The sequence below is a fragment of the Cricetulus griseus genome, chromosome 3, assembly GCF_003668045.3.
Source record: "Cricetulus griseus strain 17A/GY chromosome 3, alternate assembly CriGri-PICRH-1.0, whole genome shotgun sequence".
NCBI lineage: Eukaryota > Metazoa > Chordata > Mammalia > Rodentia > Cricetidae > Cricetulus > Cricetulus griseus.
The window spans coordinates 193435043-193557556 of NC_048596.1; the positions used below are offsets into that span (position 1 = coordinate 193435043).

Sequence of the window (122514 nt, forward strand, 5' to 3'; positions counted from 1 at the left end):
CCCAGACACCATCTAGTTCCCACCTGCACTTTGGGAACATGGCATCTTTTACAAAGAAAAGTCAATGTATGGTCAGATGAGGCAGCTTCCAAAGCTGTACCAAGCAGGTCTGTGTTGTGTCATTTCCTGTCTCTTAAAGGATCTTGAGAAATGACCATCCAGCATTTTGTATACATACATCAAACCTGCTGGCCTTGCCCATCTGATATTGCCATATTAGCTGCAAAGAACAAGAAGAGCATGGATTCTATCCGGCATGAGATGTGTGCTCTCCTTCCCCTTAAGCTTCAGTTAGAGACTTGAATGGACTCTCTGTAGCCAGAATGTTTCCTGCCATCTCCCCTCCTCCTTTCCTCCCTTCCTCCTTAATCCCCAATTCTCCCTGAACCTGCTTTCCAGAAAAGTCTGAATCCTGAAAGCCACCCTTTCCTCAGACAGGGCTTCTGTGATGCCCCAGTTCCCACAGCCCTCCCTCTGAAGTCTCTTGTGCTGAGTCCTCAGCCCAGTCCTTGTCTCTCCCTGAAGAATCAAGCCAGGGCCTCACAGCTAGCTCAGTTCCATGTGTGAGAAGACATTGAGCACCAAGGACTTCTGGGGGACTGAGACATGGTTAAGGAGCCCAGGGCCAATGTGAAGCATCCTGAGACCTTGGCCCTGCTTGTTCATCTTCAGACACTGTACACATTCTTTAATCTAGTATTTCCTGTGTTAGTATGTGGCTATGAGGTCATAGAGTAAGCACTTTGCATCTGGCATACAACATGAAGACATTGCCTACATAATTAACCTGAAATAATGCAAGTGCAACTAAGTTTTCCAAAGTCTCTGGCTGCTCTGCTTGCATGTACATAAAATAGGAGGTGATGTTTTCCTTGTCTGCCTGCCCTTGGCACAGCCTTTTAAGATTTTCTTTTAAATGTTCATTCATGAGTGTGTGTTTGTTCATGCCATGTGAGTAAAGATGCCCAAGCAGGCTAGAAGAAGGCATCAGATCCCCTGAAGGTAGAGTTACAGGTGGCTGTTAGCTGCCCAACATGGGTACCAGGAACTGAACTAAGGTCTCTGGATGAGCAGCGAACACTCTTAACCACAGAGTCAGCTCGCTGGCCACTGGTGCATGTTTCTCAGGCATTTGTCATCTAAGAGGTTAATGGCTTTGGTGCCTGGAATTTGCAGCTTAGATATGAGGCTGACCTTGGAGGGTCCCATTTGGAGCTTTGTCTTGGGAATAAAAGCCTGTCCACCAGTACAGTCTCGACTCTACAGAATCAAAGGCCTAGATTCTACAAAGCACAAACTTACACAGAGCAGTGACATGGCTGCAATTAACTGGGATCTGCCCCCCCAACTAGAGTCTCATGTACTCCAGGCTAGCATCAAACTCCCTGCATAGTTGAGATTCTTGAACATAGTTGAGGTTCTAATCCCCCTGCCTCCTCCTCCCAAATTCTGAGGCTACAGGGCATTATCCATTTTGCCTGTTTTTACGGGGTACTAGGGACCAATCCCAGAGCCTTGTGTGTACTAGACAAGCACTTTACCAGCTTAGCTGTAGCCCAGCCCTGGAATCCCGTTTTGAGAGTCTGCTGATAAAGAGGTGCCACACCAAAGAAAGGAAAGGCCAGTGAGTCAATGTCTTTCCTTCTCTCCTTGAGCCTGGTGTCATCTACGAAATGGGTCCTTACCTATGCCTGGATGACAAATACACATACTGGCTCAAGGTGACTGTCAGTGCCAGCATCACCTGGCCCTCCCTGCCTGTGTCAGCATTCTGCAGCCTCTGCCATCAACCAGGTCTTCTGAAACTTCCCCTGGACTCCCAGGTCTGCATGGGGAGTTTCTCCACTGTGTTGCTTCCCTATCATTCACTCTGACCCTGGGAGATCCCAAGGATGACAGGACCAGATGCATTATTCCCTTAACATCCACTGGGGAACCTAGCGCACAGTGAGTTCGCATACTTTTGTAATAAATGAATGGCAGTGTTAAAGAGGATGGGTCAAAGTTTTAAGTAGCTTCTAGAAGCATGTGGTCACTGCAGTGTGTACCTAAGAGGAAGCTCTTGGCCCAATTCGCACCCCAATCTGGGCAATCAAACAAGCAGTCACTTGCATTCAAACACAAGGAAAAGAGGAGCAGGGGCTCTCGTGTTTCTTAAACTGGGTAAACAGGATCAGACAAACCTATGTGCAAAAGGAAACCTGAATTCCAGTCGACACTCAACATTCCCACGGTCCATGGCGCAGAGTATTCAGCACACAAATCCCAGCTGTCTGTGCACAGCATTGGCCATGAAACCCTTACACACTTGCCTTGGCCGGAGCAGAGAGAAAAGTCAGAACCAGAAAGCCAGGTTAGGCCTGTTGCAGGGGAGCGGGAGGGAATCCAGTGTGGATTTAAGGCTCATGCCAATATTCATAGCTATGATTGGCTGTTCTCCAGCTTAGAGCCATACATCTGATAGGCTGAGGTTCTGCCCAGAGACCTGCTGGAGCCTGGGTGAAGGAAGGCTCCTGGGAAGAGGCAGGCTTTCAGCAGTGATGGGAGGAAGTGAGAGGCCAGTAAACAGGAGGAAGTTTAGACAGCCTCCTTCCCTGGGGCATTAGCCACTTCTAGGTCAGGAGGAGTAAGCTGCTAGCAGATCAGAAACTTGGCTAGGCAAAGAGAAAAAAAAATGTTTTGGAAGTTGCAGAGTCAATCTGGTGACTAAAAGTGAAGCCAGTATCTGTATTAAGGTCTCCAAGTGGCAGCAGGAGGTTTCTGAACTACCTTCAGAGCAGCAGACTCAAGGCCAGGCTACTGGACCCAACTGGAAGCTGGCTGGCTCATTCCGGTTCTTTTTTTCTTTTCTTTTTTTTTTTTTTTTTTTTTTTTTTGTTTTTTGAGACAGGGTTTCCCTGTGGCTTTGGAGGCTGTCCTGGAACTAGCTCTTGTAGACCAGGCTGGTCTTGAACTCACAGAGATCCGCCTGCCTCTGCCTCCCGAGTGCTGGGATTAAAGGTGTGTGCCACCACCGCCTGGCTTCTCAGGATCTTATTGGTATGTTTTGAGATCATCAGTCAATCAGAAACATTTGCGAGCACACCAGGATGCTGAGGATACACACAGCTGCCAGGAAACAGGCTTCACAACCAGTTGGCAACCAAAGGACATCACCAAGGAAATCCATTTGCACACTGAGGCACCTCGTGTGGTTCTGTCACTTGCTGGAGGTGTTCGCTTACTCACAGGAAGTACTCACACACTTCCCTTCCTTGATTTCTCTTTTAAAAGCCAATATGATGAGCTGGAGAAAGACCGAAGTTTGATCCCCAGAACCCCATAAAAAAAGCCTGGCTTGATGGCATGCCTTGTAATCCTGGCATCCTCAAGACTGTAATACCAGGCTTTAAGGAAATCCCAAAGATTGCCGGCAGATCCCTGGGGCTTTCTGAGCCATCGATCTAGTCTGTGATAGGTGAGCTTCCAGTCAATGAGAGAACTCAACTCAGTAGGTAAACATGTTTAATGCCAAGCCTGATGACCCTCCTGTTATCATGCTTACCCACTATAGGGGTTTGAATAAGAATGGCCCTTACCCCTGCCAACTTACCAGCTGCAGCACTCAGGACAGTGGGCCCTGCACCATGCCTGAGCAGCACAGTAGAGCTGACCCTGTTGACTAGGGTGCAGGTGAAACTACCTGAGAATGTGAACTCGGAAGATCTGGCCCTACCTCTCATCTGCTATCTGGTGATGTGGGTGAGAGAAAGACACACCCTCCTCACATCTCACTACCTGTGGCCGTTGGGAGAGCTGGTTCTGAGGTCATAGGAGTGGGAGAGCTGGCCCTGCCCCTCACCAGCTGCAGCACTTGGGAGAGTGAGCCCTGCACCTCTGCTGGGCAACACCATAGAGCTAGCCCTGGAGGGGTGGATGCAGGAGAGCCAACCCTAAGGGCATGAAAGCAGGCAAACCAGCCCCACCCCTTGCTCATGCTGCATGGGGTGAACTAGCCACTGGTGGGTAAACAGGCTGACCAATGCTGGCAACTACCCAGGCCAGAACCAGGGTTGAGTTAGTCCACCCCAACATCTACCCATCTATGATCTGCTAAAGCACATGAAGGGACCAGTCCTGCAGACCCAAAGTGGCAGGCTCTCCATGACACAGGGCAACAACAGGATATCCAAGAGGAGTCCTAGAGAGGTCCCAGCATCAATGAATGGTGCAGCAGAAACCAGAGGTCTCGAACCAGACAAATGACTCTTTGCAATGACAAAAGGATATACTGTGTGACTCACTGTGTCACAATCTTCCATGATGAGATTTTTCCTTTTTTAAAATTTTCTCTGAAACTCTTTTTTGGCAGTGGGTTTTCAAGACAAGGTTTCTCCATGTAGTTTTGGAGCTTGTCCTGGAACTCATTCTGTAGACCACGCTGGCCTCAAATTCACAGAGGTCTGCCTGTCTCTGTCTCCTGAGTGCTGGGACCAAAGGCATGTGCCACCACCACCCGGTATTTTATTTATTTTGTGGGGGAAATGCAAGGACAGATGGAGAGGGCAAATGGCGAGATGAATGAGATCAAGATACACGATGTAAAAGACACAAAGAATAAAAAGTAATGTTTTTTAAAAGATGCCCCCATAGGCTCATGTATTTGAATGCTTAGTCACCAGGGAGTGGAACCCTTTGAAAAGATTAGAAGGATTAGAATGTTCAGCCTTGTTGGAGAAAGTGTGCTGTTGAGGATGAGCTTTGAAGTTTCAAAAGCCCATGCCAGGCCTAGATATCCTCTCTCTCTCTCTCTCTCTCTCTCTCTCTCTCTCTCTCTCTCTCTCTGTGTGTGTGTGTGTGTGTGTGTGTGTGTGTGTGTGTGTGTCTTTCTCTCTCTCTCTCTCTCACTCTCTCTGCCTACGGATTCGGATATAGCTCTCAGCTACTGCTCCAGTGCTTACCTGCACACCCCCATGCTCCCAGCCATGATGATAATGGACTATGCCTCTGAAACTGTAATCAATCCCCCAGTTAAATGCTTTCTGTCATAGAATTGCCTTGGTCTTGGTGTCTCTTCACAGCAACAGTGACTAAGATACCCACTCACTTTTTACCTGCTGAGAGTTGTCACTTATCAACTGTTTCCCCACACTTGCTCATCCTTCCATGCCCCCTCCCTCACTATTATCCATCCTGATACCTGAGCTGGGGAATTGGAACCATTCTCAACTCCCTCTCTCTAACTCCAGGGAAGCCAACACCCTCTTCTGGGCTGCAAGGGCACTGCACTCTAACACACACACACACACACACACACACACACACACACACACACACATTTAAAATAAAATAATCTTTATAAAAGAAAAAAATCTCTAGACCTGGATTGTATTGGCTCACTGGGGCTTCCATAATAAGGTACCATAGACTGGGGGCTTCAACAACAGAAGTTTATAGCATCAGAGTTCTAGAGTCAGATGTCCAAGGTCAAGGTATTACGGTGGTTGGTTTCTTCAGAGGCCTCTCTCTTCAACTCACAAACGACAATTTTCCCTATGTCTAACTTACCACACACACTCCATCCATGTTGTGTGTTAGATGTGTTCAAGTCTATTCTTATCAATACGGAAGTCCTGTGGGATTAGAACTCACCTAATGACCTCATTTTAATTTAGTCCCTTTTTAAAGGCCCCATTGCCAAATACAGTTGCATCCTGAGGTCCTGAAAATAAAGACTTCCATGCAGGAATTTGGGAGACATAACTCAGCCCATAACAAGGTCCTCTGGTCAGAACCAAGGTGTCAGCTTCAGGGACAACCTGGTAAGGAATCTCTGAGTTATGAAGTCAGAGCTCTTAGATGCCTCCTCATAGCCTTAGGCAAACCACAAGCGAGGCACTTCTTTATGGTACTTTCATTTCCTTATTGACTGACCTCAGAGATGGAGTTGGTTAAGGGCCTTGACGTTTCATCAATCAACTTGGTCACTCCAACCTGAACTCTATTCACATAGAAAGAATGAAAATGCTCCAAGGCCACTTAAAAAGCAGGAACCCAGATTGCTTTTACAGCTGTAGTGTATTATCTACAAGTGAGGCAAGTTTGGTTTCTTCTGTCACAAAACACATTTGGACAAAACTGGGAAATATATTCCTCCATATGAAATTGAAAAGAAGGTGACTTCTTTCAGCCCTTAATCAAGCCTGGGAAAAGCATAACAGATTAAGAGTTAACCATTCTTTACTTTATTTTGGTGGCACAAAGTGATGGCTTTCTCAGAAAGGGTCTGTCTTTCATCCCTTCATACTGGTCATGTGCAGCAGTGAGTCCAGAGCACAATCTGTGTGTATACAGCACAGATCTCCACAGCAACCAAGTGCCAGTATCCTCCTTAGCTCCCTCACCATCAACATCTAGCAGAAACTCTGCTGGCACCCTGTCATCACTGGACCAAACTTATTAGCCTGTTTCTCAGTGGTTGGACCATGTATACTTTCTAAGTTTTCCTTTGTTTTCTTTATGACTCTTTTGGATGGTCCTCATCCATCTATATTCCATCTCTATATATTCCTGACACATTAAATCACTCACTACAGACATAAAAGCAATCTGGACTCCTGCTTTCTAAGATCCCAGGACATCTGCTTGACTTGATCTCAGCCATGCCTCTTCCCAGAGTCTCTGGTGGAGAATCCGTCTTACAATCTTGTCTGTTTGCTTTCAGCATATTCTATGTCATGAATACTGAGGCTGGTGGATAAGAATTCCCCTCTTTCTAGGCCAGCAAGATGGCTCATCAGGTAAAGGTGCTTGCTACCAAGCCTGACAACCTGAGTTTGATTCCTGGAACTCAAATAAATATGGAAGAAAAGAAGTGGCACCCACAAGTTTCTCTCTGACCACCAGATGTGAGCCCCCCAACATACATGCACTAAATAAATAAATCTAATGTTCTGGGAACAGAGGAATTTATCTTGGATAAATGGTTCCTGAAGGAATACAGTGCACAGTGGTAAGAAAGTCATGGTGAGAATGCATAGTGACCCCAGTATGAGGCCAGCATGGCAGCCTGGAACCAGACTCAAGAAATGTAACAGTTTTTTTTTTAATTAAAAAAAAAATTCGTCTAGGACTTTCTCTACTTTTCTGTTTTTCACTAGAGAAGATGCCTAGTTCCAATCCTAGGCACCCATGACACTGACACAACATTGAAATGACACCATGCTGCACACTGAGTCACAAACACAGAGCTTGAATGTCAGGAAAGTCTGCGTTATGTGACCAGAGAACAGGAAGAATATTGAGGACATGTACCCAGAGAACAGGAAGAACACTGATGCCACTCCCAATGCCACTTCCCTCTGCTCTCCACCTCCAATGTCATCAACCTTGAAGACACAAATGGAAAGGCATGGATCCAGATATGAGGCCTAGAAGGATGTCTCAGGCTAGCCCCGGTTATATGTTCTTCCTGTTTTGTTCTTCTGAATAAAGGGTACGATTGTCCTATGTTAGTCAAGATTCTTGCTAATGAAAACCAACTTTAGAACAAGAGGATTTTATTGCCCCATAGTGGGAACTGTGGGGAAAGTAAGCTTTAGGGAAGGGCACTTGATTAAACACTTTACCCAGAAAAATACACAGCTAATTGTAATGTGTGAATGTGACCTATTCAGAAACAGAATATTTGACTGTATAGTTAAATTAACATGAGGAGGTATTGGATTTGGTTGTGCTTTGAGGAGAGGGACATTTGTATAAAACCATGTACAGGTTCAGAGAGATGCCTCAGTGGTTAAGACAGCTTGCTGCTTTTGCAAAGGACCAGAGTCTAGTTCCCAGCATCATATCAGGCAGCTCACAACTGCATAGAACTCTAGCTGCAAGGAATCTAATGCCCTCTTCTGGCCTCTGTAGACACCTTCACATAGGTACACACACACACACACACACACACACACACACACACACACACACATCATTTTTAAAAATATGTTTAGAGCCAGGTGTTGGTGGCACACGCCTTTAATCCCAGCACTCGGGAGGCAGAGGCAGGCGGATCTCTGTGAGTTCGAGGCAGCCTGGTCTCCAGAGAGAGTGCCAGGATAGGCTCCAAAGCTACACAGAGAAACCCTGTCTCGAAAAAAACAAAAACAGGGCTGGAGAGATGGCTCAGAGGTTAAGAGCACAGACTGCTCTTCCAGAGGTCCTGAGTTCAGTTCCCACCAACCACATGGTGGCTCACAACCATCCATTATGAGATCTGGTGCCCTCTTCTGGTGTGCAGATATACATGGGAGTAGAATGTTGTATACATAATAATTAAATAAAATCTTTTTTAAAATATTTTTAAAAAACCAAAAAAAAAATGTTTAGAAGAGAAAGCCATCTGCCAGGTGCACTAGAGATTAAAAGGTGAGAGGGATGGCCATTGGCCATTAAGGAGCTAGGAGAAATTTCTAGAACATATTCTTCCATCCAACATCTGCTGATGCCTTGATTCAGGATTTCTAGTCTTTAGAACTGTGAGAGAATTAAAGCCTGTTATTTTTAAGCCATCTTAATTATAGTTATTTGTCATAGCCACAGACTCTAGTACAAAAGATGAGAAAACTTAGACATCAATGCATGCAGTTGTTTGCCTGAGGTCATGCTGCTTTAAGAGGGGTGCTAACACAGCTTGAAACTGTTTATTGAGGTATAGTTCACATGAACACAAGACATCCATGTAAGTAATTACTCAGTGACCTGGGTACAATCGGTTGTGTCTCTGTCCACCTTAGAGTGAGGACTTGAACCTGTGCAGTTTGACTCCCTGGCTATACCTTCAGCCCATGTGTTATGTTGCCACAAGTGAAAAATATACACATCCTACACATGTAGGAAATTATAACTGGAGGCCAGCAAGGTAGATCAATAGTTAAAGACACTTGTGGACAAAGCTGTAAGTTCAATGCCTGGAACTTAGATGGTGGAAAGAGAGAACCAACATCTGCAGGTTGTCCTCTGACATCCATGTGCACACCACAGCATGAGTGTTGTCTTAGTCAGTTGCTAATGTTATAAAAAAACACCATGACCAAAAGAAATTTGGGGAGTAAAAAGTTTCTGAACTCAAACAGGGCAGAAACTGGAGGCAGGAGAGGATGCAGAGAGGCCATGGAGGAAAGCTGCTGCTTACTGGCTTGCTCTCTGTGATCAGCTGATGCCTTCAAAACCAATAACATCTTTGAAAACCATTCCTAGGTTTGTCTGCCAGCATGAAGTATAGCTTTAGCCTCCTCTGGACCACAGCTTCGAAGTGTTAACCAAAAAAAAAAAAAAAAAAAAAAAAAAAAAAAAACATTTACTAGGAGATTTTATTGCAATTATGTTGGTCTCTTTTTCATCACTGCTAATCTCTCCCCTCTAGCTGACCAGCATCAGTTGTCCTAGAAAGAAAGCCTCACTTTAATGGTTTGTAATTCAAAATATCACTTGAACTAACCTGATAGTCTTTGCATCCCTCTGAAACTTTACAAGGCATCAGATCTCCAGTATCTGTATTTCTCTCAGCATTCTTATCTTCCAGCCTTCCACAGAACAACCCACTGAGCTCTGAACACTCAATGACTTTTCCATACAAAAGTTCAAATGCCACCACAATTCTCCTAAAAGCACATGGTCAGAATCTGTCACCCCACTCCTGGTACAATTTTCTGTCTTAGAGTTCCTATTGCTGTGATAAAATACCATGGCCATAAACAACTTTGGGAGGAAAGCATTTATTTTGTTTGCACTTCTACATCACAGTCTATTGCCAAAGGAAGTCAGGGCAGTAACTCAAGCAGGGCTGGAACCTGGAGACAGGAACTGATTCAGAATCCATGGATGAGTGCTGCTCACTGGCATGCTCCCTCAAGCTTTGCTTTTGTATAGCACCCAGGACCTCATATCAGCCCAGGGATGGCAACACTCACAGTGAGCTGGGCCCTCCCACATCAATCATCAGTCAAGAAAATTCAATACAAATTTACCCACAGACCAATCTGATGGCGGTATTTTCTCAATGGATATTTGCTCTTCCCAAATGACATTGGTTTGTAAAACTAGCCATGCACATACACAAATAAATAAAATCCAATTTGTTAAAAGATAAATTATAATAAATGTCTCAGCGGATTCTATTAGCTGTGCCTTGTGATAAACCCAGGACTCAGTTCTTTACTGCAGCCATTCCAGACTCCATTTGCAGGGGGCAAGCATAGTTACATGATTAGGAGTGGATGATTTGCTTTGTCTCTACTTTCTCAGCAGTTTCTGGGCACCTTCTCTGTGTGCACATGGCAGAAGGAACTATAGGAAGAACCCCCAGAAGCAAGAAAAATAGAAGTCTCGGTGGGTGTGGGACAAAAGCTCTTGTTGTCCTTATAGGGGACCTGAACTTGGTTCCTGGCACCTATGTGAGACAGCTCACAACCATCCAATGCCCTCTCCTGGACTCCTAGGGTACTACACACAAAAAAATAAGATTAAAAAACAAATCTTAAAAAGGGGAAAAGATTCAACACAATCCTCATCAAAATCCCAACACAGTTCTTCACAGACCTTGAAAGAACAATACTCAACTTTATATGGAAAAACAAAAAACCCAGGATAGCCAAAACAACCCTGTACAATAAAGGAACTTCTGGAGGCATCACCATCCCTGACTTTAAGCTCTATTATAGAGCCATAGTCCTGAAAACACCTTAGTATTGGCACAAAAGTAGACAGACCAATGGAATAGAATTGAAAATCCTGATATTAACCCACACACTATAAACACCTGATTCTTGACAAAGAAGCTAAATCAATACAATGGAAAAAAGAAAGCATCTTCAACAAATGGTGCTGGTACAACTGGATGAAGACATGCAGACGATTGCAGATAGATCCATATCTATCACCATGCACAAAACTTAAGTCAAAATGGAACAAAGACCTCAACATAAATCCAGCCACACTGAACCTTCTAGAAGAGAAAGTGGGAGATACCCTTGAACAAATTGGTACAGGAGACTGCTTCCTGAACATTACACCAGTAGCACGGACATTGAGACCTATAATTAATAAATGGCACCTCCTGAAACTGAGAAGCTTCTGTAAGGCAAAGGACACAGTGAGTAAGACAAAACGTCAGCCCACAGAATGGGAAAAGATCTTCACCAACCCCACATCTGACAGATACCCAAAATATACAATGAACTCAAAAAGCTAGCCATCAAAACACCAAACAATGAAATTAAAAAGTGGGATGCAGAACTAAATAGAGAATTCTCAACAGAAGAATCTAAAACGTCTGAAAGATACTTAAGAAAGTGCTCAAAATCCTTAGCCATCAGGGAAATGCAACTCAAAACAACTCTAAGATACCACCTTACTCCTGGCAGAGCAGCTAAAATCAAAAACACCAATGACAGTCTATACAGGAGAGGATGTGGAGGAAAAAGGAACACTCCTCCATTGCTGGTGGGAGTGCAAACTTGTAAGACCACTTTGGAAATCAGTATGGTGGTTTCTCAGGAAAATGGGAATTAGTCTACCTCAAGACCCAGCAATTCCTCTATGCAAAGAATGCACATTCATACAACAAGGACATATGTTCAACTATGTTCATAGCAGCGTTGTTTGTAATAGCCAGAACCTGGAAGCAACCTAGATGCCCCTCAACTGAAGAAGGGATAGAGAAAATTGATACATTTATACAATGGAGTACTACTCAGTGAAAAAAAGCAATGGAATCTTGAAATTTGCAGGCAAATGGATGGAACTAGAAGAAACCATCCTGAGTGAGGTAACCCAGTCATAAAAAGACAAACATGGTTTGTATTCACTCATATATGAATTTTAGACATAGAGCAAAGGATTACCAGCCTACAATCCACATCACCAAAGGAACTAGGAAACAAGAAGGACTCTAAGAGAAAAATGTATGGACCCCTGAGAATGGGAAGGGGCAGGATCTCCTGAGCTAATTGGGGGCATGAGGGTAGGAGAGAGGGAGCTGGCAGAATGAGAGGGGGAGAAGAGGAGGGGAGAGGAGGAAATGGAGGAGCAGAAAGGTTGAGTCAGGGGAAGAATAGAGGAGAGCAGGATGAGAGATACCATAACAGAGGGAGCCATTATAGGTCTGAGGAGAGATCTGGCACTAGGGAGACTTCCAGAGATCTACAAGGATGACACCAAATAACAATCTAAGCAATGGTGGAGAGGCTACCCTAAATGCCCTTTTCCCTATAATGAGACAGATGACTGCCTTATATGCCATCCCAGAGCCCTCATCCAGTGGCTGATGGAAGCAGAGGTAGACACCCACAGATATACACTGAACTGAACTCTGGAACCAAGTTGCAGAGAGGGAGGAATGAAGGACAAAGGGTTTGGTACCAGGCTGGTGAAACCCACAGAAACAGCTGACCTGAACAAGGGGGACCACATGGCCCCCAGACTGATGTCTGGGAGGCCAGCAAGAGACTGATCCAGACCCCTGAATGTGGATGTCAATGAGGAGGCCTTGGAACTCTATGGGGCCCCTGGTAGTGGATCAGTGTTTATCCTTGTTGTAAGAAGGGACTTTGAGAGCCCATCCCACATGAAGGGATGCTTTCTCAGCCTGCACACATCGGGGACGGCCTAGGCCCTGTCCAGGATGATATGGCAGACTTTTGAGAACCCCCATGGGGGGCCTTACACTCCCTGGGGAGCAGAGGGGGAGTGGGATGAGGGGAATGGGGGGATGGGGAGAGGGGAGGGAGAGAGAGAAGGGATTGACATGTGAAGCAAGCTTGTTTCTAATTTGAACTAATAAAAAAAAGAATGTATGGTGCAATTTCCATGTATTATACATCATCCTAGATTCAGGAATACACAGATGGACTAGATGCACTTATTTCCCTGGCAGGTGACTGACATGCAAGTGACAGATAAACTATGTATTCCTTGGTGCATAGTTAGAGCCCAGTATATACCATATGCTGTGAATATCAATGTGAAAGACAGTCAGCTTTGTTGCACTGTTGGGAGTATTGGGATGGAGGAATAAATGAAACTTCAGAAATACCCTATACATTTCAGTAAAAATGGAGTAGAAGAGGAAGATAGAATGTTTTTAACTGGGTTTAAATAGAATGATCAAAAAAGACCTAAAATGTCATTCAGGTTTTTTTGTTTTTTTTTTTAAAAAAAAAGAGTTAAAATGAAGGACTTTGAAGATAGTCAATGGTACACCAATGGAGGTGATGTTTTAGGAGGTCTCAAGAGAGAAAATGCAGTGTAATTGTTTGACATTAAAGAATACTTAGTGTCTATAAAGGAGCAAGAAGAAAGGGGTGGAGGTTCACAAGGAACAAGTGACCGGGGCCTATGGAGACTTTAGTAAGACCTGCCCTAACCACTGTGGCATCCACATCAAGACTGAATTCCATCCAGGGCGGCTGGAAAGACAGCTCAGCCACTGAGAGTGCTTGCTGTTCTTGCTGGATCTAAGGTCAGTTCCCAACACCTACCTTAGGTAGTTCACAACCACGTGTAACTCCAGGTCCAGGGCATCTGACACCCTCTTTTGGTCTCTGTTGGGACCTGAGTACATACGCACATGCTAACATATAGACACAAACACATACATATGGATAAAAATAAAATATTACTATTTTTAAAACAAAAAATAATTCAGCCATAATCCATTTTACAACTTTGGCATCCAGCAGAATTCAAAGTCTCCAAGAGACTGTACCTTTTGATGCCTGCAGACCCCAGTGAGAACATTCAGAGAGCCCTAATTCACATTTTCCTCGGAGCCTTTCACACTGAACTTCTGAGAAATGTGTCCCAGAGGGTCATCCTCAGCATGGAACAGCCCTGGTGTCTAGGAGTTGAAGTCTGGGAGTGCCGAGGAAAATAGGCAGAAGATGGGAGGGGAGTAAGTGACTATCCAAGGCAGCCAGCAACACTAGGAAGTCACAGTTCTGACCTGCCTCCAGGAGCAGGACAAGCATCCAGGCTATATTACCACATTACCCTGCCAGTCACAAGGAAGCAATTCTTCAGGCTATCAGTCAAAAGCCTCCTTGGAGATGAGAAACGAGCCTGAACACCAGACTGTTTAAGAAGAATTTATTGTGAAATGTGGATGCAGGCACTCAGCATAAATCACATCAGATAAGGTTGGAGAGGCAGCAGCCAGCACAGCTGTGTATAAATGATATCTGACCTCAAACACAGACTATAAACACAGCCCATGAAGAAAGAGCATCGGAAGAGGGCAAGGACCATGGGAAGAAACATGCCTGACCCTGAAGCTCAGAGCACACACGGCACTGCAAAGAGTGGGTGAGGAAAAATGACACTACATGACCACGTCAACTGAGAGTGACAGATGACAAGATTTGGGGCCTGGATGTTTTTCAGAATATTCCAGTAGCAGAAGCCTCTAGGGTGAGTGCACAAACTGAGACTGCCAAAATTTAATCACAGCGAAGCCGAGAGGCAGATAGTGCAGGCTTCATCATAGTGTCTTTTCTACTTCTGTATATTCTTGAAAATTTACTATTCAAACACTTTTGAAGAAAATAGGTCTTTATTTGTGGATCATATCTCTGCAGATGTGTACTTTGGAGCATGAGCCAGCCACATTTTGAGGGTTACATGAACTGCAAAAACTAGGAACCATAAAGATGGTTCAACAGGTAAGGGAGCTTGCCTCAAAGACTAACTACCTGAGTTCAATGTCCAAGGACTCACACTGTGAAGGGAGAAAACAAATCCCCACAATATCATCTTAAAACTACGTGTGCATTATCACACACACACACACACACACACACACACACACACACACACACACACACACGGAAAGAGACAGAGACAGAGAGAAATAAATTTTAATTGTAAATTTTATGATTATAAATATCATTTATAATTATATGTTTATACACATACACACTGTGTGTAAACACAGATATTAATTTTAAATCACTACATGTACACTATTTAGAGTGTCAGGTACAATAAACACCAGTTTTTGTTCCTTTTATTATTAAATTTTCTTGGCAGGCACCTGAGGCAATGGATGTAAGTCAGCCAAGGTCAGAGAGCTAATAAATGCCAACTCTGGGTCAGACTCACCCCTGTCCAATATGAGATCTAGAGACTCTTATTTTTCCTACCAACCCACAATGCTATGAATATCATCACCAGGCCAGGAGCATAGCTCCCATCTGTCAATCACTCAAGGTCAGCAGACCCTCAGCTCAGCCTGGCTGGCTTTATTTGGGAGTTCTGTCATCTCCCACATTCCAAATCAGTTCTGGGATCCTACTGTATAGCCCATGTGAGAGTGGCAGGCAGACCATGATTCTGTGGGGGACCTGCCACTTGCAGACCCTATTGAGCATCTTCCTGACATAGACTCGCCTGCAGGGAGGTAAGGAAGGAGTGGTGTTCACACGGCATGAAAAGATGAAGCCACCATGGTGCTTCCTGGTGTGCCCACACACTTATCTCTTTCTTCTTACCAATAACATGTCACACTGGTTCTTCACGTTGACTTTCCAAACTAACCAAAATATCAGCCCTTGGGCAGCTGAGATCACTCAAACAGTAAAATCACTTTTTGCATGAGCTTGGTGACCTGAGTTCGTTTCCGGGATCCTACGGTGGGAAGAGAGAGCCCACACTGAAAAGTGGTGTTCTTACCTCTACAAATACACTGCAACACATCCACAAACACTCATACATATAACAATAATAAAGAAAATGTTTTGAAAAGGCAAATGTTAATTCTTGTCTGCCAGATGCTATGCATGGCTCTGACTCTACTGCTAATACATTGTGCTATTTTTGTCAATTTCAACGTCTTTAATAACAACAATTCTGCAGTCTAGACCATAAACCCGTGGCCTCCATGGTCACCACTGCATGACCACACTTGGCACATAGCCTGCTACTGGAGAAACACCAATACATTTTAATGGGATGGATGAATTAGTGTTTAGTGAATGCCTCAGTATATGAATCTTTGACTACCATGTTTTCCTTAAGGAGGATTCCTAGAAACAGAAATATTAGGTCATCTGGCCAAGAATTTAAATACCCTGTTTATAAAAACATCAAAATATGCTCACCTTCTTATTGTTGTTGTTGACTTTTTCATTGTGCTTATTTATTTATTTATTTATTTATTTATTTATTTATTTATTTATTTGGAATCAGAGCAGACAAACATGCCAGGGTACACATGTGGACGTCAGAGGACAACTTGTAGAAGTCAGTTCTCTCCTTCCACAATGTAGGTCCTGGGGATTGAACTCTGGTCATCAGGTTTGGTGTCAAGTGCCATTACCCACTGAACCATCTTACTGGCTCTATTTTTTTGTTTTTGTTGTTTGGTTGATTGACATTCTGTTGTGGTGGTGATGGTTGGGTTGGGGTCTTGCTAAACAGCCCAGGCTAGCCTTAAACTCATACTCTCCCTAACTCAAGTTTCTCAAGCCCTGAGATTACAGAAGTATTCCAGCATCAAAATATTGTTTAAACCCTTAAAGTTGTTGCTCCCTGCAAATAAGAAGTTTTGTGTTGTTATTAAAAATAGTTATATGTAACTTATTATAGGATTGTATAAGGGTTGGAAAAAATGCATTGTCCTGAAAGTCCATGAAAGAAATTATCCTGCTTATAGCTACAGCATGAAAACAGTAGAAGTCTCTTAAAACCTTTGACATAAAGCCGTACAATTGGTAGCATCCTGTTTTGGTTTGGTCAGAAGAAAAGTCAGTATCAAATGTGAAGTTGAGAGACTAGAGAGATGGCTCAGCAGTTAAATCATTTGCTACTCCTCCAGAGGACCTGAGTTCAGTTCCTAGCACCCACATCAAGTGGCTCACAACCACTGTAACTCTTAACTCCAAGAGTTCTGGTGAATTCTGATGCCTCTGAAGGCACTGGCATTTCCTCTGTAGACACTGACACAGATAAACACAGGTAAAATAAGTCTGTTTTCAAAAATTGAAATTCATCGCCCATTCTATATAAAAATCCCTCTGCGTTTGATTTTCTTTAATTTGTATGTATATTTTCCCATTAAAAATCTTTTGTAGAGCAAGACAGAATGTAAATAAAATTGAGCTAATAATTTTCCACTCTTCTAGTCAGGAGAATTCCCACTGGGATTTTCAAGGTTCAAAAGAGCCTGGCTGTGTCCCCAGCTCGTAGACCTTCAGCTCTCAGCTCTTGAGAGAGCATACACAGAGTAATAAAAATATTACCATACCAGACTTTTCAAAGTGCTAGGCCTAATCTCACACTTTCTCAGCTCTGTGACAAGCCATTGCTGGACATGTCTTGGGGCCCCTGCTTCCTCAGTAGTCCCCGTGGGACTTCACAGAGACTTTCCAGCTACATAGATGTCTGCTTAGATAGACTTCACAGAGCAATGGCCAATAGGCCTCCCCACAGCCCGAGTAACTCCTGAGCAAGCTGTGAGTCTCCAATCAGCAGCCCAAGCACTTTTGTCTGGTCTTACAATGTGGTGCGACTGCTACCATATTGGCCAAAGCCAAGCTCACCGAAGAGTGAGCTACTCAGCTCTAAGTGACTCCTTGGTGACTCAGCACAGTAACTGCCACACTCAAGAGGTAAAACAGATTCCAGTGGAGCAGAGTGAGGCATGCCTTTCATCTCAGCACTTAGGAGGCAAAGGCAAGCAGTGTGAATCTTTGTGAGTCTGAGGTTAGCCTGGTCTACAAGAAAACACACACACACACACACACACACACACACACACACACAGAGGGGGAAGGGAGGAGGGGAGGAGGGATGGAGAGACAAAGACAGAGACAGAGACAGAGACAGAGAGGTCCCAGTCTCATCTCCTGGCCATTGACAGACAACTGCACCAGTGTATGCCCTAGTAACAAACATGCCAGGCAATCTTATAACCAAGCAAAATTAAGGAACATGACACAGCAGAACCGTGGGTCATAAGCATGGAGACATCTAAGCCCCGCAACAGCTGCATACAATATTCAGCTCCTATCTGGTCTATATCAATTCATCTGCAAGTTTATCCACACAGCTCAGCCATCTGCCATTCCTATCGGCTTAGGCAGGGTTTCTCGTGGTCTGACAGTTTAGATATGTGTGTTCTTGGGGCTGAAGCTACCCTGAATGCTATAGGAAACCACTGGGGTTTGGATGTGAAATGTCTAACAGGCTCATGTCTTTGGATACTTGGTCCTCAGCTGGCAGTGTTGTTTTGGAAGGTCATGGACCCTTGTGGAGACTCATTGGAAGAAGGGAGTCACTGAGTGGGCAGTTAGTTTTAGAGACAAGCTCTACTTCCTGCTTCTTAACTTTGGACACTGATCCAGCCACCTAATATTCCTGTCACCATGCCCTCCCTGCCACAGTGGGATATAATCCAATGAGCTTTATAAGCTAAAAATAAATCCTTCCTTGGGCCAAAGAGATAGCTCCACAATTAAGAGCATGTGCTGCTCTTGCAGAGGACCAGAGTTCACTTCCTAGCACTTATGCCTGGTGGCTCACAACCACCTATTACTCTAGCTCCAGAGAATCCAACACCCTCTCTGGCCTCCTCAGGTACCTGCACACATATGCTTATGCCTGAACACAGACATACACATGCACATAAATAGATATTATTTGGAGTTTTTGGAGATAGGGTTTCTCTGTGTACCTTTGTAGACCAGGCTGGCCTCGAACTCACAGAAATCCACCTGCTTCTGCCTCCCGAGTGCTGGGATTAAAGGCATGTGCCACCACCAACCAGCTCATAAATAATTAGATGAGGGGGGAGTGAGACAGGGTTTCTCTGAATAACCCTGGCTGTACTGGAACTCGCTTTGTAAACCAGGCTGGCCTTGAACTCAGAGATCTGTCTGCCTCTGCCTCCCAGGTGCACCACCACTGTCTGGTTGATAACTTAATTTTGTAAATAAACCCTTCCTCCTTAGATTGCTTCTTGTCAGGTATCTGTCCACAACAATGAGGAAAGAGATTGGATGTGAATGAGGACATATGAAGCTTAGTTGGTAGAGTGCTCACTTAGCATGCAAGAGGCCTTGGGTTCTATACCCAGGACTGCTAAAATGGACATAACAGCACATGCCTGTAATCCCAGCATTCAGGAGGTAGAGGTAAAGGTGGGGTGATCAGAACTCATAGGTCATCTTCAGCTACATAGTGGACTATCCTAGGATATCTGAGGCTCTATCTCAAAGAGAAGCAGAAAGGAGAAAAGAAAGGAGAGGAAATATTTAGCAGCATTTCTGGCCTCCCCACTAGGTGTCAGAGGCAGCCCTTCCACTCCACTCATGTCAATCAAACACATTGACAGACATTGCCACTGTTCCCTGGGGAGTAGACATGTGCAAAATCAGCCCCCATGTTTCAAGCCACTGAACTCTGGAGACCAATCATTCTATCTGGTGCTTGAACTAAAAGTTTATAACTTCAAAGGCCCTTCAGTCTCTGAGCCCTGAAAAATATACTCACCCTAGATCACTCGTTCCCTTTGGAGGATTCGGAGTAGTTCATATACCATATACTGCAAAGTCTCAAATTCCCTTGAGTTCTCAGGTCTAGATGGAGGCTAAGAAGAGGACCCTGAAGTGAAATTATACATAAGCCATTGAGACATCCCACCCAAGATGTCCAGGAAGCGGTGAGCACCCACACTAGCACAGGATGAGCTCCATGAGGGCAGACTGATAATGCCCCAGTACCCAGACTAAAGCCCTTGACATGTAATCAGTAAGCAATTGCCAAGTGTGTGGTGGAGGTGGACAGATAATCCAATAGGTGAACAGATGGATAGGTGGAAAAAACGAACAAGCAGAAGTAACACCCAGTTACAATTGAGTTACCCAACCTTGCAAAGTTTCAGCACAGGCACACTCTCATAGACTGTGGAGAACAAGTCCTTCTGCACAGGGCTGCCGAGAAGATTAAATGAAAAAGTAAAGTACTGTGTATAGCTTCCAGCGTGAAAATACTTAATAAAATGCCTGGCACATAGTAAATGCTGGCTCCCTTCTGTCTTTACCAGGGTCCAGAGAACAAATTAAATTTAATTAAATGGTTCTAAGATATGGAGAAAGATAGGAGAGGTTCTCACAATGTTCCCAAAACAGACAGGCAGGAGCAAGGAAGTCTAAACACTCACATCATTCTGTCTATCTTATAGTCATAACTTCACATCGTCCCTAACTCAGATAATGGATGCAATAAATTGAGATGCCACAGTGCCTTGCCAAGCACTTTCTGTCTGTGTGCCCTGGAACCTGACAAACTTTAGTAAGTAGCCCTTTATACATTAGGCTCTTCTGCCTCTGAGCCATTCAGACTCTTGACAAAGTGGGTCTCAGAGTGGTAATCCAAAAGCCGGAGGATGGGAAATACTGCAGGAGACAGAATCTCAGCTTTTCCTTGGTACTTTAAACCTGGAGAGTCTTCCCTTAACTCACCCTGGGTGTCCCTGACTTTGGACATTAGCAGATGAGGGTGCTGGGAACTGAACTAGGGTTCTTTGCAAGAACAGCAAGTGCTCTTAACCACAGAGTCATCTCTCTAGCCTTGCATATTGCATTAACTTCAACTGTCTGCTCTTCCCAGGCCTGGCAGTCCACACCAATAGTCTCAATCCTGGAAGGGGAGGGAGAACTGAGGTAGAAAGATCGTGAGCTGGAAGCCAGCCTGGGCTACAAAACACTTCTTTAAAACAAAAGGTCCATTTTTAATTTCAAGTGCACAATAGAGTATTATTAACTCTTAATTCATGACAACAAATTGTTGTAATGTCATTAGAGCTCCTGAGCCACTTCTGCATGGCTGGAACTTCACAGGCTTTGACCAGCACCCCAGCCCAGAGTCCCCTTCCTCAGAGGAGAGAGGGAGAAGGAAACAGCCTTGGAAGATTTGTACGAAGTTTTCAAACATGAATTTAAAAAGAACTGTGATGAGTCTCAAATCTTAGGCCTTATGGAGATAGATCAAGGCCATGTCCAGATGGATCATCTTCCATGAGAGATTGGGACAAGATGAGTGGAAGTTTCCTTTCCCATGCATGCAATAGTGTAACCAGTACTTGCGGGATGAATGAGTGAGAGAATGAATGAATGAATGAATGAATGGCTGCTCATCATAGGCTGATCCACCTCTCCCATGTCTGGTTATTTCATATTCCAAGCATCTTCTTTTGCTGTCAAGGGGAATGTTCAGAGATGAATAGCCTACTACTATTTGGGGATCATGCAGCCTTTGAAAATCTACACCCTTTTAATGAAAGAAAAAAATCACAAACCCTATGGCCTGCTCAAAGCCATCTGGTGAGATTTCCAAATTTAGACAGAGAAAGACACCTTGCCTTGGGTACCTGTCGCTAAAGCAGGTACTCCATATGTTGGCTCCATACGAACACCTCTCCAAATGGCCAGATTTCTCTCCTGAGATCAGATTCTTATCCTCTCCCATTGCCTATTCTTTAAGAGTGGGAACACACGTGGTGAGGGGGGTGGCTGCACACATGTGCACGTGCCTGTGGAGACCAGGCTAAACTCTGGTGTTCTTCAGGAGACACCTACCTTGTTTCTGGGGCTGGTCTTCTACTTCCTGGTAGCTCACTGAATAGGCAGCCTGGTGACAAAGCCCTGAGAGTCCTCCTGTCTCTGCATCATCTGCACTGAGGTAAATTTTTGTACGGTTTCTAGCGATCAAGCTCCACTTTTGCAAGCACTTTCTGAACTGAGCCATCTCTCCAGCCCTAGCACCCATTCTTTCAGCACTTCATGAAAACATATTTCCTTACCCAGGCTGGGGGAAAGGCCACAGCACAGCTCTGCTGAGTTCTCCTGTGTGAGAATAGCTAACTGGTATTCAGTGAGGCTGTGCTCACTTCTCTCCGATGCCTCCCCCAAGTGGTTGAGCCCAGGCAGAGTAGACAGCCAGAAGCCCCTTTCCAGGGGCCTCTGCTCTTCTACAGAGTGGCTTTGGTTTGCAGACTCCTCAACCAGCATGGTGCGCTCTGAGGTTTTTCCTTGCATTGTCCCCCTATTTCCCTTCAACAGGCATCAGACTTGTCTCTAAGAAACAGTCTTGCCCCTTCTTTTCCTTCTTTGCCCCCCTCCATGCCTGGTTTCCGAGGTCATCTCCTAACATGTCACTTGCGTGTCTGATCCTATCTGGGTGCCTGCTCCCTGCAGCGCTGACCTGACACACACAGCCCGGCTGTTTAATAAATCAGAAAGGCTGTTGATGCTGAGGATCCGCTGTTTGTTTTTAGTGTGAATGCTAACAATGCAAGCAGGCTTTGATCGTCTTGTTATTTTTATTTTTGTTGTTGTTGAAAAGAGAGTGGTGGGACTTTGGAGAGAAGAGAAAGCAGGCAGATGGAGGGTTGCCATGGTAACTGTCTCCTTGACCAGCAATGGGAGACAATGTGAAAGTTATATGGAAGATGTAATAATGGCCAAAAGTTGAAAGAAGTAAATTTAAGAGAGACAATGTGAGAAGTATGAGAAGTTCTACATGACCGAATGTGACAGGAAAGAAGGTAGTCATCTTCATCATTGGGCACAAAAGCAGCTCTACCCTTTGGGAATCTTCTCCATTGATGATTTGCCAGTTAGCTACTGCTGTATAACAAATCGCCTCAAACTCACTGGCTTAGAACATTATCATTCATCATGGTTCATATGTCTACACATCAGCCTGGGTTTGACTGATCTACACTGAGCTTTTCGGAGGCACCTTGGATCCACACATATCTCCCTTCTCTTTGGACCACTTGGTTCTCCTGGGAATGTTCCTTTCCTGATGACAACAGAATAGAGAAAAATAGAAATGTGTAAGATCCAACATATATCACTGCCCAAAATAAATCATATGCTCAAGGTTTAGATTAAAAATCCTCCACCTTACCCTCAAACGAATTGGTACAGGAGACTGCTTCCTGAGCATAATGCCAGTAGCACAGACACTGAAATAAACAATTAATAATGGGACCTCCTGAAACTGAGAAGATTCTGTAAGGCAAAGGACACAGTCAACAAGACAAAACGGCAGCCCACAGAATGGGAAAAGATATTCACCAACCCCACATCTGACAGAGGGATGATTTTCTAAGTATACAAAGAACTCAAGAAGCTAGTCATCAAAACACCAAATAATCCAATTAAAAAGTGGGGTACAGAACTAACTAGAGAATTCTCAATACAGGAATCTAAAATGGCTGAAAGATGCATAAGAAGGTACTCAACATCCTTAGCCATCAGGGAAATGCAAATCAAAACAACTCTGAGATACCATCTTGCTCCTATTAGAATGGCTAAAATAAAAACATCAAAGACAGTTTATGCTGGAGAGGATGTGGAAAAGGGGGACACTCCTCCACTGCTGGTGGGAGTGCCAACTCATACAGCCACTTTGGAGATTCCTCAGGAAGATGGGAATCAGTCTACCTCAAGATTCAGCAGTTCCACTCAGGCATACACCCAAAAGATGCACATTCATACAACAAGGACATATGTTCAACTATGTTCATAGCAACATTATTTTTAACAGCCAGAACCTGGAAACAACCTAGATGCCCCTCAACTGAAGAATGGATAAAGAAAATGTGGTACAGTTACACAATGGAGTACTACTCAGAGGAAAAAAAACAATGGCATCTTGAAATTCACAGGCAAATAGATGGAACTAGAAGAAACCATCCTGAGTGAGGTAACCCAGTCACAAAAAGACAAACATGGTATGTACTCACTCATATGTGGATTTTTGACATAGAGCAAAGGATTACCAGCCTACAATCCACACAGCCAGAGAAGCTAGTAAACAAGGAGGACCCTAAGAGAGACATACATGGTCCCTGGAGAAGGGAAAAGGGACAAGATCTCCTGAGCTAATTAAGAGCATGAGGGAGGGGAGGGGAAGTTAGAAGAAAGAGAAGGAAAGAAGAGGAGGGGAAAGGAGGACATGAGAGAGCGGGAAGATTGAGTCAGGGGAAGAATAGAGGAGAGCAAGAAAAGAGATACCATGATAGAGGAAGCCATTATAGGTTTAAAGAGAAATCTGTCATTAGGAAAATGTCCAGCAATCTACAAGGATGACTTCAACTAACAATCTAAGCAATAGTGGAGAGGCTACCTTAAATGCACTTCTCCAATAATGAGACTGATGACTACCTTATATGCCATCCTAGAGCCTTCATCCAGTAGCTGATGGAAGCAGAAGCAGATGCCCACAGCTAAACATTGAACTGAACTCAGGAATCCAGTTGCAGAGAGGGGGGAGAGATGAACAAAGGGGTCAAGACCAGGCTGGAGAAACCCACAGAAACAGCTGACCTGAACAAGGGGGAACTCATGGACCCCAGGCTGATAGCTGGGAAATCAGCATAGGACTTTTCCAGACCCCCTGAATGTGGATGTCAGTTTGGAGGTCTGGTTAATCTATGGGGCCTCTGGTAGTGAATCGGTATTTATCCCTAGTACATGAATGGACTTTGGGAGCCCACTCCACATAGAGGGATACTCTCTCAGCCTAGACACACGGGGGCGGGGGTCTAGGCCCTGCTCCAAATGGTTATATGACAGATTTTGAAGATTTCCCCCATGAAAGGTCTCACCCTCCCTGAGGAGCAGAAAGGGAATAGGATAGGAGGTCCGTGTCCGTGGGGGGCAGGGGAGGAGGTGAGGGAGAGGGAACTGGGATTGACATGTAAAACAAGCTTGTTTCTAATTTAAATTTTACAAAAGGAAAAAAATCCTAGACCCATAATGGGGATGGGAGAAAAGGAAGGTTTTCTCACTAGGGGAATAGCAATGAAGACAAGTATCCATGGGGAAAAATCAAGAAAGAGAAAGAACAGGAGTGATTCAATCCTCCACTGATGGGAAACCACACCCCTGACTCTGAAGACCTTAGCTTGAACATAACCTCCTAAAGTGGTAAGACTCTCTCTGCCTTGGTTTTAAGACTCTCTCTGCCTTGGTTTCTCCACAGTGCTCACTGTGATGCCTTCTTACAGCATCATTCTGTCCTCTTGCTATCTGCATGAAGTAAAGATGTTGGCAGGCAGATCAGAAGACACGAGTTAAACATCCAATGACCGCTTAACATTGTCTTCTGGAAAGACCAACCAAAGGGCCCCTCAATTAAGAGCACTGGCTGCTCTTCTGGAGGAGCCAGGTTCAATTCCTGATACCCACATGGATGCTCACAACCTTCTATAACTCCAGTTTCAGGATATCTGTCACCTATTTCTGACCATCAAGGGGACTGCACACATGGTGCTCAGACATACATGCAGGCAAACATTCGTACATATAAATTAAAATAAATTTTAAATCTCAAAATAAAAAAAAAATACTAACCAAGTACAGCCAATCAAACAGCATACTACACTGTATTCTGCATAGTGCCAGTCACTATAGCAAGGACAAGATGACAATGCAGTACTTCTCCAATCTCCTGTTGGCTACACAACAGGGTAGAATTGATCTCACAAAGGAAAGCATGGCTGCTCTCAGGAAGGAAAGGGGATGAAAAGAATGGGGAATCAGGTAACCGGCATCCACCAGAAGCAGCTAACACATACATCTTCACCCTCATGGAAGGGGGAGAGGCAGGTCTGAGACTGCAGAAGAATGTCATTGCAAACTACTACACCCCACACAGGGAAGGAATAACGATGATACTGACACAGATGAGTGGGGGGCTCCTGACACCTACAAAAGCATGATTTGAAATCATGCTTTCATGGGCATGACAAATTAGATGAAAGTGGTTGTAGGTTGGGGACAGACAAGAGGTATGGTTAGCACATCCCAGGTAGGGAAATAGGCTCTAGAATCAAAGGAATAGCGACACAGGAAATGTTGAAAGGGACCAATGTGGCTAGAAGTCAAAGATAAGTAGGAGAGACATGAGTTCTAGGGCTACAGAGAGGAAAGAGAAAAAAGGCATTTATGGGGAATGTACTACTGTGTATGTTTATCTTGTTGATTGTTAAATAAAATACTGTTTGGCCAATGAGAAGGCAAGTTAGATGGAACTAAGAGTCAAAGAGGATTCTGGGAAATGTAGTAGAGAAGCGTGATCCAGGCAGGAAGTGACATAGCAAGGAGACTCATATTTAAGTGAAGGAGAAACAGGAAGGGCCCCTTTTTCCCGTTCGCCTCCTCCAGCAGCAAGATGTGAGCCACCGGCAAGGAGGGACGCCAATAAGGCGTCCGATAAGATAAGTCTTATAAAATATATAGATTTATGATAATTGAGACTGAGCTAACAGATGAGGAATCCTAGTCATTGGCCAAGCAGCATTGTACCTAATACAAGTTTCTATGTATTCATTTGGGCCCTAACTCAGGCAGGCAGCTGGCATAAAGCTCACATGTGGCGGTGGGGCTCAGGCAGCTTTTGGCAGAAAGATTTATCGTAACAAGGCATGGCACCCAAAACTTTGCAAGATATTTGCTTTTTACTCCAAAATGGATGGGATTATTGGAAGTTTCTGAGTGAGAATGGGAGTGTTGTTCAATGGTAGAACATTTACCCAACATGAACAGGCCCTACATTTGATGTAGCATTGCCACAAAGGAAGAAGAGGGTGGGAGACAGAAATAAGGAAGGAGGAAGAGAAGACAGGAGGAGGAAGAGGGGTGTTAGATACAGGACAGAGTCCAGTTTATGTTCACTTTGCTCCCACACACTGTAAATAATTGCTGGAAGAACTAAGGATGTGGACCAGTAGCTAGAGTGCTTGCCTGATGTGCACAAAGCCCTGGCTTCTAGCCTCAGCACTGTGTGAGCTAAGCCAGGTGTGGTAGCTCATGGCTATAATCCCAGCACTCACAGCGGGATGCAGAAGGAGCAGATTTTCTTCCTTGGCTCCTTAGTGAGTTCAAGGCCACCCTGAGCTACATGAGACCCTGTTCCCTCCTCCCTGAATAAATAACAAAAGAATGGATTGCAGTTGGTAGAATGGCAGCAAAGAGACCCAAGAGGAGATTCCATCACAGTTCATGAAAACAAGGATGGGAGTTTGGAGATGAAACAAAATAGGCAGACCTGGAAGAAAGATGTAGAATCAACAAGGGTTGATGAGCCATGTGGGAGAGAAACTGGTTGCCTTTAACTGTTGGCACCACCCTGCATTGAGGGGACTCTGGTTTGACTATGGATCTTATTCAGGGGCCTACAGATGTGACAGGGATGACCTTGGTATTGTATAGATTGGACTCTGAGCCAAAGTCCACCTAACCCTACTACAGACATCTTTCGCTCTGCCAGCATGGTGGCACTATGCTTGAGGGGAGGGTTAGTCCCAGAAACCCAGCAGCTAGGACATGATCCATTTCCAGCTCCAGAGAATGAGGGTGATACACACCTCTTGTGGTGGGTAACCCAGGCTAATTAAACCAAATGATCTGTAGGAAAACTTCATATCTCTTCCATGCTCCAGTCTTGTTTGGCTAGAGCCCCATCTCTCTCCCTCTACTCAAAGGCCTTGAGACCCAAACCAGAAACATTATGTCTTTTAGGCCAAATGATCATTTGGAGAACGAATATATAGGGCTGGGGTGACAGCTCAATTGACGTAAAGTGCTTGCTTGAGTTTGAGTTCCAGAACCCATGTGGGGGAAGAAAGAAAACAAACAAACAAACAAACAAAAAACAACAACCAGGTGTGTATGTGTGTCAGTTTTGTTTCTGTTTCTGTGGAAAAAAAAATACCTGACAAAAGCTGCTTGAGGGAGTTTCCTTTGGCTCACAGTTGCGGAGGGATTTGGTCAATCCTGGTTAAAAGGGATGAGGATCACAACACCAACTAGTCACATTAAATCAGCAACCAGGAAAAGAAACTGAGAGAACAGGCGATGTGGCTGGACAATAAACCCTCAAACCCCACCCATTTTGCAAAGGGTATAGATTCTGAAATGCTGATTAGTTTAGTGTACTCCTAAGTGAACTCACTGTCTCACAAGCATATTTATCTAGCACATGGGATTCTGGAAATGACTGGTTTTATAATTGCTCACCCCCCCAAAAAAAATAGAAAATTGTTTCACAGGTCTTTGTTTCAATGCCATGCCCTACAAACTCAGGGGCCAAAGCCTCTCATTGTGGCTTGACAATGAAGGATTTCAAATGGAAATACACAAAGTGTGCTATTTTGGGCACAGCTCAGAAAACCTGTTGTCAGTGATCTGTCACCTGTGTCTAAAGTCCTCTTTGATAAATTACACAGGTGTTAAAGCCACAGGCAAGCAAAGGTTCAAGGCACAATGATGTCAAAGAGATCAAGCAAAGGGTTGGGTCAGTCTTCAGCAAAGACTTTAAATCATTTTAGCGAAAAGGAAAAGGAACTCTTTCATATGAAACAGTAAAGCTCTGAGTCTGCAGCAGACTGAAGGATGATGGATTCTGGGACTTAACAATGCCAACAGCTGCTCTCCACCTCTCAGTTCCCTTGTGTCGCCTAGCCTTCCATCTTCCCCTTCAAATGTCCCCAGGTTCAAGTCCAACACAAAAAGAGCTATTTCCTTTTTGGTAGCTGTTGAATAACTCCTGGGTTTCCTCTGATTAGACCAACTTGAGTCACATTTTCATTCCTGGGGAGGGGAAGGCATGCACTTGTATCTGGGTGTATGAGCCTATATGTGTACATGGAAGCCAAGGTACCACTCCTCAAGTACCATCCACCTTACCTTGTTCTTGGGGACAGAGTCTGTCACTGGCCTGGAACTTACCAGGTAGGCTAGGCTGACTGGCCAGCAAGTTCCAGGAATCCACCTGCCTCCATATCCCCATTACTGAGACTGTTTGCCCCATTGTACTCTATGTTGTGTTTGAAAGTAAAATGTGCCCCATAGACTCATGTTTGAGGAGTTGGTCCCCAAATGGTGATGATATCTGGGGAGAGTATGAAACCTTTAGAAGGTGGAGGCCTGATGGAGGAAGTATGTCACTAAAGTGGCTTTTGAGGTTTTGTAGCCTGTCCCCATTTCCTGCTCTCTCTCTCTCTCTCTCTCTCTCTCTCTCTCTCTCTCTCTCTCTCTCTCTCTCTCTCTCTCTCTCTCTCTCTCACTCACTCTCACCATGACAGCTAATGCCATATGACTGAGCTGCCTTCCCCACCACCACAATGGACTCTTCCCCTCTGGAACTTTCAGCCAAAGTAAATGCTTTATCCATCAAGCTGCTTTTGTCAGGATATTTTATCACAGTGACAGAAATAAAATGAACACACCTGCATGTCTTTAACATGGGTTCTGGGGGATCAACCTCAAGCCAGCACTTGACACTAGCTGAGCCATTGCCCCAGCCCCGAATGTTTATTTTCCAGACAGTCATTTGGCCAGAAGGGGGGAATAGTGCTCACCAGTTTAGAGGGAGCCTGAGTAGAGTACAGAGAGTGAGAGATGAGGCTCCAGCCAAAACCTGAGCATGGGAGAAAAGGATGAGGCTGTAACAAAACCCAGAGACTACCGCAAAGGAATGGTGTGGAGCTGCCCATCTGAGACAGGCATGGGGCCCCTCTAACAGCCTCACCTTGGCCTCTCCTTTCAGCTTCACTCCAGCTCTGGCCTCATGTCCTTGGACCATGACAAAATCAACTATATCTTGTAATGATAATTTCACATGGCAGTACTTCTCCCACCCATAGCCCTTTGCTCTTAGGGAATGTGGCTTTCTAGAGAAATCTTCCCCTGGCCTCTATATGTTGATGACTGCTCTCATTCAAGACACCCCTCCACTTCATCCCCACCCCTCAGTCTGGCCACCACCTGCCCAGTGCACAGCACCCCAGGACTCTCAAGCTGAACTTGTGTCTGGGTGTGCACCCTCTGTGGCCACAGTCCCTTTCTGTGTTCTCACAATCCACTCCTTCCTCTCATCCTTTCAAACCCTTGAATGACAACAGCTTCCAGCTGGTGCTTCTCTCTAGGATTCTCAAGAGCCCTTTTTAACCCTAGCCTTACCTCTAAGATTATTGCCCTAATTAAAATGCTTCAGCCCATCGAAAGTGGATGTTCTCTGTAGGACTCTAACTGAAACCTTTGAAATGCTGTTCCTCAAACACCACCTTTTCTCCTCCATATCCATCCTGTGTCTTCCTCCCCTGACTTAACTTTCCCCAAACCCAAAGCAACCTTTCAGCCCTCAGGATCCACTGCATTTCCTCTCCCCTCTTCTCCCCTTCCCTCCCCTCCCCCTGCTCTTCATTAAATCAGTGATCCGGCTGCAGGTGAAACAGGCACAGCTCTCCCAACTGTTTGCCTCTTTTGATTGCTTTCTTTTCCCAGGCAGCTTTGGCAGCCCCCTTCAGAAGGTCACTCAGGACATCCTGTTCCATGCTCCCCAGGTCTCTGTCTCTCTGTGACTTCTCCTCTACTTCCTGAGTCAGAAATAGAGAATTTCACCTGCATGAGTGCTGTGCCTCTGTCTGTTCCTTACACACCCAAGGCCCCTAATAGATGAGCCTGTCTGCTCCCACCTCATTACATCTCACCATCTGCCACTTCCAGACGCCATGAATCTCTAGACTCCTCTCTCCACCTGGACAGAACCCAGAAGGGTCATCTCACTTGGACAATCCACACTTCCCACCTGGAACCTGCACTAGGCAGGACCCCCACCTAAACAGAATTAATAATCTCAGGATTATGGCAACCAAGAAGTCCCACAGTTTGCTTTCTGCAAGCTGGAGAGCCTCGAAAAGTGGTGATATAATTAAGTCTGAGGCCAAAGGCCTGAGGATCAAACACAAGTTGAGCTGTGAAATCAAAGGCCTGAGAATCAGAGCTTCTCACATCTAAGGTGGAGAGAGATGGATGTCCCAGCTCTGGAAGATAGAACTTACCCTTCCCCTGACTTTCTGTACCATTCAGCCATCCACAGAGTGAGCAATGCCTGCCCAGACTGATGAGTGTTGATCTTCACTCTGCCCATGGACACAAATTCTAACATTTCCTGGAAAGACCCTCACAAACACCCGAGAAACTCTTACTTTAAAGTTCTCTGGTACCTTTGGTCCATTACACAACAGAATTTCTGTCCACTACTGCCCCATTCCCCTGTCCATGCTGCCAGCTTCCATCTGGGACACTCATGACATCTTATGGATATGGTTCCATGAGGCCAATGTCCAAGATGCCATAGCTTCCCTCTCACCTTCTCTGCCTGCCCTGTGGGTGTGCACTGCCTTGATGATGCCTGGACAATGGGCACAGATGCCACTTCCAAACCTAACAGGCCAAATTCACCAAAAGTACTAAAACTCACTAGGCCTTACCCAGGCACTGATAAGTAGACTCTCCAGGGGTAAAACCTATACATTTGTATTGTTTAATCAATACAATGATTTAGTCAATACAATTCTAACCGACAGGTATATAAATCTACTTGGGAAACCTATGATCTACAGAGATTGTGTGGGTACACTTTTCCACTAAAGTGTCTAGTCTATTAAATAAAGAAAAACAAATTATTAAAGCAAAGCAGTTTCTAATGTTTCTGAATTTTTGAAGTATGGGTTTTCTAAGTTTTAGTAACAAGTATTAATGGTACATAATTATGAGTCTCATTCGCACCTTTCCATCATGTATTTTGACCGTATTCGCCACCATTACCCTATTTTGTCTTCTCTGTGGATTCCCTTTCTCCTCTCAACTAAGCCCCTTCTACTTCAACAGCTTTCACTGGGGTTTGTGTTTTGCTTTTTGGTGACCCGATGACTTTAATTAGGTTTGCTTACAACAGTTTGGGCAATGTACCAGGATATACATTACTGAAGAAAATGTCTCTCTCTTCCCCAGCAACCATTAACTGACTGCAGATCTTGAGGGGAAAGTGGGGTTCCCCTGCTCCATAATGGAATGTGGCTGCCAGATATTGTGTAGGTAGTCACACCCAGAAGACGGTGTTTTCCAACACTGTTCCCATTCCTATGGCTCTGACATTCTTCCTATGTGTCCTTCCTGTGATGGTCCCAGAGCCTTGGTGAAGTGATACAGAGGTCCCATTTATAGCTGAGCATTCAACAGTCAGTGGCTCATCACTTTGGCTATGTAAGGAGTCTCTGCAACAACAACACCACCTAATGCAAAAAGATGCTTCTCTGAAGTTGACAGCACCAATAAACTTAGGGCATAAATATAAATAATTTGAAGGCAATTTGATAGGCATAGCATGTAAATTTAGCAAAACAGTAACAGTCACTTCACTTCGAGAGCCCATGACCTCCCCAGCTGCCGGCTTTTGACCAGATTTATTGAGGAAGATGAGCTTTCTCTCCAATGAAACAGACCCCATAATCCAGCCAGAAAGTGATTGGTTACCCCTGAAACAGTCATGCCACTATTGCACTGAAAGCACCTTTTGCCCTACAGCTTCTTACTTTAAGGCAGAGCTTACATGAGAATTTATGTGAGCTACTGTGGCATTCTTAACTAACAGCCTGAATGATAAGAGCAACTTCAAGACTACAGAAAAAAAAAAAAAAGACAAAGAGGTATGCTTGGGGAGAAGAGAAGAAAAATAATGAACAGGAAGTATTCATAATATAGAACACTAAACTATTCATTTTTTATCAGGACAAATAACTGTAGCACTTGCTAAAATGAAGGGAATTGAAGCCAAGATGTCAAGATATATGAACATGTTAGACAACCACCTCTAACTAGACTTTTGTGGCTTTTGATGTTTTTAGCCCACTTTTGTTTTTGTTTCCCTGTGATTTACCAGATGTAATTTCCCCTTGTGAGCCACTCAAAGCTCAAAGAGTGTTCTCAGGCTTGCTTACAACATCTTGGTGCTAATACTCCATCACCCATTTTTTTAAGCACTCAATCTAAACTGTTCCCTCTAAAAATAACTCAAGTGGACTTTGGCACCTACTTTCAGTTCTCAAAAGGAATATTCCATGGTTCTTCCTAATTTTCATAATTATTCTTCGTTCAGAAAGACAAAGGAAAAAGAGGATGTCTAAGGCAATTTTACCTACAACTTCTGTTTTGAAATCTATTCAACCCATACCCCCTCACAATAGAAACTGAGATCACTGTCCCAAGCTGGTTAGTTCCTCCAAGGCTCTGGACCATAGAAGAACTGTCTACCTATAACCCAAGGGCCCCTGAACCTGGAAACACTATTGGGCTGGAGTTCTGTGTCTATGCAGTAACAATCTTTTTGGACACTATGAAGATGTATCACTCAGACTGGATTAATAAAAGACTGAATGGCCAATAGCTAGGCAGGATTTTGCAGACAGAGAGGATGCTGGGAAGAAGGGTGGAGTCACATGGAGATGCAGAGGAAGCAGGAAAGCAGAATGGTCAGTATATAGATAGGTAAATGATCCTCAGAGCAGCACATATATTAACAGAAATGGAATAATTTAAGTTATAAGAGCTAGCTAAAAACAAGCCTGCTCTATTGGCCAAGCTTTCATAATTAAGTCTCTGTGTCATGATTTGGGAGCTGGCTGGCAGGACAGAGAAAAATCAGCTTACATGCATGTTTCTGGGAACCTACACCTCCCTGCCCTAGTTGAGACCAGACCCAAAAAGAATTCTGGGGAAGCTGGACTGTCTATCTCTTCATCAAAGCCTGGGAAGCACTGTGCTCCCAGCCAGCTTCCCTGTCATTTTGTTTGCCCTTTGCTTGCAATGGATAAACGGCACAGCTCTGTTGGAGTCTGACCCATCTCACTAGTAACTGGTAGGAATTGCCTGCTCACTCAAGGAAGGCCTGCTATCTTGGTGAAACCCAACCACTTTTCTCATCATGGCTCCTCCTTTCTTCCTGGCACAAGCCAAGAAAGATCAGTGAATTTTAGAATTCCAGTATTGGCTGGAGCCTTCAACAGCATCTCCAGCAAGGAACAGAGGCAAGGCCAGGGCTTCTAATTCTCGCCCTAGTACTGAGCAAATTGTATTAGTCCAGGTTCTCCAGAGAATAGATGATGGATAATATTAGTTATCAGAATGGGTTTATCAGGATCTCTGTTTAGGACAATGTTTCTGTAAAACAGCATCTGGTAAAGGTGCTGCTGACGTAGATGTAGATTCCAGAGCAAAGTTTAAAAGAGGCCTACCTACAAGGCAGGGTGCAGCATGGGGCAGTGGTTAGATAATATCCCCTAAGAAGCCCAGCAGTGGAGGTGCATGCCTTTAATCCCAGCACTCAGGAGGCAAACACAGGCAGATCTACCAAGTGAGTTCCAGGACAGGCTCCAAAGCTACACAGAGAAACCTGTCTCAAAAAACCAAAATAAAAAATAAAGATCACCTAAGAAGAAAGTACATATAGAAAAGAGACCCAAGGCCTGAGCAAGGAGAGCCTCCACTACTACAGCGCTAAAGAATGAAAGAGTTCAACAAAACTGACCCCCCCCCCCCCAGAAATGGAAGGAGGACCAGGGAGGAGGCTATCTCAGAAGCAAAGAAGAGAAAGTGACTGTGTCAAATACTACCGGCAGGACTTAGCCATAAGGAAGTCCCTGGAACCCGGGCAAGTGCACATGCAGAAGCATGGAAGCCTGATGAGGATGGGGTAACAATGGAAGAGCAGATGAGAGACATTAGAGGCAGCCAGTCTGAACAAGCCTTTCAGAAATCTCTTGAACCCAAAAGGTTTTAATTTTTCCTTAAGCTACTATGAATTAACTTTCTTTTACATTTTTTCAGATGCTTTATTTTATGTGTTTTGCCAAAATGCATAAACATGTACTATACACATGCCTGGTGGCTGTGAGGATCAGAAGACGACATCAGGTGCCCTGGAACTAGAATTAAAGATAATTGTCAGCCACCATGATGCTGGGAACTGAACTTGGGTTCTCTGCGAGAGCAACCCGTGCTCTTAAATGCTGAACTGTCTCTCCAGTCCCTGAAATAACATTATGATATTCACAACCTGATCCCTCACCCCAAACTCCAGACTCACAGAGAAGGAAGGCAGGGGGATTAGGGATGCTATTGAATATCTTCTGTGTGCCAGGGACTTAATAAACATCATCTCATTTAATTTTAACTTAATTATAATCATGCTCCACAGCAGCTATGAACTGCTTTTGTTTTTTTAATTTGCATCCCAACTCAGAAGTAACTGAATTCTACAGCATAACCACCACAAACTGAGTATAACTAAGAGAACCAGGGGGCCACCAGGCCCCTGCTTTTACACTGATTCACAGAAGTTACTCTCAAACCTCAGAGATACCTGGGGGCTTGTGAAACACAGGCTGGGACTGGGGAGATGGCTCCAAAGTTGAAGTGCTTACCACATGTCCTAGCTAGGATTTCTATTGCTGCACTAAGCACCATGACCAAAAGCAACTTGGGAAGATAAGAGTTTATTTCAGCTTACAACTCTTAGGTCATGCTCCATCATTGAAAGAAGTCAGAGCAAGAACCTGGAGGCAGGGACTGAAGCAGAACCATGGAAGAATGCTGCTTACTAGCTTGTTCCTTGTAGCTTTCTTTTTTGTTTTGTTTTTTGAGACAGGGTTTCTCTGTGTAGCTTTGGAGCCTATCCTGGCACTCGTTCTGGAGACCAGGCTGGCCTCGAACTCACAGAGATCTGCACCTGCCTCTGCCTCCCGAGTGCTGGGATTAAAGGTGTGTGCCACCAACGCCTGGCCTCATCCTATGTTCTTATACAACCCAGGACCACTTGCTCAGGGGTGGTACCACCCATAGTGGGATGGCCTGTTCATATTCATCATTAATCAAGCCAATCTGGTGGGGGCATTTCTCAATTGAAGTTCCTTCTTCTCAAATGACTTTAGCTCTGTCAAGTCAACAAAAAGCTAAATGGTTCTTTACATAAGCTTGACAGCCAGAGTTTGGATCCTCTGAACCCATGTAAGTGCCGGGAGGCATAGCTGCCCAACTACGATTCTGGTCTCTGAAGGTGGAGTAGAAGAACCTCTGAACAAGGTGTCCAGTGAGATGAGGCCTCGCAGTTTGGTTGAGAGCCTCAGTGAAGCAGGAGGAAGAGAGGTTGGTGATGAATCCTGACTTCAACCTCAGGCCTCCACGTGCACGCACACAGTCATTCAGCCAAAATTATTATTACATTAGCCAAAGTGAACTAAGGTTCTGGAGGGGCACGGGCTGGTCCTGGAGGGGAGGTCACACTTTTAAGTAGAAGGATCAGGGCAAGACTCCCAAGGATGAGCAAAGACTAGAAGATGAGGAAATGAATTATGAGGACTCAGAGCAAGTGCCCTTGGGGCAGCAGCAACAGTATGCGCAAAGGTCCTGGAGTGAGGGACTTTGAAGACTGGCAAAGTAGTCACAGGACCCAGTGAGGGAAAGACAGTCCACAGTGAGGTCGGAGGATGATTAGGTGGTTTTTATTCCTGGAAGTCAGAAGCCAAAATCAGGTCACTAATGCTGTATTAGTTATTTTTCTGTTTCCGTGGTAAAACATCGTCTCCACAGCAGCTTATAGAAGGAAAAGTTTTCGGGGAGAGGGTACAGAGGGAAAAGAGGCCATCATGATAAGGAGGTGTGTGAGCAATGGGAGACACAGGTAGGAACAGGAAGCTGAGGGTTCCCAATATCAACAATAAGCGCAAAGCAGAGGATGAAACTGGAAGTGGGGCGGGACTGTGAAGCCCCCAAAGCCCACCCTCAGTGATGTACTCCCTCCAGCAATGTCATGCCTCTCAAACAGCCACCAACTGGTGACCCAGTGTCCAAGTACCCGAACCAGTGAGGGACATTTCTCATTTAAACCATCAACAGTGTGTAAGTTAATTTGCTTGGGAACAACAACCAAGTCACAATCTTAATATTTACAGCATTCTTACATGATACAGAAGTCTTGGCAAACATGGTTGTGTAGAGTCTGTTCCTCTGGTTAAGGAAGGAAAGAAAAAGAGAGAGAGCAGCCTTCACTAATACCAGTCAAACCCAGACTTTCAGAAAGAGAAAGAAAACAAATCTCCATGAATCTACACAGACAGAAGGGCAGGCAGACTTCTGAACTCTGTCTCTACATGTGTTTTCTTTCTGGAGTCCATAACAGCCACCAGCATGCTGGCCACCAGAGGATGTTACTTCGCACTTAATGCCTTCCTGGCCTTTGAGAGGAGCTGCCTCCCTCCATCCTACATGTCCCTGAGCACAGTTGGGCGGAGACTGGAGGGCAGGAACAAGCTGTCAAGTACAGGGAGAAAGCAATAGTGAATGGAGCTCGGGGATCTATGGCTGCCTGGGCTCTGCTCTCAGACAGCTTCTCTGAGGTGGGCACTGGGGACACTTCTTTATTTGTTCATCTAATGCACCCCTCCAGGGTGGATGTCACATGCTAGGCAACAAGGATATCAACAGCTCTTCCTCTGGGAGAAACAACTTCCTGAAGGAAGAGTTTCTTTTGGACTACCGTTTCAGAGACTTCAGTCCATGGCTAGTGAGCATCACTGCTCTGGTTCATAGCAGTGGGGGGACATCATGGCGGACACAGGGTAGAACAAAATTGCCCACTGTGTGGTGCCTGGGAAGCTGAGAAAGATGAGGATGGAGGTCAGAGACAAGATATACCCTTCAAACACACACCCTACCAACCTACTCCCTCCAATCAGATTCCATCTACCCATAGTCCCTTCAATTATGAATCCATCTGTGGGTTCATTCATCAATCACTTCAGAGTCCTCATGATCCAGTCACTTGTGGATACTGCTTATACCAGGGACCAAACCTTCAATACCTGAGTCTTTCATATAAGTAAACAACAAAATTGGCAGATAAACCCAAAGTGGGACAAAGCAATAATGGAAATGGACATCCAAGCCATGCAGGGTGGTGAAGAAAAGCCTCTGAAAGGCAACCCTAGAGGAGAAGAACCCAGCCTTGCCAAGATTAAAGGGACCTGTGTGGAGGGCCTGGGTGGAGCAGGACCTAGATGTGTTATAGGCCCAAGGAGGAAGACAGGAGGCTGCTCAGTGGTGACAGGGAAGAGAGCCAGGCCATATGGCATAGCTTTGGGATATTCTCGTAATGTGCAATGGAATGCCACTGGAATCTTGAAGCAGGGGAGTTCCTGCTTGACATGAAATCATGAAACACATGTGCATGCCCCCTTGAGAGAGATGGTCTAAATTCCATCCCTTGGGTCAGCTGTTGTCTGCAGCTGCTCTTGCCTGGTGGGGGCGGTGCTGTCTGACTCCATGGAGGCTAGTGGCTAGTGGTAGCAGTGGGAATTGATCAAAATGAGTAACTGATTATAAACTGAGATAGGTTCTCAGATACAAGGAAATTGTTCCATGGAGAAGTAGAGACATGAGCTAGAAGAGGAGATGGGGAAAGACTTCCTGAAGAAATGCTTGACTGAAGAAGGCTAAAACCCCCTTTGGAGCCAATCTTCCATCCAGGACCATCAGCCACAGAGGGAGGCCAAGGTTCTACAGCTGAATGTAAGCCAAATCAAGCGAGAAAGTTTCCAGTCTTGATGGCAAGTGATGAGGCATTGCAGACTTCTTCCTCTGGGGACAGTCTCATTCCTCTGAAGAAGTTCCCAGATGGAGTAGCTCCTGTCTCATTGCTGTGATCAAATACAGAATCAAACTAAGGGAGGATGGGCTTGTTATGCTGTGTTTTGAGGACACAGTACATCACTGCAGGGAAGGCATAGTAGCAAGGAACACAGAGGAGCAGAAAAGACTGGACAGTGGGAGTGGCTCTTGGCTGTGTCAGCAGGAGCATTAGGTTGCTTGTTCACATCTGGGAGGATCAAGAACAAAGAGAGAAGGCTGGGAGCAAGGCCAGGATGTATACCTCAAGGCTGGCCTTCAGTGACTTTCTTCCTCCAAGTAGGCCCCAAACTCACTGTCTTAGTTAGAGTTTCTATTACTGTGAAGAGACACCATGACCGTGGTGATTCTTATAAAGGAAAACATTTAATTGGGTGGCTCGCTTACAGTTTCAGAGATTCAGCCCATTATCATCAAGGCAGGGAGCATGGTGGCAGGCAGGCAGGCTTGGTGCTGCAGTAGCTGACAGTTCTACATCTTGCAGGCAACAGGACGTTAACTGAGACACTGGGCAGTATCCTGAGCATAGGAAACCTCAAAATCTCAAAGACCACTACCAGAGTGACACACTTCTTCCAACAAGGCCATATCCACTCCAACAAAGTGGCACCTCCTAATAGTGCCACTCCCTATGAGATTATGGGGGCCAATTACATTCAAACTATCATACTCACAAAATAGCACCTCCAGCTAAGGATTAAAGTATTCAGACCCAAGAGCTTGTGGGAGACACTTCACATGCAAGCCATGGCACAAGTGAGGCTGGTCAACACTGCCTTCCCCGATGAGTGACTCTGTGCAGAATTGACAACCCAGAGTATCTTCTCCCTAGAGGTCCTAAGTTTTATCAAGATTAAGGATGAGAGATCTGATAAGCCTTGTGCTATTAAAAAGAAACATTCAGACAGAGTCGCAATGGACTCAAGGGAAGAAAGGCTGAGTTTTGCAGTCTTCCCTGCTCATCATATATCTCACCTAGTCTTGAAGCAGAGAACCACAAGCCCTCTGTTTATACAAAGGTTGCAGAGTTGTTTGGGAATGTCTCTGATGATCTCAGCAGTCCCCTTTCCGTAACTAGAAACCATCTCTGATTTGGAAAAGCCAAGTACCATGGATCTCAATGCTGAAGGTGATGTCTTGCTATTTTGGGGGTAAAACTGAAAATTGTGTTCAAATACACACATATATATATATATATGTGTGTGTGTGTGTGTGTGTGTGTGTGTGTATACATATATATATATATATATATATTTGAAATATATATATTTGAAGTATATATATATTTGAAGTATATATATATAATATATATATATTTGAAGTATATATATATTCATCCAATAAATATTTACAAGTGCAACTATATGCCAAGCATTATTCTAATGAAAGCGGTAAAAGACCAAGCTGCTGCTGGGGCCATGCAGATCTGGGTGGCCTGCACAACCACCTGGAAGCCATGTTGACATCTGGACCCCAGGTGCTACAGGTGACCATATCTGGGTCTGTCCTCCTACTTCAGCCAGAGTCCGTGTTCCACATTGCCACCAAGGGCTGTGTGAATATCCAGGATCAGGCCAGCTACCTATGTCCATGCTAGTAGCAGAGGAATGTGCTGCAGCAGGGGACATGCAGATATGGGTGGCCTGCACTGTTACTCAATGCCATGGTGATGCCCAGGCCAGAGCTGCAGCTGAGGGCCATGTCTGGGTCTATGACCCTACTGCAGCCAGGGTCTGTGTTGATGTCAGAGGTTCCTGACATCAAAGACCATGTGGATGCCCAAGATCTGGGGCTACACTGGTGTCCAACGGCCATGTTGCTTCTGGGGCCAGGCCAATCTGAGTGGCCTACACTACCATCTGGGGCAATGGTGACATCCAGACCCTGCTGCTACCAAGGACCCTGTCTGGGTCCATGGTCCCACCACAGCAGGTGCTGCCATCAAAGTTCACACAGAAGCAGGGAGTCAGGGCCACAGCCTGTGTCCTTGTTTGTGTCCTGGAGCTGTGCTGCCACCAGAGCTATCCTTATCTAAGTGGCCTGTGCTTCCACCCAGAGCCAGGATGCCGTCAAGGTGGGCCCAAGCTGTTGTCAGTGGCCATGTCTGGATCCATGGTTCTGCTGCAGCTGGGGTCTGTGTTGATGTCTGTGGCCATGGGAACCATGGGTGATGGAATCAGAGGGCCATGCTGAGCTGGCCCTCCTCATCACTGGCCCTGGGATAGCTCGCTGACCTTGCCCCTTACTGGATGCTGCAACAAGAGAGTTGGCCTCAACCCTCATGGGAAAGCTACTTTCCCACCCCCACCTCCCCTCACTTGGGGGAGACAGCTCCATCTCTCAACATAAGCAGGGGAGAGCTGACCCTGTAGCATGGGCATATGGGAGCTGGCTCTGCCCCTTGACTGAGGGGTACCCTAGTGGCTTAAACACACTAACTCAACTACCACCTAGGCCCACCGCCAGTCCTGGGGTTGGCCCACCCTAACATCTACTCCATCTAGCTCCTGCTGGAGCTAGTGAAGGGCTTGGTCCTGTGGAATGATAACCCCAGGATCTTCATGACTTGGAGTGGAGTTTGGGTGACATCCAATGATGATGGTGCACCAGAAATCAGAGGCCCTGAACCATACAGTGACTCATCATGGGTTGCATGATGTGAAATTCCCAAAGATTCAATGAAGAAATTATGTTCAATTAGAAAGTTGTTTTGTTTTTTTTTTAAAGTCGATGAGCAGGGGAATGTCATGGAAGGCTGGGGCTAGGAGGGGAATCCGGGGGTTAGAAATTTAGTCCAGCAGAAGAATACAAGCTAAGTACAAAACAGGCCCCGATTCAAGTGTCCATGTGTGCATGGACACACACATACTCACAGGCACACACACACACACACACACACACACACACACACACACACAAACAGGCACACAGTGGGTACATGTTCAGGGAGCAACAGATCAGACAAGATTTCTGCCTCTCGTCCTCCTAGTCTCAATTTAAATGTCATGTCCTTAAAGAAGTCTTTGCTGATTTTCCACCTACAATGTCTGTCTTAGACTCCAGGGCTTCACCTTGCTGAAATCCTCTGTGCAGCCTCTATCTAGTATCATCTGACATTCTAGCTGCTTGTTACCAAGGATCCCTCCCACCCCACGTGTGTGTGTGTGTGTGTGTGTGAACGTGGGTGCATTGTGGATATGCACCCACATTGCTATGGAGAGTATGGTGTTTGGAATCATCTGCCATCACTTCCAACTTACTTGTTGAGGCAGGGTCTCTCAATCAAGCCCAGAGCTCACCGATATGGCTAATCACCTTGCTTTAGGTATTCCCTGTCTCTGCTTTCTGAAACTGGAATTACCAATGGACCACCATACCTCCAAGCATTGACATGGATTTCTGGGCATCCAAACTCTAACCCTCATGCTTTCTTGGCAAGTAAGTGCTTTAACAGCCTCTTTTTTGGCTCCATAATGTTTCCACCACTGGACTATACAACTCACTGAGTACAGGAACCTTGTCTGTCTGGTACAGTGTGGGAACCACAGTGCGTACGTGTACCTTTCATGTGATAGATAGTCAAAAAATTCTTATTTGGGTGAATCAAATGTTCAATCACAGACTGAGGGAAGGTCACATATGCCCTGAAAGGGGACTTTTCCCTCTTCTGCCTTTCCTTGTTGCTCTGACAAGGGGGTGGGATAGCAAGGGGCCGGGCAGTGTGGATAGACTACCATAGCTGTTACAGTGTAGAGACTTACAAAAGCAGAGTGGGTAGGCTCCTGTCAGCTAACTCACAAAAGTAGCTTGCACTCACTAATCTCTCCAATTCTGTGTTCAGTTACACCATGCTGATCATTTGAAAATGGCAAGAGTGAAAACAAATTTACAAAATTTTAAGGAAATTGTCTCAAACTGAGATGAATCACCAAGATCCCAGGAGAGAAAAATGATTCTCTGGGACACCCTTCCCATAACTAGGATATGAGATGCACTAGATAAATTGGGTCCCTTGGGTACTCCCATGTGTCTCTGAGGAAACCAGGAAGTTCAATTCTAACAGTGGCCTGCATGAGGAACTGAACATCACCTCTGAGATACTCGAAGTTAACAAGCAGAGAGGCTGCGTTATCAACTCATCTAAAAAGAAACTACTTCGTTGAACTTTACATCTTGTTCACTGTGTGCATCATAGCACCCTGGCCAGGTGAGATGCCACCTCACATCCTCCCCTCTCAGTGGTACCAAGCACCCAACCTTGCCTCGGGGAGAAAATGTTTATTTTCAGCATCTTTATTTCTGCCACTTACAATTAAAACTCCATTAAAATCGGGAGCTTACAGCAAGCATGCTCTTGGGATTGTATCACACTCCCCAGGATGCTCCAAATTTGGTTCAAAGTGGCAGAAGATGGGATTCTGACTGTCAGCCACCTTCTGAAAAGAAAATGAGTGAACACAGATGACTGCATCTCTCGGGGTTCTCTTGTCTGCAAAAGGAACTGCAAGAGAAGTGGTTGCTAAAAGAAAAGACCAGATGACAGACGCAAGTATTTAAAACTAGAAAGGAAGATGTCACATAGTTAAAATCACAAGGCTTGAGGAGATGGGAACAGACCATACTATAGCCACATGACAACTTATGCTGCAGTGAGGAAAACTCACAGTACAGGGACAGAGTGGATCACACTCAAGTGATGCACCCAGAATCAAAATGCTGCCCATTTCCATTCCCATAACATCCTTGGAAAGGGGAGACTATGAAGCAGAAGAACCTGCCAGGGCCTGAGGTTGGGGGAAGTGGTTTTGGGGAGGAAGAATGAAATGACGTCAAATGGCTCTTGGCTGTATTCATGGTGAGATGACTGTGTGCATTTGTCAAAACCCTTTAAATCTGAGTTTTTTATCATAGAGTTAGGGTTACTGCAGTGACAAAAGATCATAAAACTATGTCTTTTCAATATAATGGTTATTACCATACTTACCAGACCAACTGTGGTTATCTGCAAGATACCCTCAACAAGGGTCTGTTATAAAAGAAGCTGCATTGAGGCCATTAGACTCCCCACTGAGACCATGGCCATGCCTTCCTGAACCCCTTCTGAGCTGTATGTAATCCTGTTCCAGCTGCATGTGATCTTGGGGTATGCTGCAGAGGAGGAGGGTAAACTAAAGCAAAGACTCCATCCATGCGGCTATGAAGGTGTCCTCACTAGGGTGGGAATTTTCATTGACACAGCTGTGTTGGGGGGTCTGTTATATTCCTGTAAGTAACCCCAATAAACTCATTGGTTCACCAAGCTAGAATCAGATGGAACTGTCAGCTTGATGTGGCTTGGGTGCCCTATCTGGGGTGAGTAGACAGTTGTTGACACAACAAAGATAGAGGAAAGTATGTAGATGAGATGTGTCAAATTTTGAGGTAATTCAGAATTATATAAACAATCTAAGACCCAATGCACAGCTAGGAAAAGGATACAAACAATTATATGGGTCAGTATGAATAGTTTAGAAAGGCATAGGAGTAAATCTATGCTGTTAAATTTTAATTTTTTATTGAATGTGTTTATTCATGTCTGTGAGCACACACATGTCCTGGTATGTTTGTGGAGGTAAGAGGACAACTTACAGTATTCTGTCTGCATGTATGCCTGCATGCCAGAAGAGAGCACCAGATCTCATTACAGATGGCTGTGAGCCACCATGTGGGTGCTGGGAATTGAACTCAGGACCTCTGGAAGAGGTATTAACATCTGAGCTATCTCTCCATCCCCAGAGAGCAACTTACAGAACCAGTTCACTCCTTCTACCTTGTGGATCCTGAGGACTGAACCCAGGTTGTCAGGCTTGGCAGCAAGCACCTTTATCCTCTGTCTGAGTAACTTTTCTATCATTGTGACTAAATATCCTGCCAAGGCAACTTATAAAAGAAAACATTTAATTGAGCATACCATTTCGGGGGTTAGAGTCCATGATGATCAAGGCACGGTAGCAGGAATAGCTGAGAGTGCACAGCTTGATCCATAAATAGGAGGCTGAGAGAGTTCACTGAGAATGTTGTCTTTTGAAATCTCAAAGCCCATCCCCAGTGACACACCTCTAACAAGGCCATGCCTCCTCATCCTTCCCAAACAGTTCTACCAACTGAGTACCAAGTATTCAAACATATGAGCCTGTGGAGGCCATTTTCATTCAAACCACCACGCTGTGCTGTCTGGGAGGTTATGGGACATTTAGAACACAGAGCCTTGTTGGAGAAAGCATGTCGTGGGAGGTTGGCTTTAAGAGCTATGAGGCTCACCTCACTCCCAGTTCACTCTCTTGGTTTCCTACTGACAATGTCATCAACCAGCTTCCTGCTCCAGCTCTCTGCAGCCATGCATTCCCCACCATTATATGTTCTAGCCATCTGGAATTATAAGCCAAAATAAACTCTTTCTTCCTTAAGTTGCTTCTGATCTTGGTGTTTTATCACAGCAACAGTAACAAAAAAAAAAAAATAACTAATTTATACTCTCTGAGCAATCACCTGCTCTCTGTTAAATTTCCATGTGACGCAAAGAAACCTTGACATGTCATTTGCAAACTTGCAGATTTGGTGAAATTTCACAAAATAACCGGTATGTGTAGTAGGCCAGGTGGTAATGAAAAGAGAGGGGGCCTACATTCATTATTGGTATCAGTATAAATAAAGATGACCTATTCGGAAAACAATAGTAAATATTTCCCATAATTTCAGCCTTGGAAATGTATTCTAAAAGAAGTAATTCAGCAAAATCAAAATGTCATGTGTCACAAATATGCTTATTACATTGTCAGCTAATACAGAAAAATAACAATGACTAGAAACTGAATATCTAACACTAGGAAAATAGGATGATAAATTATAACATATCCAGTAAAAATGACATCTGAAAAGCTGAAGAAACTATAAAAATGCTAATGAGTATTTCTGGGTTTTAAAAATGATACAAATTTTCATGTGCAATAGCTTTTCACTACAAAAAAAGAACTAAATTTTATTGTCTGTAAACAAGAACAGCCTATATTTCAAGATAACAGAAGTTGGTAACATTTGAAAAACAAGAATAGGGATTATGTCCAATTCCACTTCTGGGCTCCCTCCCATTGCCAGCTATATAGGACAATCACAGCCCTTCAGTGTCTGCCTCTAGTTTATAAACTAAGGCAAATAGCAAGTGTCGGGAAAGGGAGGGGGAGTAAAAGAACACTTTCTATCAGGGATGAAAGCACAGGGACACAGCTCCATGCTGTCATCTACAGCAGCCTGAGGAGTCCCCTCACACACACCCCACCTCCACCCTGCTAATCTTTTAAGGACTTCAACTCCAGCAAACCCAGATTTGTGACTTTGACACAGAAAAGAATTTCAGGCTAACTTGTGTGAGGCAGAGTTAGATATTTTAATACAGGTTTTAAGCACAAGAGTTAGGAGAAGGAGGTGTGTTCAGAAAGAAAGATGGGCATACCTCAGGCTTCCAGAAGAGCCAGGGAAGTAAGGCAAGAGTTGCAACCCTCTCAGGATTAGCCTTCTATGCTATCTCAGCAGTTCTCAGTTACATATTCAAAAATTCCTATGAAACCTTTTGTTTTCATTCACTTTTTGTTGATGTGTGAGATTTTAGGCTTAGAAGGTGCTTTGGGTGGAGTTATAATATGATAAGGTGAAACTATGAACCTTAGAGACATAAGAGGGGTTTCTGGTGAGATCCCTAGAAAATCCAGGTTTACACCTAACTGGGGAAATGCAAAAGCCTTAAGCAGTTAATGGTGCTGAATTCTTGTTTCTCAGCTGGCCAGAGGCTTCCGCCAGACTCTTAGGTAAGGAGCTCCTTTTAATTCTCCAGTCTTCGTGTTGTTTATCTCTAACCTATAATGTACCATGTAAGAAGAGAGTTTAAATCACCAGGAAATGAGAAAAAAAAAAGGAAAAGTTCAACATGAAGTTGGAAGATGAACCACAGAACTGATGACATAAGTTCTAAAAACTTCAGGAGAGTCCTGGTGTGTGTCTCTGTGTGTGCGCACATGTGTGTGCATGTGTGTATATGTGTGTCTCTGTGTGTGCTCATATGTGCACATGTGCTCACAAGTGCCTTTGGGCGTTAGAAGAAGGCATTGGATCAGGGTCCTAGAGCTGGAAATACGTACGGGCCATTGTGTTGTGGATGCTTCAAACCAAACTGGTTCTCTCCAGGATCAGCCAGTGTTCTTAACCACTGAGCCATCTCTCCAGCCCCCTGAAGCCCTTTGCAATGGCTGAAAATTGTTCCTCAAAATTTCATCTCTTCTTGGAAATTCTTACCTATGAGAACAATCACAACAGGGTTAAACAGTTAAAGTTAAAAGTAAAGTTTTTTTTTTTTTTTTTTTTTTTTTTTTTTTTTTTTTTTGTGTGAGGAATCAAACTCAATGCCTCAGACATGATAAACAAGAGCTAAGGCTCCAGCGCAAGGGCTTGTCTTAAAAGGCAGTCAGACGCTGACAGGAGAATATAGGAATATAGCACCAGGATGTCCCTCCCCACCCCAGTTCCCCCTACTCCAGTCCCAACCCCACCTACCCACTCAAGTGCCCCAGCCCCACCCCACGACTGCTCAACCCAGGAACCAGAACAAATTTATCCAGTTTACTGAAGTACTCTGATGATTGGAGGGGTGTGTCAGTCTTACAGGAGAGATTGGAACAGCATTTTGACCCCTGATATCTACCTCTCTCTCCACCCACCATTCCCCCAGGCCACAGATCTGTGATTAGAACAAATACCTAGCACCCAAAACACAACTCACTGAGGAGAGTGAGTCCTAGACACTTAGGACTAGACTTAGTATGGAAAAGGAAAGGAAGGAGTGAAATGGAGAGAGGGAAGGAAGGAACGAAGGAACGAAGGAAGGAGGAAGACGGAAGTCAATGAGGGGGGAGGGAAAGAGGAGGGCAATAAAGGGGGGAAGGAACAGAGGGAAGGAGTTCATACTACAGAACAACAAATATAATTATAAATCTCAATTTTAAAAATCCCCCCCAAAATTGATAAAATAACACAATGAGATTTTCTTTTACTGAGGTAGGGTTTTGCTAAATAAGTTTAGACTGGCTTCAAACTTGTGATCTGCCTGCCTCAGCCTCTTGGGTACCGGAATTTTCAGGCCCAGCAAAGTTTTGGGTTTTTGTTTGTTTGTTTGTTTGTTTGTTTGTTTTAATGGAGGCTTTAGGAAGCAAGTTGAGACCCAAACAACAACACTATAGAGCTAATGAATCATAGAGTCAAGAAAGAAAAAATGATTTCATGATGAAAGCTGGAATTATTGAAATAAAAGATCAGTATTACAATTAATATGTTAGAACTATTAGAGAATTTAACAGAAGCAGTAAACATCTACTGTGTTTGAATAATTTTGTAGATAGACAATCCAACAAACAGAATATATACCTAAAAAAAAGTATGCATCGTTTTCCTAAAGTGAACACACACACACCATACTAGGATAATGATCATAATGGTATAAACATGGGAGGGGTTATCTTGACAATATTATACCCAGTCCAATATCCCTCCCTCAAAAAAACCAAGATTCACAAATCATTATTGAACAATTTCAAAATATAATCCAGACATTAGGAGATAGCAATGGAGAAGTGAAAACAAGGGGAAACTGGGACCCTGCCACACATCTGGAATCTCAGCACTCAAGAGGCAGAGGCAGGAGGATTACAAGTTCCAGGTCCTCCTCAGCTACTTAGCAAGTTTGAAACCAGCCTGGGCTACATGAGAATCTGTTTCACAAATAACAACAAAACCCACCACACAGAACAAAAACCTTAAGGATTGTGGCTAAACATAGATCATGTTTAGATGGCTGGGGTGGGTAAAGGCTCTTGCCAACAAGTCTTTACAACCTGAGCTTAATCCCTGGGCCCTACACAGTGGGGGGGAGAAAAGCAGCTTGTCTACCCCCAAAAGCAAGCTGGAGAATATGTGAGAGAGGGGTCTGTAACTCTAGCTCCCGGGTATTCAGTGCCCTCCGTGGGCACCAGGCAAACATGGTGCACAGACATATGTGCAGGCAAAACATCTACACACATAAAATAAAAATAATACTTTCAAAAAATTTAGGTGGAGGCAAAAAGACAGAAGTTCAAGCCCAGCCTGCCTTTTTAAAAATATAGATAAATAACCAACAGTGAAGACGGATGGGAAATTTATTTATGTAACTCAACATTGATATTATAAAGGTGAAAAATTAAAAATAATCATGGTATAACTTACAAATCAAGAAGCAAAGGGGGGGAGAAGATCTGTGCATTATTAAATGCTTTCAGTTTCCCTAACAGAAATTAATTAACTAGCTTAAATTGAAACACGTAGCTTTTTAAAATCTCCAACCACTTAATTCTTCCCCCTTCCCTCCCCGCTCCTTTCTCCATTTCTTTTTTAATCTTTCTTAAAGGAATAAGGAATGTCTTATTGTAAACCCTGTAGTAAAATACATTTACTTAAAAATTCAACAATTCTTTTCCATTTCACTGTAGTTCTTAGATCCAAATAAAATAACTAAAGTGATTTTTTTCCTTTTAAAAGCATCTAATTTTAAGTCTCATTTTAATAAGATAGTTATCTCTTTCCTCTAACTGCATATACCTGTAAAATAGAGTACACTTGAGTGATGTCCATCCTCGGTGTGGCTATTCTTCGGTAGTGGGAATTTTGGTTTTCTCCTTTGTGAAGTTTGTTGCATCTTTTGATATACTTAAAACAAGCATGTTGCCTCTTAGAAGGAGGTGGCTGTCTCAGGATGACGGAGGAAAGAGGGAGCAGCCAGTGGAGGAGACTTGGGAAGGGAGGGAGCCCGGGCTCAGGAGAGGCAGGAAACTCTCCAGGAGGCTGTAGGCCGCAGGCTGACCTACTTTCCCCGCTGCGTTTGCAGCCAGCGCTACCGCGAAGCCTTGAGCCTAGGAGGAAGCCAGGCCGGCTGCGCGCCAGGGCTTTCTGCGGGCGGGCGCGAAGGGCTGTGGGTTCCTTCCAACCCGCTTCCTGGCGGGGCATCCCCTAAAGATGGAAGCCAGGCTTCTAGAAAGAGGTCTAACCGGCTTCCTCCTGCCTACTGTGGTAGCCTCACGTACCTCTCCTTTCACCCTGGGGAAGATTAGACCCTGGGGAGCGGAGGGTGGAGGGCCTCTGGGATCCTGGCCTCTTCAGTCAAGGTCTCCTCTGGTTCCCTTGGCCTAGGGACAACCCCCAACCCCACCCCCCACCCCCCACCCCCGAGGCCACAAGCACAAGCTCAGGCCCTTCCTGATCCAGGTGGCTGCAAGCACCTGCTACAAGACTAGAAAGGAACTAGAAAGGAACTGTCTCCAGTCTGTCCTTGGACAAGTCAGCTACACCCGGGATTCTCTGTTGTCCTCATTTTAAGATGAAGAAGATGCTGTCCTCACCTCGGTCTCAGGGCAGAGATTAAAAAGAAAGCAACATGAGTGGGAGTGCCTGGCAGAGCACTAGGTACGTGGCATGTACCCAGGGAAAATGTGGTGTTAGAAAGAAACTATTTGGTGGGATATCTCTGGTCCCTGCGGGCCAGGCTTTGCACAGTCTGTGGCTGGTCTCCAGTGACCTATGCCATCCTAGTCACAGTCCTGAGGAAACGCCTCCTTCCAGGGGTATTATTCCTCATGAGATATTTTGGCCTCATGTCCGCTGCCTAGAGATCTATATTGTGGGTTATTGGTATTTAAAAAAAAAAGAAAAGAAAAAAGAAAAGAAGGAAGGAAGGAAGGAAGGAAGAAAGAAAGAAAGAAAGAAAGAAAGAAAGAAAGAAAGAAAGAAAGAAAGAAAATGAAAAATAGGCCAGGTGGCAGATGGTTCAGCTGCTGGCAACAACCCCTGACGACCTGAGTTCCATCACCGTTGGACCCTCATGGTGGACGGAGAGAAGACTATGGCAAGTTGTCTTCTGACCTCCACCTGTCCACTGTGACACAAGAGCACACACACACATACACACACAATGAATGAATAACGTTTAAATTTTTAAAATCAAGCCATCAATAGATAATAAAGCAGTTACTATGATGTACTCGGGAAGTAGGAAAGCTCCCAGCAGAATCGGCAGCGGACATGAGGCGAAGTATCTCATGAGGAATAATACCCCTGGAAGGAGACGTTTCCTCGGGACTGCAACTAGGATGGCATAGATCACTGGAGACCAGCCATCCACTGTGCAAAGCCTGGCACGCAGGGAGGAGCAGGTGCCCTCACTGTGAAGTAAACAGCCCCTGAAATAAACCAGGAGTAACAAAAGGATTTGGGAGGTGGGGATGATCTGACATTATTTCCCTCTGTTGTTAAGATTCTTTCCCTGGTGAAGATGTAAACTACATCCGCCCTCCTAAAGTCCCAGTGACAAACTGAGGTACCAACTCATGCACTCTGGAGGACCAATGAGCTTATTGGTCCAACTAAAGAGTATAGGTGAGAGTTTTACAGGAATGCTCCTTTACCCCCCAGCCCACACCCACACACTTGCCCTCTGATTCCGGCAAGAACCCTGCCTCCACATTAAGTGTACACAGAACCAATTCCTGGGATTCCCTTCTGGACAGAGAGGTTAGGGATAGAAGTACAATCCAAGTCAGACCCACCCAAAGTCTTCATTGATCATTGTAAATGGTGGTGGCATAGGAGGACCTCTGCCTCTTGAACCTGGGGGAAGGCTCATAATAGTGAGCAGAGAGCAGAGTCCCAAAAGCCACAAGAGGTAAAGAGATGAGGAGCTGAATCTCCAGGCCCACGTGGAGTTCTTCTCTCCATTCTGTGGCCATCCCTCCTTACATCCTGGGCAAATAGACTCCACCAGTGTGACCAGGTGTGATAAGCATCACCTCTGCCTTGAATTGCATTTATTCCTTACATTGGAACACAGAAGTAAGGCCCAGTGGATAAAGGGGCCTAACAACCTGAGTTCCACCCCAGAGGCCCACATGGTGGAAGGAGAGAGGAGAGAGAGAGAGAGAGAGAGAGAGAAGAGAGAAGAGAGAGAGAGAGAGAGAGAGAGAGAGAGAACAAATACAATAACAAATACAACTTTAATTTTTATTATTTTTATTTCATGTATATGGTGTTTTATCTTCTTAAGCACAGGCACCACACGTGTGCAGTGCCCACGGTGGCCAGAAGAGGGTGTTAGATGCCCTGGAACTGAAGAAGGTGTGGCCGGAAATCCAACCTGGATCCTCAGCAAGAACAGCAAGTGAACTTAGCCAATGAGCTATCTCTCCAGCCCCTAGATTTTTTAAAAAAGCTTATTTCTTGCACTCTAGTTTGTTGTGTGACTCCATGTGTCTCTCACTCCAGGACTCGGGTACAAGGAAGGAACAGCCACACTCTGGTACTTACAGATCTTATGGCAGGAGATGGGAGACCAAGAAACAGGGAACCGGACTCCGCAATCTCGCAGACACTTCTGTCTAGGCTCAGAATAAATCACATCTGCTCACATTCCAGTGGCTGAGCCTACACATGTACTCCACCTCCTGGAACCACTCCTGAAAGAAATCCTTTCTGCTTGCTGGAGTGTTTCGCCGACCGGAACGGCTCCTGGAAGCCACACAGCAAAATAGGAGAGAGAAGAGAGTAGCAAACAATAGCAGAGCCAGTTATACCAAGCCACAAACAGCACAAAGGGACTTGGGAGATGTCTAGCTATCATCAGAAAGTCTCGCCAGCATGGCTGGTGGAAAGAGAACAGAGGAAACCCCAGACCCCAAAAACGGAGTCCTGGCTTTGGACAGAATAGATTCTACTGGCAAAACAAATTCTTGAACACTAGAGATTTCAACATCTGGGGTCCATTGAGAACCTAACAAAACATCAGAACCAAATGACCCCGGAAGGTAGAATGATGACTGTCAGAATTACCATTGTCTCGAGCACTATTAATGAGTAATTTCCCCATGTGCTCTATTGTGCTACTTTCAGAATTATTTTTTTTTTAAGCTGTGGAGTTCTTCGTTGTTGTTTTTAAGTCATGTGCCCTTCCTGAAGCCCCAAACAACATGAGACAGCTAGTGGAGGCACTACTTTTCCCCCCAGCCCTCCGGGTTGGGAAGGCGGCCCTTTCAGGTCATGTCCATCATACCTGACAAAGGAAAAGCAATAATAGGGTAGCCTTCTCCTTGGCTATTTTTGTTTGCTTGCTTACTTTGTTTCATTTGGTTTGGTTTTGTGTTGGTGTTTTCGGTAAACAAATTAGAGTAAGTGAAAACAAATTAGACTTCCACTTCCTAAATCAAGACATTCCTGGAATTTTCCACTTGCAGATTCTGTCTGAGGTTGAAGGAAGAGAAAGGCCACCATGAGTTCACTACCCAGGACATCCTGAATCTCTTCCTGGCCTAAGAGAGATTAGGAAACAGAGACTTAAGATGCCCTGACTGGCAGGGGACCTGTAACAAACCAGCCCTGTGACTTTGTAACAGTTAAACATCAGCTGAGGTCCAGTTAACTGATCAAAATGAACAGAGACATGAGCCCTGGGCTTCTAGTTATGCAGGTCTTTGACACTTGGCCTTGTGTTTCATAGCTCAGCAACTTTGGGCAAATGATTTTAACTTTTTGAACCTCCATTTTCTCCTTTGAAAATGAAACAATAAGGGTGAGGATATAGCTCTGTGGCAGAATGTCTACCTAGGAGGCATGAGGCCCTAGGTTCAATCCTGGGAATCAGCAAGAGAAAGGGGTGTAGAAGGAAGAGGAGAAAGGGAAGGAGAGAAAGAAACTCTAGTATCTACCACAGTGAGATATCTTTAGAATAAAATACAAACACTGAGGAAATAAAATTTTAAATTCTAAGTTGTAATGGGGACAAAATGGATCAATCTATCAATCTGTGGATATTTGTGGTGTTCCCTGCCCCTCCCGGCCACCCTTTACAAAATCTGGCATTGGTTACACTTCCTGTTTTTCATATTTCCTCTCTCTCAGGGTTTTATTGGAAAAATTGGACAAACAATGGAAGAACCAGAAAAATAAAAGTGGGAATTTACAATAGAATAAGCTAAACAAAACGAAAATAAGAAAAGTTTATGGGGGTTACAAGGGGTGGTGCAGAACACAGAGGAAGTGAGGGTGTGTTTATGGAAGGTTTGAGAAGAACAGAGAGCAGGAAACAAGCTGCTAGACTGAGAACACTTCCATGATGTGATGGCAGCTGCTCTAGACTGTTCCATAGTGTGATGGCGGCTGCTATAGACTGTTCCATAGTGTGATGGAAGCTGTGTTAAATCAGGAAAGTAGTCCTAGTCAGCCATCTACTGATGCAAAACAAGCTACCCCAAATCTGAAAAATGATTATTATTCCCATGCTTCTGCAGATCAGAAATTTGGGAGAAGCTTAGTTGGGTTACTGTGGTTCAAAGTGTCTTCTAAGTCTGTAGTTTGGATGCCTTCAGGTAGCGCTGAAGGCAACGGATAACTTGACCGACAGATTATCTCTAAAGGTGGCTCACCAGGGCTACTATCAGGAGGCCTAATTTCTCACAAGAGCTCTCCACAGGTTGTGTGAGGGCTAGAACAGAGTCATTAGTGGGCACTGGAAAAGTGGTTTGGTGAGACCCTGTCTCAAAAAGCAAATCAAACCAAACAAACAAAAACCTCAAAACTTTAACTTTTATTTGCTGGTTGTGGTAGTGAATACCTTTAAACCCAGTTCTTGAGAGAGGCAGAGGCAGGTGAGTTTCTATAATTTCCAGATCAGACTGTTCTACATAGTGAGTTCCAGGACAGCAAGAGCTACTCAGTGAGAGCCTGTCTCTGTGTTTAATCTATGCGTTCGGCTATGAGCGTGTGTTGGGAGGTCAGGATTGGATCTCTCCTCCCACCATGTGGGTCCCAGGGATCAAACTCAGGCTGTCAGGCTTGGCAGCAAGCACTTTTACCCACTGACTCATCTTGCCAACCCAAAGAAACACCTTGCATAGAAATCTTAGTCCCATTTTTTTTGAGACAGATTCTTACATAGCCTAGACTGACCTCCAACTCCCTATGTAGCTGAGGATGCCCTTGAACTTCTGCTCCTCTTGCCCTTGCTTTCAGGATGTTGGAATTACAAATACACGACACTGTGTTTGCTTTATGAGATAATGGGGACTGAACCCAGGACTTCATCCATGCTAGCAGTCTACCAACTGAGCCATATTTTCAGCATCACCTCCTCTAACCTTATTCACTTGTTTTTGTAGATTTTCAGGTAGCCCTGTGTCTGGTATCAGGATTCTTTGTCCACAATTGTTCCAGAACCTATCTAGAGGTGAACATAAATGTCTCAAAGGAAGCCAGGAATTTATATCTCCAAAAACATATTAGCCAACATTTATATCATACACCCTTATTGCCTCTGTTAAAAATCTTTATTCAAAAATTTCCCTCAGGGGCCAGGTGGTGATACATGCCTTTAATCTCAGCACTTGGGGGACAGATACCGGTGGATATCTTTGAGTTCAAGGCCAAAATGTCTGTCTACATCAGTATTTCTCAACCGGTGGGTCTCGATTCCCATGGGTTGCATATCAGATATTTACTTATGATTCATAACAGTAGAAAATTACAGTTAAGGAGCAGCAATGAAATAATTTTATGGTTGGAAGTCACCACAACATGAGAAACTGTATTAAAGGGTTGCATCATTGGAAAGGAAGGTTTATATCTACAGAGACTTCCAGGCTAGCCAGGGCTACATAGTAAGTCCCTGACTCAAAAATAAATAAATAGATTTCTCAGGGGGCTAGAGAAATAGCTGAGCAGTTAAAAGCACTTGCAGCTTTTCCCAGAGGGCCCAAGTTGGATTCCCAGCACATGTGGATGCTTGCAACCGCTGGTAGATCGAGATCCAAACAATCAAACACCCTCTTCTGGCCCCACATGTGTGGCATTCACTCACACAGATGCACACATAATAACAGTAAAGATAGCTTTTAAAAAACCCTTCTCTCACGTGTTGAATAAGTAAGTATCCAGACTGAGTAAGAGGAGACAACACCATCCAGGAAGCAGCACTAACCTGGTCCTAATGCTCTTATTTTAATTAACTAGTGTTGAGGTCTAAATTTGAAATGCTCCCACAGGCTCGTGTATTTGAACACTTGGTCCCCAGCTGGTGGTAACATTTTGAGATGTTGTGAAACCCATAAGAGGTGGGGAGTCTAGCTAGAGGAATTCTCTCTGTACAAGGCCAGGCTTGTGGGTTATAGCCTGTGCTCCCCTTTAGCTCCTGTTCTGTTTCTTGGAACGTCAAGATGTGAGCAAGGCAATCAACTCACTCCTACTGCCATGAACTTGGCTAAGCCTTCCACACCATGGTGGACTGTGAGCCACTTCTTTCCCCCTTATTTGTCAGGTATTGGGTCACAGGGATGAGGAAAGTTATTAATACCCCCAGGAGCCACCTGCTAGGTTAAAAACAGAACCATGGGTTCCTATTGTCACTATTAAAACCATTACAAAGACTGTGTGGTTGGTTGACTGCTGGTGTGCAGACAAGATGCATCCAAGCCTCTATCTCTGGAAGCTGTGTACAAACTTGGATGTGTTTGGAGATCAGTGCTTGAAAACCAGGAGCGAAGTAAGGACCTTATGAGTTCATCCTGGATCGCCTAGGTGGCTTTATATCCACATCACACAGAAGAAGGAAGACAGAGTGACAAAGAGACCATGGGAAGCAGGGTAGAGAGTAGGGTGAAGCTAGAGAAGTCCAAGAACAGACTCCTCAGAGCCTTCAGAAGGAATGGCCTGGCTAGTCTTTTGATATACTCCCAGTCTCCAAAATGATGAGAGAATAAATTCTACTGAGCAAAGCCACCCACTTTGTGATCATTTGTTGCAGCAGACGCAAGTAATGGAAAACAAACTAAGACCTGTTCTCAGAAGACAAGGAACTAACAGCCACATAGGTCTCTCTCACCAAGGTCTGGTTTCCTTGTGTTTGTGATAGTCAGCAGTCAGCAACCAACTCTTGCTAGTACTTGGAGCCAGCCATCAGAGCAAGCTACTACTTAGGAGTGGTCTGTCCCCCCAAGTCATGTGTTGGAAGCATGGTCCACAATGTGATGGTATTGAGAGGAGGAGATGCTTGGAGGAAAGTGGTAGGTCATGGGGGCATTGTTCTCAGAAGATTATAATTGTAGGAGTCAGTTTGCTTCTTCCATTATGTGGGTTCTGGGGATCGAACTCAGATAATCAGGCTTAGCTGCAGGGACCTTGCTGAGCCATCTCACTGTCCCCAAACTTACTCTTTTGTGATAACTAGCTCTCTCTCCTGCCTCTACCAGACCAGCATTAACCCTTTCTGAGAACAAAAGAGTAAGTTTGGGGACAGTGAGATGACTCAGCAAGGTACCTGCAGCTAAGCCTGATGATCTGAGTTCGATCCCCAGAACCCACGTGATGGAAGAAGCAAACTGACTCCTACAATTATAATCTGACCTTCACATAAGCATGTTTCAAACACACACACACACACACACACACACACACACACACAGAGAGAAAGTAAGTGAATAAGCTTGGGCTCTGAGTACCTCTCCGACTTTGTTTTACCAGGGTCTCTCCTTCTCACACCCATTTTCATGTTGATATCACTTGCCATGTTGAGATGCCACCAAGGGAGCCCTTACCAGAAACCAAAAAGATGGGGCTACCTAATTTGGGACTTTCGGAACTCTAAAAGTATAAAAGTTAAACAAACATCTTTATTTTGTAAAGCACTGAGCCCCAGTATTCTGTTATAGAAACAGAAAACAGACTGATACAGAGACATTGAAGTAAAAATAGGAGGGGTCATTAAAAATTGGATGAATTAAAAGAAACTTTTTGTTTTCCTGATTTGTAAATAATTGTGTGTGTTTCTGTAGCAGCCAAATATCTGACCAGTTCAGATACTGAATAGACTGGAATGAACAGAATAGAGGGTAAGGGACTGTTTGGTCTAAAAAGTAGACAACACCTTTCTGAACTCTGTCAACAGTGGAAGGCCAAGGACATAGCCTGATGTCTTCATTGGTATGATTCCAGCCCTGCAATGGGCCTTGGCAGGGAATGGTTCTGTAAATGTTTGATGGAAGAAAGCAAAAGTGAACACAGAGTCTATGTACTGGCTCTGGGAACCCGGGCAACTGCAGCACATACTGAGTAACAGAGGTGTTAGGCATCAGTAAGAACCTGAAGGGGAAAACACATTTTTTTAGGGAAACAGCTGGAATTCTCTTTACACGTGGGGAAAATCTTTTGCTCTCTTTTCTAAGGAAGCTAATGGATGCTGTACCAAAGCCAACTTAGAAATCTGAGGGGTCTGAAAAGAGATGGGTGTTCAAAAACATGCAAACACCCACATGCCACAAGGCAGCTCAGCTCTGTGTGCGAATCCTTTCTACTGAGGCTGGCTGGCCACCACTGGCACAGGCAGACAGAATTTGCTAGAGCAGTTAGTAACCTGGGTGGGAGGAGAAGGGGATGAATCGCATCCTACAAGACCACAAGTGACTAACAGCTGGGCTCTTGGTCACGGCTCAGCTCCGACACCTAGTGGCTGAGACTGACTTTAGGTAGGAGGCTGAGCTTCTGTAAACCTCAGCTTCCTCGTCTATAAAATGATAATGACACTTCCCTCAAGGGTAACAGGAGGTCAAGCCAAGTCAAGGAGAGTATAATGCATGGTGCTTGTCCCTTAGTGAACATTATTAACATCACTGGTGCATTGAACAGAAGCCTCAGACAGACGGCCAGTCATAAAGCCTGCGACCACCTCAGAACAGAACACTTTGCCTTTTACCCCAAGGACACAAGCAGACTGGGAACATCATGTTCTTAAGAGACACAAATAAAATAATTTTACTCTACTTCTAAGTCACTTTGTTCCTTGGGTGAACAAGAGTGTTGTGACTCACACTTTCCATTATAATTGTGTCTCTACATCCCTCTGGCGATAAATATTTCATTTTTAAGCCTCTTTTGCCAAAATGAAGGTCTTCCAGACGGCCAACTCTATGTGCAGACTTCACAGATTCCCACATCCCACCTCGATGCCCTCCCCTTCTCCCTGGCCTTTTGTAGGCATCTTGCTTTCCCAAGGAGTAGGTTTGTGTTGTAATCCAATGACTCTGAACATCCGCACTAATGGGGATGCTTGGCATCTGTTTCCTGTCGAAATGGAACTGCTTCGGAGCAGTATTTACAGATCCCACGTCCCAACCCAGCTCTTAGATTTGATGAAGTGACAGTAAAGCCTGGCTTTCCACATCAGAGCTACAGACCCTTTACATTTTCAAATGGATGAGTACACTGCTTAAGAAACATCCCATGTCCATCTAAGGGAGCAAAGGTGCTCCTGTCTGCTTCCAATGCAGTGTTGTTCAGGTTCTCCTCCCTTCCACACAGGTTGCAGGTTGGGGGTGAGTCAACTGTTGGTGGCGTGTGCAAATGCTCATGAGTTGACCTTTTCGGAAGAATGATGTGACATTAAACAAATCAAGATAATTAACAGTAGGACCAGGGCAGGGAGCAACTCATATCCCCTCTCTGCTCTCTCTGATTAAATTCAGGTATCCACTTAGAATGCTGAGAAAATTCCTTCCCTAGCAGGCAGGCAGCAAGCTCCACACAAGCTTTCACTAGCAGCCCACTTCTGAGAGGTACTATTGCTAAATGTGGCAAGCTGGGTAAACGTCGTCAGAGATCAAATCCCTGGAACCCATCTGTATGTGTTGCTTTAAGTGGAAAAAGGATCTCTGGAGGTGTGAGCTCAGGATCTTAGGCTGAAGCCATGGCCACAGGTTGTCAGCAAGGCCTAAACGCCATCACAAGGGAGGGGCTTCATACGAGAGAAGCGTAGGAGAGAGAGCTCAAACTTGGCTAAGTAAAAGGGCAAGGGACACAGGGGCTCGTGGAGGGACCAGAACTTAGACAGGTCCCCAATAGGCAGACAGATGGGAAAGATGGTAATGGGTAATGAAGTAATGAAGTAATGGCAAATGGGTAATGAAGATGGCAAACTTCCAACTTCTTCCTCACCCCTCCTGACCTGAAGCAAAGGCCTCCAGCCAGCATGGCCCCTCCTTCCAGAGGCTAGACCAGGCTAGTTGGATGTGTTCTAGGCTAGACCTGATAATGTTTATATGAAGTTCCTCTTTCTTTGTTTAGTTGATCAACCCAAAATCAGGGGAGGAGGAACTGTCCTATGTCACCAAAAACATTTTAAAGATCTGGGCCCTCCGAGGAGATTTGAATTTCAGTTCCCTCTCTGTCCAGTGGGGCATCTTTCTCTGTATGTGCTTTGTTCTGGAAGTGTGCGCACACACACAAGCACTTCTTTACCTGTAATAAAATTTCTTACCTGTTGCTACCTGATGTGTCTGAAAAATTTTCCCCCAAAGATTTATTTAATTGGTGGAGAAAATGAACTTGATCGAGATCCTACATGGTAACAGATGGATGTCCCATAAGCCAAGGCGCACCAGCTACCACCAGGACAAAAAGGAGGCCAGGGTGGATTTTTCCCCAGAGCCTCCAACAAACACAGGCTCCTGAGACTCTTCAGTCATTAACATCCACTTCAGAGCCAGAAAAGAAACTGTTGTTCCACGGCCAACCACAATTATGGTAATGTTACCATAGTCACAGGAAACCAACACACTGTACAGGCACTGTGTCTCATCAGTGGCTTCCCTTTTGTGCAGACATCCCAGGCTTGACCACACATCTGGCAGTCCTTGCTTTGACCAATCGAAAGGTCCCTGTGACTGACTGGTTTTCTCTTCTCTCTGGTCCCTGGGGGAGGCTGAGAAGAACAATCAAGTCTGAAGGGAGATGATACAGATAGATACTCAGAACCAAACATTCGCGTAGTCAGCTGCAGAAATGGAAGCAGTTTACACTCATTCACTTTAGAGGAGTGACTCCTCACACTGAGAAGGCCATGTATCTCAGCTGTGGAGGACTTAAAGGAAGATAGAGGGTGTGCACCACAGCATGGTCTCTCTTTCTCTCTGTCTCTCTCTCTCACACACACAAGCACACGCACACACACATGCATATACACATGCACACACACACACATACACACTCATGCATACACTAGGCTTCCAGAAAAAAAAAAAAACTAAGCAGTTTAAAGCTCACCACCTATGAACTGTGGTTTCATTAGTTCTCCTCAAAAGCCTATGAAGCAGCTGCTGTAAATGATTACTCCCATTTTAGTGGCAGAAATGGAGGCTCTCAGAGCTTGAGTTTGACCTTCGTCACCCTAGCTCATAGGGGAAAGCTAAGATCTGATTCCAAACTTCTAACCAAGTGTAATTAATAAAATCTGAGGTCCAATGAGATGGCCCAGTCTATAAAGGTGCTTGTTGCCAATCCTGACCACTCGAGTTCAAGCCCCAGGAACCATATGGTGGAATGAGAGAATTGACTCCTGCAGCTTGTCTTCTGACCTCCATATGTACAGCATGGCATGTACACGCGTGCGTGCACACACACAACATACACACACATAAAAGCACATACACAATCACAGAGATAAATAAATGCAATTTAAGATTTTTGAAAAGGAACATCTGGAAGGAAATTTAGATTCATTTTTTAAAAAATGGGGCCCTGAGGTGGAAAAAAAAAAGTCTTCTAAATGGCTTTAAGTGAGTTCTTTGGGTGGGAATACTCATTCATATTGACCATGTTCTTTTTCCATGCTTGCCATTTCCATAGCTAACATTTGTTTTGGTTTTGGTTGGGGGGGGTTACTGTTTTTGAAAAGCTATCTTTGTCTTTAGCAAAATACCCCAGAACTCTTCAGAGACAAAAAGACCAAAATAAATCCTAAATATTTAAGAAGGGAAAAAAATGTTAATTTTTTTTTCTCAACTGGGTGTTGGTGGCTCATGCCTTTAATCCCAGGTGCTGTCTTTATTATTCCTTTTTTAGCTTTCCTTTGGGGGGAAAAAATGCTACAAAGGTGAAGGGCAGATACAGAGGGACTGGGAAATGAGTGGGATTGGGGTGCATATTGTGAAATTCCCAAAGAATCAATAAAAAAACTTAATTAAAAAAGGTGCTGTGGAAAATTTCAAGCATTCCTTAAAGTGTAACAACGCTTTCTTAGTCTTTCACAGTATTAAACAGTCATCTACCCGAGGCTAGCCCTGTTACCCCTAATCCTTCTTCACTAGCTTTGTTTGCTAGAACCACACACATTCATTTGCCCTGTGAATACTTTAGTGCATCCTCTGTGATAAGACCATTCTTCTGAACATAATAGAAAAGCCAGTGTCTCGCTTAACAAAACCGTAGCCATTTCTTAACATCATCTGAAACCCAGTCATGCTCAGACTTCTTCAACTGTCTCAAAAGTCAGTTTTTTCTTCTTGTCAAGTTTGTTTGTGTCAGAACCCATATTCATGTTGCATTTGGCTCTTTTTTAAAGAATTTAATTTTTTTAGCCAGGTGCTGGTGACACTTGCCTTTAATCCCAGCACTCTGGAGGCAGAGGCAGAGGCAGGCAGATCTCTGTGAGTTCGAGGCCAGCCTGATCTACAAAGTGAGTTCCAGCACAGCCAGAGCTGTTACACAGAGAGACCCTTTCTTGAAAAAATAAAATAGAAATTTAAAAAATTAAAATTTTAAATTTATGATTAGTGTGTCAGTTTGGGTACCCACCAGGGGAGTCAGGGGGCAGCTTAAGGGATCAGTTCTCTCTTCCCACTGTGGGTTCCAGAGACCAAACTCAGGTACTCAGGTCTGCACAACAGGTGCCTGTACCTGGTGAGCCATCCCACGACCCAAATTGCATTCTTCCCCTCATCCCTCAATCTAAAACAAGCCTCACCCTCTATGCCATTTACTTGCTAGAGTGACTGGGTGGTTTTCCCATAGCACATGCTACCTGAAGACTCCTGTGACAGCTGTGGGGCTTGCTCCTCCGGCTCCCAGATTCCTAAGTGGGAAGCTAAAACTTGAGGCTTGATTAGATTTCGGAAACACACCATGTGCACGGCTCATCTCACCCTTGGTGATTTACAGAATGCAGGATTGATCAGCATGTTTAGGGCCCTTTGGTCTGATGCATTCATTTTCCACTTTCCCATCAACATTTCTCTTTGACCTAACGGTTTCAATCAGACCTATTTTAAACATCACTGATCTGTTATTGTATTAGGGTGCTGCAAAGTGGTTCTTTCCCATCAGTCTTCCTGTGTCTATTAACTGAGATTCTTCAGGAAAGAACTTTGTCATTATTCAGCAATTTAGAGAGAGAGAGAGAGAGAGAGAGAGAGAGAGAGAGAGAGAGAGAGAATGAAGAGCTGCTAGCACATGGATGAACCTTGAAAAAGTTGTGCTAGGTGACAGAAACTCACAAAGAGTACATGTCATTCACTTTCACTTATGTAAAAGGTCTGGAAAGGAAAATTCAGAGGCAGAACAGAGATGAGCGGCTGCTCAGGCTAGAGAGATGGGAATCTAGGACCTCAGCAATGCTAAGCTAACATTCTTCCACTGAGCCCCTAATCCTCCCAAACAGCACCATCAGCTGAGGATGAAGAATTCAAATGCCCAAAGACTATGGGAAGCATCTCATTCTAAGCACCGTAACATTTTCCCTTCTTCCCAGGGTGCTTAGAGTCTTCAGTGAATTCTCTCAGGCAGACAGGCTATGGACTGAAGGAGGATTTGTACAAATCTAAGAATCTGAGGGGTTGGAAACTTAACTCAGTGGTAAAGCACTTACCTAGCAAGCCTTGGGTTTGTTCTCTGTCCCCAGCACCAGAAAAGGGGAGAAAAAGTGGTGGGGGAGAAAAAGACAAAAAAACAGGGTGGGGGAGAAGTAAAATGGGCAAATGTGGACCCCTGGATACAATTTTCCAGCAGGTTCCAACTTCAGTTTCATGCTGTGGAGGAAGGGGCAGTGCCTCTGTGCCTGTGAGACGTGTTTTGTTTGTCTTTGCCAAGTACAAAATAATCTCTCTGTCCACCAGGCAAATTGGGGGGGGGGGAGCACAGTTTATTTGGTTCAGCCCAAGATTTTTCAGGAAAACTCTGTACATTCAGCTAAAACCTCTGGAGATTAACCCAACTTTAAAATCCATTTACAAAAGGTCAGACACAGCTCAGCTTTCTATCTTCACTCTTAAATAAAATTCTTGCAATAAGCATTAGTAAATTTGTTGTGAGCAGAGAGAGCATCAGGGCCCAGTGTTCAACAAAATTAGATTTCTCAACAAAACCTTGGCCTGAATCCCTCAACTTCCAAGAGACTGTAACTTATGGCCCCAAGGCGCAGGAAGTTGAAGAGTGTATCTATTCATGTACTCAGCATCCTGCAGACCAATGCCTCCCCAGTTCCCACAGAAGGAAAGCTGAGCCTCAGAAGCTAACTTAGGTTGCAGCTGCAGTTATGAGGTGCCACTCACACCACCTCCCCGGTCTTCACTTTACCTGCAGCACCCAACAATGTGCTCTATAAAAGTGAGAAAGAAGAGGGTTCTGCTCCTTTGCACCAAGAAAAAAAAAAGTCAAAACTCTTTTTTGCTTTAGATAGAGTAGCAGGGAGATTCCACTCTTGTCTACAGTAAGGTGAAGAAAATCGGGGGAAGTAGAGACAAGGTGTAATCAGAGGTGGCATGATCATCGAAGGCCATAGTCAGCCTTTCCATCCATGAATGGGGCCAAGGAACCAGGAAAGTGGGTCAGGTTGGGGTATATACTGGTTCTTTGACTTGACACAAGCTTGAGTAATCAGATGTATTACTTTTCCATTGGTGTGATAAAACACCATGACCAAAGCAACTTACAGAAGGGAGGGTTGAGTTCCAGAGGGCTAGTGTCCGTAACGGCAGGGACAGCAGGCAGCAGCTGTGGCTGTTGGAGCTGGAAGCTAAGAACTCACATCTCAAACAGGAAACAGGAAACTAGGCAAGTCACATGGCTTTTGAGACCTCAAAACCCACCCCCATGACACAGTTCCTCCACCAGGGCCATGCTTCCTAAGGACCACCAAACAGCAGCACCAACTGGAGACCAAGTATTCAAATGAATAAGTCTATGGGGGAACAGCTCATTCAACCACATTTGGTCAGAGGGAATCTCAACTGACAGAATGTCTCCATCAGATTGGCCTACAGGCAAATCTGTGGGCATTTGATTCATGCTTCATGTGGGAAGGGCCCATTATAGATCTGCCACACTTGGGCTGGTGGTACTGAGTTGCACAAGAAAGCAGGTTGAGCATGCTAGGAGAAGCTGGACAGGAAGCAGCCTTATTCCACGGCTTCTGCTTCAGCTCCTGCCTCCACGTTCCTGCCCTGACTTCCCTGCATGAAGGTGTGGCCTTGTTGGAGGAAGTGTATCACTGGAGGCGGGCTTTGGGGTTTCAAAAGAAGCTAGGCCCAGTGCCTCTCTCTTCCTGTTACCTGCAGATCAGATATAAAGCTCTCAGCTACTTATCCAGCACCATTTCCACCTGTGTGCTGTTGTGCTCCTGACATGATGTTAATGCACTAAACCTCTGAAAATGAAAGCAAGCCCCAATTAAATGTGTTCTTTTATTAGAGAGAGAGAGAGAGAGAGAGAGAGAGAGAGAGAGAGAGAGAGAAAACACTTGTTGACTTGTTCTTGTGAAGGACCAGGGTTTGATTCCCAGCACCCACATGGAGGGCTCACCACTTCCTCAGGCACCAGGCATACATGTGGTGTAAAGACATATGTACAGGGAAAGCACTTGAATGAATAAAATAAGAATCTAAAAACATTATTTTTAAAAATCTAAGGAAGAACATGATCAATCCCCACTTAAAAGCATTCCATACAATATGTAATAAATAATAGCTATATTGCATGCTATGGTTCCCAAGGCCCAAACAGCATGGACCTGCCCAGCTCCCCCTTTGTCTCACTGTCTTGTTCATGCTGCTCAGCTCCACAGTGTTTTCTGACACTCAAGCTCTAAGATAGACAAAGCTTATGTTGCCAAAGCCTTGAGTATGTACTTCACAGGGACTGAGAATGACTGGAATCTCCAAAGACTAAGACCTTACCCATGGCTTGCTGCCTGGTAAAGGGCTTCCCAGGCAGGACTGCAGATAGCCCAGATGGAAGCCAGACTAGAGCAGGAGAATCATCCTGTGCACAATTTCAACTCCACACAACCTCACCACTACCACTAAGTATGATAAATTCTGATTAGTAAAATGGTTCCTGCAGGGGTGAGAAATGTCAGCACAGGAAGCTGAGGCCTAGATCCAATGGGAAACAAGACAAAACAAACGGAACTCTAACCAAACTGCTCCTGAGTATGAAATTCATTAAAGCAAAAGCATGTTATCTCAGCTGGAGATGAGACTTAGTGAAGAGTGCTTGGCTATCTTGTGCAAGTACATGGGTGCATGGGCACACACACACACAGACTACCTCCTACTTCTTTCTAATGATTGCTCAGCACCAAGGCTTGAGGCGCTTTGGGCTCTATCAACCTCTAGTCTCTATGCATGCATACATAATACATACATACATACATACAGACATACATACATACATACATACATACATACAAACACACACACACAGCTACACATGAGTGAACGTATATAAACACATGCATGTACACCATTAAAAAAAATCAATATTAGAAGTGAATCAGAGGCTTAAGTGGTATAATTAATGAACTTAAGAAATAGCCCATGGCCATTTGTAGGATTCAACTGGAGCTGGACATGGCTGCAAATATAATGAATAGTTAGGCTTAGGGGCCTTTAAGACCCTGAACTCTGCTTCTGAGCCACAAACCTATGCAGATCTCATGCCCTTCCTCAACCCACCTAGCATGTGGTTATTCAGTCTTCAACAGAATGACTTACTTGCTCAGGGAGCTTTTCAGGACTAAAATACAGGGCAACCCAGTCATCCTTGGGAGCTCTGAGCAGATGTTACCCAGTTAGTGCTAACAGCAAATTCTGTTAGTTCTCGCCACCACCACTCCTCTGATGTCCATTTTCTTGAAAATAAGCAGACACTGGGAGCAGGGCAAGCTGCTCCAGTTAGCACAACTAGACTCTCCTTTGCTTTCCTGGCTGCCTTGAACAAAAGGACTGATTTTCCCCCCAAACTATAATCAGAAAAATCTCATTAAAATACAAATTGAAACAACTCATTCTTGCAACACTCTCCACTACAAACTAAAATCAGTACTGCAGAAGAAATCACAGAATTCAGAGCTTTGTAGGCGCTTCATCCTCCACCATCAGCTCCATCTTCCAGTCACACTGATGCCCTGCTGGTATACTGACAGTATCCCTCTTTATCTTGGCAAAGATCACCTTCACCAAAAAGCTCTCCTGGAATGACTCCATGAACACTGGGTACAAGCACCCTTGCTATGTTTTCTTAACACCTCAATAACCACAGGGCTTCTGTAATTATAATTGACTATGAATAACAGTCAATTTATTGGATTGCAGCAAAATGTCTAAATACCCATATCAGCTTTCATAGAAGGAACTTCAAGAATTCTGGTTCTGTCCCCACTCCTGTCATCAGCTGTGTTATCCTGTTTAGCCACCCTGCAAATTGAATATCCAACTTTTCCTGCAATAGGAAAGTCATTTATTAAAAACCAAGTCTCATACAAGCATTATACACCAAACATGACCTGAAACTTATAGCTTGGGCTGTCTGGTGGCTCCTGAGTAGCCCCATGAAGCCCTACTGGAGCTGTGGCTGAAGCTGCTGCCTTCCAAATTGTCGAAGGTCTCAGAAACCAGTGGAAGTAGTATTTATGAGGTAGGAGCCAAGAGTGAACACATGAAGAGCCCTGAGGTTCTAAAGCTAAAGCCCAGGAGTCAACTGTTAATCATGGTGGGAACATTTAGCCAAATGAGAAAGTAGAGTCTGATGGGACCCTAACTGGATGCAATGTTATCCATGTAAATCATCACTCCAAAGGTTTGGATAATACTGTATCTACGACCCTCCACTACTCAAATCTGCAGATGCTCACATCTCTTAAGGGCAGAGAATTTGCATAAAACCTATACATTTTCACCTGTGGCCACACCAGCTCTAGCTTACTTAATGCCTAATATGAAGACTGTATAAGCAATTGTTATGCTGTATTATTTAAAGAGTGACAAGAAACATATACAGTCCAATACAGGTCCAATTTTTTCAAGTATTTTCTATCCACAATTGGAGAGCTAACTAGAAATATATGATATTTCAGAAAATGTCTCTTTAAAAAGATAAAATTGGGAACTTTGTATAGTTAACTCTGCTGGAGTTTCCTCAGAATTCCCATGCTAGTTTTGTCTTCAAGGCCTAATCTTCAACCACCATGTTCTCAAGTAGAACCTATTGGCACCACTTTCTCTCTCGCCCCAAGAGGGTTAAAGGAAAGGAGGACAACACTGTCCGATTACTTTATTGTAGGAGGTGAGTCAGTACTGGGTGGATGGAGACTCAAGGCAGCAGCAGCTGAAACTGTCCTGCAGGCACAGCCCATGGTACTAAAGACTTTTGTTCAACAAGTACAGAGAATCCACATTCTCATGTTTCTCCATAGTTCAGCTCTTCATGGGTCACTTTTCATTCAAGGGCTGTAGAGACCAAAAAGATGGGATTTTTCCAGCTACCAGCCGTCTTCAGGTCTCCCAGTAAACCTATTTTCCAGCTTCCTCTGGAAGATCGGAAAGCCTCTTTCGCATGGCAATACCATGCTCCCTGCTCCTGGTCCTCCTCTCTGTGTACTGGAAGGAAAAGGAAGAGAAGTGGAAACAGGTTACACTACCATCAGTTAAGCAAAATAATGGATGTTTTTACTGACGAGACTCTGCCTTTCATTCATGGAACCTGCCATTAGAGGCAGTGATCCCTTGTTCAACACAGACTTGAAACCCGCAGCAGTGATGGCCACTGCATCAAGCTCCTCCCAAACAAGTCAAGGGACATTTTTGACAGATACATTCGGTCTCTGCTCCCAGCAGCTCCTCTGTCTAATCACTGCGGTCATTATCTTGAAAGCAGTCTGTTCAGCTGCTGAACAGTAAACTCCCCTTCTGCCTTCTTTAATCTTCAAGTAACTGATGGCCAACGAGGACCCTCTTTTCTAGGTCAAATGTTACCGTTTTCTCCAAGTGTTTACAGGGAGTGGCCTTTTTCTTCTGTTGTCTGAAAAATGGCTTATCTGATAGGGCACTTTAATAGCAACACTCTATTAAAAATTCAGAACTAGAATTGAACACAATACTCAAGTCAATGACTGGCAGATGGGTGAGGGAGCCTACTTCTGATATGTTTCTCTAAACATTATGAAAAGGAAACAGCTCTTAGCAGTCACAGCCTCCCATTGATTCCCAGGGTAATTTACAGCAGTGAACATTCCAGGATTTCTCCATCATCAACTGTCACCACACTTGATTCCACACAAACCCGAAGCTTGTGCAAATAGCTTGTCCTCAATGCAGTTTTCACCTTGGAAGTTTGCAGCTGCAGTACCTATGTGGACATATGACCAGCGGCCATTGTTGGTTACAGGTAATAGAGCATACAGCCGCTCTTATGGAAGAGCACTTTGATTTTCTCACATGTTTATTAACCTACATTCAAAACAGAATGCTTTAATACACAAGTGTTCATATGCTACAGATACACAGACAGACAGATGTGTATTTTTTAAAATAAATTAATTATTCCTCCCTGGGGAAGGGGAAAGAGAAAATGAATTAAAACATGAGCATATATCAACAATGGAACATCTTTTAGGAGCCAGAGCCATGGAAAGAAAGGACACAAAAATAGAAGATTTAGTAGCATCTAAGCAAGGACTTGCCTGAATTCCTCCCCTATTCCCAAGAAGAAAAATATGAAGATTTTCAACTTTTGAACGCCTCTACTTGTCTGGGGCAGAAGCCATAAACACAAAGAGCCAGGCCACACAACCATTAAGAAGTTTCAATCAATACAATTTCAAACTAAAGATTTTGGTTGAAAAACTATATAAATCTTTTTGAAGGGCAGTTTTAAAAAACTACATTTATTGCTAGACATCATGGTGCATGCCTTAATCCCAGCACTTAGGACACAGAGAAGTAGGTAGATCTCTGTGAATTTGAGGCCAGCCTGATTTACAAAATGAATTCCAAGACAGTCAGAGCTACATAGCTCTGTTTATGTATGTGAGTGCACATATGTCATCACTCAAGTGTGGAGGCCAGAGGACAACCTTTGGTCCATTCTCTCCTTCTAAACTATGCATGTCCCAGTGATGGAATTTAGGTGGTCTACTTGGCCACAAGCACCCACCCAATGAGTCATGTCCTCAGCCCTTGAATAATAGTTTTTCAAACTGTTTTCTTCACCAAAAGGTTAGTCCGGGCTAGGTGTGATGGATCATACTGGTAATTCTGGCTGAGTCCAAAGAACTGTGAGTTCTAGGACAACTGAGCCTGCCTCTATGCTGAGTGTTTGCCACCACCACCACCAGGTGGAGCCACTCTTATGAACACAGGAACTAAGGAAAAACAGCAGACTTGGGACTAGAGAAAAAGATTGGACAGGACAATGTTCATAAGCTGCAGAATGAAGCAACATTAAACACAGGGGAGTTTTACTAACTAGTTTTAGATTAACTTGACACAAACTAGAGTCATCAGAGAAGGGAGAGCTTCCATTGAGAAAATGTCTCCAAAAGATGGGGCTGTAGATAAACCAGTGTCAGATGATCATAAGATCCCTGTGGCTTGCTCACAACACAAAGAATCCAAGATTCTCATTAAAGATGGAAAGAGCCTACGGTTAGCCTCCTCACTTTACTTAAGGAAACTGAAGCCCAAAGACTCTTGGTTACCTACAAACCAACTAATCACTGTCACCAAAGTATATCTTTGATGCCAGGGGCTTGATTTCTTGAGGCTTGAGTTCATCCACCTTGAATTTTTCAATGAAAGCAAAGATGCCTTCTCCACTTGTATGCATGGAAGAAAGGGAGTGTGGTGGTTTGAAAGAAAACAGCCCCAAGGAGAGTGGCACTAACAGTAGGTGTGCCCTTGTTGCAGTAGGTGTGGTCTTGTTGGAGGAAGTGTGTCACTAGAGAGGCCAGCTTTGAGGTCTCATATATGCTCAAGACATGCCCAGTGAGTAAGTCCACTTCCTATTGCCTGTGAGTCAAAATGTAGAACTCTCAGCTCCCTCTCCAGCACCACGTCTGCCTGCACGCCACCATGTTCCCCACCATGATGATAATGGACTGAACCTCTGAAACCAAGCTGCCCGCTCAATTAAATGTTTCCTTTATAAGAGTTGCTGTGGTCACGGTGTTTCTTCGTAGCAATAGAAACCCTAACTAAGATAGGAGACAATGTTCTAAAGCTGTTCCCAAAGAAGGGTTCAGTACTCTTGGTTTTAAAGAGAATGCCATACAAACAAAGTTGATTTTCTGTTAGACTAAAATTATAGGAAATTTACTAATGGCAACAACATAATATTCAAAAATGTTATGCTGTTTACACAGTTCTTACCTCATTCTTCAAGCACTTTCTCATTTCCCGGTCAAGATCGTTGCAATGACCAAAAAATTTCAGAATGTTGTGCTAAAGGGGAGAAAGGAGTAAAATATTTCATCTCATAATATGCTAATGTCTCTGAAACACAGAACGTAAACAGATGCTCTATGGATATGAGGTCTATGTGTGGCTCTGTCAGTAAGCAATTAAGAGTTAAATAAAATACCTAGGCAGGCTACGAGTCCTCCCTCCATGGCAGGAATGAGTGTTTGCAGGACAGAAACAACAACAAATGTGAACGATGAAGTGACTTGGTGGGCGGAATGCTTGTAAGCACAAGGACATGAGTTATACCCCCAGCACCCACATAAAATTTGGGTAGCCCAGGAAGGTGGGGACAGGAAGATCCTGGGGGGGGGGGGTCACTGGTCAGCCACCTAGCTGAATCTGTGAGCTCCAGGTTAGTGAGAGACCTTGTCTCAAAAGCAGGGTGAAGTGATAAAGACATCAGACATTGGCCTCCACACTCATGTACACTCACACAAACATTTCTTAGTTTAAAAAAAAACAAAAGGGCAAAACACCCATACACATAAAAAATAAACACCAAAAAAATTAAAAATCTGTCTAAAGTTCAAAGTCTGTTTTGTTGGAAGAGCAAAACTAAAATATAATGTAGGTTTCAAACCCTGTTGTCAAAACTATGAATGTTGCTTGGCAGATGCCGAGCCGATGCTAAGGGCCTGGGCTTTAGTAAAGTCAGGGGTGTTTGCACATAACAATGTTTAAGGCGGGGTGGGCAGCACAGTGATCTGCTGTAAATGCTCAACTTGTGCCTGTGATAAGCAGGTTTTTCCTTCTCTTCCTAATTATGGCTTTCATGGGAACCAGACAACACATAATTAGTAAGTGACGCCTTGTGCTATTTCTCTTTCCTCCTCCACCACTCCAGGTCGACAATGAATAAATGGTCAGAGTTGTTCCAATAAACACTTAAAACAGTTCAGGATTTCCTCTTTGTTACCTAATGGCCTTTTCAGATCAAGCACTTCCTGTGTTTTCCCTAAATGACTTCTGTGACAACAGGGAAAATACATCTTCACCATTTCCAATAAAAAATAAAAGATGACACTTCATAGCATAGTACTTAGTGTCTACAGCACCCCATGTGTACACACACACACACACACACACACACACACACACACACACACACACACACATGTATATACATCTATACATGTTGGTGTTTTCTTCGATCTCTTTCCACCTCATTTTTTGAGTCAGGGTCTTTCCTGAACCTGGAGTTTTCCAATTGGGCTACACTGGCTGGCTAGCAAGCCCCAGGGATCCCCTGCCCAGGCCTATCACAGGCCCGGCTGTGCCAGCTTTTACACAGGCGCTTGCCTCAGAACTCAGCCCTCACACTTGAAGTTAGCTTTTGCCAACTGAGCATCTCTGCAGCTTCCCTGTATACACACATCTTAGTCTTAAAATCTAAGATAAAAGCTAACTTTTCTCCTTTCACCTCCACATTAGCTAAGCCCAAATGAGAATTAAACTTTGTGAAGTGGAAATGTCAAGCCCAAGTACCCAAGGGGAACTGGTACAAAGTACCTGTGGACTGAAGTTTCCTTGTACCTGCTAGTACTGGATGTGTATTCTAGAAACCAACCCAAAGGAGTAACTCATGAGCTGGTATCTGAGCATCTTTTATATAGAGAAAGTATACCAGGCACCACGGTATCAGCAGTGAACGAAGTGAACCCTAACCCTGCTCTCATTGCAGAGTAAAGACAAAATTGAAACCATTTCTATACAACAGTGCTTTAGTTCAGGGACATCTGGGGGGAGTGGGGGGGTCCCAAGAATTTGTCATCAGGAGAAGCACATGGGTGGTCTTGGTTAAAATCAATGGTGATGAAACAAAACAAAAAAAGCATGAAGGGGAAGAGATCGGTGAGAAGGGACAATAGAGGTATTCGAGGATGAGGGGTGAGAATAAACAGAAAGTACTGTGTACATATATGAAACTGTCAAAGAACTCAATAAAATAGACATAGAATTTTGATATAAATTTAAATACTTGAAGCCGGGCAGTGGTAGCACATGCCTTTAATCCCAGCACTCAAAGAGGCAAAGGCAGGCTGATCCCTGTGAGTTGGAGGCCAGCCTGGTCTTCAAAGCAAGTTCCAGGACAGCTGGGACTGTTACACAGAGAAACCTTGTCTCAAAAAACAACAGCAATAATAATATTATTAAATTTAAATACTTGAAAACTCCCCCAATAATCTAAGTACTTATCTGTTCTGCTCACTCTCACCCTTCCACAAGAGTGACAGCAGATGTCCCCAGAGGCTGGGGAGAAACAGGGCAGATAGAATTAGAGACAACACCGGTTTCTGGCTTTGACGAGGAGATTTCACTAAGACAGAAAAGGGGGAACAGTTTAAAAAGAGCTGAGTCTGTCTGGACAAGTTGAATTTGTTTGTAGAACAGCTAATCCAAGGAGTTAATGTAGAGTAGAGGTAAACAGAATTCAGAAATAAATAAATAAATAAAATGTTTGAGCTAGAGATTTCAGTTGCCCAAATCACAGAAAAATTTCTCAGGAGGTATAGCCAAGAAACAGGCTTAAGGTAGACTGCAAAGGAGACCAAGCATAGTCAAGACTAAGTAAAACCAGGGAAGAGACAAGGTTGCAAAAGGGATCAAATGGAGAGGCGAGGTGGCTGAAGATAGCCACTGAGTTTAACCATGTGGCTATCTTTAACTCGCCAGTGACCTCAGCTGATTCAACATCCTCCAGAGCAGCAGAAAAAATAAACTGAAAGAGAAAAAAAGCAAACACTCCTTCCAGTCTGCCCTATAACCTGGGATTACTGGAAGGTGTTATGTGTTTGTGTTCTCAGCAAGAGAAAGATGTGAGTCTTTTAATGTTAATAGAAAGACTTCCCGAAAAAGGGGGAAACACAGAGATAAGAAAAAAAAGCCTGGTAAAGCCTATTCTTAGTGACTTTATTTCTGGGTGGCAAAGGAATGGTAGCATCTGTTTCCTTGCTGCTTTCTTGAGTTTTTCAGACTGTCTACAAAGACATGTATTACTTAAATATTGCCTTTATAAATCAGAAAAAAAACAACACTAAGGACTTACAAGTGGCTTTGAGGAAAGCAGCTGCTTTACATTCTGTACTTTAAGTGTAGATGATTTGAGTCTTGCTGACAAATGTAGGCAAAACAGGCCAGTAGATCAGAGGCAGCCTGCAGATACTGACGGCCATGGAAATGACATGTGGTTGCAAAGACCACAGAAAAACCATAAAACATGGGGAAAATGATGAAAGCACAGCAAGGCAGGCTCTGCAGAGATGAAGGGGCCCTGTACTTCAAGAGGACCACAGAGCACTGCAGAATCCCCGCATGTAAAGGAATAACCAGAGTGATAGCCTCATAACAGAGAAAGATTAAAACAGCTACACATATTGGGGCCAGAAGCTAGACAACTTGGTCTACCATCCTATCAATTAAACTACTGAGGCAGTGTGTGGTACATACCCAGCATCCTTGGAGAGTGTAGGAAAAGGCAGAAGGTTGCAACTTTAGCACAAATTCTATCAAAATGCACATATGGCACGTCCCAGTTACATCAGATGCAAAGCTGGGGGCTCAGTTGTACTGTGAGCATGAGTGGCTGTCAGGCTCCAGTGATGCTGCTCCAGTGTGGTGTCATTCTGAAAGCAGTTTCTTACTGCTCAACTCTAGGGTACGCAGAACACGTGGAAGGCACTTTTCAAATTGCTGGCCACTGCCAAAGCCACACTCTACCAACAGTACCTCCATCCTTAGCCTATGTTCAAATTATTTGACTTCAGTCATCCTTCCCTTTGGTGTGACTCATCTGGAATAAAGTTATAATTATCTGGTTCTACTCATGGCACATTTCTGAGTACAGCGATTAAAGATATGTGTCACCAAGTCCAGCTAACGGTGTAACTGGGGCTGGCCTTGAACTCCTGATCTTCCTGCCTCTGCCTCTTGAGCATATCATACCCTACCTGAGTAAGAACCTAAGCTATCACTAGTTTCTCTTTATTTTAATTACTGTACACAGCACACTGATGGACACCCAGTGCCCAAAGCTGAAACAGCCTGGGCAACAAAATTGTACTAGATTATAACCCTTGTATGCACGAGTCCACAATGATAGCAGTTAATAAGTAGGACAAGTCTATAACACAGATTCAAAAACATACATAACTACATAGATACATCAAGGGGGGAGAACTTAATTTACTAGTCTTTGAATGCACATAGTAACTTTCTTTCAAAAAACCATGGAAAGCAGAAAAGAACAACTTCATTTGTTTTTTATTTGTTTTTTTAAGACAGGATTTCTCTGTGTAATAGAGCCTTGGCTGTCCTTGAACTCACAGAGATCCACCTGCCTCTGGCTCCTGAGTACAGGGATCAAAGGTGTTCGCCACCACGCCCGGCTAGAAACAACTTTATAAACAGACTCTAGACTAATGACCTGGCAAGGCAGTCCTTCCCCACACTCAGGTTACACACTGCTGTTTTCTTAGAATTCATGTGATTTTATTTTTGACATTTAAACCCCTGACCCACTAGACTAGATTCATAGATCTGGTATAAAGCAAAGATCTAATTTTAACTTTTCCCAATCGACTATGTAATTGTTCCAGTGTCATCTATTTAAAAATCCATTTGAACAGGCCATGGTGCTGAACACCTTTAATCCCAGCACTTGGGAGATAGAGGCAGGTGAATCTCTTTGAGGCCAGCCTCGTCTACACAGAGAAACTCTGTCTTGAAAAAACAAACAAAAAAAAATGCATTTGAAAACAAACAAAAAATGCATTTGAAATCCTCCAATTCTGAGAGTAAATAGAGAGAAGTGGTCTTCCAAAAACCAGAAACCTGGCCAGAACACTGGAGAAAGCCATTTTAGATGGTACAGACAGATGTACAGCATCTGTGAGGCCTGTGTTTGCCTAGCTTCCCATCAACCGAACAGCTCTGGCTGGCTGGCTTTGTCAGTGAGGGGTACCACACAGAACTGCCACACCTGTTGGCTGGCATATCACAGGGCTGCAGTAAATACAAAGAACTACTTACAGAACTAAAGGCTAACAGTAAAGAATCCATAGAGTTCTTACAAGCCAAACCAACACTCAAGCAGTAAAGAACCTAGGATCATGCCTAATTAAGCTACTCCAGACATGCCCTAACCACCCTCAACATTCCCACCCAGCAGATGACTTCAATCATAAATGAATTGCCTACCAAAAAAGAAAAAGCTAAAACCCCCAAGACCTAAGTGTTCAGCATCAAATGAAAAACACTTAGTTAAAAAAAATGTTCAAGTGCTAGGGTAATTCTAAAACTTCTAAGGAAGTGAAAAATTCTAACCCAGATTGGTGGTGGTGGCACACACCTTTAATCCCGGCACTCAGGAGGCAAAAGCAGGCAGATCTCTGTGAGTTCCAAGCCAGCCTGGTCTACAGAGTGAGTTCCAGGACACCCAGGACTGTCACACAGAGAAACAAACAAACAAACAAACAAAAGGTTCTACAATAGTCAAAGCCAACTCTCTAAAAAGGCATGATTGAGCTCCAGGCCAGACAGTGAGGTCCTATCTCTAAAAAGAAAGGTCACAGTTGGAATACAGGTTGGAGACAACACAAGGCAAACAGCATTCAAGACTGTGACACTGGTATTAAAAACAGACATATATGGCCAAGGAGAGAGTTCAGCAGAAAAAAAAGTGCTTGCCTTATAAACCTGACAACCTGAGTTTGGTGCCTTAAAACCATATAAAAAGCTGAGTCTGTAATCCCAGTACTACTAGGGCAATGTGGGAAGTAGAGACACAATGGGCCAGAAGCTCACTTACCCAGCACAACAGAGAAATGAGAGTGATCCTGCCTTAAAACAAGGTGGAAGGAACGAACTAACTCCTTCAAGTTGTCATCTGCCTCTACACTCACACACACACACACACACACACACACACACACCATGGCACTTGTACCCACATACATACAATAATATTTTAAAGTTGAGGAGGTTTTTGTAGTGGTTTGAAAGAAAATGCCCCCCAATCGACATGATGGAAGAACGAAGATATGAACAAAGGAGTCAAGACCATGATGGGGAAATCCACAGAACCAGCTGACCAGAGCTAGTGAGAGATCACTGACTCAGGTCTGACAAATGGGGAACTTGCATAAGACTGAACTATACTCGCTTAATATAGGTGACAATGGTGTGACTGGGACAATATATGAGGCCACTGGCAATGGGTCCAAGATCTAACACTAATGCACAAACTGACTTAGTGGAGCCCATTCTATATGGATAGATGCCCAGCCTAGACACAGGGGTGTGGGGATGGAGAGGTGCCTTGGTCCTGCTTCAATGAGATGATGGGACAGATTTAGTAGACTTTCTAGGGGAGGCCTTACCCTCTCGGTAGAGCAGATGGGATGAGGGAGGAGCGGGGAGAGCAAGAGGAGAGGTGGGAGAGGGAACTGGGATTGGAATGTAAAAAATTAATTATTAAAGAAAAAAAAGAAAGAAAATGGCCCCCAAAGGGAGTGGCACTATTAGGAGGTATGGCCTTGTTGGAGGAAGTGTGTCACTGTGGGGGAGGGCTCTGAGGTCTCTTTCCTCAAGCTTCTCAGTATGTGTCAGTTGACTTCCTGTTGCCTGCAAGATGTAGGACTCTCAGCTCCGGCATCACCTCTGCATGCAGCCATGCTCCCCACCATGATGATAATGGACTAAAACCTCTGAAACTGTGAGCGAGCCCCCTCAATTAAATGTTTTCCTTATAGGAGTTGCCATGGTCATGCTGTCTCTTCACCTTAACTAAAACAGTTATTTTGTTTATGTATTGTGATAAAAATCTTGTGTAGTTCAGGCTGGTCTTGATCTTATGTTGTGAGTAATCGAACTTCCGATACTCTTGCCTTCACAGCTTCTAAACTAATGGTTCTCAACCTGTGCGTCACAACCCCACAGGGGTCGTATATCAGATGTTTACATTAACAATTCATAACAGCAGGAAAATGACAGTTATTCAGTAGCAATGAAATATCACAACATGAGGAACTGTATTAAAGAGTTGCAGCACTAGGAAGGTTGAGAAGCACTGCTCTAAATACCGTGATTGTAACCATGAACCAGTGTATGTGGTACTGAGGACTGAACGCTGGCACTCTGGCAACAGAGCTACATCCTCAGTCCTTTAAAAAGCTAAAACAGAGAAATAATTTTATTGATTTGTTTGTTTTGTTTTAGTTTTTCAAGACAAGTTTTCTCTGTATAGTTTTGGAACCCATCCTAGAACCCACTCTGTAGTGCAGGCTGGCCTCAAACTCACAGAGATCCACCTGCCTCTGCCCCCATCCCATGCTAGATTAAAGGCATGCGCCACCACCACCTGGCTGAAAAACAAGTTTTTAAAGAGAGAGAACAGGCAAAAGAATGTCAGGGTAGACTGCAAAGCCAGAAACACATTTATTCAAGTACAGTCAGGTGATTTTGAAGATAAATTGGTGGTAAGGGAGTAGGGCATGACAGTCTCTCCAATGATGTTAAGACAACTAGGTATCTATCAGGAAAGCAACGAACCTCCAAATCATACCTCACACCAAACATGAAACTGAACCATCCACCAGAGACCTACATATAAAAGCAGAACCACATGAATCTAGTAATAAATAAATAAATAAATAAATAAATAAATAAATAAATACTTTGTGATCACAAGGAACACAAAAAAGATTGTTAGGAGAGCTTTAAACAAACAAATAAGCAAACAAACAAGGACAAACCATAAAAAAAGTAAATATGACCTTACCAAATCTATAAGTTTCTCTTTGAAATACATCTTTAAGAAAATGAAAAGTTGGGGCTGGAGAGATGGCTCAGAGGTTAAGAACACTGGCTGCTCTTCCAGAGGTCCTGAGTTCAATTCCCAACACCCACATGGTGGCTCACCATCTATAATGAGATCTGGTGCCCTCTTCTGGCCTTCAGGGATACATGAGGAGGAATGATATATACATAATAAATAAATCTTAAAAAAAAAAAGAAAAAAAAAAGTCAAGTGTGGTCATACACACTTTTAACCCTACCACTAGGGAGGCAGAGGCAGGTGAATCCCTGTGAGTCCAAGGCCAGCCAGGGCTACATGGAAAGACCCTATACTTAAAAAAAAAAAAAAAAAAAAAGATTAACAATTTCACAGAATGGACAAAAATAACATATTTATCAGACTTATATGCCAAATCATTAAAAAATTTAGACAACTCAAATTTTTAAATATAAGGGAAAGACTGTATAAGTAACCAAAATGAACATGAAAAAAAACCTTAAAATCATTAGCCCTCAGAGAAATACACTCTTAAAACCAAAAGGAGACATTACTTCATCCTCATGAACAGGCGGAGACTAAAACACTTACAGCAATTGCTAGTGAGAACATTAAACAGTACACAATGGGAAGAGTCTGGCAGTTTCTTTAGACACCATACAATCTGGTCATTCCATCTCTATGCATTCATCCAAGATAAATTAAAAGATATCCACACAATTGCTTGTAAGCAGCACAGCTTCTAACAAGCCAAATGTCTACTACTATGGAGATAAGCTGTAGACAAGTGGTGCTTGGACAATGCACCATCCCTAGAAATAAGAGCCTTCAAGCCAATGGCACAGCCAACAGCAGATACCAGCCTATACCAGCCTTACAACAGAGGCACAGTGTGCAAGCGGATGTAAAGGGTACATTTACAACAACGCCACAGTAGCAAAGCCCTCTACTCAGAGTAAAAGGTAGTGGTGAGTTCCCTGGGTCCGTGTGAAGAACACTACAAACCCTCTGGGGACACTGATGTGAGGGGACAGTTTGTATTGATTGTAGCATGGTGGCAAGGGTGTTGGTCAAACTCATTAAACTGTACACTAAAATTATAAATTTTAGCCATGTGCTAGTAGCACATGCCTTTAGTCCCAGCACCTGAGAGGCAGAGGCAGGCGGATTTCTGTGAGTTCAAGGCCAACCTGGTCTATAGAGTGAATTCCAGGGCTACACAGAGAAACCCTCTCTTGAAAAACCAAAAAATTATACATTTTATTATTTATATGTATATCGATGATGTTAATTTTTAAAGTTTATCTTTGGTTCTAGAAGTTTATATGTTACCTTTACTGTATAAAATATTTTAGAAAGAAAAAGAAGAACCAAATGCTTGAAATTATTCAAATTTATAACAGTCTGGGACCAAATGTTAATATACAAGTAACATGTAACACCGAATAACTTTTAAAAATGACATTTATGTGTGTCATGTGAACACTCATGCATGGATGTCAAAGCACAGCTTTCAGGAGTTGGGTCTCCCCTTCTAGCATATGGGTCCTGGGGTCAAATGCAGGTCTTCAGGTTTGGCAGCAAGCACTGTTACCGAGCCACCAAGCCAGCCAACAAAGAATACTTAAAAGCAAGGACTAAAACCCCTGACCCTTAACTCATTAAGGCAGAGGTACATATGAAACGATGGCATCCACGTCTAGCATTTCTGCCTAAGGACCTTAATAACAAGATAGAACTGTCACTCTATGAAGTCTCATGGGCTCCCTGTCAGTCCCACTCCTTTTCTGACCTTGCCTACAACTTACTATATACAGCACTAAAATGTCCTGTTCTAAATCAACACAATCAGCTCCTTTTTAAAATAGCATTTTATAGTTTTACTTTAAATCCCTTAAGTTGTATTTCACTTATGTCACCTGGGTCATTTGCCAGTTAGGTAGAGTGTATGCAAGACAGTGTCTAATTCTTTTTCTGTTGTTGGTTTGTTTTCAGACAGGGTTTCTCTGTGTAGATCTAGCTGTCCTAGAACTCACTCTGTAGACCAGGCTGGCTTCTAACTCAGAGACCCGCCTGCTTCTGCCTCCCGAGTGCTGGGATTAAAAGTGTGCGCCACCATCTCCCAGCATAAGAGCACCTAATTCTTGACTCACATATATATTGTGTGAACTGTCTGCCCAAAGTTTGTCATCACCAACAGCATTCTTTGACCCAATAAAACATCTGCCTGCAAAGACTGTTGGTATTACTTATTACCCATTCTTTGAGTCTTAATCTTACTCATCTGAGTGGCAGTCATCATTACTAAATGAGATATATCTATAGTTTACAGCATCATGAGATAAATAAAAGCACAAAGTTAAAGGAAAACACTAATGCTTGGTAAAACTGTAAAACTGAACCAAATATTCAACATCTACCAAAAAAAAAGTGTAGTCCCATATGGGCTCATTTTCTTCTTCCCAATCTTCCCGAACTTAAGTAAACCCATCAAATCTGGCCAGTCAAAAACTGGAGCTAGTTAACACATACTTACATAAAGGTGACTATCAAGGAGCAGACAACCTTAGAAGACAGACGGCATGTGATCAGGAACTGGAGGTGCACTATCTGTCCCAGCATCCTTCACAAGGGAAGTAACATGCTTCACTGTAAGGACATGCATTCCAACTACAGGACTACACAGGCGCTCTACTTTGCCAGTCATAAAGAGCATGGAATCATACACAACAAGCTGCAGGCATCTTACACCTGCTACCAACGCACTGCCACTGTCCCTTTGTGTTAACGGAAAATTCATTAGCGCTGTACCTAAGTTTCACTTGAGCTTTACGGTCATTCTTCTGAATTCTTACATTTTTGTGACATTCCTTAAGCAAGTTAATCAAGGCGTTGCATTCCTCGGTGTGCAAGTGTGGAGACAAGTCAGGATGCATCTTTAGGAGGATGAATAAATGCAGGGCGACCTGTAAACACAAGAATGCTTGAGTATGCATGAATACATTTGTATTTTCAATGACAGCCAGCAGTGACCTTTATCAGAATAAAGTGTCAACCGTGAACCAACTGTGTAGCCTGAGCTAAGTATTCAAAGCTAGGTTTAGCTCCTTTACAGTGATGGAAACAGCCAGCACGTTACCAGGCTTTAGAGAGCCTGCTCTGAAGAGGAAAAGCAGCCCTCACACAGTGACACTTGCCTACACCAATGCTGGACTTTAAAAACTTTGCTCTGGAATTGCTTACTACTCACCTTATTCAGGTGAGAGTTTACCAACTGTAAGAATTCACTGATTCTTTTAAATTATATGTTCCTCTGAGAGAGTTACAAAGGGCCATAAGCCCATCTCACATTAATGCAGGCTGCTTTTTGAACAGTCTGGGTTTAACTGGCTGGGAAAACTTAGCTAAATGATGAAGTGAAACAATAAGAAGTTTTCAGATTTAACAGATCTGTGCACAAAAGTAATTACTGCACCGAAAACAGAAATCCAAGAGTCCAGAAATTAGTTTAATGGGTCAACCACAAAAGAGATAATTAGTAACCAATGTTAAGGAAATACATTATTTTAAAGTGTCTGCTATAGTTATATATATAGTATTACTCTATTTTTAACTACACTTTCTAACTCAGAAAAATGACCAAAAGAACCACTTAATTGTTTTAATCTTAAAATCTCCCAAAAAAGAAAACATAAGAACTACCCCAAATCTATTAAGAAAGCCACTGTTAGCCGGGTGTGGTGGCCCATGCCTTTAATCCCCAAACTCAGGAGGTAACAGGAAGCGAATCTCCATGAGTCTGTAGCCATCTGGTTCACAGAGTGAGTTCTAGGATAGCCAAAGCTGTTACACAGAGAAACCTTCTCTTGAAAAACCAGAAGAAAGAAAGGGGAAAAAAAAGAAAGGGAAGGGAAGAGAAAAGAAGAGAAGGGAAAAGAAGAGAAAGGAAAGGAAAGGGAAGGGAAGGGAAGGAAAAGGAAGGGAAGGGGAGGGGAAGGGGAAGGGGAAGGGGAAGGGAAGGGAAGGGAAGGAAGGGAAGGGAAGGGAAGGGAAGGGAAAGGGAAGGGAAGGGAAGGGAAGGGAAGGGAAGGGAAGGGAAGGGAAGGGAAGGAAGGGAAGGTAGCAAGTTATAATCACCAAGCATAGTGGTGCATTCCTTTAATCCCAGCACTTGGGAAGTAGAAGCAGGTGGTTCTCTAAGTTCCTAGCCAGCCTGGTCTACCAAGAAAATTCTAGGACAGCCAGGGCTACACAGAGAAACTGTCTCTCTCAAACCAACCAACCAAACATACAGAAAGAAAGCTGAAGGAAAAAGGGGGGGGGGGTGCTGAAAAATGGCTCAGTAGGTAGGAGGTATGAGCTTGCTGTCCTTACAGAACTGGGTTCCATTTCCAGCACCCTAAGGCAGCTCACAACCCCCTCTAACTACAGCTCCTGGGAATCCAATACTTTCTTCTGTTCTCCAAGGGCACAAGCATGCACATGGTGTGACACACACACACACACACACACACACACACACACACACACACAAATAATAATTTTTAAGTAAAGGAAAATAAGTGCTGGAGAGGCTGCAAAGAAACTGAGGAGACTGTAACCCTTGTACACTGCTGTTGTGACATAAAATGGTGTGCCTACTCTGAGAGCCATCTAAACATTCAAAATATTTTACAGGGGACCCACACCTGCAATCTTAGCACTCAGGAGGCAGAGGCTAAACCAGCTTAAGGCCAATCTGATACAGCTGCATAGCAAATCTCAGGACAGTCTAGGCTACATAGCAAGACTGTCTCAAAAGGGGAAAGAAAAGAACCAGAGTTTCATCAGTGAAGGGTGCTTCCTGCTCTTGCAGAAGACCCAGGTTCGCATCCCAGAACCCACATGGCAGCTCACCAGTGTCTAATTCTACTTCTGGAGGTGCCAATGCCCTCTGCCAGCACGGCACATACATTATTCAGAGAAATTCATCATATATAGGAAGTAGATTTTTTTTTCAAAACAGGGGAAATTGAAAATAGAATTACTATATGGCCTAGTAATTACACTCTAAGAAATACCCCCAAAGAACTGCAGGCAGCATCTAGAAGAGATACCAAGACACCCACATGCATAGCAGATTATTCCCAACCTCAAAGCAAGCAACCTGAATGACCACACAGGTAGGTAAGCACTGCCTTGGCCACACACAATGGAATACCATTAAAAGGAAAGTAACTACATGCTGCAACATGGATGAAGTTGAGAATATGCTGAAGAAAATATTCCCATTTCAAAAGAAAAAAAGCAGCACAGCCAATAGCATTGCCTGAAATACTTAGTCCTTGTGTTAAAGGTATGAAGTAGAGTGGCAGCTGTTAGGCCCTGAAAGAAAAAAACATGGAAGTTGTGTAAGGGACAGTTTCCCCTTCACAAGGAAAAATTGTTGCCATGAAAGATGGTGGTAGCTGCTGTACATCATCAACCTGTTCAATACTGTGCTTGGAAATGGTTAGGAAGGTACATTTTTGGTTAGGCATTTCACTATAACCAAGAGACGGAGAATAAAAAAACCAAAGCATGCCAGTATGCTGGACAAAGAGTTCTTAGATCAACCAAAGGATCATCCATAAAATAAAAATTTGATTATCTCACCAAAATTAAAATCTTTTGCACTTTAGAGAACACAGTTAAGAAAATGAAAAGTCCCAGGCTGTCAAGATGGCTCAGCTGATAGTCACTTGCTGCCAAGCCTGATGACTTGAGTTTTAATCCCCAGGATTAGATCTCACTTGACGAGAACTAACTCTCAGAAGCTGTCCTCTGACTGATACACAAGCACCACACCACACAAGTGTCCTTTCCCTCCCACATACAAATACATACTGCAGGGAGCAGAGGAGTCCCAAGTGAATGTGTATTGTTGACATAGTCACAACCATGTCAAGAACTCCACAGCCTCAGACCCAGAGAGAAAATGACAAAGCCTTCTCCTCGAGGTTAAAGCTCAAAGGGAAATGGCAAAGCTGTCCCTCTAGTCTGTGTGTAGATACTGATAGAATGTGCAGAAATTCGCACCCCCAGATATTTACGACCTGAAGACTGCTCCCCTACACAGACTGTTCCTACACAGATTAGCTAAACCTGTCTTCTTGGTCCAGCTGATACCATAAATCCTGTCTCCTTTAACGTCTGTATCACCCACTGTCCTCCCTGATCTAGCTGTATACAGTAACTCACCTCCCTGTTCAACTCCATATAATAAACACGCTAAGTTGCTGTTTCTCCTGCCAAGGCCCCAGACCACCAGATCCCAGTTTTTTTTTGTCTCTATGTCTGTCTTCTTCATTCATTTCCCCAGTCAGGTCTGTCCCTGGAGCCATGCTGGATGTGGCAACATACAAAAATAAAACATGTAATTTAAATAATCAATCTTAATTAAAAAGAAAATGGGAGTCCCATTGGAATGATGATGATGTGACAATGTCCTCAACTATAACATCCATACAACTCTAGCTTCAGGATTCTGACAGCTCTGGACAAGTTGAGGAAATGGGGTATGGGTGGGCTCTCTGTAATTTCTGATCAGTTTTACTACAAACCTAAAACTACTCTAAAAACTTCAGTCTATTAAAACAAAGGAAAGAAATCACAAAATGCAATTGTAGACTTACCTAAGAATATAAAAAGGCCTACTATTCAGTAAAAGAACCCAATTTTTAAGAGCCAAAAGATGGGCAAAATAATTAAAGAGATACTTTTAAGGTATAAGAATAATTAAGTTAGCTCCAACGGCCTGACCCCTACCAAGGTGAGCGCACCCTCTGCTCCTGTCCTATTCCTACCCAACTTCCCAGTCACCCCTGATCTCTCTGGGCCTGAGCCTACTTAGAGTGGACCTGCCCAGACAGGAAGGAGTTCCCTGAGTCTGGAAACACCTCATTCTTCCTTCCCCTTTCCACTGCCGGCCTGTCCCTTACCAAGTGAGGAGACTACCAGGAGGGGCAAGACCATTCACAGCTGCAGACATTGAAGTCCTGGCCCCCACACACTACCGGGTGACAAGAGGAGATAGAGAGACCCCACCTGCACCACTGGAAGAAGACATGGGAAGAAGACTGAATAAGAACACACTCAACAACAGAAAGACCAATATGACACCACCAGAATCTAGGGACTCCACACCAGCAAGAACTGAAAAGCCCAACACAGAGGATGAAGAAGAGATGGACCTCAAAAAAATATCTTAGGAAGATGATAGAGACCTTTAAAGAGGAAACAAGAAAATCCCTTAAAGAAATAGAAGAAAAAACAAGCAAAATATTACATGAAGTGGAAGAAAGGCAAACCAAAAAATTCAAGAAATAAATAAATCTCTTAAAGAATCTAAAGAAAGCCAAGAAAAAACAACCAAGCAAACAAAAGGAAGCACTCAAAACAGTTCAAGTCATGAAAGCTGAAATGAAACAATAAAGAAAACACAGAATGAGGAGATGCTGGAAATAGAAAGGCTGGATAAACGATCAGGAACTAAAGATGTGAGTATAACCAATAGAATTCAAGAGATGCAAGAGAGAATCTCAGTTGAAGACTCTCTAGAAGATATACAGCCATTGACCAAAGAAAATCTCAAGTCTAACAAATCCTTAACACAAAATATCCAGGAAATACAGGACACCGAGAAAAGGCCGAACCTAAGAATAACAGGTATAGAAGAAGGTGAAGAAATACAGCTCAAAGGTACAGAAAACATATTCACCAAAATCATGGAAGAAAACTTCCCCAACCTACAGAAGGATATGCCTATGAAAGTACAAGAAGCTTACAGAACACCAAACAGACTGGACCACAAAAAGAAGTCCCCTCGACACATAATAATCAAAACACCAAACCTACAGAATAAAGAGAAAATATTAAGAGCAGCAAAGGAAAAAGGCCAAGTAACATATAAAGGCAGACCTATCAGAATCACACCAGACTTCTCAATGGAAACTTTGAAAGCCTGGATAGATATCCTACAAACACTAAGGGAGCATGGATGCCAACCCAGACTACTGTACCCAGCAAAGCTTTCAATCACTATAGATGGAGAAAACAAGATATTCCATAATAAAACCAGATTTAAGCAATACATATCCACAAATCCAGCACTACAGAAAGTTCTGGAAGGAAAACTCCAACCCAACGAAGATAACTACACTCACAAAAACATAGGCAATAGATGATCCAATTTTACCAAACATGAAAAGAAACAGGAGGGCGAAATCCACACACAATGACACCACCACCAATAAATCCGAAACAACCAAGAACCAACAATCAATGGATATTAATATCCCTCAATGTCAATGGTCTTAACCTGCCTATAAAAAGATACAGGTAACAGAATGGATACATACGAAGACAGAATCCATCCTTCTGCTGTATACAAGAAACACACCTCAACTTCAAAGGCAGGCATTACCTCAGAGAAAAGGGTTGGGAAAAGATTTTCCAATCAAATGGGCCCAAGAAATGGGCAAATGGATGGAACTACAAGAAACCATCCTGAGTGAGGTAACCCAGTCACAAAAAGAAAACATGGTATGTATTCACTCATATATGAATTTTAGACATAGAGCAAAGGATTACCAGCCTACAATCCTCATCACCAAAGAAACTAGAAAACAAGAAGGACTCTAAGGGAAAAATGCCTAGACCCCTGAGAATGGGAAGGGGCAGGATCTCCTGAGCTAATTGGGAGCATGAGGGTAGGGGAGAGGGAGCTGGCAGAATGAGAGGGGGAGAAGAGGAGGGGAGAGGAGGAAATGGAGGAGCAGAAATTTTGAGTTGGGGGAAGAATAGAGGAGAGCAGGATGAGAGATACCAGATCAGAGGGAGCCATTATAGGTCCGAGGAGAGATCTGGCACTAGGGAAATTTCCAGAGATCTACAAGGATTACACGAACTGACAATCTAGGCAATGGTGGAGAGGATAACCTAAATACCCTTCCCCTATAATGAGACTGATGACTACTTTTTATGCCATCTTAGAGCCCTCATCCAGTGGCTGATGGAAGCAGAGGCAGACACTCACAGATATACACTGAGCTGAACTCTGGAACCTAGTTGCAGAGAGGGAGGAGTGAAGATCAAAGGGGTTGGTACCAGGCTGGTGAAAACCACAGAAACAGCTGGCCTGAACAAGGGGGAGCACATGGACCCCAGACTGCTGTCTGGGAGGCCAGTACAGGACTGATCCAGACCCCTGAACATGGACGTCAATGAGGAGGCCTCTGCACTCTAGGGGGCCCCTGGTAGTGGATTAGTATTTTTCCCTGGTGTATGAAGGGACTTTGAGAGCCCATCCCATGCCTCGGCCTGGACACATGGGGGAGGGCATAGGCCCCGCCCAGGATGATGTGGTGGACTTTGAGGACCCTACCCAGCTTGGGGATTGGAGAGTGGATGGGGTGGGTGGCAGGTGGGAGGTTGGGGGAGAAGGTTGGGGGGGAGGGGAGGGAGAGGGAGAAGGGATTGACATGTGAAGCAAGTTTGTTCCTAATTTGAACTAATAAAAAATTACAATAAAAGAATAATTAAATTAATGAAGCACATGAAAATATACTCTACTCCATAAGTTCTTAGGGAAATGCAAATAAAACTAGGAGATACCAAGATGCTTACCAACATAGTTAAACAGAAGCCCATCGATAGTGTAGGTACACCCAGATACACCCATTACAAGCTAAAGATGTAGCTGGGCTCAACAGGTAAGACCATGTACTTTTCTAGAGGACCCGAGTGCAGTTCCCAGTAGCTATGTGAGGTAACTCACAACTACCTGGAAACTCCAGCTCTTACACTCAAACATGCACACACCCACACATAGATATACAGATTTACATAAAATTAAACACTTCAAAAAATATATTAAGCCAAAAATATGTCTGGTATTTGTAACACAAAGTCTCTTTTATATGAGGTACTGGTTTCCCCAAATACGGTTGAATGTTGTATTGAAAGTGAAAAACAGAAAGGCTGTGTGGGTACACACCTGAAGCACATTGAGCCTCAGGAGTGTGTGAAGCACTACACTACAATTAGTGGCTATGGCATGGATGCTAGAGCTGTTAATACAGTCATTGGTGACCTCTTCTGAAGAGGCTGGAGTAAAGCTGAGGAAAACACAGAGCTAATGACATTGGCTGGCTTAGTAAACACTGTATTTTCCAGGAAAATGCCAAGGTTTGACTTCCCACTTTTGTTTTCTTGGATGTATTTCTCTATAGCAAGCAAGAGCATCCTTTATTTGCCTGTCAGCACTCACAAATATCCCACAATGGCCATCTGCTAGCATCCGAATGCCCCGGGCTAACAGTAGCAAATGCTTCTGCCAGTTTTTTGGCTGTGAACTTTCTTGGTGCCTTGAGCATCTTCTTCCTCAGCTTCACAACTGCTTTCTTTCTTCCTGCAGTTCCATTAGCTCTTCACTAGAGTTCTTCAGCCTTGTCACTGACAATCTCATGAATGTCTTCCTCATTGATGTCCTATTCCAGCTGTTTCTAGAGCTAACATCTTGTACTGCATACATCAACAGCATCTTGGTCAAAGACCCTGAATGGACTCACATACATCTTCAGAACTCTCTTCTAGATGTAGTTCATACATGGCTGGTGACTTCTCCCTATGCAACAGCCATAGCATGGATAGCACTTAGAATAGTAAAACCTTTCTAAAACCCTAGCTGCATTTGGAAAGACTCAGTGGCTTCCTCAGCCTGTGCAAATGCCTGGTGTAAATGATATGCTTTGACAGCAGATATCTCACCCTGGCCCATTCATTATAAAAGCATGTTGGTGTTCAGCAGCAGGTACAACACTTTCTTATCAGGATGCATGTCTTGGAGTATAATCTAGAATCAGAAAAATCTTGAATGGGATGCTGCTTTGCCTACAGTATCTCTGGCTTGTGGAATAAAACAGTTCAGAAACCAATCTTCAAACAAGGCTGATGTCATCCAGACTTTCTTGTTATGGTGATAGTAAACAGGAAGCGTATGCTTGCTCACATTCTTGAATGTTCTAGGATTCTCCAAATGGTAGATTAGACAAGGCTTTAATTTGAACCCTGAAACATTTCCTCCCAAAGGCAGAGTTACATGGTCTCTGAATCCCAGTATTATCTTGGACTCTTGATGAGCATATGCACACTCTGGCATTCACTTCCAGAACAACCCTGTTTCATCAACATTAAATATCTGTTCTGGTAAGTATTTCTGATCCACAATTACCCTATGCAACTCTTCCTTAAAAGCTTCAGCACATCCAACACCAGCAGCCACTGCCCCACGGCTAACCTTAACAGTATGAAAATTATGATGTCTTTTGAAGCACAGGAAGCACCCAGGGCTTGCTGTAAACATCTGTATAGAAGTAGAGTCAGCAAGCTCTCTGAACATGATGCAAAGCCTTCTTGGTTAAGAATGGATCATCAGCAGGCCAAGCGGCATGCGCTTCTGCACTTGCTCTTCTACCCACCCCACAAGTAACTTTTCCATATCAATGATCAGCCCAGCTCTCTTCTTCATGATGGCAGTGGACTTAATGAATGCCAACAGTTTCACTGCCTCACTGATTTGCTTATCCTTCAAGATGGTTCCAATTGTGGACTGGGAAAGTCCTGACTCCTGTGAGATGACCACCACTGGCTGGGCAGTTATTTTGAATTTTATCTACAGAGTCATCTCCCTCCTCTTCTTTACACCAGCAGGACACACAGATGGGCAATTGGCAGACATGATGGGATGCAAAACCACAATATCCAAAAGCACTGGCAACACAGACACTGCAACATTTTCCCTTGTGACCCTGAGGCTGACTGGGAGGCATGGCTGGCTGCATGCTGTGACCTGCCATCAAGACATTACATCATCGGGGTAAAGACCAAATGCAACATTTGACAACAGATTTCTACTGACTGTCCATTGCTTTTGCACCACCTTTATATCAGGGACATTTATAATCAGAAAGTCAGATAATAACAAGCAGGATTAGGATGAGAAGAAACGAACTCACACACCACTATAGAGGACATATGCAGATGCCTAGAGAGACAAAGTAGAACACACACACTTACTGCAGCTCAGCAGCTGCATGCCAACCCAAGGAAGGAAAGCCTAAGTTAACTAACACGTGTGTGAACATACATAGAAACACTATTCTATTATTATTATAATTTTAGTTTTTGTTTTTGTTTTTTTTTTTAAATAGAGTCTCACCAGGTAGCCCTGGCTGGTCTGGAACTAACCAGACTGGCTCTATCTCAGAGATCTGCATGACTCAGCCTCCCCAAGACTGGGATTAATAGTGTGTGCACCTGGCTAGGAGCATTAGTCTTCAGACTTGAGCCTGGGAATTTTAGTAAAGCCATCCAATGTCTCAGATAAATCTATAAACAAATGTTGCTTAACTATACAATAGAATACTCATTAGCTACATGTTCTAATCCTGATGAAAAGCCCTATGCTTGATAAAAGTGGACACCAAAACTACATATTGAATGGCTCTATTTTCACTCAATATTTACGAAAGGTTACATTCATGTTCACAGAAACAAAAACCACTCCACTGATTGTACAGGACTAAAGATGAAAATGAGGGTTAATTTGTAAATGGACACAAACAAACTCTTATAGAGCAGTGGTTCTCAACTGGTGGGTTGAGACCCCTCTGGAGTCTCGCATATTAAACATCCTATATATCAGATATGTATTTTATGATTCCTGACAGTAGTAAAATTACAGTCATGAAGTAGCAACAAAATAATTTTATGGTTGGGGGTCACCACAACATGAGGGGCAAGGGTCACAGCATTAGGAAGGTTGAGAACCATTGCCTTCGAGTGATAAAAATGTTCTAAAATTGGGTCCTGATAATGGCTCACAATTCTACAAACTTAATAATATCACTAAATTTGTTTGCAATGGGCAAATTTTATGGTATGCACATTTTATACCTCAAATTTGTATTTAAAAAAAACCTAAGAAATGTGTATATGTATATATAAAATTCTCAAATTGCCCACAGATACAATTCTTATTCCCAACACATACAAAAGAAAACCTAAATAAATAATCCCCAAGGACTAGCGCACATCCACTATCTTAAACTGCATTTTTATCTGCTTACTGTTCAATTCAGTAACTACTAAACACACAAATTCACCATAGCTAAAGAACACAAATCAGACAGTCCCAGCCAGCTAAGTATTTGCAATGGAAAATGGAACCACAGCCTAGTTCAGATTTCGTTTCCTCCGCACTAAGTGTCGTTTTAATGGCACGATTGATTGCCTCAGAAGCAAGAAGTTTGACATATTCAATAATGCAAGTCAACAATTACTGTTATGGTGCTAATCACCAGAATCTATCATAGATAATACTGTAATAGAATGTAGAACGGAGTGAATCTTGTTTTCATCTCACTTAGTTTTTCTGAAAGTACACTGATTTGCCACCTAGAAAATGACTTGAATGTTTTGTTTAAAAAATGTACTTGTCAAAATATTTTTGCACATTTTGATCAAGCAGCCCTCAAAATTTGTTCCCTAATGGTTTAAATAAAAAATTGAGATGTTCAGAAATAGTTTCTTTAATTAACAAAGCAAGCACATGGTCTCCAACTTTTGATGGCCCACCTTACAGTTTCTAAGCTTTGTTATCATGGAGAGATGACATGCATTCAGAACCTGTTGTTCAAATTTTAAGCTTTTGATAAATTAGCAATATAAAGGCCAATGCTAGCCTGTCTCAGTGCTGGGCAGTAAGAAACCAGTCCTAGTTCCCAGTGAGTCACACAATGTAGAGAAACTACCTATTCACTGAAGTATACTGGATGGCTATTATTATTATTGTATTGTTATTACATTTTTATTATTATTTTTCGAGACAGGGTTTCTCTGTGTAAACAGCCCTAGCTGTCCTGGAACTTGCTTTTTAGACCAGGCTGGCCTCAAACTCACAGAGATCACCCTGCCTCTACCTCCCCAGTGCTGGGATTAAAGGCATTCGACACCACCACCCAGCTTGGATGGCTATTGTTTTTTGAAGCATTGTGTTCTCTGTTTCCATATTCATTTCGTATTTGGAAAATGTGTACACGTGTACACATAAGATATTTAATATTTTATCTTAAATCAGGCTTTGTGTTAGAAGATCTGCTCAACTATAAGCATTCTGGGCATGGTGACATAGGCCAGGGTAAGCTATGGTGTTCAGTCTATTAGGTATACCAAATGCATTGCTTTTTTTTTTCAGAGCCAAGGATCAAACTAAGGGTTATGTGTCATGCTAACCAAGCACCCACCATTACATTGCATCACCTTGCCCTTTAAATGAATCTTTGTATGTTATGAAGTAGCAACGAAATAATTTTATGGTTGGGGGTCACCACAACATCAGGAAGTGTTTTAAAGGGTCACAGAATTAGCAAGGTTGAGAACCACTGTTTTTAGAAAGATTTTGCTACTGTGCAGCTGCTTAAGAAAGAAATTTACGCTTCAGTTGCCATTTCTAATAGCTTAAAATAAGCAAGGGGCTGGGAGATGTTCAGTGGGTAATGCCTATAACCCTTAATGAGGAGACAGAGACAGATAAGCCCACCCACTCATGGTGGGGCGGGGAGTGCTCAATGGCTAGCAACCTAGCCAAAATTAGCTGGCTTACATGGGTCAGTGAAAGACCAAGTCTCAAGTTAGTAAAGCAGAGAGTGACACACCAGACTTAACTGGACTGAGGTCAGCCCCAACCCTAGAACACACACATATACAAACCCACACAACACCAAACACAAACAATTAAAAACAAAGTTAATTAAGGCCAGCAAGTTGGCTCAGTGCATGACTTGAGTTCAGTCTTCAGAACTCACATGGTGGAAGGAGAAAACTGACTCCAACATTCTCTAACCTACCTACCTACCTACCTACCTACACACATATACATACACATACACATACACACACACACACACACACACACACACACACACACACACACACACGGTGGTGGACACAAAATACAAGTTTAAAAGAGAAGTCATGACTCTGAGATTTAAAAAATTAATAAAATGAAACAAACAAAAAACAAAAAGCCAAGGAGAAAAAAAGTTATCTTAAAGTCTGAAGATCTGTTGTCTAGCAAAAACTGAAGACTTTGTGTTAGAAGATCTTATGCTTTTTAAATGCATCTCTTTTTTTTAAAGCAGGGCTTCAGGCAGACCTTGAACTCTTCATCCCCCTGCCTCTACCTCCTGAATGCTAGGGTGTATGTTTGCCATCTGGCCTACTTTTATGTGCTGTATGGAATCAATCCAAGGACTACCTGAAAACTAGGTAGGCAAAGCACTCTACCAACTAAGCCATACTCCCTACCCCTTAAAATATATCCTTAAAAGGCCTACATGTTTGGCCCATGAGATTGCTCAACAGAAAAAGGTGCTTACTGCCAAGCCTAAGGACCTGGGTTTGGTCCCTGGGACCTATATGGTAGAACAGACTCCTACAAATTGTCCTCTGACCTCCACACATACATCATGGCACCCACTTGTCCGTGTCCATCGCCGCCCCTCCCCGGGCCTCCCCCTCCCTCCCACTCACAAATGCACACAAATGATCACATCTCAACTATCACCCTCAGGAAAAATAAGTCACATTGCCTACTACCTTTGAATTCCATCAAACTGTTTCTCAAGAAACAGACCTCCTCTGCATCATTCTGAAACAATCTCTTACCAGTAGTACCAGGCAGGCATTCTGCCAAGTCAAGGGGAACTTTAGAATGGGGGAGGGGGAGGATACAGTCCACACACTTGTGATAGAACAGAAGCTTTCGAGCAAACAGTTTAGGAAGTGTATACAGTACGTGCCCAATAAATGATTGCTGAACGTTGAAAATTACCACTGAAGGGGATGAAAAGAGGCTCATTTTCACCTCGATCAACCAAGTAACAGAACGGATGTCACAAGCGCATCCCTTTGCCAAAGCAAAGTTGAAGTTGTATACATTTAAAGTGGGCTTTGAATTAACACAGTCTCAAGTAGTCCAGCCTGGCTTGAAATCCCTATGTACCTGAGGATGACCTTGAACTCCTCATTCCCGCCTCCACCTCCCCAGTGCTGGGATTAAGGCACGAGGCACCATACCATGCTTGTTTTCTGTTTTTGTTTTGTTTTCGGGTGTGTGTGTGTGTGTAATTTTGTAAAGTTTTAGCAGAGGTTTCTAATATTTCGACTCTACATACATCTATTGTGAAAACACAATCACAGTCGTCCTCGAAGCCTATAAAACGGACACGAAACGTTACCTTCCTGGCCAAGTGTACCGTGGGGATCTTTGTAGATACCCACCTCACCAGCCAGTTAAGTGACTTTTCGGTACAAGAACTCTCACGGCAGCTAAAACGCACTCTACCGGATGCCTGTTTCTGCAGGCAGATCCCTAGTTTAGTAACCCTCTCCAACAGTTCACTGAGCCCTCAGTGACACCCATCTCCAAAGCGCTGAGACAGGGTACGCGCACTCTATAAGGCGTGTGGTCAAGATCGGAAGGCTAAGAGCGGCGGGGAGACCCCCGTGGAGTGTGACAACTCACGCCCGCTGCTCACCAACCGAGTGTCCCTTGCAAGGGTCCAAGGGCAAGAACATGGGTGCACTCCAGCCGCCTCGGCACTCCACCTAGCGCGCGTGGGGGCCGAAGAGCCGCAGGCTCCCAGAGGCCCGGAGGCTGAGGGCCGCCCGACACTCACCGGCGCTTTGCCCCCACGGGAAACACCGAGAAAAGTCACGGTCCTAGGGCCCGCACCTCCTCCGCGCGTGCGCCACTCGGCGTGCACCGCCCCGCCTGGACTAGTCCACTGTCCGAGACTAAGGGGGACACAGTGCTGGCCCGCCGAGGCCTGGCGGGGGCAGCAAACAACGAGGACTACAAGAAAGGATTCTAGGCAGAGATTAAACAGATTTGCCTGGCTCTGTGCCTGAGTAGAGCGACGACTGGGGGCTCGACGCGTTTCCCATTGAAAGCGACAACATCCGCGACCCCCACATACCTGGAGCAGTGCAGAGGCCTTGCCCGGTGGGCGGGGCCCGAGCAGCCATTGGCGGCTTCGAAAGCGCCTCGGCGGGAACAGCTGTAGTTGCGGCGGGCGATGTGGAGCAGCGGTAAGGAAGGCTTCAGCTGCACGGATTGGAACCCGGAGGGCGGTGCGAGGACTAAGAGAGCCAGCCCTCAGTCCTCTACAGGGGCCCTGTCACGGTGCAGTACTGCCGCGGGATCTTGGCCTAGGGGTGAGACTCACTTAATATTGAGTCCGGAACAAGAGGGTGGTGATGCTCGTCCGTGGCGTCATATCCGCCCGGAGTGGGGCCGGGCTTTATGTGTCGCCTGGGAATCTGCGCTGCAACAGTTCCTGTCGGCCCGGTGAAGGGTGGCTCTACTTTGAGCCCAAGGTTCCGGCTGCGCTTTGGCTCCCTAGTTCTTACCTTGAGTCTTTACTGTCCGTGCATCCTGTTGCTTTACTCGTTTTGCTCCCTCGCTTCGACGAGATTGTTACTTCACGAGGGGTCTTTTCTGCCACTAGTGCATTCAAGAACTGTGTCTTAGCACCTACTGTGGTGAAGCGCTAGAAAATTGAAGCCGGGCGGTGGTGGCGCACGCCTTTAATCCCAGCACTCGGGAGGCAGAGGCAGGCGGCTGTGAGTTCGAGACCAATCTGGTCTACAAGAGCTAGTTCCAGGACAGCCTCCAAAGCCACAGGGAAACCCTGTCTCGAAAATCCAAAAAAAAAAAAAAAATGGAAATTGAAATAGTTACAGGGGAAAAGTTCACTCAAGGGCTTGCTAAATTTGCTGATATTTTACGCCCTCTCTGTCATTTCTTCTAGAAATGGCATTCTGCAAGCCTCTCAGGATTAAGAATCTTCAGAAGTGCTAGGGAATGTTGCATCTCATCTTTTGGCACCCCACTCTGAGTGCTCTGACTTCGCCTGATTGAGCAGGGTCAAGCCTAGCTAGTACTGGGAGGGGAGAAATGCCTGCTTTGCATACACCTTCCCGGTTTACCTTATCAATACACAAGAAAGCCCTCCCAGATGTTCTTCATAGATGAAGTGTTGTTTTGATAGTTGGCGGACTGTTGAACCAAATCCTTCTCATATGCACACTGCTTAGGGAGAGTATCCAGTCCTTCCTTCAGGCATCTGTCAGGTTCATTTGAGATGGTTCTTGACCGGACTCCCTGGATGACTTGATTGACAGTCACTGAAATTGTTACAGTCAGAGCCTGGGCCTTGGCAACCCTAACAAGCTAGGCTCAGTCACCACCCTCACTAGACCAATTAAAAGGACAAGGCATAGTTAAAAGCACAGAAAAGAAGTTTATTCAGTGTGACTACACTAGGAAAAACAAAGAGGTCCAGTGACTCACCGACACGAAGTTAATGTTTGGTGCTCAGACCTGAGACAGAAGTTTAAACAGAAAGCAGAAGGTATTCACAACTAAGCAGTCCTGGTCACAGTGTGGTCTTTCCATCGCTGAGCCATCATCCTGGTTTCAGTCTCTCCCGAAGGAGGTACTGACAAGTTGGCAGAAAAGCTCCTCTGACTGACACCAGGTGTCAGCCTTTCCTTCTGCCAAGTTTCATCTTCTTGGTGTCTGTTGTCTCAAATGGGAGGCACACAATGACTCTCCTTAGAATGACCTTCCTCCTGCCAGGACAGTAACAGGGCTATAAATTTTAGAGTCATAGTAATGAATAAGACCAACATAGTCCCTGTCTTGAGCACAAAATATATATAATATATATATATATATATATATATATATATATTATATATATAGCTGTGATAAAATAATAAAGCTGATGGTGGGTGGTTCTGTAAAGACAATGAGCCCTGGAAGATTGTAAAATAACTTTTTATTGGACGGGTGCAGTAAGTTTCTGGGGAGAAACCAAACCAAGAACTGAATTACAATAAGAACCTTCTAGTCAATGGTTGCTGCAAGTACAATGCCCCATCCCCACCTCAAGGGATCCTTAATCTTACAGTGTAGCTGAAGATGTGGGCCTGGAGAAGCAGCTCAGTCATAATGTTTGCCTCAAGGAAGGCCCTAAAGTCCTTCCTTGAATACACATGCACAAACAAGAAGAAAAGGACGGGGAGAGAGGCAGCAAGAAGGAAGCAAGGGCCAGGTAATACATGGTTTTGTAGACCATGCTGAACAGTGCAGTAAATAGTAGTCCTTTTTCACAACCTTAATTCAGCTGTTTTTTGTTTGTTTGTTTGTTTGTTTGTTTGTCTGGGGTTTTTTATTCTTTTGGGAGGGGTTGTTTTTGTTGTTGTTGTTGTTTGTTTGTTTGTTTCTGAGACAGGGTTTCCCTGTGTAACAGCCCTGCTGGCTGTCCTGGAACTCACTCTGTAGACCAGGCTGGCTTGAACTCACAGAGATCTGCCTGCCTCTGCCTCCTGAGTGCTGGGATTAAAGGCTTGTGCCACCCCTGCCTAGCTATGAATTGTCAACTATTTTTTCATCTGAAACCATGCTGTGGTTTGCAGTGCCTTTTTTAAAATATAGTCAACAGACTGGGGATTTAGCTCAGTTAGTAGAATGATTCCCTGACATGCAATAACCCCTGGGTTCATCTCCCAAACCACATGAAACCTGACATGATAACCCACACCTATAATACCAGTACCTGGGAGATGGAGGCAGGAAGATCAGAATTTCAGAGCTACCCTATGATACATGAGACTCTGTCTCAAAAGATAAAAGAAAGGAGCTAGAGAGTAGCTCCTTGCTGCTCTTTCAGACTATCTGGGTGAGTTCCCAGCAGCTACGTGAAGGGCTTACAACTGCCTGTAACTCCAGCTCCAGGGGCCTTGACACCTTGTCTGGATGGGGTACCAGTACATCCATGGCATAACTACATAAATAAATAATAAAGTACAGTCAGTTAGTTGTATATCTTTTAGCCAGCAGTCAATGGCTGTAAGTTACACACAGTGTTCAAGAAGCTCTTACAAGTTTAGATGTCAGTCACAACCAGGACTCTTGTGGAGAATAACCCCCCATTTATTCTTAGTAATTCTAGGGTTGTGGGGACTCAATGAGAATGACAGACCTGCTTTCATCTTAAACATGGATACCAAAGTCTGTGTCCCAGTCTAGAAGACAAGCTGTTCAAGGAAATTAAAGTCTACACAGGTTTTGTTCAGTCTTCACTTTGAAATCTTGCTTGTTTGCTTGGTATAGTGGCATAGGTCTTTAATCTTAGACTTGGGAGGCAGGTGGATCTCTGAATTCGAGGCCAGCCTGGTCTACATAGTGAGTTCCAGGACAGCCAGAGTTACAAAGTGAGACCATGTTGGGGGCGGGGGGTGCTTGCTTGCATTTTACCTCCTGTGTCAGCATTCCAATTCAAGTAACAGTAGGCTTAGCTGTACCCTTTAAAGGCTCTGAAGAAAGCAATAAAGGCTCAGGATCTCCCTTCCCTGCACCACAGCTTTAATGTTCCTGAGGGTCACTTGTTGAGGGAACTATCCCACGTTCAGGGCTCAGGACTGGGTAGGCACTGGAAGACTCTTTACCTGAAGACAGCAGGACAGTAACATAGGATTGGCAGTGCCCTGAAGCATGAAAATAAGACACTACAGTTGTCCATACTTACTTCTAGTTTCACATTTCATAGGGAATCTGCCACTAGCTAAAATATTCCATGAAAAAGTTTTTTTGGTTTGGTTTTTTGAGACAGGGTTTCTCTGTGTAGCCTTGGCTGTCCTGGAACTTGATTTGTAGACCAGGCTGGCCCAAACTCATAGAGATCCACCCGCCTCTCCTGAATGCTGGGATTAAAGGTATGTGCCACCACCCAGCTCAGAAATAAGTTTCTAAGTAACTGTCATTATGTTAGCTATATCATAGTATGGCAGAGGACATTATTGCAGGACCATGTGTGAGGACCAAGCTATATAGTGATCAGATGGCTGGAGGAAGCCAGAAAGCTAGTGGGGAAGCCATATACACAGTGGTTTTTATTTATGGAGACAGTACAGCACTAGATAGCCCTAGGCAGCCTCCTGGGTTTGTCCTTTTGAATGCCAAGTTTATAGACCTGTATCCACATGACTGGATTAACACACCCTGTGAGTGAGTGTGAGTGTGTGTGTGTGTGTGTGTGTGTGTGTGTGTGTATGTGTGTGTGTGTGTGTGTGTGGTTGTGTGAGTTCCTGGGTGTGCAAGTGAGTGTTTATGTATATTTGTGCTTGTGTGAGCATATGTGGGTGTGAGTGTATGTTTGTTCTAGAGGTAAACATTCAGTATCTTCCTTAGTCCTAGACTACCTGGCCAGAAAGCCTCCCTACCTCAATCCTTCTACCCCCATCCCCATCCCCCAGCACCAGATTTTTACAAGGGAACTAGGGCTCAACCTCAGGTCCTCATGCTTGTGTAGCAAACTCTTTACTGACTGCATCATCTCCCCAGCTATCTTAAAAAATAAAATAAAACAATCTTCCAGGAAACTAGCCTAACTTCCTATGAGAGTGCATTAATCCCTTTGAGGGTTATACCCCAGTCACCTACCTAATCACCTTCCACTAGGCTTCTTAAAGATACACCACCTCTCAGTACCATTAAATTGGTATTTAGCACAAAAACTTTTGGTGTACAAACTGTATACAAATCATAACAGCACTTTTTTCCTTTTTTCTTTCTTTCTTTTTTGTAATTCTAAAGCATCCTGGCTGTAGAGACTCACACTTCTAATTACAGCTCTTAGGAGGCTGAGACAGGAGGATTGCTACCACTTTGAGGCCAAGCTTGGCTATATAGTAGATTTCAGGCTAGCCTGGGCTACAGAGTAAGTAAAACTTTCTTCAGAAAAATAAAAGAAAAAAAAAATCTGGGGTTTGGGCTATAGGTACAGGTCAGTTGGTAGGGTATGGCATGCAGGAAGCCCAGGGTTTAACCCACCGCTGACTAGAACCCAGCACAGTGACTCACTCACTCCATAATCCCACACTAGGGAAGTAGAGGCAAGGGGATCAAAAGTTGAAGGTCAGGCAGAAGAGGTGGCTTCGCAGTTAAGAACACTCGATCGGGTGGCTCATAACCAGCTATAACTTCAGTTCCAGGGAATCTGACACCTCTAGACTCCTCAGACACTCACATTTATGTACAAAGACACATATTAAAAACAAAATAGATATCTATAGCTTTTTAGTGGTTCAAGGTCATCCTCAGCCACATGAGTGTGATCCCAGCCTAGGCTGCATGAGACCATATGCCAGTGCAGCTTAAAGAGTAATTAAATTCAGCATTCTCAAACAGTGCAGACTGTTAGAAAAGGTAAGCATCGAGTGTCTGACCTAACAAACCCTGGGTTAAATAAGATACTGAACAGTTCACACTGAAGTTTCTGCACTGGGTTAATGCATTCCTGTGCTCTTCTTGCTTTATCCAAGGGCCAAAGAGATGGATGAGAATGTTGCCGAGTTTATCCGGAGGAGCATCTTGAAAATCCCCTTGTGTGAGATGAAGACCATCCTAAAAGCCTGGAACTTTTTGTCTGAAGACCAACTGCAGACCATAAACTTTCGGCAGAGAAAGGAATTTCTAGCCCAGGAAGTAATTCTGATGTGTGAGGTAAAGGTGTTCAAAGTTATCAGCCAAGTAAATTAATGCAATAGGATAAAGTTAGACCAATATGTACACAAGATTTTTTTTTTTAAAGCAAAGCTACAAAAAACAATTCTGGGGAGGAGGAACAATTTTTCCAACAGACAGGCTAAAAATAGTTGGATGCTTGTATGCCAAAACACATACAAGTTGTGTTTGCTGGTTCAGGTACTACATCTGTTCAGTCCCAGAACTATGGAAGCCAAGGCAGGGATAGCTAGAGTTCAGGTAAAGCCTGGCCTACATAGTGAATTCAGGGTCAGGTGCGTAAGAAGACTGTCTCAAGAAGAAAAAAGGCAAGTTTAGTCCATCCCATCCCTACTACTTAAAAAAAAAAAAAACTCAAAATAGATCCAAGACCCAAATACTTAAACCATAAACTGTGTAGAAACAACAAGAGAAAAATCTTTGTATCATTGGACTAGGCAAAGGTTACTTAGAACACCAAAAAGGTGGTTCATAAAAGAAAAATAATTGATAAACTAGTAGAATTAATCTTTTTTTTTCTTTGAAAAATTAAGAAAAGCCACAGAGTGATGGAAACTATTTCCAAACCCTGATCTGTAACATGCTGGAAAGTTGAAAGAGTCGGTAATAAGAAAAAAGATCTTAGATAGCTCAGTGGCTAAGAACTCCAGCTGCTTTTCCAGATACCTGATTCCATTTTCAGCACCACTGCAGCAGCTCACAGCCATCTGTAACTCCAATTCCAGGAGATCTTACACCCTCTTCTAGGCTCCAGGGTACCAGGCACACACATGCTGCACAGATATACATACAGGCAAAACACATACACATTAAAAATATTTTTTAACACATCAAAGATTTGGTTAGATACTTTCCCATAGAAAACTTACAGATGGCAAATAAGCATATGAAGACGTAGTGTTCAGAATCACTAGTCATCAGTAAGTGTAAATAAAAGCCACAAAATATGGTCATCAGGATGGCTAGGATTGGCAAGACTGATCATACCTATTTGGAATAGATGGGATTTTTTTTTTCTGGTGCTGGACATTGGACCTAGGGCCTGGTGTATGCTAAGCAAAGGTTGTCTGCTGAGCTGTTTGTACTTCAAGCCCAACATTTATTTTGTGTTTGGGATTGAAGCCAGGGTCTCAAACACACTAAGTGCTCAACAAGATACATTTTCTAGCACTTGACAGTTTGTCTAAAAGTTTAAATATTTGCCATCATAGATTGAGCCATTCCACTGCCGGGCATTTGCTCAAGAGAAATGAAAACACATGCATATCCACAGAAAGACACGTATATTAGTACAGTGTTCATCACTGCTAAAACCTAGGAACAACCCAAATCCAGTAAGCAACAAACTGTATCATATTCACAAAACAGAAAATTACTAGCAGTAAAAAAGAATTGAACTATAGATACAAAAATATGGCTAAGTGTCAAAATAATTATGCTGAGTAAAGGAAGCCAGATCAAAAAAGAATCCAACCTTATGTTAACATTCATATAAAACTAGAAACTACAAATGTTGTGACAGAAGGAAGATCTGTAGCTGCCTTAGCACCAAGGATTGGGAGGAAGAGAAGTGGGGACAGAAAAGGATATGAGAGTGAAAGGCACAAAGAAATTGTGCATGGAGATTGCTGGGCGTGTTCACCACATTGACATAAGTGGTTTCATAAGTATATTTATGGCCACATCTGAAATTTTTAAATATATTGTCTTACTTGTGACTGTGATGAAAATGCCCTGACAAAAGCAACTTAACCAAGAAAGGGTTTGTTTTGGCTCACATTCCTGGGAATTCAGTCCATCAACTCACTGGCTGGTCAGGCTGCATGGACAGTAAATAGGAAATATGGCCAGGCCCCAGAGCCTCATGGTACCACTCCCAGTGAGCTGCTTCATCCAATGAGGCTCCACCCTTCACCAAACAGCACCACCTACTGGTAGAAGTACTCACCATGCACGCCTGTGGAGACGTTTTTCATGCAACCACAGTATGTGTGCAGTTTAATGTATGCTCAAGAGTGGTGTTTTGTTTTATTTTGAGACGGAGTCGCACTCTATAGTCCTGTCTAGCCTCAAACTCATTTGCAATCCTTCTGCCTTTGCTTCCCAAGTACTAGGATTATAGCTGTGAACCACCATACCTGGCTTTTTAATGTTTTAAAAATCTAAAAGTTGCCAGGTGGTGGTGGCACACGCCTTTAATCCCAGCACTCGAGAGGCAGAAGCAGGCGGATCTCTGTGAGTTCGAGACCACCCTGGTCTACAAGAGCTAGTTCCAGGACAGCCTCCAAAGCTACACAGGGAAACCCTGTCTCAAAAACCAAAAAAAAAAAACAAAAAAAAAAAAAAACCTAAAAGTTAAGTGAGAATGTGGACTGGGGCAAGAAATGGAGGGGACTGTTGACTAACACGAGAATGTAGATTGGAGATAGATTATCAAAACAGTACTTCAGGCATACTAATAGAATGTTCTTACCAGTCCTAAAATAGGCTTGAGAGGACTAGCCGCAGACCTACTGCTTCATTTCCTAATCAGTTCACCCTCTCTTTCAGGAAAAATGTGCAAGACTTGATGACATGGCCCTTTTAGACATCGTGTGTAAGTTTTGGGGATTTGTCTTTGTGCATTGGAGTTTTGTTTCATCATTAGTAATTTCTTATGTTAATCAAGATTCTAGTGTCTAGAGAGATGGTTCAGCAGTTACTGGCTGCTCTTGCAGATGACCTGAGTACCATTCCCAGCACCCTCATGATGACTCAGATCCACCAGGAATTCTAATTCTAGGGATTTGATGCCCTCTTCTGGCCTCTGTGGGCTACTGCATGCGCATGGTGCATAAAAACAGCCAACACACACACACACACACACACACACACACACACACAGATTTGAGAAGCCTGCACACACACACACACACACACACACACACACACACACACACACACACACACACACAGATTTGAGAAGCCTGGTCCCTGCTATCTCCCTGGTGGGTCTAGTGCCCCTTGCTGAGTTGCATCTCCTCTTTGACCCTCAGACTTCACCTAAATCAGTGGACACAGAATAGTCAGTCCCAGCTTTCAGGACTGTGGGAACTCAGAACCTTTAGAGACAGGAACTGGCTCATCATGAGCATTAATTATCATTTGTTGGGCTTTACTTTGTGCACTTTTGGAAATGCATCCCTGAGAAGCTGCCGTATAATGCAGATTCACGATTCTTGTTACATCTTGGATTTTTTTTTTCTTCTCCAGTATTCACGTTTTAAAATTTAAGAACACAGATAGCTTTGGTTGTTCTCATGACTCCATCATTGCTTCCCTGCAAGTGCTGGGGGATAGTGGCTCACATTGCTTGCTCTGGTGTTTCCTTTTGGCAGATAACAGTGGAGTAAAGTTGTGGTAAGGGTCAAATGAAAGTACAAGTCAAGCACTTGGAACAGGAGTGGTCTCTCTGGGTTGGGTGTTGTTTCTTACATACCCCAACATACACACAAGAACTGTACCACACAGGCGGACATCAGGACAAGTAGTCAGTTCTCTCCTACCTTGAGAGCTCCAGGCATCAAACTCAGGTTGCCAGGCTTTATAGCAGGTGCCTTTACCTGAGGAGCTGTCTCTCTGGACCAGAGCCTTGTTTTTATTAATTTGTTGTCATTATATATTGCCCTAGTTTTCTTTATATTTCTGGGATAAAAACCATGATGAAAAGCAACTTGGGGAGAAAAGAGTCACTTTATTTCAGCTTATAGTTTATAGTCCAACATGAAGTTGAAATACAGGGCAGGAACCTGGAAGCAAAGAACATGGCAGAATGCTACTTACTGGCTTGCTCCTCGTGGCTTACTCAGATTGCTTTCTTATAGTGCCAGAGGACACCTGCCTAGAGGTGGCACCACTCACAGTGGGCTGGGCCTTCCCATATCAATCTTCAATCTAAAAGAACTAGACCATAGGCTTGTTGACAGGCCAATCTAATGCAGGCATTTTCTCAGTTAAGGTTCCCTCTTCTCAGATGTCCCTAGCTTGTATCAAGCTGACAGAAAACTAAATAGTGTATACATTAACTACCTGTATGACTGGAAGTATATTTTAAAAAAAAATCATCTCTATCAACTTTTTTCCACCTATGCTATGGCTGAATCCACCTGTGATTTAGTTTGCCTCATTTTCTGTTGTTAGATTCTAACTGTGCAGCTATTGGGTGGATCAAGGGTTGGAGAGACAGCAGCAGTTAGAGTGCTTGTTACCAAGCATCCACATAGCAGTTCACAAGTGTCTCTAACACCAGTTACAGAAGCTCTAAACCCTCTTCTTTTCTCTATAGGCACCAGGCACACACATTGTACACTTACATGCCTGTAGACATACACTTATACACATAAAATAAAAATAAATAATTCCTTAGAAGAAGAAGAAGAAGAAGAAGAAGAAGAAGAAGAAGAAGAAGAAGAAGAAGAAGAAGAAGAAGAAGAAGAAGGAGGAGGTGGATCCATAGAGCACTGATGAGCAAAGCCAGTGATTCACGATTTTGTGGATACTGAGGTCTAGCTGAGGAAAGGTTAGCCTGCCGATCTCACAGTACCTATCTCAGTGGTAACGAGCATGTGAAGGAGAATTGAGAGCTTATGAGAGCACAGAGCACTTGATCTTTTTCAGTGATTAGCTTCCTTGAGGAGATAGATGGTGTTCAAGGTGAGAACCAAAGGAGGAGCTAGCACTAGCCAGGCAGAAGAGAGGGAAGTTGAGGAGGAGGAAACTGATGGGCATGGGGTGGGAGAAGAGTGCCAGAGATGCAAGAGAAGGGACGAGCTGGGCTCCAGTGGAAGGGATCCTTGAGACAATGCAGAGACTTGGAATCCACTAGAAGAAGGGTCTCAGCCTCCATCCTAAGAAACATGTCAGCCCTTGACAGGTTATGAGCCAAAAGAATTAGGTGCTTGTTTTTGAGAGATCATGCTGGTTACGGCACAAGAGAGACAGAGGGGAAGAGAATGCAGACACCTGTGGGATCATCTGGAGAGGGTGGTAGTCGGAATAGAGAGGAGGGCAGAGAGAGCCAAGAAATGGGGGAAGCTTGCACCTAGCCCAGGGACAAAGACAAATGGATTGTGCTTACAGGACTCTCATGTCTACACATGAGCTAGGAGCCCTTCCCACTACAAAGTATAAGCTGCAGGTGCAGGAATGTCATGATCATCTTTCACAGGCAGGGGTAGGCTAGCATGTACCTGTTGCAGGTAAAGTTGTCCATTTGTATCTAAGTCCTTGATATTCACCTTTTAGGTGATGTATAATGGGGCTTTTGTCAAGTGTTCTAATTTTCTGTCACACCAGTCTTATTCAGAGACAAATTATCAAGTCTTCTCAACTTTAGATACAGAACCAGATGAAAAAGTACAATAAGAAAACCACTTTGGGGGCTGGCATCACACTTGCCTTTTGACATCAGCTATAGATAAAACCAATCAATGATCTGCCAGGCCCATTGCCATGAAAAGAAATAGGGGCCAGTAACAGGGACATGTAGATCCAGGAAAGGAAAAGATGCTGAAGCTAGGGGGGAAAATGGAGAACATTGATGCTGAGGTTGACGATATCCTGAGGGCTGGGTCCATATCCCCTTCAGAGTTTAGAAAGCCTGACCTGATGTGAAGACCCAGAAGGTCAGACAGATGGAGGTCAGCACAGGGACATCCCTTGAGTCCAGGATGAAGGGAAAGAGTTGAACTTGCTGAGCGCCTAGGTCCCATTTCTCCTTCAGGTACTCTTCACATCTCCTGAAGGGCATCTCCTGTGTCACACGCTTACCCTTGCCTTTACTCCATGTGCACGCATCGGGTGCTTTATGCAGGCAGGGTTAGCCTGGGCAACAGCACTGAGCAAGTCCCTCACCTTCACGAGTGCCTTGGAGAGAACCAGGGGCAGTTTGGGTGTAATCAGGGTAGGCCATTCAGTAGTTGCTGCTGAGGAAAGAGAAGGCTGGGGTGGGGAATGAAGTGTCTAAGGAACTGGAGAAGAGGCCTCAGGCCTCAAGGCCAGCCATAACACTATTGTCAGAGTCATGCCACCTTGTGGGTGCATGCTGTGTTTGTATCACTGATGTATGTAAAAATGATAAATGAGGGATGAAGAAATGGCTCAGCTATTAAAACTTGGTATTCTTCCTGAAGATCCAGGTTTGATACCCAGCACCCACATGGTACCTGCCAACCATCTATAACTCCAATCCAAGGGCTCCTATGCCCTCTTCTAGCTTCTATGGACACCAGTCATTCTTATGGTGCATAGATATAAATTCGGGCAAAACCTCCATATACAGAAATATCTCTGCCCATATAAAAATCTAAATTAAAATAACAAAAGACCTGGCAAAAAAAATGACAAACACCAAAACTGAACTGTATTATCTATGTATAATTGAGTAATTGGAATTTGTCTGCAATAAATTTACTCTATTTAAATTTTATGTTTTTTTTTTAAATTTGCACTTTTAATTTCAAAGCTCTTGTTCATGGATTACTGTTTTATAGTATTAAAAATATGTATTTGTGGGAGGATGGGAAGGAGAACCACAAAAAATCATTTTGTTCAAAACTGTCAGTGTTGTCTAACACATTTGTGCTGGTTTAAAAAATGAATGTATGTTTATTAGCACACACTTCAAAGTCTTAATATACAACATTAAGCTGTAAGGCCTTCTCTCTCAGATACTCAAGTTCATCGGCACCGGAAGCTTTGGAATGTCTTTGAGATGAGTAAAGAACCCGGTAATGTTTTCTACTTTAAATTGAGCATCTGAATTTGGTATTTTTGGCAATTTAAAAATGAGGAGCAAATGTGGTCTTTTTGGTGGTGTGTGTGGGGGGGGGTTGTTTTGTTGTTTCTGAGTCTTTGTATCCCTGTGTATCCATAGGTGGCCTTGAACTCACTATGTAGCCTAGCCTGGCATTGAATTCACTGTGTAGACAAAGCTGGTCTTGAACTTGTGGTGGTTTTCCTGCCTTTGCCTCCAGAACAGTGGTTCTCAACCTATGGAGTCAAATGACCCTTTCCCTGGGGTTGCCTAAGACACTGGGAAACAGATATTTACATTGCAATTCATCACAATAGCAAAATTACAGTTATGATGTAGCAATGAGAATAACTTTATGGTTGGGATTCACCACAACAAGAGGAACTGTATTAAAGGGTAGCATCAGGAAGGCTGAGAACCACTGCTCTAGAGTGATGAGGTAACAGGGATGTGCTTCCATACCCAGCCTAGCAGTCTGCTCTCTTTGAAAGATATGACTATTGCTCATTTATAGTCCCTGGCACTCAGGGTCATGTGTAGTGTGGTCATCACTGCTCTGGGATACACAGTCAAAGACATTGTAGCTCCCTAACCTCTTTTTATGTCTCTCTGCACTTTGACAGGTGAAGATGTTGACCTTTTTGACATGAAATGGTTCCAATGTTCCTTTAAGAAAATTCTTCAGAGAGCATTAAGAAATGTAAGAAAATAGTCCTCTTGGATTTCTATGAAATTCAATTTAGTGATATCTAGGGAGGGAGAGAGGATAATATGCCATTATGTTAACAAACTAAAATATTACAAAAACTTGCATCTCTCACCTGCCCATCCCACACAGTACTTTTTAGGACTAGTGGTGTCCATTGGAACTCTGCCACGGCAGAAGCGTCCTCTGCTGACAATGTCCAGTTGGCACATGAGGACTTGATAGGTAGCTCATGTGACTGAGCAAATGAATCTTTCAACTTTCTTAATGAATTCCCCATTAGATGCTGCATATGTGGCTAATAGCTCTGCTATTGGTCAACAGTCACTTTTGCTTTTGCAATGGAAAGTGAAGACATCCAGAGTAAGACCCTCAGCTGTTCCAGCCAGTAGGGGCCACTGAGCCCCAGAGGAGAGCAAGCTCTCTACTGCTTACCCATAGCCCAAACTGGGAGAGTTCCTCCTCATTGTACCAGGGGATCAGGAAAAGCACCTGAGTGCAGAATGGCAGAGTTTGCTCTGAGCCAGCAGACATCATAACCACCTGCTTTTCATGGAGTAAGATCTCAGAGGGAGGAAACAACAAGCCAGCTGGCTCTCTTCAGGTTCTCCTTTCTTGGGCCAGGGTCCAAAGGGAATGTGGACTGGAGCTAGCTGATGACCTAGCAGTGGCTATTAAATTCCAGAGCAAGTGCAGTCATAGCTGCAGGTTTAGAAAGACTGATGGCTGACTGTGACGTGGATACCACACAGAAATTCATGTGCTGCCACATTCCTAAGTGGCTCTAGCTGCTGAGATGTGTGGAAAATGTCAGGATCAGTGCACTCTGAGCTCATTGTCACATAGAAATCCTGCTGTCACCTTCAGAGCACAAACCAAGTGTGCTAGCCAGCAATACTAGAAAGCTTTGTAAAAAAAAACACTGCTCCCCCTTTATTTTTTTGTTTTTGAGATACGCTCTCACTATGTAGCCCTAGCTGGCTAGAACTCGCGAACATCTGCCTGTCTTTGCCTCCCAAGACTGGGGATAAAGGTGTGCCCAGCCAGATAGATCATTTTATTACTTTATGTGTGTTAGTGTTTGCGTGTATATCTGTGCACTGAGTGCGTGTCTGGTGTCTGCAGAAGTCAGAAGAGGGCATCAGATCCCCTAGAACTGTAGTTATGAATGGTTGTGAGCCACCCTGTTGGTGCTAGGAACCAAATCGAGAGCCTCTTCAAAAGCAGCAAGTGCTCTTAACCTGTGAGCCATCTCTCCAGCCCGATTCTAAGTTGTTTTAAGGGATTTTCTTTCCTCAAAAAAAAAAACTTTGTAAGCTGTAAATATCTTTTTTTTTTCTTTTTGTTGTTGTTGTTGCTGCTGCTGTTCTTTTTTGTTTTGAGACAGGGTTTCTCTGTGTAGCTCTGGAGCCTGTCCTGGAATTTGATCTGTAGGCCAGGCTGGTCTTGAACTCACAGAGATCCATCTGCCTCTGCCTCCTGAGTGCTAGGAGTAAAGGCATATGCCGCCACCACCCAGCTATATCTTTATAAAATAATCACACAATGTTTTCCCAAAGAGTCCTAAAACACTGTCATAAAAAGTAGAAAGAGCCAGTGTGATGGGTCAGCTGGTAGTTACTTGGTGCCTAGCCTAATGTCCCGAGTCAGATCCCTGGAACACATGTGGAAGGAGAGAACTGACTCCTGCCAGTTGTCCTCTCATCTCCACATGTTTGCTGTGGTGAGTGTGTGCCCTCACAGACACTTATAAATAAGTATAACTTTTAACTAGAAAAAAAGACTGTTCGTGTCCATACCCATGAAAAATTACAGTAACATTGCTTGTGTCTCAAGTACCTGTAGCCAGCGCCATGATGAGATTTAACCAGGAGGCTTACATCTTTTCTTTATAAGGTTACAGTCAGCTTCAGAGTTGACGGGAAGAATGCCGTGTGGATTCGGATTGCCTGGGGAACACAATATTCACAACCAAACCAGTACAAACCCACTTTTGTGGTGTATTATCCCCAGACTCCATATGCCTTCATTTCTTCCTGCCATCTGAAGAGCAATGTACCCCTTCTCCATCAGGTAGGGAACAGATTACAGCAGCTGGAGTACTTGGTGCCCTTACTTCAAAGGTCCACATAGGTATAAATGACAATAAGATTTAGTGTAAAGTAACTTAGTTCCCATTCTTCTAAGGTATGGATCAGAGAGCTTTCTTTTTTGTTTTTGTTTTTGTTTTTGTTTTGTTTTGTTTTGTTTGTTTTTTGAGATAGGGTTTCTCTGTGTAGCTTTGTAGACCAGGCTGGCCTCGAACTCACAGAGATCCACCTGCCTCTGCCTCCCTAGTGCTGGGATTAAAGGTGTGCACCACCATCACCCAGCAGAGAGCTTTCTTACCTGCAGTGGAAATGTGACAAGGTATTAGCTTGGTCTAGTCTTCTTTTTTTAATGTAAAAGTAATGCATGCTTAATTAAAAAACAAATGCAACCAGTTCAGAAGTCTCTAAAGGTACAAGATGAGTCATCAAAACTCTGCCCCTTCTTCCTACTCCATTCACCCCAAATAGCTATTGTCACCTTGCTGTCTCCTTCCAAAGCTGTTTCATCAGTGTCACCAATAATGTTGTTTATATTTCTATATTCTGCTTATAACTAGCAATGTGCTATTGTGACCACTTTCCACACATGAAAATACTACCTGTGTCAGAGGTAGCCCCTCTCTTTTTTAGGGGATCTGTCTTTGTGTCTTAGTCAGTGTTTTATTGTGGAGAAACAACATGACCAAGATAATTCTTATAAAAGAAAGTATTTCACTGAGGGCTATCTTACAGTTTCAGAGATATAATGCTAATTATCATCATGCTGGAGCGTGGCAGCCCATGTGGTACTGGAGTAGTAGCTGAGAAAGAGCTACATCCTTATCTACAGGCAAAGGAGCTAAGGGGGAGAACTGGGACATGGGCTCTTAAAACCTCAAGCGCACCCCCCAGTGACACACTTGCTACACAACCAGGACATACTTTCTGATCCTTTCACACATTTCACTCCCCGGTGGGAGCTTTCAAATATATGAGCCTGTGGAAGCCCTTCTTATTCAAACCACACTTTGGTATTACAGGTGTCCTAGCTTCTTTCTAAGAAACAACTCATCTCAAATATGGCCTAGTCATTACTACTACCCCTGTTAGCATCTTTTGTTCTTCCAGAGCTCCAGCTTGAGCTGGGTGCAGGTGAGCAGCTCTCTAGTTGGCTGCATGGTACCCACACACCTATCTGCTAAAGCACCATACACTCCTCTGTCGGCAGCAGGCCTCAGGGTCCCAAAAGTGAGTAGCAGGCCATAGGATTAAATTTCTTCTTAAACTTCTTTTCACCCGGGGGTTGGTCCTTATTGTTTTTGAGTCAGTGCTCACCCCTGCCTCAGCCTCCCCAGGGCTGGGATCCCAGGTGTGTACTGAGCCTCCACACAGTGTTCTTTCTGTTCTTAGTTGCAGTGCCTGCATTTAACTTAGCAAGATGTGCAGACCCAGGTGCAGTCCTAACAGTCTTGCTCCTTTCCCTACAAGGCCCTGAAAGTTGCTAGCAAACATCATCAAATCGTGCAGATGGATCTGAGAAGCCGGCACCTGGACTCGCTCAAGGCTATTGTTTTTAGAGAGTATGATCAGGTGAGCCAGTCAGCAACTCTTTACAATGCACACTGAACAGGTGGAGGGCTACTCCCAGCCCATCCCTGGAGGTGAGGAGGTGAGGCTTTCAGTCACTTCACTTTGCTCATGTTTGTCTGTCTTACTCTTTCACAATTTCATACATATATAATGTACTTTGATTATACTGTTCCCAGCATCCTCTTATCCACCTCCCCATCGCACTGAACTCCTTCTTCCCAACAAGTCCCCTCCCTATTACCGTGGGGCTGGTGGGGGTTCTTTTGAGCCCACTGCATTTAATCAGGGCTGCTTGCATGGTTATGGATGTAGGGTTATTTCCTACAGCAAGAGTGCTCAACATTGGCTTCACCACTGAGCAATTCATCTTCTTTCCCCTAACAACCATCAACTGCCTAGAGCTCCTCAGGAAGGGGTTGGGCCTCATGAGCCCTCCTCTACCCAGGATAAAATGATGAAATGTTTAGATGTGGTGTTTCCATTTCCTGTCGAGGACAGGCTTTCCCCTATGGTCTTAAGGTTTCTTCTGTACATGGCAAATGTTTGCACATGTTCAGATTCTTTAGGTGGATGGGATTCCTTAGAAAGGTTGTGCTGTGTGTTATGCTCTGGGGAGAGAGAAAAGGTGGCTGTCTGCAAGTCATTCTTTAAGGCGGAAGGGTAGAAACTTAAAGGTATCTTTGCCTTGTGGCCCTGCTAGCCACTATAAACAGGAACCTCTAACTGTGAGCCAAAATAAATGCTTCTTACTTTTAATTTTTTTTTTTATTTTTATTTTTTACTTTTGTTGTTGTTGGGTATTGTAAGATAGGATCTCATGTACCCCAGGCTGGCCTTAAACTCATTACTTAGCTGAGTTTACCTTCTACCTCCCAAGTGCTGGAATTACAAGTGTAAGCTATCATGCTGGCCTTCTAAGAAGTTAGATGATGGCTCTCTCCCTGACTGCCCTTCTTTGTCAACCTTCCACCCTCCTGCCAAATAGACATCAACTGTTGTCCTGCAGTTCAACCAAGCATTAATAAGAGAGTTCACTTTGTTAGCCACCAAATTGGAGAAATGGTCACTGACTCAAGGGAGATGCAATAGAAAGGATGCAAGAAATGTAGACTCATGGTAGCAAAGTTACTTTTCCTAAAAGACCCCTGAGAGAGTTTTCAGAGTATGATGGACACAGTACTGACACCAAGATGTCGGGGTTGTCTTTCATTGGCTTTTGTGTAGCCCCTGCACCTTGAGGTAGTTTTGTTTCATGGGGTGCTGAGGATGAACCCAAGGCCTCACACATGCTAGGCGGATTGTCTCGCACTGAGTTGCATCTTCGGCACAAGATGCATTGTTACATCAGGTCCTAAAAAAACCGTGCTGCACAGATTGCTGTCCTAAGAGCTGGGCTCAGTTTAGCTACCCTGTGGCAGAACAATTGCTTCTTTCTGCTTAGTAGGAATATACAATATAAGATCTCTTTTTTAAAAAGTAAGATTTTCCAGGCACTGGTGGTATACACCTTTAATCCCTGCACTTGGGAGACAGAGGCAGGCAGATCTCTGAGTTCAAGGCTAGCCTGGTCTACAAAGCAAGTTCCAGGAAAGCCAAGGCTACACAAAGAAACCTCATCTCAAAAAAACAAAAATAATGATTTAACACATTTTACATCTTAGAACCAATTAATATCTATATACCACAACATGTTCACCTTTTCTTTCTTCTCCTAGACCTTTGAAAGTCACAACTCTACAGTGCCTCTACAAGAAGGAAACCTTGGACTAGACATGAATTGTATGTGTGCTTTAAGACATTTGGGGTTGGGAAGGGAATCTTTGCCTTTTAGATGGCTGCTACACAATAAAGCAGTTGTGCTTAGGATCTCATTGCAGAGCTCATTCATACTTCAGAAAAATCAAGAATTAAATCTTCGGGGGCAGAAAGCCAAACTAGCACAGGTGTTCTTCAGAGTTCACAAGAATGGCTAACAGTCACTGAGAGCGTCTTTCACACCCAGCAGGATACCACAATATTTGCATGTGATTGTCACTTCAGTGTTCACAGCTGTCCTGTGAAGTGGCACTATCCACTGGGAAACTGAGTTTCAAGAAGGCTTGAACATGGTCACAGAACTAGGTCTGTCCAAGGTGGAGCCCATGCTCTTAGTGAGCTGGATACACTTGTTCTCTCCCTAGAAACTCAAGTTAACAGTGGAAGAAAAGAGAACCCATGTTAGGAACAAAGCACAGACTCCAGAGGCATAAGGCCTGCTGTGAGTCCCATGTTAAGTAAAGAAACTTGATAGAGAATTACTCATAGTAACTACAGAAAGTGTATTAGAACCTAGACTGTGTGGTGGCACTATAGGTATTTCTTACTCCCTTTTGTCAGCCTGTGCTTTCCAGCTGTTCTGGGTAATGACTTTATTTCGATGAAAAGAAGAGACAGGAAATATCTGAGCTACACAAGTCATCTGCAAGTTTAGGATGGAAAGAACACTGTATGGGGTGAAGTGTATTCCTAATGGCAGTCTCAATCCAAACTCTCATCCACAGTGGATTCAAATATCATTCATGAAAACTTGGAAGAAAAAGAACGAATCCACAGAGTCACTCAAGAGACATTTGGAGCCCATCCCCAGCCACAGCTAGAATTTGCACAGTATAAGGTAGGATGGCACAGTGAACATCACCTGTAAGTTAAGTTAGTGCTCTTTTTTTTTTTTTTGTACAGAAACCTTAACTGGAAAACATGTCCAAAAACTATTCCTTTTTCATTTATCACTTCAGCTTTATGGAACAAATTTGTATGTTACATAGGTCTTTTTATTGTATTTGTAAATTCTCTTTTATCAAAGGAGACACCCTGAAATTTTGAATTTGCCTTTGCCTTTTATCTTTGTAGTAATTCAGTTGTATATTGCTAGTTGGGGGAAGTGAGGAGGACTATACCATACTAGCCTGTGCACACCTAGAACGGTATTTGGCATATAGTAAATGCTCATAAATACTTGAATGAATGAGCTGGGTCTGGCAACACACGCCTATAGTTCTAGCACCTAGGAGGCTAAGACAAGAAGATCTCAAGTTCAAGGCTACTTAGCAAGTGAGTGGCAAACCTGCCTGGCTGACTCAGAAGCACAAAAACAAGAAGAGAGAAAGCACCTACACTACCTAGCCCCACTGGCATCAGATGGAGAAAAATCAGTAGTACAAATGTACTGTAAATTAAACTTGTTCCAAAGGGGTGCTGCTGCCCACTACATGCCCAAGTAGGAGTACAGGAGTTCAAGCCCATGGCCACCATTAGAAGACCTCCAGGATGTGTCATAGTCACCCTAACATGAGCCCCAGTAAAACTGTTTCCATTTAATCTTCTTACAGCTACAGGACACAGTAAAAAAATGTGCCGTTGCTCTGCTCACTTTGGCCCAAAGGCTGTTTGGTTTGATTTTTTTTTTTTTATTTGAATTAGAAACAAGATTGAATTACTTGACAATCCCAGTTCCCTTCTCCCTCCCCTCCTCTCCTACCAACCCCCCAACTAAAACCTACCTATCACATATCCTTTCTTCTAATCTTCACCTGACCCAATCTTTCTGCTCCCTCATGCCCTCTTCATCCTTCCTTTTCTTCCCTTCTCATTTGGTTTGATTTGTTTTTAAAGGAAGACTTTGGTGTTTTTCATCTTGTTTTTGGAGATTTACACCAATGTTTGTTAATGTGTGTGTACACCCAGCTTTGCTCACTTGTGCTCACAGTAATGGAGGCCAAAGGTCAGTGTCAGATATCTTTTGGCCTTGTTTGAGACATGGTCTGTCACTGAGCCTAGAGCTCCTTTTTGGCTGGACTGGCTGCAGAGAGCCCCAACTTCCTCCTGTCTCTGCCTTCCTCCTAAGTATGTGTGCTGGGGTTACACATACATGCCACCACGCCTGGCTCTTACATGGGTTTGGGAACCCAAACTCAGGTCCAAATGCTCAAGCAACAAGCACTTTACCCACTGAGCCATCTTTCCAGCCTGCTTGTTTTTTTTTGTTTTTTTTTTTTTTCAGACAAGGTCTTATAGCCTAGGCCAGCTTCAGCTTCACTGTGTAGACAAGGCTGGCTTGAACTTCTGGCCTCCCAGTTCCTCCTTGCCACAGGTGTTGCCACCATGCTTAGCTGTGTTGTATTAACTGAGCACCTTTAAAGAGCTCCTAATGTAGGCCAGTAGCTCTCAGGGTGTGGTCTTTGAACTGGTAGAACCAGTCACGTGAGAATAGAGGGGAAGCATAGATCTTAGCTCCTATTCCTCCTGAGTCAGGGCAGGGTGTGTCCATCCATCTCTTTCTGCACGCTGTCTGGCTGTTCTGGGCTACACACTAAAACTGGAGAGCCACTGGTTCAGGAGATAGTTTGCTTGTTCAACATCTTAGAATAGTTGTGTTCTGTTAGTCGGGGTGTGCACTCAGTGCACTCACACCTGCTTCCCCCCAACCTCAGGAAATGGCCGGAGTATACTGAATGCCGCTTGGGCACTTTAACTAGCCAATGGCTACATTTGGCATGTCCTCTTTCTTTCTCTTTATAATTTGAACTCATGGCAGACATTAAGTATCGCATAGATATAGTTTGAAGTTTTAAAAATCACTCAAATTTTTTTGAGTGAGCATATAGGAGGCACAGGCAGAGGAATCACTCCAAGTTCAAAGCCCAGGGTCCCAGGCCAGTCAGGTACTGCTTTCAAAAAGAAAAGAAAAATCTAGGGTCACATGCTATGACACATAGGTATCTGATGATGAAGAATTATTCCTGTTTTAGGGCCATAGCTCAGAAATAGAATAGAAGTAGAGACATTTAATTGGAGGCTTGCTTATTGTTTCAGAAGTTTAACCCATTATCCTCACAGTGGTGAGCTTATTCGCATGCAGGCAGGTACTAAAGCAGCAGCTGAGAGGGCAGCACAGACTCTTGTCTTCTACTGGTCAGGTGCTATCCTGATGCAGTGCTGACACTCTCTGTTGGATGTCTTTCCTATACCAGATGCTTTCTCTCTTTGCAGTTAGCAAATTAAATGGGCTCTGCCTGTATTCATCCATGTACTTCTTGAAAGCAGGAATTAATGGAATACATAAATTGTTCATTATCTCTCACCATCCTAGTTGATCCCAGTACTTAACCATCATTTATAAACATTTTTGTTTGACAGCTGGAGACCAAATTCAAGAGTGGCATCAGTGGGGGCATCTTGGCTGACAGGAAAGAGCCCCTACGGTGCCTTATAAAGTTCTCAAGCCCACACCTTTTGGAAGCATTGAAATCCTTAGCACCAGCCGGTGAGTAGTCAGTGAGTCTTACCTGCCAGACAGCTGCTTTTGATGCTCAGTAGATGACTAGCCGGTCACCTCTGAGCGTTCCTGCCTCTTCAGTCTGCTGCCCACCAAGCCCTGTTTTGCTTCTGCTCTTGGCAGGGGGGTAGGAGAAGGTGCCCATAATTTGCTTCTGATCTTGCCCATTTTTAAACTGATCTTCCCCATGGCCATTCTGATTTTTTTTTTTTCTTTTTGTTTCTTCAGGTATAGCAGATGCACCACTTTCTCCACTGCTCACCTGCATAGCAAACAAGAAAATGAATTATTTTAAAATTAGAGATAAATGAGATAGATGTGGCTTTACTTATATTGTACATGCGGTTCCAGTTATGGCTGGCTGACTCCTATGTATAATCTTGTGTTTTAGAAATCAGTCCTTGGCATTGGAAATTCAATGCTTTTAATGTAAGTATTGGGACTAAATATGTCCTCCCTTTGTTCTCTAGCTCCTCTCTTCTACTGAGTACAGCAGTTGGGAGTACTTGAGAAATGATACCCCTCCCCCCCCCCCACCCCCCCCCACACACACACACACACGAGAGGCTTCAGATTGACCTTAACACTGAGATGCTCAGAAGTCAAGCATGTGACAACACAGTGGCTGATCCTGCTGGCATCACACCTACTGTCCTTTATCCCACTCCTTCTTGTCCTAAGAGGTCTAGTCTCAGTTGCAATTTTCTGTGAAATTTCTGAAACTACAAAACCCAAAACTTGTAGGAGAGTCAGAGGGGAGAGCGGGGTGCATTACGCTACTACACAGGCTGCATATCGGATGGCTTGTTTGTATAAAATAGCTTTTCTATTGTACATACGTGGAATATTGAAACTGAACTTCACTGTTTTACTGATTTGTGAATAAAGATTTTGGCAAACTGGCCTATCAGTTGCTTTGGATGAAATGACACAGGCTGAGCAGAATGCATAAATACAGCATGAAAGAACTAAGTAATGCTGTCTAATGTGATATGTACAGACCAGGTCATCCAGTATGATACACTGTGTGCTTTCACATGTAATGGGATCAGATGTGTCAGGCACGTCCCATGCCCCACAGTGATAAGATATTGGGCTTTGTGCTGGCTAGTTCTGTCATTGTGGCAAGCTAGAGTTACCTGAAGAGGGCACCTCAGTTGAGAAAATATCTCCATAAGATCTGACTGTAGGGCATTTTCTTAATTAGTGATTGATAGGGGAAGGCCCAGCCCACTGTGGGTGATACCATTCCTGGGCTAGTAGTCCTAGGTTCTGTAAGAAAACAGGCTGAACAAGCCAGGGGAAGCAAGCCAGTAAGCAGCACCCCTCCATGGCCTCTGCATCAGCTCCTGCCTCCAAGATCCTGCCCCTTTTTGAATTGGTGTCCTGACTTCCTTCAATATTGAACTACAATGTGGACGTATAAGCAAGATAAACCCTTTTCTCCCCAACTTTTTGGTCATGGTGTTTCATCACAGCAATAGAACCCTGACTCAGACAATCTCAAAGATGCTAACTCTCCTATACATCCCCTCCCCCCCCCCCTTTATAAAGATTTTCAGCCAGTCAGTGGTGGCACACACTTTGATCCCAGCCCTTGGGAGGCAGAGACATGTGGATCTCTGAGTTCAGGACAACCTGGTCTACAGAGTGCGTTCCAGGACAGCCAGGACTGTTACACAGAGAAACCCTGTCTGGGGGAGAAAAAAAAAGATTTTAGGATTTTATGTATATGTATTTTGCTTGCATCTGTGTATGTGAACCACATTCATGCCTAGTGCTCTCAGATATAAGAGAGCATGGATCACCTGGAACTGGGTGCAGGTTGGTGTTGGGAATCAAACCTATCCTTTGTAGGGACAGTAAGGGCTCTCTACCACTGAGCCATCCCTCCAGCCCCACTCCCTTTAACCATTGTCATGACCAGTCACATACTAAGAAGGCATTCTGCCCACAAGGTGCCTGAATGGCCAAATGGGAACTGCAGAAGTCCTTTAGCTTCCTGGGGTATTGTGCTTCATAGCTCTCTGTGGTATGGCAGGAATGAAGATCTGGAATCTGGACAAGACCCATCTTATGTATTATCTGCCTCTAGTAATATCATAGCCTGCATCCTGTTGCTCTCCCAGAGTGAGGCTCCTGCTTAAAATTCTAGATTTGGGACTTCTCAAACCTACTAGATACTTGGGGGACAGATACTGCAGTAAATGCAAAGCCAAAGACCTTCACGGTCAAAAGAACTGACTCAGACCCTGTCCCAGTTACTGTCTTATTTCAACAAGACCTCGTGACCAAAGTAACTTATAAAAGAAAACATTGGCCAGGTGTGGTGGCACACACCTTTAATCCCAACACTTGAGGTAGAGAGAGTTGAGTCTCTTGAGTTTAAGGCCGGCCTAGTCTACAAAGCAAGTTCCAGGACAGCCAGGGCTGTTACACAGAGACACCCTGTCTCCAAGCTAGATGACACCAACTAACAATCTAAACAACAGAGGAGAGGCTACCGTAAATGCCCTCCCCTGATAATGAAATTGATGACTAACTTATATGCCATCCTATAGCCTTCATCCAGCAGCTGGTGGAAGTAGAAACAGACACCCACAGCTAAACCTTGAACTGAACTGAAATCCAGCTGCAGAGAAGGAGGACTGATGAGCAAAGGGGTCCATACCAGGCTGGTGAAACCCACAGAAACAGCTGACCTGAACAAGGGAGAACTCTTGGTTCCCAGACTGATAGCTGGGACACCAGCATGGGACTGATCCAGACCCCCCGAATGTAGGTGTCAGTGAGGAGACCTCGGAAATCTATGGGGCCCCTTGTAGTAGATCAGTACTTATCCCTAGCATAGGAATGGACTTTGGGAGACCATCTCACATGAAGGGATACTCCCTGAGCCTAGACACAAGGGGGTGGGCCTAGGCCCTATCCCAAAGGATATGACAGACTCTGAAGACCCCCTACGGGAGGCCTCACCCTCCCTGGGGAGCAGAAAGGGTATGGGATAGGTAGGGTGTTAATGGTGGGCAGGGGAGGAAGGGAAGGAGAGGGAACTGGGATTGACATGTAAAATAATCTTTCTAATTAAAATTTTAAAAAAAAATTTTTTTAAAGAAAATAAAGTGCTCCCCCTTCCAAAAAAAAAAAAAAAAAACACTTTTAATTGGGTGCTCATTATGCTGAAAGCTTACATCTCCACAATCTTGAGGCAAAGAGGAAACTGGGAATGGCATGGGCTTTTGAGCCTACCCTCAGTGACACACCTCCTCCAACAAGGCCACACCACCTAGTCCTTCCTAAACATTCCATTAACTGAGAACCAAGTTTTCAAACATGAACTTAAGGCAACCATTCTCATTGAAACCACCAGTCCCCCAAATAATAGCTGTGCATTGAACACTTCACATGTGGCAAGTACTGTGGTAGTTAGTTACCTCATATGCATTAACTCTTGTCCAAGCTCTTTTAAGTGGGCAGCATTCTGACCTTTATGGGAGCCATCACTGTTCAGGACAGTTTTACCTTGTAACCTAACTGCCTTGAGCCTGTCGCAGTCCTGCTGCTTCCTGATTTCTATGGTGACAAGTGAGCCACCATCTCCAACAGCATTACTAACCTTTTTTTACTGACATGAATATCCATCCAACAGTCAGTCTTCATAGCCTAAGGTCATGCTGAACGATTCTCAAGCATGTCTGCGTCATGGTCCCTGGGATCTGAATATGTTTCCAAGGCAAAGGGATCCTGCAGTTGAGTGAAAGGCTTTGTGATACCTGGACAGGCCCAAGTTGCTAGGATGACTGAAGAGGTCAGTTATGAAACGTGACAGATTCAACTCCCCATTGCCGATTTTGCTATAGAGGAAGGGAACCATTGGCAAAGAAATGCAAATGACCTCTAAAAGCTGGAAAAAGCAAGGTCCCTGGAACATCAAGTAAGAACCAGCCCTGGCACTCAGGAGGCAGAGGCAGAGGCAGGTGAATCTCTGTGACTTTGAGGTAAGCCTGGTCTACAGAGTTCCAGGTCAGCCAAGGCTACACCTGTCTTAGAAAAGAAAGAAAAAAAAAAATCTCAGTTGGATAAATCCACTTCAGACTTCTGCCCTCCACGGAGATAGAAGATAATTAGTCTTTGTGGGCTGGGGATGTAGCTTAGCCAGCAGAGTACTTGCCTATCATGTACAAGGCCTTCAGTTTGATCTTCAACACCACAAACCAAGCCTGGTATAATTCCAGCACTAGGGAGGTGGAGGTGAGAGAATCAGGAATTCAGGGGCTCCTTGGATATATGGGGAGTTTGAAGCCAGCCTGGGCTACATGAGACTGTCTCAAAAATAAAATAAATGTGTGCTTTGTCCTTT

General features: G+C 43.9%; 2 protein-coding genes and 1 long non-coding RNA gene across 7 annotated transcripts; 1 reads left to right on the forward strand and 2 right to left on the reverse strand.

Moving 5' to 3' along the window:
- Positions 1-67191: 67191 nt before the first annotated feature.
- On the reverse strand, positions 67192-96199 carry Cmc2 (C-X9-C motif containing 2). Of its 3 annotated transcripts, none has more exons than XM_027410801.2 (4): positions 95768-95855; positions 81863-81973; positions 71123-71194; positions 67192-68353 (listed from the first exon to the last, which is right to left on the reverse strand). In XM_027410801.2, exons 2-4 carry the CDS (start codon positions 81941-81943, stop codon positions 68267-68269), a joined length of 240 nt encoding a protein of 79 aa, XP_027266602.1. In that variant the 5' UTR covers positions 81944-81973; positions 95768-95855; the 3' UTR covers positions 67192-68266. The 3 variants fall into 3 exon arrangements, with proteins under 3 accessions (XP_027266602.1, XP_027266600.1, XP_027266601.1); XM_027410799.2 differs by lacking the exon at positions 95768-95855 and adding an exon at positions 95627-95733; XM_027410800.2 differs by lacking the exon at positions 95768-95855 and adding an exon at positions 96068-96199 and having other exon boundaries at positions 67994-68353.
- On the forward strand, positions 96069-119058 carry Cenpn (centromere protein N). Of its 3 annotated transcripts, none has more exons than XM_027410797.2 (11): positions 96069-96179; positions 101481-101661; positions 104233-104278; positions 108390-108449; positions 109099-109175; positions 111078-111254; positions 112739-112840; positions 114556-114619; positions 115381-115493; positions 118016-118142; positions 118383-119058. In XM_027410797.2, the coding sequence occupies exons 2-11, from the start codon at positions 101491-101493 to the stop codon at positions 118463-118465; spliced, it is 1020 nt and encodes a 339-aa protein (XP_027266598.1). In that variant the 5' UTR covers positions 96069-96179; positions 101481-101490; the 3' UTR covers positions 118466-119058. The 3 variants fall into 3 exon arrangements, with proteins under 3 accessions (XP_027266598.1, XP_027266596.1, XP_027266599.1); XM_027410795.1 differs by having other exon boundaries at positions 96167-96305; XM_027410798.1 differs by lacking the exon at positions 108390-108449 and having other exon boundaries at positions 96167-96305.
- On the reverse strand, positions 97374-118433 carry LOC103162503. Its single transcript, XR_004769290.1, has 2 exons — positions 118165-118433; positions 97374-97724 (listed from the first exon to the last, which is right to left on the reverse strand). It is a non-coding gene; the product is annotated as an uncharacterized LOC103162503 (long non-coding RNA).
- Positions 119059-122514: the final 3456 nt, after the last annotated feature.

Coding starts and splice junctions, on each gene's coding strand:
- Cmc2 (XM_027410801.2), bottom strand. CDS start 81,943: ATGCATCCTGACTTGTCTCCACACTTGCACACCGAGGAATGCAACGCC. Junction 71,195..81,862: donor TTAAGGAATGTCACAAAAAT/GTAAGAATTCAG, acceptor TCTCCCCTTTAG/CACAACATTCTGAAATTTTT. Junction 68,354..71,122: donor GAAAGTGCTTGAAGAATGAG/GTAAGAACTGTG, acceptor TTTTCCTTCCAG/TACACAGAGAGGAGGACCAG.
- Cenpn (XM_027410797.2), top strand. CDS start 101,491: ATGGATGAGAATGTTGCCGAGTTTATCCGGAGGAGCATCTTGAAAATC. Junction 104,279..108,389: donor GGCCCTTTTAGACATCGTGT/GTAAGTTTTGGG, acceptor CTTCTCTCTCAG/ATACTCAAGTTCATCGGCAC. Junction 115,494..118,015: donor TAGAATTTGCACAGTATAAG/GTAGGATGGCAC, acceptor TTTGTTTGACAG/CTGGAGACCAAATTCAAGAG.